The sequence below is a fragment of the Saccostrea echinata genome, unplaced genomic scaffold (assembly GCF_033153115.1).
Source record: "Saccostrea echinata isolate AGI-Se365-2 ecotype Australia unplaced genomic scaffold, CSIRO_AGI_Sech_v1 ptg000001l, whole genome shotgun sequence".
Lineage (NCBI taxonomy): Eukaryota > Metazoa > Mollusca > Bivalvia > Ostreida > Ostreidae > Saccostrea > Saccostrea echinata.
Genome location: NW_026889750.1, coordinates 29,949,278 through 30,093,456, shown reverse-complemented (window position 1 = coordinate 30,093,456; position 144,179 = coordinate 29,949,278). Strand labels below are relative to the sequence as shown.

The window sequence follows — 144,179 nt, the reverse complement described above, 5'->3', positions numbered from 1 at the left end:
TCTGAGTGACTTTGCCCCCTTCCTCTTCACCAGACACGACGGTTGTGGATTCCTTTCCTTTTTCTTTCTTCTTCTTTGTTGCTTCCACATCCGATTCTTTAAAACCCTCAAGCTTCTCATCTTTGTCACTTGAGCATACATGTCTGCTATCAATTCATCATATTATATCATAATATTTATTCTTAATGGTATCAATCAGTGTAAGACTTGCACTGAGTATTGATATGCTTTGAATTTTTTATCCTCATCATCCATCCAGAAGTAATGATTCGTCTTAGAGGTATATTATTTAAGGATGAATAATCTACCCAAATAGAATACATATATGTAAGACATGCTCGGATCTAGATGGGGGTCAGAGTTATTAAAAGTATATACTGAAGCAAATAAAAAATAACTTTGGACCCCCCCCCCCTGGAAAATGTGGACCCCACCATCACCACTACGAAATAGATTTTTTCACGTGTGGGAAATTGATTTGCTTGTCAAGAAATTTCTGGGATTGATATTTTGGGAAAGGAGTTTTTTTTTTTTTTTTTGGTTTTTGTTTTGTTTTGTTTTGTTTTGTTTTGTTTTTTGCTTGTCAAGAAATATCTGGGTTGGAAATTTTTTTACTGGGGTGGACGCCCCTCCCTGAAAAAAATCTTGGATTCCTGGAACTATTGTACTGTAGCGGCTTGGGTATTAACATGATCAAGTGTTGTTGTAGCTGCATGAAAATGACGTCCCTTTTTTCACTGGACTGGCTATAGTACAGGCAATAAGAATTCAGGTACCCCGCCCATGACCTGTGTCATTTAAGACGGGACATAAGACCCTAAGGTACTTTTGGTCACCCGCCCCGGCTACTGCAGAACAAGCCAAACAGGTTTTATCGTGGCTGTAACTGTCCGGGGTACTACCCAAACACGAATATGTATTTCGTTTCATTTGATTTCGATTGTTTCGTTTCGATTACGGGTACCCCCCCCCCCCCATCATAGAATACGATTTGGCGATAGCTGCAGATCTGTAGCTTGCTGGTCTGAAAAAAATTCTCTGGTCTTCCATCCCAGTTTTTCAGACCAGCGAGCTACAGATCTGCAGCTAAGAAAAAAATTACAGTACCGAGTAAAAATCTTACTATAACTATGATTTAGAACCTATTCTAGGACAGAGGGCAGAGAATAAGAGAAATTCAACACGTGTAGTACGCAGCTAGGTTAAGGACTCCCATATATACGTCAGCCTATGCAGAGGTTCGGTAAAGCTATTATGACGTCACGGTAAAACAATACAATGGAATCTCGATGAATAAATACTATATGTTCTTTTTAAAACACACTAAATACTTTCGTTTATCATAAATACTATAAAGATAAATGGATAAGCGAATTATCTCGCCATAATAGCACTTAGCGTATGTAGAATGAAAGCCAGCTTGATCTCGCTGTACTTACTGAGATGACGTCATTTCTTAGTTTCACACGCAGTTTCTCTGTACTTGAGGCGTGGATCAAGCTTTTATTGTTGCTTGTAAAAATAAAAATAAATACGAAACGCGCATAGTCGGACCAAAAGAGAGACATATTCTAAAATATATTAATCCACATTTTGTTGTCAAACTAAATTGATAATGTGTAGACTTTATATAAAGCTGTAGGGAGCACATTTGTACAGTAACGTGCTAGAATGACAGGTCCAGCCCCTCGAAAATATCAGAAGTTCAATGATATCCGCTTCACTATAAATTATGAATTTTTAAACACGTGTAGCTATTATTCCTACTATTCTGAAAACTGCTGGGAGCTGGTTGTGCATTGTTTATTTATTCCGTAATGTAACATTATTCCAATGCGTATTGCATTTTTGACTGGAGTTTATAGAGAGACGGCTTAATTTTAAACAATTCCCGAGCACGAGGAAGTTGCTCCCAGCACTTTTCGTGTTAAGGAATTTGTCCCAAATAAAACAGAATAAATTTTATAGCGGGAAAATGCCCGTATATCGTTGAACTTTAACGATCTTTGTAGTAGTACATATATGTTCTAATTTTAAACCTGTCACGTGACAAACAGCTGATGTAAGCGATGTCGCTTTGGTCGAACTCAGCAGAGACCCGATATATACATGTGCAAACACCACAAATCACATTTATCAAAACTAATGCTGTAAAAAAAAATATTAAAATTGTATTAATTTCCCCTAAATATATTAAGACGTGTATTTCATGGCCGTCCTTAACCTAGCTGCGTAACTGTCGCTAAATTAGCTGCAGATCTGTAGGCTCCCGGGGCATAAAACTTAAACGAGCTCACTTTTTATCTCAGTCTCACTTTTACCAAGGGAATTAATAGAAGAAAAGTGAGACTGAGATCAAAAGGAGATCTACAGTGCCACCCATTGAAAAAAGTGTATATTTATTGCGCACAAAATGCGCTGTTTTCTCGATTTATTTCTCCGTTTATTTATGCTGTCGTCTCAAATTTTTTTTATAATTATTCTTTTACTACTCCCAGAAGAAAGCGTTTCCCAAAACCGTTGTTTATCGCCTTCCTGGGACTGAAATCAAGAACATCGAAAATTTCGCCTATTTATACTGCCATATTAGGTGACAAGATAATTCGGTCCAATGCTTGTTGTGGAGGTGGTAAAAGAATATGTTCGAAGCACACGGTTAGTAGTATTTTGAAATATAAGGTGAAAATAATCGAGAAACAGCGCACTTTGAAGTGCGCAGTAAGTATGCATTTTTTTCAATGGGTGGCACTGTAGCTCTCTGATCGTCTATTCCAATTTTTTCAGATCAGCGAGCTACAGATCTGCAGCTAATTTTTTTTCTACTCTCCAATTACTAAAAAACACAGCATGCGTGTTTGAAGAATGATTAATTGCATATTACTGACATGTACTCTTCTTTCTCTTCAGCTTTATTCATCCAATTTTTTTTAAATAAAATCATCTTGACAATTGAAATATAAAATAATACAATGTTTATTCATTTTGACGTAATTATTCTAAAAAAATAGTTAATGATGGCAGAATATAAAAGAAACATCTCCACCATTCTGACGTTCTACATCAAAAATTATAAGTTAAAGTCATCGAAATGGCACACATTCAAACACATGTATATTCTAGCATTTCATTAATTAATGAACAAATTGAACAAGTTTCAAAGATTTTCCTCCGAGATAATTTTTATAGCATACAATTTATACAAATGGATTAAAACTGAACTATTTATTCTTAATAACAAGAATTTTATAGTTGACTTGATTCTTTAAAATAAAATATGGAGAAACAATAGTAAATATCTTACTAGTATTTATGGAATGACTGACAGTGAAATTGAATATCAACAATGGAAAAAATCACTCCTTTGTCTAATTATCCTGATCCTCTTTTACGTATACAATTTGAAGAAAAAATGAATATAAAATAGTATTCAATGCAAATATACAAGTAAATTTCAGAGGAAACTGGTAATAAAACCATTTAACATGTGCCCCAAAATTAAAGCAGTCTGGTATCTGGATACATTTGAAAGATGGGACTGATTCCAAAATCCCAAATCCTCCTCAGAATCTTTGAAATTTCTTGTCAGTGTAACTGTGCGAGTCAGAGAGGTACTGAAATTTGACTGCTGGAATAATTTGTGTGTACAGTTACTGAGATTTGACTGCTTGAATTAATTTGTGTGTATAGTTACTGAGATTTGACTGCTTGAATAATTTGTGTGTATAGTTTGGTAAAGTCCAGAGGTACTATGATGGCAGCAATAAAATGTATTCACAAATCCCTTGGGAAATTTTAATGCAAAGTCCCATACTATTACACTTTTTTTAATTTAAAAAAAATATACATGTACTCACAAAATACTTGCATCTCCATTCACACTCTCACACACAAAAATTACATTCATTTTCATCAAAATAAATAAATTGCAACCTGTCCAGAGACTAAATGTATCCAATAACCAAACAAGAAAAAAAAAGCAAAAAAATATCCATGAAAGACACTGAGTGGTGCAAGTCTGTAGGCTGCCTAGGGAACAACGTCTGAGGATTTCTTCCTACTTTTACCCCAGACTTTGTTGTAGTTTGACTCCATGTTTGAATGTCGGACTTCTTCCTCTGCTGCCTCATGGTCCCCTCCCTAAAAATAACACAATGTTTTAAAATTATGATCTGATGATTAAAGAAATAGTATCATCTACATTATTTTAAGATAACTTTTGAATACTTTAATCAGTAGACGTAAAAGTATGTAAACGTAAAACTACAGGCAGAGAAGAGTTTTTCAATAATACAGAGTCAGTCAACTTTAGATTCTTTTTTATCTAACAAATGCAAACTGTCTCTGTGTTTTATAAATATCAGATTTCTACTTGATGAATGAAATTACTTGGCTATAATCATGCAATTAGTATATCAGTAAAGCTAGATCTGCCATAGAGAATTGTTGTCAAATACATGTAAGTCTGACATAATGTTTCCAAGATTACCAGAATGGAGACAATCATATTTTTGAATGCACTGGTATCCTCTGCTGACAGAAGATGAACATCGTCTTTATCATCAACATAACCCGCAGTAATTATCTTCACCTGAATCTTTCCATCTAACACAGAAAAATCAAACTTGTATCTCAGAATTTTCAATTCATTTATTCATGAACAATGCTAAGAACGTTCTGCATCAAAGTATTTTTTGCAAAACTAATAGATTTTGCTACTTTGGCTTTCTAAATAATTGTGAAAAAATGGGTGGGGAGAATTCATAAATAAAATCAGATGTGTTAAGAAAGACTTACTTCCAAGATCTAGCCCTGCCTTCTGTAACTGGTCCTGTACATCTTCCTCCAGCTTCTGGGTCTGTGGAGTACTTTTCATTGCACTCTTCTGAAATTCTCCCTTTGTTAATTTTGTAACTCTTATCTTCACACGATCCTTTGATGATGATGAAGATGATGTTGATGATGATTGTGATAATGATGATGATGGTGATGATGACAAAGAAGATGAAGATGACTTAGATGAAGACTGGTCATCTGAAGGAAGCTCCTCTGTTTTTGATGGACCTAAAAATAGAATGATCATTTAAATTTAATTCTGTTCATGCTAAGTTTTGTTCTCCATGTTATAAAGTTAAAAAAAAATTCTGGTCTAATTTTGATTTCATGAATTTTATATTCTTCCTTTAAATTTAGATATGTACTACTTATTCTGCTAACCTTTTGCTATTTCATCTAATTCCTTGTCTAATTTTTGTTGTAGTTTGGCATTGTTTTTAGATAACCTCTCAAGCTCTTTGTCAACATTCAAAATGTCTGAAAACGATAGAATACATTGTTAATACATGCACAATACATGTATAACCATTTTATATTTCTCTTTTCAAAAATAATTTCTTGTCATTTTCTTCTCTTTTTTGCAATTTCTTCCTCAAAAATGAATTTCCCCTGCAGCACTTTTGGCAAATGTAAATTTTCAACACAAATAAGTTTTCTTCACAAAAATAAGCTTCAACATGGAAAAAGTAAACTCCTCCCATTAGATTTCATAGATGTTTCAAGTACATGTATACAGACATTCATTCATGCTTGTGTTGAATGTCATTTAAGCCTTTTGGTCACTGGCTCTCCCCCCTCCCAACCCCTATTTATCTTAATGTGTCATAATTTGAGCAAATTCACTGTATTTCAGAGTTCCTGTAACAGTATACCAAATGAAAGTGTTTCAGCAGGCAGCTGATGTGTGTGTGATCTACATAAATGTAGGTAATGCTTCAAGTTAACACAGAATGACAATTGTCCACAGAAACAACAGTGTCAAAGCTAGGTGATAACATAAAGTGCATACAATAAACTTAATGGCAGTTTTCTTTCTCTTTTTATTTGAAACATATACTAAGCAGCCTATTGTCAGTGACTTGTGTAAAAAGGCATATTAATGAATCCCATTTTTCATCCCAAAATAATTAAATATCTGAACTTGAGTCAGATGTACAATTACATGAATAGTAGTGTCTTGAAAAGAAACAAGAGGCCCAGGCCCACATTGCTCACATGAGTAATTATGGCCCTACTGTCCTTCAGCAGATTTCTTTCCCTATATACTCCTTTGTAAAATTTTGATTACCTATTGTGGTTAGTTTGCTTGAACCAAGTGGTTCTTGAGAAGAAGTTAAAAATGTGAAAAGTTTATTTACAGACGGACGTGGGACAAATGTGATTAGAAAAGCTCACTTAAGCCTTCAGCTCAGGTGAGCTAATAAGTCTAAAATAAAGTAGGGTACAATATTACTTAGCACAGCACAGATTTATCGAGCTAAATGCAATAAAATAAACCTTGTATTATTCTTTATTTACAGTATCTGTTTCTCTCTTGAAAGATTGAAAAAATAATGAAAGAAACAAGAATTGTTGTGATATACAAAGGATATCCAGCCCTAAACATATCCCATCTCACAGTATAATTACATGTTTCTTGTTTGCACTTTACCATGTTGACATTATCACTTGCATGAATTACATTTTATTCATTATTATTTATTCATGCATAGGATTACAAAGATAAAATAAGTGTCTGTAACCAGCTAAACAAGAAGGGTTCCACAAATAAAACATATATGGTCATCAAAGCAAAATAAAGGTACAGGGTCAATATTTTTTGGAACACTGCTTGAGGATGGTTCTTTGAGGATTGTAGCTTATAATTACCTTTCTCTGTCTTGTCCAGCCTTTCTATGAGTTTATTAAGTGTCTTACTAAGCTCTTTCTGAGCTCCTTTTCTGTCCTCTAATTTTATACCTGTCTCTTCCTCTGCCTACAAGAAAATTTTACCCATATATGTACATTATCCAAAATATCACTCTTTTTACACTTTCTATTTGAAAAATGTATATACTATGTCTATCCAAATTACCGAAATAAAATTTATTTTCATCAATCTTTTTTAATATTCAGTATGTTTTTTCAGCACAACCAATCTTTCTAAACATTTTATTCATAACCAATGACAAGGGAAATAAATTCATAACCAATGACAAGGGAAATAAATTCAGGTTCTACAAACCTCTTCAATTATCTCATCAAATTCACTCTCCATGGTTTTTCGGAGAGATTCCTTAATGCTGGCTAAATTATTCCTATTTTTAGTAAATTTCTCTCTTACACTGTTTATATCGTCATCTTGGATCTCTTAAAAAACAGAAACAAAACATTTAAAATGCAAAATACATTGTAACAGGAAACAAACTCTATAATTCTAATGATCTCCATATCCTAACACTTTCAGTGGAATTAGATTAAGATGAATGCACCATCAACTTCCTTGATTTGCTTTACAAATGTGATTAATATACATGTATTACACTAAAGATGAAAAACTTCATAAAATATGTATTGAGAATTGAAGACTCTAACCTTTGAAAGACTGGAGAACCTTTTCATCCACACCATCCAATTCCTTGTCTATATCACTGACTGTGTCTTGAATCTTTTCTGTAATAGACTTCCTGAAAAGATCAAATATAGGAATTAAATATATAATCAGACTATAAAAGGATATCAAATAATACATTCATTCCAATCCCATGGTAAAGTAAATAATGTTGGGGGGTATACATGTATTTAGGTATCAAAGGTAAAAATTAACTTTCTTGGGTAAATTTACATATTGTATTCCAACAGATATGGAAATTCAATAAACCAAAGGTCTTACTTTTCAAATTTCAGTGTGGTATCTTTCTGTTTATTTGCCTCCTCTGGAGTTGATTCCTCTTCATCCTCCTCCTTCTTCTTCTTCTTCACCAAGCTCTCTACCTCAGATTGAGCTTCCTTCAACATATCCTCCAAGTCATCCATGCTCCTAACTACTTTCACTTTCATTTTCATATCAACATCTTGCCCTGCATTCACAAGATAAATTATTATTTGTATAATTCTTATGCTAATATTATGTAGTTTGATCATAATCCATGTACATCCATTAAATACATGTTAACCAGAATAATGACAGAGATGTGTGTGGAAGAATTAATCAATTTAGTTATACATAGATGGGAAAATGTTTAAAACCTCCAAACTGATCCGAGAGTTTAACGATATCATCTTTCAGTCCAGCTGATATAAGTTTCTCAATCTTAGACATATCATGACCTAAATCTGACACATCCTTGAATTCAAATGTGCGACTATTGTCAGTTTTCTTAATAGAGTTGGGGAGTGGCAATTCTTTTTGAACTTTAGAATCCATCATTTTTTCATCTGAGTTGAACAAAGCATCTGCATCTCTTAATTCTACAAAAACAAAAATTGTGTTATTTTTCAAAATTTGATGTTAAAAACAATTTGATTATTGTAAAAAAGAGACCTCTTAGAATACTGGTACCAATAATTATACAGTTCAAAGACAGAAAATCTTCAGAAGGGTACCACCAACAATATATATATATATATATATATATATATATATATATATATATATATATATATATATATATATATATATATATATATATATATATATCTGTCCATCATCACTTGGACAACATCTATTATAATTTTATTTTTAAAGCATAAGGGGTCATAATGCTTTGAATTATAATTTGTGTAGAAAGAAAACTATGAAAAGACTCAGGAATTTTTTTTTATTTTGAAAACAGGTAACCAGAATACATGTATATGTTTAAAGTCAGTGGAATTTTTTTTTTTTAAATATATCTGATTATGAATTTACATGCATCTAGTTCTGTCCTAATGGGACTTCTATATCCTGTGTATTTCAGGTAGTGGTCACTTGTCCTTGTGATTCTAATACATGTATGTCACAATGAATGATTTGCTTAATAAAATTAAAAGCTTAACAATAATAGTAAAATAACAATATCAAAAGCATAGCAGTCTACCTTTTTCTATTCTCTGTTCTTCTTCCAGCTTTTCTTTCATTATTCTTTTTTCTGGAAACAGTTGAAAAGAATCTCTATATTCTTTCTGTGCTTTATAATCTACATCAGTATATCAATCCCTTTTGTTTGAAGCACTATATATATATGCAGCACTACCATTAGATGGTACTGACATCATACAAAAAATCAACAGAACAGTACCTTCTTCCTCCTTGAGATAGTCCTGATAGATCTCATCTGACACGGCTGGATTACAGGTGATGGGGACGGGTTTCTGATGTGTGGGGAGTTTAAGATAGGGGTGATGACAGATCTTGGTGGTGTGTATAGTCATTACATAGGAACACGTCTCTGGCTCATCCAGTCTGGCTATGTAATCACCTCTACCTTCCTCACAGAGGAACTGTAAATTATGAAAGCAAATGTTCATATGTATCATGCATGTAAATATAAGACACTGATTAAATTGATGAATTTACTAGTGCATCAATGAAATACTCACAGAAAAATTAGATTAATAAATATTGTTTTTTCAAGGGGGGGAATATTGTGTACTATGCAAACTTAATCATTTTATTAAATCTACTAAGAGATTAAACTAAGTAGATTGTAATATCAAATACTATATTAAATGTACAGTTTTACACTACTCATATTAAAGCTGGAACAGTAAGTAAATAATTTATACAAAATTAGGGGGTCATCATCTGTTTTTTTTATACAATATTGAGGAATGATACTTGATTCTGAATCTTTATTTTTGACTATTAGTAATTTTATTATCATGTACAAGTATTAATATTTATTGTCTTTGTCTTGGCCTATTATACAAGGAGAGGGTATGTATAGGCTTTGACTTGACCTATTATACAAGGAGAGGGTATGTATAGGCTTTGCCCGTTTCCCGATCCTTATTGATTTATTCAATAAAAATATGTTTAAATTAAACTTAATCAATCAAATATTGAAAACTAAACTAATATATTCAAGACAGCGAAAACTTTGTAGTCTTCAACGACAAACATTAGCATAAGTAAAATGAAATATTTTGATACAAACCCTGACTTCTGTTTTTCTGGCCTTTCCTGTAAGGTCACATTTTGAGCCATTGATGTATTGCTGGCTGTGATATCGATTCAATCGGTTTTTGTTTCTTGATTTGACTTCCTTTTGTAAAAAAAAAAAAAATACATTGGATGTACTTAAACAAAAAAACTGTTTGTTTGTTTTTTTTTTTTTTTACTTTATTACAATTAAAAGGACAATTGTATCACTTACCATATTTGTTTCATTTCTCCAATCAAACTCTGATTCATAATATCCCAACATGATTACATTTCCTTCAATTCTGCCATCTGGAAATATGATTTATTTGTAATTTATGTTAATTTTTCAAAAATTAAATTATGCAATAAAAGAGAATTCAGATTTGTTCTGATAAAACAGCTTGCTTAGCCAGTAGATATTTTAAAATGTATTCAACCAAACTCTTTTAACAATTTGTGGCAAAACTTTACCTTCCATATGAAACTGGCGTACATGTTTTCCATAACAAAACTCATAACTCCACCAGTCTCTAGTCTGGAATATAAAATATACACTTATTATAGAACAATTTTAAAATACTTCATCATTATTATAAACATCATATATATATTCATTATCTTAGGACTTTGTGTCTCATGTTTCATGATCCTGGATATTCATATTCACAAATAAGGTACTACATGTACTTAATTATTACATCAATGAATTAATAAAGATCAAAGATTAAAAATAATTTGTTTTTTTTTTTTACTTCTACCACAATTCAATTAATATTCAAAATGGTGACGCCAAAATCTTATCATTATATTATTATAGCATACTGGTACAGATTCTTAAAAAATTTTAACACATCCAAAATATCTTTGTTTTATCTGCACACTGCACATGGTAAAATACATTTGCTTCTCAATAAATTTAAAGCTTGCCAAGGATGTTAGCACAAATTATCTGACAAATGATCACATTTTACTCATCATCAGAACAAGTTAAAAGCATCCATTTCTCCACAGCCAATATCAACTCCCAAGTGATGAGAGAATGAGTGTCTTTTAGCACCCTAAATTCTAAAGAATGGTTCTGATTCCTAATTTAATGTATTAAATTCTTATTCTTATACTGACTAAACTATGAATTTCTCAGTGTATACCTTGAAAAGACAAGGGCCCGACTCCATGGCTTTCAGTAACTCTGGAACTCCTGTCTCCATGGCTATTTTCTCTTCTTCTTCCTTTTGTTTCTCTGCCTCCATCTGACTGGGTATGGTGCAGCGATATATCTGACCATGCTTTGATGTAACATCAATGGTTTCACTGAGTTTGTCTGTCTCCTACCAAATTAAACATATAAGACACAATTTCTTGATAATTCACAATCCTGAGCATACATACATTTACATGAGACATAAAGCATGTACCTGAACAAGAATACTTAAATGGAGATACACTATATTTAATTATTATTATTACCTTTGTGTATTTTTTCTTTACAAAAATATGACTTATATTAAAATTGCTTTTTTTTCTAAGCAACCTCTACTGTGAAATAGTTTTTGTGCCATTTGCCCATGGTGAAATAGTCGTCAAATTTTTCACCGCCAGCATTTGATTTCCCTGGCTTTTCATCTTGGAACTTTTCCATTTTTATCTGGTTCACAACTTAAACCAAGTATATAGTCTGCTTCGGTATAATAGAACACCTATTTACCACAGGCATCTGACGAATGGTTGGTGTAACACCTCCTCTTCCTTTTGAGAATTTTTATTAGATAAAATAACTCATTAAAAATACATGAATTCCTAGCCTATCAGACATATATTCCGATATCATCTTTTGTTTTTGTTAAGTTTAAGAGATTGACCCTTTACAGCATTTATAAATACTCAAGGTAAGAAACAAAGTCTTATAAACAAATAGAGTGCCCTGCTTCGAGGGAGATTTTTCAATATTTATACTGCATTACCAATGGAATTTATACAAGAGGTAGCTGCAGAACTGTAGCTCTCTGCTTGAGAAAATTTGGACAGATAAAACAGAGAGCTACAGATCCAAGCATAGTAAAAACCTTTGGTTTAAGCCACAGCTTTTTTGTCACTCACTTTGGGTGTTTATTTAAATTTTTTTTTCACAAGCAGCAAATCAGGAGGCTGTCATTGTAGGTTGTGCAACAAATCCAAGGAGTTCTGATTAGCTACCTCTGTATTTTCTTTAAACACAGTAGTACATACTGACCTCTTGATTCGCTGCTAGTGGAAGGAAGTCTGATAAATATTCCTGAATTTAGGACATATAAACATTTTAACCGGGTATGAACAAAAGAGGCTTGAAAAATGGCATCTCCCTGATCGGTCTCTTGCATAAATTCCATTGGTATAGTATGCTGAAATTCTCCCTCGAAGCGAGGTACCCTGTTTGTGCACAAGATTTGAGTACTTACTTGCTATGTCAGAGGACAATAGCATGTTTATCACCCCCATTGACAGCAACTACTTCCCTCTGCTGCTCCTCAGAAAATAGTACTGCTGTCTTAGGGGACAATAAAGTTGCTATTCTCCTCATACCCAGTAAATACTTAGGTCTGCACTTTATCTGTTTATTCTCAGTATGTATCATGGGTTCCAGGGATCACAGTATTTTTTTTACTCTGCTTAAACAAATTATAAATCAGATTTTATCAACATCTAAAGGCTTACAAGTCATCTGCAAGTATTTAATAATGTTAAGAACACAACACACAACAGTAACTTGAGAAGCCAGAGAAGTTGCATATACGACTGAGATAATTCGAACTGTTTACAGATGGAAACCATACGGCAGTATCTTCTACACAAAAACATACCTGTGTTGATAACAAAACAGGTTTGTTGAGTATATCTATGCCATAGTTTATATTTTTGAGCTCCTCCATGTCCAAAAAACTTGCCACAGTCGTGCAAAATAATAATAATGAGAAAGTTACCAGCCTTGCTTGTTTTGATTCCATTTTCATTGCGCAAGCGCACTCTCATCTGTCAAATCATCACAAAATGCATCATGGGGGATTTCAGTAAATCTTACTAAAATGAACTCCAAATATTAGGCTATCATAAATTTATTAATTTGAAATAACAATTTTCAAGTCTGAAATATATAATAAATTAAAATTAAACTTTAATTAAAATTAAATTTTAAAAAAATTAAATTAAAAAAAAAAATTAAATTAAAAAAATAATTTTTAAATCAAAGAATTAATTTTCAAATTAAAAAATTAATATTGAATTGAAAAATTAACTTTGAAAATATATATTAGGGGTTTGAAGTTGAAAATTAGTCATTGCTTACAGGGTTCGACACTCGTCAAAATTTGGACTCGCCATTTGGGCAACCTTGGTACTGATTTCAGGTTGCCCGAATGAATTTCAGGTCGCCCGAACAAAATATCAAGTGAAACAAAAATGTGCAATTGTTTAAAATTTGTTAAGATAACAGAAGTTGTGCTTTTGTATTATAAAATGTAAACCAGAAATTTTTGGAATGCCAAAAGCTGTCTTCTAGTATTTTATCAAACAAAGAAAACAGCCAACAAATATTAATAAGCAGAATCAAAATGCTAATATTACTGTAGGCTTTAAAAAATTATGTTTGTTTCATGTAATATTCCCAATAAATTAAGGATAAATCAAGGGTTGGTAGGCCGGGATTTTTTTTTTTTTTTTTTTTTTTTTTTTTTTTTTTTTTTGCTAATGGGCAATCTCACCTTACATATTGACACAAAATAAAGTTTCTAGTTTAAAACAATAATTTTCACTTACAATAAAGGCCTAAATAAATGGGGTCAAACATCCCTAGACTGAATTACCAGGTGTGATGTTTACAGTGGACACCCAACACGGCTGTCTAGCAGCAGAAAACGAACATCAGAAAGTTGTGGGAGAAATGCTAGATGTTACAATTATAAATGATCATTACTCTTTATTTTTATGGTGATTGTTGACTAGGTTTACATATTTTATATCTCAAATAAAACTTAATTTAACACTTTTGGTAAAAATTACATCAGCTGATTGATCAAACACAGATTTGGCAGAAAGAAAAATCCACGCGGCTGCTATTTGGATGGGTCGGTCGGGTTACAGGAAACAATGTTTTCAAGACCTTATAAAGTTTATTTTAAAATATTAAACAACATTATTGAATATTTCCAACTCGTCCCAGGTCGTCATTTGGGCGAGCCAGACTGAAAATCAGGTCGTCCAAAATCATTCCGGGATGGAAATGACGAAGTGACGAGCGTGAATGTCGAACCCTGTGCTTATTAAATTGTTAAACAATGAATTGACTGATTAGTGAAGGTTGTTCTAACAAATCAATTACCCTTTTTTAACCATCTTAATTAAGTGATTGATGGGGTCGGAGGTTAAGATAAGTTTCCGTTGACCTATTCAGACCAATCAATCCGAAGAATTTACTCCCCGTTGATCTACAAATGAGTTCAATTATATATTTGTGTCAGATGTCGAAAAAAATTCGACTTAGTTTGTGACAATAGGATCTTTTATCTATGAAAAGAGAATAGGCGGGTCTTACTACAATAAAGGGGTATGCATGTCCGAGGAATCTAGTCAAAATAGTCAAAATGAAGACCTTCTTAGTGGACCAGTCAGGATTCTAAAATGGCGACCATAACTTTTAATTATCTGAAAAAAAATATTGATAGCTTTCTTCTGAAGGTTTCAATCTTAGGACTACGTTTTCGTTTGTAAAGTAGTTATTCCACCTAAAAATTAAAAGAGGAAATTCAATGTGGAGAATTTTCATGCTTTAAAGATGGAAGCATAAATAACATCAAAATTTACTATGGTAAATACATAGTGGTAAATAATCTCAGCGAGATTCGTCGAGACTGGTCCACTAAGAAGGTCTTCATTTTGACTACTGAGGAAACGTTTGATCAAATAACGCAAATTATGACGATGATTTAAATGATAAAAAAGGGGATTGATTTTGTCGTTGCACAGCTCGAAGCTAAACAGCAATAATCAGGCGCGGATCCAGGAATTTTTTCCGGGGGGGGGGGGGGGGGTCCACCCCCAGTCAAAAAAAAAATGTTCCAACCCAGAAATTTCATGACAAGCAAAAAAAAAAAAAAAACAAAAAAAAACAAACAAACAAACAAAAAAAAAAAACAAAACAAAAAACCGTAAAATCAATTTCCAATAGGCGAAAAAAACTATTTCGTGGTAGTGATGATGGGGTCCACGTTTTCTAGGGGGTCCAAAGACATTTTTTATTTGCTTCAGTATATACTTTTTATAACTCTACAAATTCCAGTGGTGGGGGGGGGGGGGTCTGGACCCCCGACCCCCTCTAGATCCGCACATGAATACTGGTATCTTGAACTTTCTGAGATATATAATTATATAACATTTTTGAAGAAGTTTTCCCATTATAGCGAGCGCAGCGAGCGGCGCGAAGCGCCGCTCGTCACTGCGAGCTCTTAAAGCAACGCCTGGGCGAAGAGAAAATTCGGACTTTACACATTGATCCAAATGAATTTTTTTCCGCAGTTACCATACATGCCAACTTTTGAAAATTCCCATGGGGGATTTTGCGCGTGACGACAATTTTCAAAGCTTTAAATTCGCGACATTTTGTCGTGAAAATAAATGTTTATCCCATTTTTTTTTTATTATTTATAATATCAATATCACTTGTTAATACAATTTAAGAATAAATAATACAAACAAATTTTTTCCTTCCAAAATTCAATATATTTTGCTTAAATAGGTACCTCTCTCACTAAAGAAGTGACATCTGTCTAGTTTAGCAACATTATGTTTTAAAAAGACACATGATTTGGTGAAAAATGTGAAAATGTACAACTTTCAGTTCAGTAAATTTTGTTGTAAAGTTTTAGAAATATATGAGGTTTTGTTACTGTAGAGTTTCTGGGAAACATTTGTAAAATTCTCTATTTACATTTTTCACAATTAGAATTTCCTAATTAGACATTAGATTGAAAGAAATATTGAAAAATTACAATGCACTGTGTGTGTGAGGGTGAGAGAGAGAGAGAGAGAGAGAAAGATAAGAAAATTTGTTTGTTTTGAAGTGTCATTTTATTCTCTTTTAATAAGTAGACATCATGATGATTAATTTAATCACACACACAAAACAAGTTGAAGAAATAAATTTACTCTTGAGATCATCAATTATTTAAAACAAGGATACCCCTATCCCAAACAAAAATTAAAATTGTTATAAACATGATGAACTTTTGCATAATCTTGGCAGTGTCATGTGGGTATTCCGTTGTCATATTACATTGGGGGGGGGGGGGGGATTCAGTGTACTTGAGGGTATAAGACTTTGTTGTTTCATCTAAATTATTTTCATCTTATTTTAACCGGTAAACTTTACAATATCTTAAAATCAGCAGCTATATGATATTTAATTATACCCTAAATCTATGTGTTTCACTATATGCATACCCCTTCTGACTGAAAAGTTTAATCCTCTAACTGCTCCAGGCTATGTTACCTGTACCTGGACAGCTGTGTGCGTTCAAGCCAGAAGTGATTTCCTGTGGCTAATTAACACCTCTGCATGCGTTAAATAAACAAAGAGACTAATCTGTGTGCATTGAATAAACAAGTCTGATATTCTAATCCCGATTGACAAAATATTGCGGTAGGGAAACTCAGAAAATCGGAAATTTTAGGTTGAATATTTTCAAATCGGGATTTTTGGGCAAATTTGCTTTCCCGATCGGGAGAGCGGGATCAAAGGGTAAAATCGGGAGGATCCCGCCTAAATCGGGAAAGTTGGCATGTATGAGTTACCTGTGGTCCCATAATGCTTAGCGAAATGCATCTCGCCGCAAACTACGTTCTCGCGGTAGCAACAAATATTCGACAAAAAATAAACTCACCTTGATTTAATGAATATATATAGCAGACAAATAGTAGATCTAACGTTCTTGATTAAAGTTACCGTATAAGCAGGAATCATTTGACTTGTACTTTTGATTATTGCACATGAATCTAGTCTATTTGATCACTTTATTATAAGCAATTTCACTTCAAGTTAAATTAAGAAATCATTTTTCATTTGTATGGTTATTGTCAATTTACCACATAGACTATAATATGTATGTACATATACACATTTGCCTTTGGTCTACATATATATTCAAACAGTTCTGGGGAAAAAGTCATTTTTCCGTTATTTTACCTTTTATTAGGGTCTTCCGTCTTCAGCAGAAGACCCTTCTATTATTCTTAGGTTTCTTTTTTACCTTTATTATTATTATTAGGGTCTTCCGTCTTCAGCGGAAGACCCTTCTATTATTCTTATGTTTCTTTTTCACTTTTATTATTAGGGTCTTCCGTCTTCAGCGGAAGACCCTTCTATTATTCTTCGGTTTCTTTTTTACCTTTATTATTATTAGGGTCTTCCGTTTTCAGCGGAAGACCCTTCTATTATTCTTCGGTTTCTTTTTTACCTTTATTATTATTCTTTTTTCTTCTTACAAAATTTGTGCAGACGATTTCTCGGAGATGGCTCGTTCGATTTCATTCAAATTTTCATGGTAGATGCGTTGACATCTGAAGTTAATTCCGGCAATTTCGTTAAGTGATATTTACTTCTGGTCGGAAGTTATCGCCCTTTTATCAAAATTTAGAGGACCTCCTTGTCTGCGATGGAACTCAAAAACGGCTTAAGCTAGAGCGCTGAAATTTTCAGTGATGATAGAGGACATGTTGCCATTTTGCACCTGGGTTTGGATATTTTCCGGAAGTGCCTAGTATGGAAGCTCGGTAGGGGTCGAAATTTAGGACACGAATCATGAGTGAATTTTTGAGACATTTTATATCATATCTTTTAAAGTCTAATTCATTTGTTAAAACATATTGAACAAAATTTGTGCAGAATGACAAGATCTGTAACATGATATCAAGAAAAAAGGGCTGACTCATCACATTAGGGGCCGATAGGGGCCAAAAGTCTGAAATCGATAACTCTTAAACAAGCATTATTTTGGTATACATTACTGAAGCAAAAATATTTATCTTAACAATTTACAATTATATATTATGATTTTTACCTCGTATGGCACATAATTAGGGGCCACAAGGGGCCAGAATGCTAAATCTTTGACGCTTTATATCTCGAAAAGGGGAAACATTTTGAAAAGCAATATTGAACAAAAGTTGTTTAGAATGATGGTCTCAACAATGTGCACCCTTTGAATTTTTCCTAAACAGTCCCTATAAGGACTTAAAGGGACGGCCCCTAAATATTTCAAGTCCACATATCTCGAAAACGAAATGAAACTTCTGAATAGTTGTTGAACAAAAAGTCTTCAGAATTACAAGACCTTTCATGTGATATCAAGAAAAAGGGGCTGACCCCTCAAATTAGGGGTTCAGAGGGGCCAAAAGTCTTTCATCTTTAACTCTTTAACGTAAAATATTTTGATATTAATTATTGAAGAAAAAATGTTCATCTTCACAATCTGCAACTATATATCTGAAAGTTTTCTTCAAATATTACGTAATTAGGGACCATAAGGGGCCAGAATGCTTAATCTTTGATTCTTTATATCTCGAAAGAAGGGAATATTTTGAAAAGCAATATTGAACAAAAGTTGTTTAGAATGATGTTCTCAACAATGTGCATCCTTTGAATTTTTCCTAAACAGCCCCTATAAGGACTTTAAGGGACGGCCCCTAAATATTTCAAGTCCACATATCTCGAAAACGAAACGAAACTTCTGAATAGTTGTTGAACAAAAAGTCTTCAGAATTACAAGACCTTTCATGTGATATCAAGAAAAAGGGGCTGACCCCTCAAATTAGGGGTTCAGAGGGGCCAAAAGTCTTTCATCTTTAACTCTTTAACGTAAAATATTTTGATATTAATTATTGAAGAAAAAATGTTCATCTTCACAATCTGCAACTATATATCTGAAAGTTTTCTTCAAATATTACGTAATTAGGGACCATAAGGGGCCAGAATGCTTAATCTTTGATTCTTTATATCTCGAAAGAAGGGAATATTTTGAAAAGCAATATTGAACAAAAGTTGTTTAGAATGATGTTCTCAACAATGTGCATCCTTTGAATTTTTCCTAAACAGCCCCTATAAGGACTTTAAGGGACGGCCCCTAAATATTTCAAGTCCACATATCTCGAAAACGAAACGAAACTTCTGAATAGTTGTTGAACAAAAAGTCTTCAGAATTACTAGACCTTTCATGTAATTTTAAGAGAAAGGAGCTGACCCCTCGAATTAGGGGCTCAGAGGGGCCAAAAGTCTTTTATCTATAACCCTTTTACAGTAATGTTCATCTTCACGATATGCTACTGTAAATATTTTAAAATCTACATCAAACATTGCGTTTTTAGGTGTCATAATGATCAAAATTTTGTTAAACATAACTGAAGCAAATTGTACGTTTTCACTATTTATATATTTATGAACGAAAATCTCAGTCAAATTCGTATCTCATCTTATCAAAAATCGGACGGAAGACCCACTCGTTGCTCGCAACGAGATCGCATCTAGTTATTATTATTATTTTTATTCTTTTTTCTTCTTACAAAATTTGTGCAGACGATTTCTCGGAGATGGCTCTTTCGATTTTATTCAAATTTTCACGGTAGATGCGTTGACATCTGAAGTTAATTCCGGCAAATCTATGAAGGGATATCTACTTCCGGTCGAAAGTTATCGCCCTTTTATCAAAATTTAGAGGACCTCCTTGTCTGCGATGGAACTCAAAAACGGCTTAAGATAGAGCATTGAAATTTTCAGTGAGGATAGAGGACATGTTGCCATTTTGCACCTGGGTTTTGATATTTTCCGGAAGTGCCTAGTATGGAAGCTCGGTAGGGGTCGAAATTTAGGACACGAATTATGAGTGAATTTTTGAGATATTTTGTATCATATCTTTTAAAGTATAATTATTTTGTAATAACATTTTGAACAATATTTGTGCAGAATGACAAGATCTTTAATATGATATTATAAAAAAAGGGCTGACCTATCATATTAGGGGCCGAGAGGGGCCAAAAGTATTAAATCAATAACTCTTTAACGATCAATATTTTAGTATACATTAGTGAAGCAAAAATGTTTATCTTAACAATTAACAACTATATATTATAATATTTATGTCATATGTTACATAATGAGGGGCCACAAGGGACCAGAATGCTAAATCTTTGACAGTTTATATCTCGAAAGTGATAAATATTTTGATAAGCAACATTGAATAAAAGATGTTCAAAATAATGTTCTAAACAATATTTAACCTTTCAATTTTTGCTAAACTTCCCCATTAAGGAGTTGAAGGGCCGGCCCCTAAATATATCTTTTGCATATATCTCTGAAACGAAAAAGAATTTCTGAATAGTTGTTGAACAAAAAGTGTTCAAAATCATGAGTGCTTTAAAGTGATATGAAGAGAAAGGGGCTGGTCCCTCAAAATAGGGGCTGAGAGGGGCCGAAAGTCTTTGAACAATAACTCTTTAACGATCAATATTTTGTAATGCATTACTGAAGCAAAAATGTTTATCTCAACAATTCACAACTATATATTATGATATTCACATCATATGTTACATAATTAGGGGCCATAAGGGGCCAGAATGCTAAATCTTTGACGCTTTATATCTCAAAAGTGGGAAATATTTTGATAAGCAATATTGAACAAAAGATGTTCAAAATAATGTTCTAAACAATATGCAACCCTTCATTTTTTGCTGAACGTCCCCATTTAGGAGTTGAAGGGCCGGCCCCTAAATACTTCCTTTGCAAATATCTCAGAAACGAAAAAGAATTTCTGAGTAGTTGTTGAACACAAAGTGTTCAAAATCATGAGAGCTTTAAAGTGATATGAAGAAAAAAGGGCTGGCCCCTCAAAATAGGGGCTGAGAGGGGCCGAAAGTCTTTGAACAATAACTCTTTAACGATCAATATTTTGTAATGCATTACTGAAGCAAAAATGTTTATCTCAACAATTCACAACTATATATTATGATATTCACATCATATGTTACATAATTAGGGGCCATAAGGGGCCAGAATGCTAAATTTTTGACGCTTTATGTCTCAAAAGTGGGAAATATTTTGATAAGCAATATTGAATAAAAGATGTTCAAGATAATGTACTTAACAATATGCAACCTTTAATTTTCTGCTAAACATCCCCATTTAGGAGTTGAAGGACCGGCCCCTAAATACTTCCTTTGCAAATATCTCAGAAACGAAAAAGAATTTCTGAGTAGTTGTTGAACAAAAAGTGTTCAAAATCATGAGAGCTTTAAAGTGATATGAAGAGAAAGGGGCTGGTCCCTCAAAATAGGGGCTGAGAGGGGCCGAAAGTCTTTGAACAATAACTCTTTAACGATCAATATTTTGTAATGCATTACTGAAGCAAAAATGTTCATCTCAACAAATTACAACTATATATTATGATATTCACATCATATGTTACATAATAAAGGGTCATAAGGGGCCAGAATGCTAAATCTTTGACGCTTTATATCTCAAAAGTGGGAAATATTTTGATAAGCAATATTGAACAAAAGATGTTCAAAATAATGTTCTAAACAGTATGCAACCTTTCATATTCTGCTAAACGTCCCCATTAAGGAGTTGAAGGGCCGGCCCCTAAATACTTCCTTTGCAAATATCTCAGAAACGAAAAAGAATTCCTGAGTAGTTGTTGAACAAAAAGTGTTCAAAATCATGAGTGCTTTAAAGTGATATGAAGAGAAAGGGGCTGGTCCCTCAAAATAGGGGCTGAGAGGGGCCGAAAGTCTTTGAACAATAACTCTTTAACGATCAATATTTTGTAATGCATTACTGAAGCAAAAATGTTTATCTCAACAATTCACAACTATATATTATGATATTTATGTCATATTTACATAATTAGGGGCCATAAGGGGCCAGAATGCTAAATCTTTGACGCTTTATATCTCAAAAGTGGGAAATATTTTGATAAGCAATATTGAACAAAAGATGTTCAAAATAATGTTCTAAACAGTATGCAACCTTTCATATTCTGCTAAACGTCCCCATTAAGGAGTTGAAGGGCCGGCCCCTAAATACTTCCTTTGCAAATATCTCAGAAACGAAAAAGAATTCCTGAGTAGTTGTTGAACAAAAAGTGTTCAAAATCATGAGTGCTTTAAAGTGATATGAAGAGAAAGGGGCTGGTCCCTCAAAATAAGGGGCTGAGAGGGGCCGAAAGTCTTTGAACAATAACTCTTTAACGATCAATATTTTGTAATGCATTACTGAAGCAAAAATGTTTATCTCAACAATTCACAACTATATATTATGATATTCACATCATATTTACATAATTAGGGGCCATAAGGGGCCAGAATGCTAAATCTTTGACGCTTTATATCTCAAAAGTGGGAAATATTTTGATAAGCAATATTGAAGAAGTTCTTCAAAATAATGTTCTAAACAATATGCAACCTTTTGATTTTTTCTAAACGTTTTCATTAAGGAGTTGAAGGGCCGGCCCCTAAATATATCCTTCGGATATATCTCGGAAACGAAAAAGAATTTTTGAATAATTCTTGAACAAAAAGTGATCAAAATCATGAGAGCTTTAAGGTGATATCAAGGAAAAGGGTCTGACCCATTAAATAAGGGGCTGAGAGTATACAATCAATAACTCTTTAATGATAAATATTTTGTAATAAATTACTGAAGCGAAATAGTACTTCTTCACACACTTTTTCTAAATAACATGATGTTGATATCATATATTACGCAGTAAGGGGTCTTAAGGGGGCCAGATTGCATAATCTATCGCACAATATATCTCGAAAAGGAAGAATATTTTGAAAAACAGTATTCAATAAAAGACGATCAAAATAATATTCTGAACAATATGCACTCTTTGAAGTTTTGCTAGACGTCCCCATTTAGGACTTGAAGGGCCGGCCTTTAATATATCTTTTGCATATATCCCGAAAACAAAAAAGGATTTCTGACTAGTTGTTGAACAAAAAGTGTTCAAAATCATGAGAGCTTTAAAATGATATCAAGAAAAAAGGGCTGACCTCTCACATTAGGGGCCAAAAAGGGGCGAAAGTCTTTAATTTATATTCCTTTAATGATCAATATTTTGTAAAACATTATTAAAACAAATTTGTTCGTCTTAACAATTTATTTATATCATTATATTTGAACAAAAATCTCAGTCAAATTCTTATCTCATCTTATCAAAAATCGGACGGAAGACCCACTCGTTGCTCGCAACGAGATCTCATCTAGTTATTCTTCTTTTTTTTCTCCTTACCGATTTTGTGCAGAAGATTTCTCGGAGATGAATTGATCGATTTACTTCAAATTTTCAGAGTTTATGTCTTATCATCTGAAGTTTGTACCGGCATTTCAAAAGTTGAAAAATCACTTCCGGTCGGAAGTTATCGCCCTTTTTTCAAAATTTAGAGGACCTCCTTGTCTGCGATGGAACTCAAAAACGGCTTAAGCTAGAGCGCTGAAATTTTCAGTGATGATAGAGGACATGTTGCCATTTTGCACCTGGGTTTGGATATTTTCCGGAAGTGCGTAGTATGGAAGCTCGGTAGGGGGTCAAAATTCAGGACACGAATCATGAGTGAATTTTTGAGACATTTTGTATCATATCTTTTAAAGTATAATTATTTTGTTAAAATATACTGAACAATATTTGTGCAGAATGACAAGATCTTTAATATGATATCAAGAAAAAAGGGCTGACTTATCATATTAGGGGCCAAGAGGGGCCAAAAGTATTAAATCAATAACTCTTTAACGATCAATATTTTGGTATACATTACTGTAGCAAAAATGTTTATCTTAACAAATTATAACTATACATTATAATATTTATGTCATATGCTACATAATTAGGGGCCATAAGGGGCCAGAATGCTAAATCTTTGACACTTTATATCTCGAAGAGGGGAAATATTTTGAGAAGCAATATTGAACAAAAGATGTTGAGAATAATGTTCTTAACAGTGTACACCGTTTTAATTATTGGAAGACATCCCCATTAAGGACTTGGAGGGCTGGCCTCTTATTATTCTTATTCTATATATCTCCAAAACGAAAAGACATTTCTGAATAGTAGTTGAACAAAAAGTCTTCAAAATCAAAAGACCTTTCATTTGATATGAAGAAAAAGGGGCTGACCCCTCAAATTAGGAGCTCAGAAGGGCCAAAATACTTTCATCTATAACTTTTTAATAATCAATATTTTGTTATAAATTACTGAAGCAAAAATGTTTATCTTAACATTCTGCAACTATATATTATAAAATTTTGATTATATGTTACGTAATAATGGGCCATAAGGGGCCAGAATGCTAAATCTTTGACAATTTATATCTCGAAGAGGGGAAATATTTTGATAAGCAATATTGAACAAAAGATGTTGAGAATAATGTTCTAAACAATATACACCCTTTTAATTTTTGCAAGACATCCCTATTAAGGACTTGGAGGGCTTGCCCCTTAAATATTGTTATTCTATATATCTCTAAAACTAAAGGAAATTTCTGAATAGTTGTTCAACAAAAAGTCTTCAAAATCACAAGACCTTTCATTTGATATGAAGAAAAAGGGGCTGATCCCTCAAATTAGGGGCTCAGAAGGGCCAAAATACTTTCATCTATAACTTTTTAATGATCAATATTTTGTTATATATTACTGAAGCAAAAAATTTTATCTTAAAATTCTACAACTATTTATTTTAAAATTCTGATCATATGTTACGTAATAAGGGGCCATAAGGGGCCAGAATGCTAAATCTTTGACACTTTATATCTCGAAAAGGAGAAATATTTTGATAAGCAATATTGAACAAAAGATGCTCAGAATAATATTTTAAACAATATGCATCCTTTCACTTTTTATAGACGAATATCTCAGTCAAGGTCTTGACTTATCTTATCCAAAATCAGACGGAAGACCCACTCGTTGCTCGCAACGAGAACCATCTAGTTATTATTATTATTATTCTTTTTTCTCCTTACAAAATTTGTGCAGAGGATTTCTCGGAGATGGTTCGTTCGATTTCATTCAAATTTTCAAGGTAGATGCGTTGACATCTGAAGTTAATTCCGGCAAGTTTGTTAAGGGATATTTACTTCCGGTCGAGAGTTATCGCCCTTTTATTAAAATTCAGAGGACCTCCTTGTCTGCGATGGAACTCAAAAACGGCTTAAGCTAGAGCGCTGAAATTTTCAGTGATGATAGAAGACATATTGCCATTTTGCACCTGGGTTTTGATATTTTCCGAAAGTGCTTAGTATGGATGCTCGGTAGGGGTCAAAATTTAGGACACGAATCATGAGTGAATTTTTGAGACATTTTGTATCATATCTTTTAAAGTATAATTAATTTGTTAAAACATATTGAACAAAATTTGTGCAAAATGACAAGATCTGTAACATGATATCAAGAAAGAAGCGCTGACTCATCACATTAGGGGCCGATAGGGGCCAAAAGTCTGAAATCGATAACTCTTAAACAAGCATTATTTAATTAATACATTACTGAAGCAAAAATATTTATCTTAACAATTTACAATTATATATTATGATTTTTACCTCGTATGGCACATAATTAGGGGCCATAAGGGGCCAGAATGCTAAATCTTTGACGCTTTATATCTCGAAAAGGGGAAACATTTTGAAAAGCAATATTGAACAAAAGTTGTTTAGAATGATGGTCTCAACAATGTGCACCCTTTGAATTTTTCCTAAACAGTCCCTATAAGGACTTAAAGGGACGGCCCCTAAATATTTCAAGTCTACATATCTCGAAAACGAAATGAAACTTCTGAATACTTGTTGAACAAAAAGTCTTCAGAATTACAAGACCTTTCATGTGATATCAAGAAAAAGGGGCTGACCCCTCAAATTAGGGGCTCAAAGGGGCCAAAAGTCTTTCATCTATAACTCCTTAACGTTAAATATTTTGATATTAGTTATTGAAGCAAAAATGTTCATCTTCACAATCTGCAACTATATATCTTAAAATTTTCATCAAATAATACGTAATTAGGGGCCATAAGGGGCCCAAATGCTTAATCTTTGACGCTTTATATCTCGAAAAGGGGAAATATTTTGAAAAGCAATATTGAACAAAAGTTGTTTAGAATGATGGTCTCAACAATGCGTATCCTTTGAATTTTTCCTAAACAGCCCCTATAAGGACTTTAAGGGACGGCCCTAAAATATTTCAAGTCTACATATCTCGAAAACGAAACGAAACTTCTGAATAGTTGTTGAACAAAAAGTCTTCAGAATAACAAGACCTTTCATGTGATATCAAGAAAAAGGGGCTGACCCCTCAAATTAGTGGTTCAGAGGGGCCAAAAGTCTTTCATCTTTAACTCTTTAACGTTAAATATTTTGATATTAATTATTGAAGCAAAAATGTTCATCTTCACAATCTGCAACTATATATCTTAAGGTTTTCTTCAAATATTACGTAATTAGGGACCATAAGGGGCCAGAATGCTTAATCTTTGATGCTTTATATCTCGAAAGAAGGGAATATTTTGAAAAGCAATATTGAACAAAAGTTGTTTAGAATGATGTTCTCAACAATGTGCATCCTTTGAATTTTTCCTAAACAGCCCCTATAAGGACTTTAAGGGACGGCCCCTAAATATTTCAAGTCCACATATCTCGAAAACGAAACGAAACTTCTGAATAGTTGTTGAACAAAAAGTCTTGAGAACTACTAGACCTTTCATGTAATTTTAAGAGAAAGGAGCTGACCCCTCGAATTAGGGGCTCAGAGGGGCCAAAAGTCTTTAACCCTTTTACAGTAATGTTCATCTTCACGATCTGCTACTGTAAATATTTTAAAATCTACATCAAACATTGCGTTTTTAGGTGTCATAATGATCAAAATTTTGTTAAACATAACTGAAGCAAATTGTACGTTTTCACTATTTATATATTTATGAACGAAAATCTCAGTCAAATTCGTATCTCATCTTATCAAAAATCGGACGGAAGACCCACTCGTTGCTCGCAACGAGATCGCATCTAGTTATTATTATGTTTACAATACTTCTAATCTGAAATGTCATTTGTATGTATACCTACATGATACTTGTATATGCAATTATACTGCTCAATTTGAAATGTCATGATATTGTATCTATATGATACTTGTGTAGACAAAATTTATGTCACCTTTCTTTTCATGTCAATTAGTCATATATTCCCAACATTCAAAACAACCAATTTCTATTTTTCTGAAGTTATGTCCCCTTCCAAAATATCAAAAAAATTTGACAAATCATCACTCCTCCAGTTAGCAATGTGGAATATTGAAGGATTTTCTAATTGCAAACAAAATGATAGTAATTTTTTGCAAATAATTTCAAACTTTCATATCCTTGGTTTAGTTGAAACCTGGTTAGAAAATGATGATAAGTGCAATGACCTGCCAGGATTTGACTTAATTGTTGCTAAAACAAGAAAAAAAAACAAAAAAAGCCTGGAGAAATTCTGGTGGGGTAAGCATTTATGCCAAAAGCTCCATTTCCAAAGGTATTACAAATGTAAAATCAAATAATCCAGATATGTGTTGGATAAAGCTTGAGCAACAGTTTTTTGGTCTGCCAAGAGATATTTATGTAGCTATTATTTACCTATCCCCTGAAAGTACATCTTGTACTGTAGATAATATTGAAACATTTTATTCAGTCCTGCTAGAGGACATAGTTAAATTTAGCAAAGTTGGGGATATAATAATTCAAGGTGATTTTAATGCATACACCAATACTATGCCTGATTTTGTTTTACATGATGAATTTAATCATTCAAATAATGATGATGTTTTTTATAAACATGATATAAATTTGCCTAGAAATAATCTAGATAGCAAAAGAATAAATAATAGTGGTAAACATCTTTTAAATGTTTGTAAAGAAGCAGGTCTAAGAATCCTGAATGGTCGAACTACATGTGATTTATTTGGTAGACCAACATGTTTTACTTATAATGGGTGTAGCCTTGTAGATTATACCATTGTATCAAATGAACTTTTACAATGTATAGGATTTTTTCAAGTAGAGGATTTTACTGCTTTGTCAAATCATTGTCCTATTGTATGTGGTTTAATTTCTAAGTGTAACACAGAGTGTACCACTCCTTCATCAAAACTTGCTCCTTTACCAGGCAAATTCATTTGGACTGATCAAGCCATTAAGTTGTTCAAGTCTAACACTCAAAGTGAAACTATAAAAAGTAAAATTACCAATTTCATGAAGAAAGATTTTAATAATGTTTATAATATGGTTGATGAAATTAACTCAATTTTAATTGAAACAGCCCACATGTCAGCCAAATTTGTCAAAAGGAGTAATAAACAAATACATTGTAGAAAATTTAAAAAGAAACATAACAAAAAACCATGGTTTTCAGACTCATGTGAAGAACTAAGAACTTCAGTTAAAAACTATGAAAAATTAGTTAACAAATTCCCTTTTAATGCTGAATACAGAAAAGCATTTTATTCATTTCGTTCTCGTTTCAGACGTCGATGTAAATACGAGCAGAAACAATGCAAAAAAATGATTTGTAATGAACTAGAAAACTCTATTGATTCCAATCCTAAATCATTTTGGAAATTAATTAACAAACTTGATTGTTCATCAAAGTGCCCAATTGATGATGTATTACCCCATGATAAGTTTAAGGATCATTTTAAAAAATTATCTTTAGATAATTCAAATTTTAATTCATTTCAAAGGGAAATTATTGACAAATTTGAAGAGCTAAAGAAAAAACAAGAGTCATTTTTTGACACAAATGTACTGAATAGTGCAATCACATCTAGCGAAATACAAAAAGCCATTAAATCCCTGAAGAATGGTAAATCCCCAGCTATTGATTTAATTTCAAATGAAATGATAAAAAATAGTACACATACTTTGCTCGAGTCACTTACTAAACTTTTTAACTTTGTATTTAAAAAGGGGGAGTTTCCTAAAATATGGAATGAAACATTTATCGTCCCACTGCATAAGACAGGTAGTAAATCTGATCCAAACAACTATAGAGGATTATCAATAAGCTCAAACTTGGGGAAAGTATTCAATAAGATCATACATTTGAGATTAACCAAATTTACTCTAGATAATAATCAGATTAGCAAAAATCAAATTGGCTTTATGGAACACAGCAGAACAGCTGACCATATATTTTCTATAAAATCAATAATTGACCACTACAAACTCAAAAAGAAAAAAGTTTATGCAGCATTCATTGATCTGAAAAAAGCATTTGATACGATTTGGAGAATAGGATTATTTTACATACTTCTAACAAATGGTGTTCCAAAGAAAATTTTCAATGTGATCTATTCTATGTATGCGAACACCATGAACAAAATAAAGTTTAATGAGGGGTTAAGTGAACTATTTATATCTGAAAGAGGTGTCAAACAAGGTGATGTACTAAGTCCCTTGCTTTTTAACATTTTCATAAACAAAATTGTTGATGAATTGAACAGTATTAACTCTGATCCAATATTAGTAAAAGATACAAAAATACACTGCTTATTATATGCAGATGACTTAGTTTTGTTGTCAAGTAGTCCTGATGGTCTACAATGTAGCCTGAATATTCTTGAAAATTATTGTGTTAATTGGAAGCTACAGATTAACACGTCCAAATCAAAAATTATAGTATTTAATTCTAATGGTAAAACTTTTTTAAACCATTTTACTATAAATGGTATCTGTATTGAAACTGTTGACAAATATTGCTATCTTGGTATAAATCTTAAATGTAATGGCAAATTTAACCTTGCTGCAGCTCAGTTGGTAGATAAAGCCAGAAAAGCTTTATTCAAGATAAAGAAAACCCTTGGAATACATAATTCCTGTCGATTACTTGAAAAATTGTTTGATACCATGGTAATTCCCATTTTGCTATACGGAAGCGAAGTTTGGGGTATTGAGTCGGTCATAAAAAATTCAGGCTCGGCATCTTATGAAAAGTTTCATATTAAATTTTTGAAAGAAATTTTAGGAGTTCATTGCAAAACTTCAAATAATGTTTGCTATTCTGAACTCGGAAGACTCCCAGTCAGATCAAAAATTATTATGTTTGCTATCAAATACCTTGATCATTTAATTTCATTTGAACATACATTGGCACATGATATTTTTATCAAAACTAAAGAAAATAACACATGGTCTATGTATTTAAGGACTTGTCTTAATAACTTAGGGTTTTCTTATTTAACAAATTTTAATATGTCATTGAAACCAGTGCTTAGCATTGTTAAGCAACGTATTCATGATCAAATATTACAAGAACAAAATGCAAGTATTATGAACTCCTCAAAACTATCATTCTATCGAAACTTCTGTTTTAATAATAAACGTGCACATTATGTTGATAAACTAGAGTCACTGCATGATAGATCATTTTTAGCAAAAATTAGGTTAAGTGCACATAATTTAGAAATTGAAAAAGGTAGATATGTTGAAATTAATAAAAATGATAGGTTGTGTAAAGTTTGTCAAAACCTTGATATTGAGGATGAAAAACATTTCATTTTGCTCTGTCCGAAATATGAAGCACAGAGAAAAATATTCAAAACAAAATTATCTACTTTCCCTAATTTCAACCAAACAATCCATAATAATGACAATTTGTGAAAATCATTGATGAAAACCAGGTGTAAAAGGGTTCTTAAAATATTATCTTCATTTTTATGTCAAATATCTGATATTAGAAAGAATATTCTAGCTATAAATGAGTAACTACATTGTTATGAATCACCTAGTATCTGATGAGTACACTACATTATTTGCTACACCAATTGTTTGTATTCTAGTTGTGTTCTACTGTATTATTATACTTATTAATGTGTTCTGTATGGGCCTTTACCAATTACTGTAATTGTGTTTGTGCCAATAAAATATTTTAAAATATTTGCATTTAGTTAGCACTGTTCAGACTTCGTTTTGATAATGCAGCAAACATACGACGTCATATGACGTCAGAGTCTAGACGTAGCAAATATCACGTGCAGTTTGACGAGCCAGATCTAAATTAAAACTGAAAGGTATCTGCGCTCGCTCTAACGGTCGCACCGTCAACATATTATCACAAATATGACATTTTTATCCATATGCCCTGAAAAACTGCTGAATCACGCCGGATATAGTTATATTACACCGGAAACAGTTATATTGCCCTCCCGAACACCGTTATATTCCCTCGCGTGCAGTCATTCTGCATATTAATTAAGTCGGGTTCGAAATTCACAGAGGCAGTTGCTAAGCAAACGTAAACAGTTCCGCGAAAATGAAAATGTCTGGACAACGTCTGCGTTTTTTTATGTTCATTAAAATTCAAAGGAACTAGATAGTTTGATTGAGGAGAAATTTCCGTAAATACAACAAAATTTATAAACACAAATGTCAGCGTGCTGAAAACATTCTGCAATGAAACAAGACGGAATATTTCGGAATTATTTATAAAGGAAGAGAAATTGGCCTTCATAACTTTCAGCCATCCCCTTTATCATTTTAACAACAATAGTGTTAATATTCCATAGCATTATTATCAAAACTATTAGTAACCAATCAGCTAAATGTATTTAAAAAAATAATTTGCATGTCTTTTTCTAGATATTTACACAGGTCCACATATAGTCGTCAATAAATATATGTCCGATTTTGATTTTTTAAAAATGTTATATACCATATATTACATGACTTCTCGGGCAACAATAACTTTCAGCCATCCCCGTTATCATTTTAACAACAATAGTGTTAATATTCCATAGCATTATTATCAAAACTATTAGTAACCAATCAGCTAAATGTATTTAAAAAAATAATTTGCATGTTTTTTTTCTAGATATTTACTAGTCTGGGACCCCAAAACGAAGTGAAAACGGAGTGGCGGGGGCGGGAACCAGACTAGATATTTACACAGGTCCACATATAGTCGTCAATAAATATGTCCGATTTTGTTTTTTTAAAAATGTTATATATCATATATTACATGACTTCTCGGGCAACAATACCAGAATATTTGCCCCTCGGAGGCAGAGGGCGACATAACACTCCAGGGCTTTCCTGTCACCTCGGGGGCAAATATTCTGGTATGTTGCCCTCGAAGTCATGTAATATATGTATAATGTTTCCGTAATCGGAGATTCAAGGGCATATGGTTTTTCGTATGTTCGTCTTTCTGTCTGTTCGTTCGCAACTTTTGAACGGTTGGTTAGGGCTTTTATATGGCACGCCAAATTCACAAAAATGAGCTAATCATAGTTTCACAGTTGATAAACTAGGTTTATCGACTGTAAACTATAGTTTACAGCCCGTTAACTATAGTTAACGACGATAATCTATATTTCACATATGTAAACTATAGTTTACACGATAATCTATGTTTCACAAGCGTAAACTATAATTAACACGGAAAACAATCATTTGCTAATGCAAAATATAGTTTATCTGATAAATATAGTTTCACGATTTGTAAACTATGATTTACAACTCTAAACTCTACTTAACAAATGTAAATTATAGTTTAGGCTTTGTAAAGTATACTTTACAGACATACAAAGCGCCAAATTCACAAAAATGCGATAAACATAGTTTTACACTTGAGAAACACAGTTTAGGAACAGAATCTCTTATTTTGTATCGGAGATGCACAATTTTCTGTGAAACTAGATTTCACGACTCTAAACCATAGTTTACGATCAAAACTATAGTTAACAATAGTTTGTTTTTTTTTTTTTTTTTGTTTTTTGTAAATTATAGATCGGCTAATCCTAGTTACATCATTATAAGATTTTGCTATGTAACGACAATTGTTGTTAAATATATATGCATGTATATTTCTTGACGTTATAAGTAAATGTTCTATTATTTTAAAGCAAATCTAGTTGGAAATAAAAAGAAAAATGACTGGAAAATTATTAAAATTTTATTTTTTTTATTTAAAAGAGAAAAATAGAGACCGAAATGCGTGATCTGTCATTAATAAAATACATGTATATCTTATATTCATCTGTAAATAAAGACATAACACAGTACATGTAACATTGCAGCGCGGAATTTATTTTTCAACAACCGAATTTTCTTCATACATAAATAAAAGTGGCCTTTCACGGAACAAACACAACAAATATTTGAGACTTCTCTCTCATTCTCTCTCTCTCTTAAATTCAAAGGAGGACGTTGAAACCCCCACATCCCTATCTATATCCGCCACTGCATTTCCTCTCTTTCAGTTTCTTTGTTTTGGTGATGAGATGTGGCGGGAAAATGCTTGGCACATTGTAAAACTCGCTTCACCCTCCTCTGCTTGAGCAAAAATCTCGTAATATTCTGCCTTTAAAAAATTTAAATTTTATCATATTTCTAAAAATGTCCCCATTGGAAATGTATATATACACGACATTTTAAAACAAATACAATTAATCCTGTTTAAATAGAGAAAGTAATATTGATTATATATAACTCGGTCTTTGCTTTAGATAATGCCCAACACGTGTCCTTAATATTCTCCGTACTGATAAAACCAGAGACATATACCCCATTACCCCATTATTGCTTCTCGCGATTGGTGCCGCGAAATTTCGAATTGAAAACTATCGTTAACAGTTAACAGGTGTTTAGATTCATAAACTATATTTAACAACTCTTAACTATAGTTTACGAGTGTGAATTATAGTTTATTACGATAAACTATGATTGACAAATGTGAATCATAGTTTAGCTCTCAAAACTATAGTTTACGATCGATAAGTATAGTTTACGTCTGTTAAATATAGTTTGTGAGTATAAATGACAGTTAACTATAGTTTACAACCGAAATCTGTTGTTAACGAATGTAAAACATAGTTTATCTGATAAATATAGTTTCACGATTTGTGAAACTATGATTAACAACTCTTAACTATAGTTCACGATTGTAAATTATAGTTTACAGATGTGAATCTATGTTTATCAACAAAATCTATTGTTAACGTTTAATTACAGACAGATAAACTTAGATTAGCATTCGTAAACTATAGTTAACAACCGTTAAATATAGTTTTACAGATGAAAACTATAGTTAACGAATCGTTAACTATAGTTCACAGTTTGTAAACTATAGTTTACAGTCGATAAACCTAGTTTATCAACTGTGAAACTAAGTTTCGCTAATTTTTGTGAAATTGGCGTGCCATACTTTTATGTTTCACGTGTATATTGCTGGTGACAAAACCTGCCTTTGAGAACCAAAATTTTTGCCTCATGAATTTGACCTGCTTTTGAAAAAAAAAAAAACGTTAACCAAACAAACCTTGACCATGGCTTTTGAACGGTTGAGGTGCTAGGGCTTTCATATTTCACATATGTATTCCTTTTGCGAGACCTTTCTTAGTACCAACACCTTTGTCTTTTGACCTTATGACCTTGGAGTCCGACCTACTTTTGAAAAACTTAAACCACACTTCAATCTTGGCCATAACTTTTGAACAATTGTTGCTATTAGGGCTTTTATATTTCACTGTATTCCTAATGACCTTTCTGTGGATACCAGTACTTCTAACCTTGTGACTTCAACTATGGAGCTCGACCTACTTTTTAAAACTTTAACCTCTGCCATAACTTCTGAATAGTTGGTGTTAGGACTTTCATATTTCAAATGTATATTCCTTGTGACAAGATCTCACTTTAGACCACAATGACCTTAATTGAACTGCCATACCAGGCATCAGTGTTTCACAAACACACCTTATTTACCTGTAGAAATTGCATTCATTTAAAAAATGAGCAATATTGAATATGCGTCATTCTACTCTTAAAACTTTACCCAGCCTCTAAAAGTATAATTAAGGTTACATTACTGGTGTTGCCATAATTCAAACTGTCATAGGCAAGCTTAAAAGTTATACAAGTATAAATTGTATATAAATTGTATATTTTTTGACAGTATAAAACAAAACAAAATGCTATGAATTTTAGCTTTATTCATTTATACCTCACATGATTACAAATATATTGTACAGGTTTCCATTGTTAAATAGCTAGAAATTACAAACAGAAAAGAAATTTCCCTACCTTGAACACTTTTGATTCTGGTACACTTCTGTAAAACCATCAGCAGGATAAAACTCGCTCATCTCTAATTACTCTACAGTCCAATCAAATTCATACATACATTTAAAAAAAAAATCAGTGTAAAAATACTTATCTACATTGTACACAAAAATTATGTGAACAATAAACATGTTGACAACTTGTATCTCTTTTTTTCATTTACAACTGCATGATAAATATGGACAATCAACAAGTTTCATGCAATTTCATCACAAACAAACTACACAGACTGAAACATATAGACACAACATGTTGTAGGGATACAATGACCAATTCAAAAGTACTTCGATCATCTTCTGTCAGACTGTGTATGGAAATGTTGAGAACACACGATGGAATCTAGGGAGACTCAAACGGAAGTCTCAGTGAAATCTTTGTTGTTCTTTGGCAAATGATCTGATGATAATGATGGATACTTCCAGCTAAAGCAAGTACTTGTACCATTTTTAAATGGTTTTGGAGTTGCTATCTTTCTTAATATTAAAGCTGTAGCCTCTAGATGGTAGTGGTATTTATGCGGACGTTGTTTGTGTGGAAGCAGAAATGTTTCATCTGTTAGGTAGTGTCAGTTGTGTAGAATGGTACAGATTGTTAATGTGGTATTAATGTTTCTATGTGGTACTGGTACTAGTATGATATAGATAACAGCACTGATTGTTTATAATGTATAAGGCTTCTCTGTGGTAGTGGTACTTGAGTGGAATATCAGTAATGGCTGTTTATGTGGTGTTGATATTTCTATGTGGTATTGGTACTTAAGGTGCAAAATGGTACTGATTGTTTTTGTGGTAGTGTTGTTTCTATATGGTAGTGGTGCTTGTGTGGTATTATGGTACTGATTGTTTATGTCGTAGTATTGTTTCTATGTGGTAGTGGTACTTAAGTTGCATAATGGTACTGATTGTTTATATGGTAGTATTGTTTCTATGTGGTAGTGGTACTTGTGGGGTACTGATTGTTTATATAGTAGTATTGTTTCTATGTGGTAGTGGTACTTGTGTGGTATTATGGTACTGATTGTTTATGTGGTAGTATTGTTTCTATGTGGTAGTGGTACTTGTGTGGTATTATGGTACTGATTGTTTATGTGGTAGTGTTGTTTCTATGTGATAGTGGTACTTGTGGGGTACTGATTGTTTATGTGGTAGTATTGTTTCTATGTGGTATTGGTACTTAAGTTGCATAATGGTACTGATTGTTTATATGGTAGTGTTGTTTCTATATGGTAGTGGTGCTTGTGTGGTATTATGGTACTGATTGTTTATGTGGTAGTATTGTTTCTATGTGGTAGTGGTACTTAAGTTGCATAATGGTACTGATTGTTTATGTGGTAGTGTTGTTTCTATATGGTAGTGGTGCTTGTGTGGTATTATGGTACTGATTGTTTATGTGGTAGTATTGATTCTATGTGGTAGTGGTACTTGTGTGGAATAATGGTACTGATTGTTTATGTGGTAGTGTTGTTTCTATGTGATAGTGGTACTTGTGGGGTACTGATTGTTTATGTGGTAGTGTTGTTTCTATGTGGTAGTGGTACTTAAGTTGCATAATGGTACTGATTGTTTATATGGTAGTGTTGTTTCTATATGGTAGTGGTGCTTGTGTGGTATTATGGTACTGATTGTTTATGTGGTAGTATTGTTTCTATGTGGTAGTGGTACTTGTGGGGTACTGATTGTTTATGTGGTAGTATTGTTTCTATGTGGTAGTGGTACTTGTGGGGTACTGATTGTTTATGTGGTAGTATTGTTTCTATGTGGTAGTGGTACTTGTTGGGTACTGATTGTTTATGTGGTAGTATTGTTTCTATGTGGTAGTGGTACTTGTGGGGTACTGATTGTTTATGTGGTAGTGTTGTTTCTATGTGGTAGTGGTACTTGTGGGGTACTGATTGTTTATGTGGTAGTGTTGTTTTCTAGGTGGTAGTGGTACTTGTGGGGTACTGATTGTTTATGTGGTAGTGTTGTTTCTATGTGGTAGTGGTACTTGTGGGGTACTGATTGTTTATGTGGTAGTATTGTTTCTATGTGGTAGTGGTACTTGTGGGGTACTGATTGTTTATGTGGTAGTGTTGTTTTCTAGGTGGTAGTGGTACTTGTGGGGTACTGATTGTTTATGTGGTAGTGTTGTTTTCTAGGTGGTAGTGGTACTTGTGCGGTATTACGGTACTGATTGTTTATGTGGAAGTGTTGTTTCTAAGTGCTAGTGGTACTTGTGTGGTATTATGTTACTGATTGTGTATGTGGTAGTGTTGTTTCTATGTGGTAGTGGTACTTGTGTGGTATTATGGTACTGATTGTGTATGTGGTAGTATTGTTTCTAAGTGGTAGTGGTACTTGTGTGGTATTATGTTACTGATTGTGTATGTGGTAGTGTTGTTTCTATGTGGTAGTGGTACTTGTGTGATATTATAGTACTGATTGTGTATGTGGTAGTATTGTTATTTCTATGTGGTCGTGGTACTGGTCGGTTTGTTATCATCATGTGACTTGTCCTCTGTTTTAATATCCTCCTTCTCTTCCTTTTCTATGGCGTCATACAAGTCGTGTTTCCAGGTGTCTAAATCTCGTGAACGTTTATCTACAAATTTTACAATAATATCAATGTGATTTAAGCTAAAATCAAAACAATTTGTTATCATTATGCATATTTTTTCAATGTCTTTTGTCTATATCAAGTGAGAACTTTCTACCTTGTATACATATTATACTGCATGAAATCTGACAATTTTTGGGGGAAAAAATTCATTTAAAAGTAAGAGAGTAGAGTCATATGAAATACTTAAAACTCTTGGTACCTGATTTATAATGAAATCCATATTTTTTGTTGTAATTGTCATCTCCCTCTGCAGAGTAGTCACGTGAACGTTTATCTACAAGAATTAAAAATTACAGGGATCATATAAAAGAACATGTACAGCTGTACTCTGATACAGGACTTTCTTTAATGTTATAAATGAGCCCTAACATAAAATCAAGTAACATACACATACAGTGAATAAATAAAATAATGAATCAAGATTTTCATTGTGTCAAAAGGAACACTCCAAATGTATTTTAAACCCTCATGACATAATTGAAATACAAGTTTTAACATTTCATAGAAATATGCTGATTTGAAATAAATGTGAAGAAATGATAGGAAACAGCATTTACAAAGGTAAATTTAACTTTTAATATTTTTTCCATTTCTGTTAGATCTCAATAAATAATATCTAACCCTATAAATGTCATAGGACTGGTAGCTTTCCCACTAACAAATTGCAATTTACAGAAATTAAGATGTCAGTAAAATGTAGGGCTTGATACTTTATCATAAACCTTTTACAGAGAATAAAATGACACAGACTTGTACCTGATTTATAATATGAATCATATTTTTTGTCATAGTCATCATCTCCCTCCCTTTCAGAGGAATAGTCATTAGAAGTTGGTCTGTAATTACTGTAGCCACGCCCCCTGAATCTGCCTCTAAACCCCCGTCCTCGGTACCCTCCTCTGAAGGGCCTCCGAAATCGTCCTCGAAATCCCCGAGAGTTATTAAATCTTCCTCTTGAACCAGAATCTCCTTCTCTGTTATCATGCTGAAATACAAAATCAATGTTATTTTGTGAGTTTCAGACAAACTTGCATTTAATTTGAAGCAACAATATAAGTACACTGTACATTTATTTTGTGAGAGCCAGATGGAACAATTATAAAGATGGTATAGTACAATCACAGCATTTCAAACCTGTTCATTCAATTAATATTGAGAAACACCTGCCACTTGAAAAGATTTCAAATGAAATTTTTGATAATCATAATACTGATACTTATCATTTTGACCCCCTGGTGTCAGGCAATGATTTTTAAAATCTTACTTACCTCAAAATACATTGGATTCTTGGGTATCATTTCAGGATTTTCCTTCCATGCTTCAAATTTATACTTCCCTAAAATAAATAATATCCAGGATGTCCAAGATGGTAATAAGCAATTTATGTTACAAAATAACTCAAAGTAACACAGTCTTATGGGTATAAAGCCAGTCAAAGACAGATAGACATATGACAGACAGCTTCATACCATAATATGTCCCTCAAAAGACATGCATATAAAAAAACACTTTAGTCTTTAGTTAAACATGGTTATCTCAGTGTAGATTATGATACATTTAAGGACATACGCAACGTAGTTTGAACTTCATTGTCTTTTTCCCTGGAGTTGAAGAGTTCCAATACTTAAAGGAACTGTGTTCCACATTTTATTGTCTATATATGCAGTTGTACACTTCTTCTAAAACAAGTTTGCATAAACAAAACATCTAGAATATATGTTAAGTAATTTTTGTATATTTTTTTTTTTGAATTGTACAAAAAATTTCATCAATTGGTATCTTTTCAAAACCCCTAATAATGCATGCTCATTTTTTGTCTACGAACATCTGATGGCAATATAATCTTAAATTAAGATTATCTTGAAAAATTATCAGTAGGTAAGGTACGTTGCGTATGTCCTTAAGTCATGGCAAAAATATCAAGCTTCTCATTTCAAACATCACAATTCAATTTCAACATACTATATTACAGTGTCTTGAACTTGTTCTCATGGCATTGAATCAAAAACTGATACACCTCCTTTTAGTTTAAAGACAAAATCACATTTAACAGATTTCTTCCCAGCAAGTGTTGCATTAAAATCACTTGGCTTGGACACTGGAGATACCTAGACCTAGATCATCATACATCTTCATATCAAGCACATGATTAAAGATGATACTTATATGGTTCCAGTCAAGGACTACAAAGTCACATAATGGAGATAAATACAAATAAATGGGCCCCCTTGATGAAACCAGTATCTCATCACCCTATTGAGGGAGACAAAATACTGTAAATCACTTTTTATTCGTGAGAACTTTATTTTCATGTAATTACGCGAGACCGTCTAGTCTCGAAATTTTCATTCTTACTTACAACTCTATTATTTAAGATTATATAGAGCAATAACCAAACTTCGTGAAAATTTTATTTTGCTTTTAAATACCAAACAACGATCACTCAAAAATAAGGTGTCATGAAAAGTTAGTGATCTTCAGTGAGCCTGCCAAACATAACTGGAAAATTCGACTTACCTGGTCTGTTTTTAAAATCTGGCAGTTCCTCAGAATCAGACTTCTTTCCTAACCTTTCATCTGTAACAAGAATACATTGCTACAGCAATATCTGTACATATTTCTCCTTATGACTATCACATATTGTTACTATGAAAAGAGAATAATCCTCTCTAACAATCATCCTTTTACTTTTTCCTTTATGGTCATTTACTGAATCATCCTGAGTTTTAATAACATGGAATTTATTATTAATTTTAATGACATACTTGTTTTTTTTTTACTAGGTTATATACAGTAACATTACCTAGTGATCTCTTCCTATCTCTGTCCGAGTGATCCCGTCCTGAGCCTTTCCTCCTATCTTCCAGCTTCCTCCTGCAATCAGACACAACGACTGTTTACCAAGTTCTAAAACTGATTTTATGTTTACTTTTTCAAATTATGATTAATTTTGCTTTTTTTTCTAATTCATTGAAGTCATGTTTAGTATTTTAAAAAATCCTCATGCTAAAATCATTGTGCAACAGCCATATCTGAATATATTGGATAACATGTGAGTCATCAATTTATTCACAATTTCCTTTCGATAAAGTTGCCTCAAACATTCACAAGACTCTGATCTACCTTGCATCAAAAGAATCCTCATCATCATGTTTCCGTTTCATCAGATTATGCCGTAAGTCATTTGGATTAATGCTTTTACTATCATATGCCTCTGATTCCTGGAAGATTTTCTCATACCGAGGATCAGGCTTAGGATTCAACCTGTTGGAGGACAATTCACTTTAATTTCTTTAATTCAATTTATAATGAGTGACTGGTCCTTCATATTTAAAAAATAACCATGTCAAATAATTATATAAGTCTTCCATATAAGCCCAGGTGTCTACATATTATTCGGAAGCTATCCTGAATTCTGACACTATGATTAATACTCTCTTTATTTACCTGACTTTGGGTTCTCTGGATCGGTCTGCAGATCGCACAGTTCTTGTGTCCTGTCTAATATCATAATTACTTGTTTTATTTCAACTGAAGGTTACACTTAATCATGCACATTCATATCAAATTCCTACTCATAAGCACCCATAATTTGTCACTTACAAATCAATAAGTTAATGGTATAGAGAATTCCAGTAAAATTAAGACAATCCCTTGCAAACCATGTCTTAAAGTAAATACATGTATATATTTGAACAAGTACATATATAAAGGATAAATGTATCACACCAATAATTCTGTTATGAACTAATTTGCTCAATACATACATGTATAAAAATTCAAAATTTGTTTGATTTTTAATTTGAATACATTAATATCATCAAAGGTAGAAAAAGGACCTGGGTTTAACGCCCAGAGACTATAAATCTTACCTATCTGGGGAGTACCTGCTGCCTGAACGGATGGATTTCTTGTGATCATCGGATGGAACTACACTTATAGTTCTCTTCTCATCATAAATCTGCTCATCTAAAATATTATCTAGGCCAAAAATTTTAATTTCCTCTCGATCAAATATAGGCTTCTTTCCTTCATCTCTCCTACGTAACATAACAAAATTATACATATCAATATTCCTAACAACAGGCTTATTTGAAGTATTGCGTAGATTAGGGCCAGTGCGATGAATCCCTATGGTGATGTTTTCATCAATTCTGATTGGTCCTACAAAGTCTGAGTCAATACTTTCGAATCTCTCAGATAAAAGTGGCCTCCTGGAACTAGGGGGAGCTACTGTCACTGTTCCAATGACACCAGGGGGCAGTGCTGAGAGAGAGTTGTCAGGTGACAGATCCCGATAGGATTTAAATCCCCCAACACCCAGAGAGGATGAAGGTTTACTGAAGGGGTCCTCAAGGGAAACAGGAAAGGTTGATGTCTCAGGATGTCCCAGTGATGCTAATCCTACATTAAATGAATCTCTCCTCTTTTCATCCCTGCACAAAGACAACAATATATCTTGTAGAGAATATTTGTCAAAGACAACTGATTTCATATTGAGAATGCAGAAACATCATCCTGTCCATATATTTGACATGTTGCAAGTTCTTTTTAAATACTATACTTGAAATTCTGCAAAATCCATATTACATGTAATATACAGATTGGAAATTGTAATATAAATTTTTCTTACAACATTTACATGTATCTTCTTTTTATATTGTTAAACAAGATATTACTAGAGTCTAACTCATTCTTTAAGGACTTCATTTTAGATATTCCCCATTTCATTGCAGTATCATTATATCAAATTTTACATAATTAAACAACCATGGATACATCTTTACTTACAAGCTTATTGGTCGCAATCCCCTCCCAGATACTTCAGGGGACTTTCTCCTTGGTGAGCGGGAACGAGACCTTTTCTTTGGTGATGGTGAGTGAGATCTAGAATAACGATGGCCTGAATCTCTTCTATATGGAGATCTGTCACGTTTTTCAAATGAAGGTTTTCTGTTGTAAAAAAAAAAAAAAAAAAAAAAAAAAAAAAAATTTCGAGAGAGGATAAACTATATAAGTATTTGTATAATGTACATATGTACTGTACTGTTAATCTCAAAAAGTGTAAAAATCATATTTTCAACAAAGAAAATATACATTTCAGAAAAGTAAATTGAGTAAAACTATGTATTTATAGAGAGGTGCGGGAACAAACAATTCTGATTCATTATAAACAAATTTCATTATATCTGTTAAGCTTATGATATATTTTAAAATGTACAGGAAATAAGAATCACTTCACTATAAAAGTGAATTCATTATAAGTGTATTTTCTGTAACCATATTTTACTCTATGCCTTATCTATCAATGTCACTGTGACATGGTACCGTAACACTGCCAAACACAAGGGTCACAATGCAAAGGCTCTTCGTTTTATATATTTTTTTCTTATCATAAATAATATAATCCCAAACTAATAAATTTGTTATGAAATAAAGTTGTGAATGTCAGAATCTAAAGACTAGTGTTTGTTTCATGTTTTGTGAAAGAAAAAAAAATTAAGAACACTTATTCATCAATAATCATTAAATGAAACAATCCATGATTTAAGGTTGCAAAATATGTTGAATATGTTGTCATATTTGTTGTTTTAATCAAGTTAATGGAGAATTTTCCTTTATGGAAGACTTCATAAATATCCCTTTTTATTTTTTTTTTTTATGTGAGCTGTTCATTTAGACTCTTAATCCTTAACTTTATCAAGTAAACTCAACTTCATTATTACATAAAACTCTTGGAATTTTATAATTCACTAAAAAAGTTCATTTATTATACAAAAATATTTTGTAGAAATCACCTTCCATAAGGCACATTGTATCCTCCTCCTCTTCCTCTGCTAAATCCTAAAGATCTGTGTTTTGGAGAAAACTGTTTTTTCCCTCTGTACTTCGGGGAGAATGACCTTGACCTTCTTGGTGATCTTGATCCTCTAGGTGATCTTGACCTTTTTCTTCTGTCATAGCGTTTCTCTGGTGTCCTGCTAAAAAGATACAATAAGATGGGGGAAAAAAACATGTCAATAATTCTTTAAACTCCCAAACTTAGCCTTCATATTGGCGTCAAGTACCATTCATAGTGGGAATTCAACCTCACTTCCTTGGCACTAAAAAGGTTGAAATAAATACATCATCTTACGACCACTTTCAGATTAGAAACAAGTCTGGATCAGTCAGGCACATTTTTTTTCATTGATTTTGAGGATATCATGCATAACTCAAGGTTGTTGGAAAACACAGAATATGGATATATATAGAAATGAAAGAAAAAGTGAGCAAGCTCACATACCCCACGCTCCCCAAAAACTCGACAATGCCACACATATTGAATGGCACAGTGCATTTTAAATACACAGTATAATTCAAAAAGGGGCATTACTTGCAAAAAATCATCACATCAAAACTTCTTGCATATAAGGAAATTCAAATCTTTATATGTTAAAAATTTAACTGGGCTGAAGTTTCTAGATAAATATTGGAATCAAAATTTCTTGGTAATATACAAATCTATACATTATGTCTGAAATACCTACAGAGTTTTAGGAAAATCAGTGCTGGAGTTATGCTGACAAACTGTTATTTAAATTCCTCAGTGATTTCGATTTGTTAATGAGTGCAAGTCCATGTCTAACACATGACAATTTACACATTTAAATAATTGATGGAAACAAAATTATGATGTAGTCATATGAATTTGTTTATACATGTATACTGTACTTATGAAATTATTTAAGGCAAAGCACCAATTTGAAGGGGGGGGGGGGGGGGGGGGGGGGTGAGAACTATCCAAGATTTTGTGTGTGTGTGTGTTAGTGTTAAATCATTAATATTTTGATCTCAAAATCAATGGGGTCTTTTAAGGTCATAAAATATTTCACATAAAATTTCATTACAATTTAAGCTGACTCCAGTGGATTTCCTTATTACCTAGCTGGAAAGTTTCTTCAATAATAGGCAAAACTCTTAGGGCAAAAATAATGGAATCTGAATTTCCTGGTAATATGCACATCTACACACTGTGTACTAAATATCTGCAAAGTTTGACCAAATTCTGTGCAGCGGTTTATGAGGAGTTGCGCTGACAAAAAAACAGGACTGACGGACTGACTGACTGACGGACGGGTCAAAAACATTATACCCCCCACAACTTGTTGCGCGAGGTATAATTATGCTTAAATGTGACACTGGAAGATAAAGAGGCAAAACTAACTGAATAAACACTTTTAGGTCATGTGGGACCTGTTTTGAATTCAATTCAGAGTAGTTAGAATAATCTAAATGTGTCTCAGGACAAGCCCTCACCACAGTTAGAATATGTCCCATATAGTTGCAATGTAGCAAATCAGAGTGGATCCAATAAAAGGAGTTGCACTGAAAATAACTACCAAATTAATTGTAACAAACCTTTTTGAGATTGCAGACATGTATGCCTTTTAACCTAAAAAATAATCCATATAAATTTGAAAATTCAACTCATTTTCTCAACATTTTTCCTCGCTTCAAATTTACATGCCATGTTGACATTCGGAACTCTCTGGATTGTTCATAGAAAATGTACAGAGTTCGAGTTATCGCCCTTGTTTTTTTGCAACATTGCAAATACACGGAACGAATTCTATCATTAAACCGGGTCCGTAGGACAATATCATTTTAACGATAGAATGTTCTATCTAAATTCAGAGTAAAACCAAGTTTATTTTTATACAGTGCTCTACTTATGCTCACATGTAACATTGTTAATAAAGTTGTGTTATTTTTAGCACCACCACATTAAACAACACAAAGCAATGTGCCTCATTTCTTAAAGATTTTAAAGAATCTATATGCAAGGTTCACTGGAAAGTTATGAGCTGCTTTATTAATTAATACACATATAAATACTGTACAGCATACATTAAATACGGATATGTTCTTGATATGAAATATTTTTAATAATTGAAATGCACTTCCCCATTTACAAATGACAAAATCAACAAAAAAAAAAGGTTGTGTACTTTGCATTTGACATTTTGTACGTTATTGAAATGAAAGTAGAATATTTAAATTAAAACTGTTTTTTATAACTTAAAAAATATCAAACATGCATGCTATATTTAACCTTCAAAAATGTCATTTGAAGAGTTAACAGTTTATTTTTACCTTACTGTTACAAGTTTCTCCATGTGCAAAACTGAGGAAATTCGACTCTATCAGGCATAGACATAATTTACCTTCTATAGCCTCTTCGTGGCGAATATGACTTTTCCCTAGGCATGCCTAAGTTCCTCAAAATATTGTGACTAAATGGTTTGCAAAATGATGATTTGCAATATTTTCAAAATTCCAATTTCACTGGAAATGGAAATTGATGGAACGGTGGGGGTAGTCGACACACATTAACTCGATCAAAAAATAACTCTTATCTGTTTTTCAAATTCACATTGCTTTATCCTCTAATTCTTGTAGACCTGAATATAGTTCAACATTTAAAATATAATCCAAATGAATTAAACTGGTAGTAAAATACTTTTAGTGATATGTAAGAAATATATTTCAAAAGACCACTTTTCAGAACGCCTTAGCTTATCAAAATAAAAAAGGGAGGGAAATTCGAGGTAGAATTTCAGATGTATGAGATCTTCTTTAGTTCTTGTTACTGATATCTATGTGTTGATTAAGATTTGTTACATTTACACGATCTTGTGCCAAAAAAAGAGTTCAAATTTAATACGACTAAACATTTAGATACACAAAATACTTTTATTTATTTAACTGTTTTAACTTGACCAAAACAAAAAAAAAAACAACGCGTTGAACAGTTTAATATATTGATCACTGTTGATTTGACTATGGTAAGTAGACCTAATTTGTTTGATTCGAAAGTATACTCCAGCGTACAAAATTAACCAATTGACAGACGAGAAATTTCCTCATGATCGAGAGTTGTAACTTAAAGGAATGATGATAATAGCCCAAATCATTTCATAATAAATCTTATTTTATTTATGATGTATATAAATAAATAAAAATATAAATATATTAATACTGTGGTACTGATCCCATTAAAGAATTTGTAAACCCATGTGATTATAATATTACAAACAGGTCCAGCACAATACCCTGATAAATTAAGGTATATAAGCTTGATCATATCTGGGGGTTTTTTTTGTTTTTTTTTTTTACAATCTGCGTTATGTTTTGAAAACAATTAAAGGATGGAGACATAAATTTCTGTTGGTCTGCCGGGTATTTGATAAGAGAGTTATTTAGTGTGACCACATGCATACGTCTGTTGTCTCCCGTGTGCAATTTATGTATCATTGTACATATAATTTATTTTAAAAAATCCACTGGTTCATTATTCAACTTTCTGCAATATAAATAAGGTGAAAGAACCCTGTGCGAACAAGTTTAAGGGCGATCGGACTCTAGCCAAAGGAGAATTGGGGCAAACGGCGTCAAGGGCGAACAAATTTTAGGGCAAACGAACATACAACCATAAGGAATTGTGTAAAATTGTATTGCATAAAATTATGTTACAATATTCTTCTATAATTTTTTTTATAATTCTTTGCATGTAATAATGTTATAATATTCTTCTTTTTTTCTGTTATTTGTAATTTGTTTTCTTATTTTGACATTTGCCTACATGGTGATGTCAATAAATTGAATTGAATAAGTCAAAAAATCATATGCCCCTTTTTAAATGATATTCAATATAGTCTGATAGTATCGCAGTAAAACATCAAAATAGGGAAACATGATGGATTACACTTTTGCCTGTCAACATTCCACCAAAATGAGGATTGATACATGTATTACACTCCTGCAATAAATAGGGTAGGCAGGTCTGCAAAGGCAACTATGAGGATTTTATGGGTTTTAGAAGAGTGGTGGGCATGCTTCCTGACTTCCATAGTATATTCACACTTCCAGCACTAATGTCAAGCAGTTATTCTCATTTTTCTCCCTTTATGTGAAAATGGTAGTCAAATGAAATAGATAGATCCTGATGACCCCTGGGATAGGGAGGAGCCACAATGGGGGATCAAATTTTTACAAAGGAATATATGGGAATTTTTTTTAAAATCTTTTCAAGTACAACAAAGCCATTTGTTACATTGACATTGAAGCATCATCAGGTAGTTTAAAATTCAAGCCCCCCCCCCCCTCCCCCTGTCTTTTCAATACTGAACTGATTTGTGCTTTTGCCTAGCCAATGTGCTCAGGTGAGCGATGTGGCCCATGGGCCTCTTGTCTTTCTTGCTGTATAGATGATTCTACCCCGTTGAAGGAAGTACACATGCTTTTGTTTACCTCTATAACATACGCTTTATTGGTTTTCACCACTTCGAGAATTCTACATGGGGCATCACTCTCAATCACTATTTTATAAGTGGAAAAACCCATGTATTAAACCTTTTTTCTCCGGAAAACCCTGACTTGCCAATGTTCTTAAGAGAAAAAATTCCAAATAAAAATTGTCATTTCATATCCTATTAGGGATATTATATCCCAAATGGGCTAATATTTGGACAATTGGTCCCAGCTGTAAAATCCATTTACATGTAACTTTGGCTTAAGTGAAGATTTTGACCTACATGTACATATATGTTTTTTGATTGATTTAAAGATATATTGGACAATTGTATGAGAACTTAATTCCCAATGATTGTTACCTTGTGAGAAGTGATAGAATTTGTTTTTTATTTGTATTTTGTTTTTGCCATTTATCAGAAAGTGTTTTAATTAAGCTACAAATATTGCATGATTTTCTTAGGTTTGACATGTACCAATTATCCTGAAAGATGCCCCAAGAATTCCATGTCCTCCAGTGCTACAGTTGTGCCACATTTCAAGTACAACAAGTAAAAAAATCCAGTAACAAATGGAACTGTAAACTTTGTGGCGAGAAGCAGTCTATCAAGAAAGTAAGGGAGTTATTTAGCATACCATCTGCAGATATAACCTTGTAAAATGTCAATACCATAATTGGTATGCATGTGTACCTGTAGAAAAAAGTGCTATTTAAATCACTCACTCAACATACTGAGAAAGTCATAGCCACTGAACTTTAAAAATGTCGCGATTTCCTTTGTGTAACATCCAGGTATAGATTTTGGTCTGTCTGTTTGTCTGCAAAAATTTAACCTTGCCCATAACTTTTATTGGTTGAAGCTATGGCATATATTTCACATATTTCACATGTGTATTCCTTGTGACAAGAGTCACAAGACCTTTCCATATTTGACCTCTTGACATTGGAGTTGACCCAATTTTGCAAAATTTTACCAAACTTTTACCTTGGCCATAACTTTTGAACAGTTAGAGCTAGGGCTTTCATACTTCACTTGTGTATTTCTTAAGATATTAAGACCTTTCCTTGGGTACCAACAATTTTGACCTTGGAGTTTGACGTACTTTTGAAAAACTTTAAGCTTAGCCATAACTATGGATTGGTTGTTGCTAGGGCTTTCATATTTTACATGTCTATTCCTTTTGACAAGTCCTTCCCTTGGGTATCAATATTTTTACCCTTTGACCTTGACCATGGAGTTTGATGTACTTTTGAAAAACTTTAACCTTGGCCATAACTATTGAACAGTTGAGGCTTTCATATTTCACAGTTGTATTCTTTGTGACAAGATCTTTCTTTGGGTACCAATACTTCTCATCTCTTGACCTTGGAGTTTGAATTACATATGAGAAACTTTAACCTTCGCCTTGAACTGCCAAACAGGGGCATCAGTGTTTCACAAACACATCTTGTTTTGTTTTTTTGTTTTTTTAAAGAGTAGTCATTGAGCAAAACACACTTTTCGTAGTGTTTTCAATTGTATAATCTCATCAAAGACGTTGAAGAATCAGCTATAAAATCTTGATTTTGAGATACCTAAGTTAAGTCTGTGCTTTGTTAATTGTAGGTTTTTGGTAGGGGAAGTGGTGCAGACTGCAGACATCATGTACAGAGACTGAATACTCTCAGGCAGCAGCAGGATGTATCAGTGGCAATCAGTTCTTATCAGAATTTCTCAGAGGATAACGATTCAGGATCTACTCAAATAGAACATGAAGAGGTCAGGTTTGTTTTATACTGAGGTCTTGTAGCACCAATTTTTAGCCCTAGCTGTCTGTCTAGATTTGATAAAAGTTTAATGTTTATAAGGGATTCAAGAAAATAAATTGACTTTTAATGTGAGAAATATGACTTCAAATCATAGGGGTTAGAATTGGCTGGAATATTACAAGGAAGTGTAAAATTCTTATAGCAATTCTAAGAAGTTTGAAACTAAAGTGAAACTTGTCTAATCTAGATGTTGTGTAATCCAGAATCTTGCCTAATATGATGTGTAAGTCCATTTCATTAAATTCAATTGCTTAAAATGTTGTCTAATCAGAAATATTGTCTAATACAGCCAATTTCTTTGGAACCAGTGATGTTCAGATCAACAAGCAGTCTATCCCAAAAGCACTGGTCCGTCAGATAAATCTGATGAAAATTTGGTTTTACTGTACAATGCATGTATTAATATGATTTACGAAAATCATCAAAGCAGTGTTTTTTAACAAATATTGTTTGATTTTGAAAAATCTGATATACATTGTAGCAGTGAGCTGTGTTTCTGCAAGCTCTAATGATAATGTGTACGAACAGAGAGTTGAAATCTTCTGGTTGTTTAATGTGACTTTGCATATAACATCATATTTTTGTTGTTTATATGACACTGGTATTGCCCTTTTTTTCCAGAAATATCCCATCTGAGAAGTTTAGAATCTCAATCCTGATGAAAAGGGAGTCTGCAAAGTTTTATAAAAATTTCTATTAGTCATAAATATGACCTTATGAGATGAAGTAAAAGCAGGCTACAGGAGTTTACTGGAAATTGTAGTGTCATTAGCAGCAGCATCTACAGCATGCAAATTGATATTTTAGAAGTTGTAGAATTAATTAATTTTATGCACTCACCCTAACAGTTGCACCATCAGACATATTATAGTGTTTTCCCTTTATTTCAGAGTGAAGGGTTACAGATCAATTGTAACTGGCTAGAGGTTGAGGTTTATGAACAAAACCTCTGTGGACCTTACAACAATTATATTTAAATTTTTGATTTTTAAGCAGCATTTTTATCAACTGAGTTTGACCAGTAGCTGGTTCTAATGGAAAACACTGATTATACTGTATAATCATTGATGGAGCATGAAAATTGTTATCAATACAGAATCTGGACGTTCCTTGTGACAACTCTGGCAGTAAGTGGAGTCAGTATGTGGAGAAAGCACGTGAAGAATCCACCTCTGATAATTCTGACAGTAAGTGGAGTCAGTACGTGGAGGAAGCATGTGAAAGATCCACCTCTGATGACCAACAACCTGGGGAGGATTTGTATACCACAGATGGGAACCAGTTTTATAGATCTAAAAAAAGAAAAAGAGACAGTGGAAGCAGGTAAAAAGTAAACAATTTGATATTACATTCCTCTAATATTTTTAAACAGAGTCTCCTAAAATTGCAAGTCATAAAATATTTGAATTAATACTTTAAACATATTAAGTGTATCTTCTTGGTTGGTAATTTATTTGCTTTTGTTTACCAGACTTTTAAATGGAATGAATTTTAAGAAAAGAAAAAAATATAGATGACATTTTATGAAATTTTAATCTGAGAATAAATTTTAGCAAGCCCTTATGTTACAAAATTTGCGAAGATTGTGGTCATCTGAAAACATTCCATATTTGTAGTATTAAACTACCGATTTCGTTTTTAAACTTGATATTGGAATACATTTTAATTTGTGACTTTTATGTACATACATGGATATTAAGATGCTACTGTCTTACCTCTATATGTAGTTATAGCAACAACAGAAAAGGACAGATGTCTCAAGGGGATGATTTAGATTTTTCAAGTAAGAGGACTTGGAAAAGACAGAAAGAGAATCTACAATATGGTAATGATACATATATCAGTGCATATAATAATACCCAGCCTTATCATAACTTTAGTCAACCAAAATCCTACACATCTGATCCAAATAACTATGTGCCACATGGGACAAAATCTTCATTACAGAGTATAGCCAATTTCAATGACGAAAGCTTATTCACAATTTCCAACAGAGACTATGTTGCAGGATTTGAAGAGTTTGAGACATTGAAAACAATCGATCAAAACCGAATTTCTGCAAATGCAACAGATTCTGAACCAAAACCTAAGAACACTCCAAAGACTAAAAGCTATTCCCTCTCCAGTAACAGGGAATGTAAGGAATCTAAGTGGGATCAGTTTCTTGCTGAGGGGAGTGATGAAGATCTAGAGGATACTGAAAAAACTTCAGCAGAGAATCCCCTAGTTGTCCAGCCACAGAGTATAGAGCCAGCAAGGCTACAAAGCAAAGTGCCTGAAACTCGAAGAGTAATCACGTCAAGCAAATATGAAGACTACAAGTGTGTTACAGTGACAGGAAGTGAAATAGGAATGTTTTCTGTTGGTGATCTTGAGGATTCAGACTTTGATATATGACTATATTGTATTGAACATTAGTAAGTTATACAGAGAAAGCAATAAAAAAAAGGTATGATCATGTTTTTAAATTCAATTTGAAGTACTTAGGGCTCTGCTCTACAGATGCAATATACTGTGGATTCCTAAATATAAGCAATGATTTTATTATTGCCTAAATTTTTGAGAAACACTACTCACAAAATAAAATAATTTCTTGCATTTGTAATGCTGGAATACATGTAAAACAACATGATAAACAGTCCATCTGCAAAATGAAGTTCTCATGATTTGATTTCTAGTCATTTTGCGATATTAAGTACTTGCTTAAATTAAGGAATCTACAATAGTAATCCAACTGTCCATATAAATGATGCAATATTACTTGTCTGGAGGATCACACCTAAACCCACTGTCCCACAGAGTGCCCTTGGGTAATGAGTGTGATGTGACCTTGATCCAAGTTTCTTGATGAGGTCTTGGTCATAAAAGATCTCTGTACAATCTTTGTCCTTGTTCCCTCCCTTTGACTCAATCTGGCTAACTCTTCCCATGTGAGTGGCAAAGGGTGTGCAGTAACTATGAACTAAATTTCTAGGTCAAAGGTCAAGGTTAAATAAGTGAGAAGGATACTTTTTTGAAGCATATATACTTTCTGCTTTTTGACCAGTTCATAGTACATGTATCATACTTTGATCTATATTTCTAGTAAAAGTCAAGATTAAAACAAGACTTTGTACAGAGCATATAAAATTTCCCCTGGCCGAGTCTGACTCATACTTCACTTGCATTTTAAACCTGTATGGAGTGTGTATATTTTTTACCCTTGTATCAATTATTCTCATATTTCCACAGTGTCCTTGATGTATGAAGTATCTGTGTAAAATACTATTCAGAACATATTTTCTCTTGACTTGATCTAGCTTCCACTTCACCTAAAGATATAGTGTACAGAATCTTGAGGTAAAGGACAGATTTAAAGATCTTTTTTTCAAAATCCTTGTCTGTTGCATAAGATTTCTTGCCATTGTACCAGTTTTGATTCTCACTTCAAACACTGAAATCAAGAGTACGTAATGTTTGAGTCAAGTCAAAGGTTTAAACATTCTTTGTAAACTCCATGGAGGAATGGTTATTTTCAGCTACATTATTAACTCAAAAAAAAATTTAAATACTTGTATATAACGTTTTAAAATAATTTTTATGACAAAAAAAAATCACATCAAGATATTCAAAATGAGACAGCCACTTTAGTTTGAAACAAACTTCTGATAGCGTTGCAAAATCAATACCGAGTTCTCTACCGGAGTGGACCGAAATTTCCTTAAAAAAAATCATCGAAATGGAACAAAAGTCTGATTAGATGTATATGCGGTATGTGTACGGTCACACCCGATGTGAGAAATAATGGCCTAACTATTTGTATGAAAAATGTCAGTTAACATTCTACCAAAGGACAGATCGTATTTGCAAACTAGATCATTGTATGGAACATAGAATTTGCGAAATGTTGACTTAAAAAGAGATTTTTTATATCATTGTATCTTCAACTTATTTGTCAGTAGACTGCTTCGTTTCGTTCGTACGTAGAACATGCTCTTGCGTATTGAATCATCTGGGAGACATAAACCCCATATGCAGGTGATAATGGTATATTGCTACATAAATAAGGGAAGTTGATGATAGAAAAGTTGAAGTAACGTTTTTCATAAAGTTGTTAGTTTGCCATCTGTAGTAAAGCATCTAAATTATGAAACGTGTGAGACTTTGTGGTGTGTTTCATTTCAAATCATTCTCTTCCTTTTAACCAATCTAGCTTATAAATACTTCACAAAAAAGTTCCTTGGATAAAAGGAGTACAGTAGCTTGAGTCTCGAAAACTTGTAGAGTATGCTCTCCCTCTCCCCCCGTCCATTTGTTTCGAAGGAAAATGTTTGCTATTATTTAGTATGGAAATTTTCATGGAAAAGCCGACTGCCCCCTCCCCACTTTTTTTCTGCATTATGGTGTTAAACTACCATATTCATTTATCAAAAAAAAATCTTGTCGAAAGAGGTGCATTACCTCTTTTGTGCTTGTCGGTTTTTTTTTCAGATATCTTGTCAATTTTTTTTCCTGAAAAACGATACTACGTGCGTAGATCTTTTTTTCCCAATACCTCTATGGAATATGAAATTCTATCTGTCGAAATTGAAAGTAAATGGCTATGCCCATCCCCCTTTTTCTTGTCAATTACCCCCCCCCCCCCCCGAAAAACAGTATGTGCCTTTGACTGCTTAGCTCACCTGAATGATAGAATGATAATTTGATTGATGAGCGTTGGGTTTTCAATCTGTGAGTCCGCCATTTGTGATGGATTAACCTTTTGAAATTGCATTACCATAGGTAACCATAGGACTGATTACAACCCTTTGGGTAAAAGGGATTCAAATTCATCAAAGATAAGGCTAAGCTTGTTGGGTGAAAAGACAGAATTGTGTGAAGACTTTCTTAATGACTGAAGGAGCCCAAATTTGTTCATATTTGAGGCCCCCAGAGCTTCATAAGGGCGTTTTCACCTGTACTTTGTCATTGTTGGAGAATTATGTATGTCACCACTTTATGAACGTCAATATCACCTGGATATCAATCATGCGATTATATTTTAGTAAAATGGATCGTTTGTTTCCCAATAAAAATTAGTCCTTACAATGATTAAAGTATGTATAGTTACAACAAACCTGTATCTTACGATTTAAAGACAAAAACAAAGATTTCCCAACAATATATTTTAAATCAAACTGCCATCGATTATAACATTGCATATAATGAAGTCTAGTCTTTGACTAGCCAATAACCTCTGGATGGTTGCAGACATGAAGACAATGTGCCAGTTTGTCATGACACCTTATGTTGCAGTGATTCAAATGTACGTGGTCATCAGCCGTGTATGTAGCAGTGCAGTTCTTGATACATGGATTAAACAAATTGTCGTCGCATGCGCAGTAACACTGACTGTAGTGACTGTTTTGGTAGCTGGATCTACAGCTTAGGATCATCTCTACGACCAATGACGTCATCAGGACACCAAAAAACACCTTTACAATCATTTTTGTACCTAGAAGCAAATAAAAATTCTTTCTTGTCAGTGAAGTTACAATTTTTAAAGGTTGTTTCATTTAAAATTGCATCAAACTTGAAACTGATGTCAAAAATAAACGATCAAAACTATAAACTGTAAATAAACTGTATGCAACATGTTACCAATCTTAAACTTCAGCTCAAGTAAACATATATAATGCAAACGATAGAGACAACATTGGTACATTTTCTAATGCTGTTAAGCCTTTTGTGATCATCATTTGAGATTGTTGGACCAATAGAGAAAAGAATTACATACATTTTATTTTTAAAGATCGTAAAACAATATACAACACCGTGAAATGCTCGAGTTATTTGTAAAATTCCCACATGAAAAATGAATTATTATATCATAAAAGTGAATATAGTATAATCAATATCAAGTACTTTAATTCTATTAATTTTTCATGCAGGTTGAGTGTGAACAAGTACTTTTTAGCGGATGTTCGAAAAAGAGTTGCGGAATATGTAAGAAATACCTGATATTCTGGACACGGCGAGCTTCAGCAGAAAGAATTTTATTTGTGGTGCCTTTCCTCTGACTTGTTTTATAGAACGAGATAATGTGTCGATCGTCAGAAGGGTCGAGATAAGACCAGATAAGCGGTCATTTGGTGTCTATAGTTTCTTGAAATGTCCGAAGGGTTATTATCCGGTAAATGAAATTGACACGCCTATCCAGGTAATGAAGCGCAATATACCGGGAGATTTGTCGTATAAATATATGAGTCTTCTGAGTCTTTTGCAAAAGTCTTTCCCCTCACTGGAAGCACTGACCTTTGAAAGTGACGAACAAGACTTATGTTAAAAGCAGTTGTTACCCTGAGGACCTGATTTGAACAAACTTGAATCTACACTATGTTACAAAACTTATACATAAATTTTCTTTCCTGGTCCAATGGTTATTTAATTGAAAAAAATGAGACATTCACCCTTTTTGCCTTTCCTTGATTATCTTCCCTTTCAAATGGCCCTCATTTAAACAGTTGATTTTTGTGTCAAGTTTGCTTAATATTGGTCAAGTGGCTCTGGAAAGAAGTGGAAAAACTTAAAGTCATCAAGCATTCTGAGAGTATTGCATTAGCAATACTAGTCCCCTACCGGCAAGTGTAATCTGGTTCCCGTTAAAAATTGAAAATGCAATAATTCCGTCAAAAATCAATGAAGCGAAACGAAATGCAAACTTGATCCTTATCTAGGTATAGTCACATACTAAAAATCAGCTCAATATCTGCAAGCGTTTAGAAAAAAAATTGCGGAAAACCCTGAAAAATTGAAAAGGTCGGAATTCCGTCTAAAATCATTGAAGCGGAACGAAATGCAAACTTGATCTTAAATCATTAAGATTCACTCGCATACCAAAAATCAGCTCAATATCTGCAAGCGTTTAGAAAAAAAGTGCCGAAAACTAAGTGGGACAGCTGGAAAGACAGACGGACTCAGAGGAAACCTACAGTTCCCTGCGGTTTCACCGATAGGGGACTAACAAGCACGACGAAAAATTGCATGCGATCGGAAAGATCACTTTAGTTTTCAACTCTGGTGAGCTAAAAAAAAAAAAAAAAAGCAAATTTAACGAATTGTGGTCTCCCGCTTTCGGTGTCTTAGTGGACGGGGTGCCGTTATTTATGGCATATTGTAACTGTCTTGTTTGTGTGTCCTGTCTTGTCTGTGCATCAGACAAAAAGACATAAATTATTGAATTGATAACAGTTATGACAAAGATTATAGCTTCTCAAAACTACACCAAACTACAAGATCAAGGTCATGAGGTCAAATATCATAATACAGTCCGAAAGGTCTTGCCACAAGTAATGCACATGTGAAAAAATATCAAAAACCAGAGTGTACAATCGGAAAATAAGGTCTTGAAAAAGGAATGCACGTCATATGTAAATGCCGTATCTTCTCTCAATCAAAAGTTATCAGCAATGTTAATTTTTTTTTTAATTAAGTCAATCTTCAAGGACAAGGTCATAGGGTTAAAAATTAATAGTACATTTTGAAATGCTTGTCAAAGGTAATGCACATGTCAAATATGAATGCCTTATCTTTTCTCCTTCAAAAGTTAGCAACACAGATAAAATGTTTGAAAATTAGGTCAAACTTGAAGGTCACGGAGTCATTTTGGAAACATTTTGACACAGGTAATGCACTTGTCAAATATGAATGCCCTATCATATCTCATTCAAAAGTAATCACCAAGTTAATTTTTTAGGAAATTAGGTCAAATATAAAGGTCAAAAGCAAGGGGTCAAAAATCATAGCACACTCGAAAACATCTTGTCACAGGTAATGAACAAGTCAAATATGAAAGCCGTCTCTTTTCTCATTCAAAAGTTATAAGCAATGATGATTTTTTATTTGAAAAGTAGGTCAAACTTCAAGGTCACGGAGTCAAAAACAATAGTATATTTAGAAAGGTATCGCACAAGTAATGTACATATGTAGTATGAAAGCCCTATCTTTTCTCATTCAAATTTTATGACCAATTTAAAGAATTGTTAAAATTTTTGAAAAGTTGATCAAACTTCAAGGTCAGGGTCACAGGGTAAAAAACCATAGTATATTTGGAAAGGTATTGTCAGAGGTGATGCACTGTCAAATATGAAAGCCCTATCTCTCCTCAATCGAAAGTTATAAGCAATGATAATATTTTTGAAAATTAGGTCAAGGTCAAGGGGTCAAAATTCATTGTATATTTAGAAAGGTCTCATCACAGGTAATATACATGATGTAAAATACGAAAGCCCTATCTCATCTCGTTCAAAATTTATGACCAAGGTTAAAGTTTGTGACAGACTTACAGGCGAATGAGATTTAATTAATGCCGGAAAATTAAGAGAACGAAGGATTTTGCATAAGGACATACGCAACGTACCTTATCTACTGATAATTTTTCAAGATATTCTTAATTTAAGATTATTGTGCCATCAGATGTTCGTAGACAAAAAATCAGCATGCATTACCAGAGGTTTTGAAAAGATATCAATTGATGAAAATTCTTGTATAATTTAAGGAAAAATATACAAATATTACTGAACGAAAAGACAATAAAGTTCAAACTACGTTGCATATGTCAATTATATTACCAAGATCAGATATTTCAAAAGGGGGGGGGGGGTCGCTCATGCCCCCCAATGCATTCCCTCTGTAACGAAGGCTACTGGTGGTCGTAAAGGGACAATTAGTAGTACATGTAGTAGTATTAAAGTTAATTCTTTGTCTTCATGGCCGTAGGAATCGGGGGGGGGGGGGGGGGCGTGCCCACCCCCCACCCCCAATAATTTTGCCGATATATAGAATACTATAGAAAACATAGCTACCATATGCTTGTGCCCCCTCAATAATAACGTCTGATAACGTTTTTTATTGTTTTGTTTTTTTTGCTTGTCAAGGAGTTTTTGTAGTCGATAGTGCCCCCCCCCCCAACGGTTGTGCCCCAAGCTGAAATTGCTTCCTACGGGCCTGGTCTTAGTGCTGTACTATTTACAAATATTTAGACCATTAATTTATTACATTCCTGCATTATAACTTTCCTCCATAAACAAAATAGATAAATATATGTAGACTGGATAAATTTAATGAGTATTGATCGTTATATTACATTTTCAACACAGCATACATGTACATGTAGTAAGCTGTATTTGGATGAGATAAAGGTTATAAAAATTCTACTCATTACAAGTATTAAACAATTGTACAAGAATAGTGGTTTTGTATGTGCATCTGAAAAATTAGAGAAAAGGACATTCAAATAACGGTTTAAAAAAAAACTTCTCTTAGAGAATGACTATCTAGGAAAGCCTATTAGGATCAATCTATGGATGAAAAAAAAAATGAAAGGCGTTATAAGTCTTGTTCAAAAGGCGTATTAACGCGAAGAAAGGCGTAATAACGCCAAGCGAAAAGGCGTTATAACGCCACTAAAGGTGTAATAACGCGAAAAAGGCGTTATCACGCCCTTTGAAAGGAGTAAGTACGCCTTTGAAAAGGCGTTATTTCGCCTTTCAAAAAGGCCTTTGGACAAGCCGTACCAACATTTTTTTGGAAAGGGGGGGGGGGGGCAAAAACACAACACAAACTTTAGAAACAAACAAAGCTGAACTGCCTTAACTCGAAAATCCTATATCGTGGGGGGGGGGGGAGGGGGGGGGGTCGTTAGGGGAATCTTTCTTTAACTTTTTGGTAACAATTTTTTTTTTTGAAATGCAATAATTTGTCAGAGTTCGACCATACTTTTAACACGATTTGCAGCGTAAAAATGAATTTCTTTTATATTAAATCTACAGCAGGCCTATTCTCCTAGAAAATGGGGTGAGATAACCCCCCCCCCCCCCCCCCCCGTGTATTAGGGTCCTGTTTGAAAAGGCGTTGTAGCGAAAACGGTTATACGTTATTATATGTTACTAATTATATGAATGGTGGAATCAAAGCCATCTTTATTCATGCAATATTAAATCCTAATAAGCTTTCGTACTAGATCTTAAAAAAATGCAAATTCCGAGGTTAGTAAAGAAAAGCATTATAGTGTTTGTGTGTGTGAAGGGTGGGGGGGGGGTCAAACATCACACTACAAATTGTATGTTGCTGAAAAATATGTTATTTCATTGTCTAAAATTTATTACAATTGAACATTTCACAACCAACAATTTCTGAGCCGATAATAGAAATACACTAATAGTTGAACTTATAATCCAGTGATCATTTCAAAAAGGTATAAATTTGAGAATGTGACTCTCCAAACATCTTAGATTATCTCATAGCTGTAACTTCATACATGTATATAAGTGATTGTGACAAGATGATTATGACCATCTCTTTAATATCATATTCCCAAGTCAGAGCAGTGCACTCAAAGAGGATGCTTCCTTAAGGTATGTCACTCGTGAGATTAGTAATATCATGGACTTTCTGAGAAGTATATTTTAGATACGTACTCATATAGCATGACTCAAAATCGCAAAGAAAACTGGGGGTCAGTGTGCATCTTATTGAGCAATGATACAATTAATTGGACTTTTTTGTACTAAAAATTCTAACTCATAGGTTAATCTCTTTAACCATTATCAATTTTACCTAATGTAATCATATTAATAAATATATTCTTATTTTACGTAAAATGCATGATTTGAATAATATTCATCATTGAACAAATCATGCAAATTAATACGCATAAATTATTGTGTGACCTTTTTGCACCAAAACGGTATCATATTTGGGGTATTAAAAATCTAAAATGGCAAATAAATATATATTATTATAACAGTAACTTGATCCGAAGAGTCGTATCACGTCAAGTTGACAGGCGCGGATCATCAGATCAAACGAGACGCGAAGCGTCGAGTTTGATCTGATGATCCGCGCCTGTCAACGAGACGTGATACGACTCTTCGGATCAAGTTACTGTTATAATGATAAATTTATTATATACCCCTTTCCAACTAGCAAAATATAATAAAAGGAAGCTTTTTGGATCAATTACATAACTTTTATCCATTAAACAATCCATTTTGTAAAGGAACTTTTTGATGCGCGAGAATCAGAGACATATAAAAACCAATAGACTGTTTCACGATAATTTCCGCACATGCGCATAAAGACTTCCGCAGGGCAAACTACTTTCAGTTCTTCCTATGAGTGATCAAAACGGAACACTTATTTACACGTCCCAAATAAACAAATTTTATATGAAACTGTGTTTGTTTTTTGTGTTTTTGTAATTATTACATTAAGTTCTTTTGTTTTTTATTTAAATATACGAGATGTTTTGTAAAATAAATTTTAAATTCAAGCATGAATCTTGGTGTACTACGGACACTTCCGCGTTTAAAATCAAGATAGGACACTTATTTACACGTCCCAAATAAACAGATTTTATATGAAATTGAGTTTGTTTTTTGTGGTTTTGTAATTATTACATTAGGATCTTTTGTTTTTATTTAAATATACGAGATGTTTTGCAAAAATAAATTATTAAAGCGTCGATTTTAGTGCACTGCGGGCACTTCCGTGTTTACTAATCAAAAGATGGCGACCCGGGAGATTTCAAAAGATCCAAAGAGGAAAAAAAAGGAAGTTCTTCAAGAAGTGCCTATCAAATATTTTGCATCTTCCCTGGAAGGTGTTGTACCAGACATTCCAGGTCACGAAAACCTCCCCCCTTTGCAGTTAGCCTCGTATATTACGGTAACGCCCACTTTCATGCCTCAGATTTCCTTCCAACAAATTTATCAACATATGATTCTCAGGAAAACAACAGATGGGAAGGAAGTTAATAACCACAGGGGTCTTGACAGAGCCATCAAACATTTCGAAGCTGGTGATATTTCACAAGTTATGATAGCACAGGTAAATTTAAGAAAATAAAATTACAAGTGTACACATAATGATTAGAAGAACAATATGATTCTTTTGTCCTTGCACAAACACAATATTCTATCAACATTTTGTATTTCCTAAAATGAGTTATGAATTTAAATTAATTACAAACTGATAAATTCTTAGCTGTAATAATGTATCCCTCTCCTATAATTTTTATTTGGTGTTTTTAGGAGAGGGCTAGCCCCCCCCCCCCCCCCAAGAAAAAAAAACCCACAACAATGGTGAGGGCTACATTATTGCAGCTAATAAATTGTATGTGTATATGAAAATTGAATATGTACATGCCCACATGTTTATACATGCCCACATGTTTATTTAGTGATATGAAAATGCAAGGTTGCTTACATTTAGATTGACGACTCTGTGGATTATATAAGGGGATCCTGCTTGGCCTCCATGAAAAAAATCAAGTACCATGTATATATTTGTGTAGAAAACAAGCAAAAAGTCTGCTTTGCCTACTGTGAATGTCCAATTGGGTAAGGTAGCATTTTTAATAAGATAAAAATTAATTTGATAAAATCCCTTTCTTTATCTTGACTCCTTTCATATATACAGCAAGCATTAACTTCTAGTCTACATTGTATCTATAATTAAATTTCATTAAAGTTTGGCCCAGTCATGCAGCCACATAGGCGGTCTACTTTTTTACATTCACCACCTACAACTTAGTGAAAAGCTAATGTCGGATAGTGCCACCTCTAAATCATGTCAATGGAATGTCCCCCGCCCTATGAAAATGGAACCAAAGCCCTTGAAAGACTGGAACTTAAGTCGACCCAAGTTGAGCTCGGAAGGCCAGGTTGAGTTCAGGGAAAAGAAACAGATTGACTTTGATCCACGTCACCCAGATCAGAGGGAATTTCAACTTGCTCACTCAATTGAACAACTAAAGATTCTTAAGGAAATATTCCCCAAAACTGGTGAGCTTGTAAATTGGATATAGATATGGTATTACAATGTAGTGAAAAATTATGAGATTTGATGTTTTAGAATATCTTATATTTTTACACCAATAACACTTCGTAAATACAGCTGATCTTTGTTATCTCGAACACCGATATCTCGAATACCATGGATATGTCGATGTCAATTGGAATTGCCAGCCACTTATTCTTTAGGTATTTAACCCTTGATATCTTGAATACTCGGATATCTCAGTTTTTTTTCTTGGTCCCATTGATTCGAGATAACGAGGTTTGTCTGTATTTCAAATAATATAAAATGATCAATAAATCATGCCTTGCAACAGTGAATGTATTTATTAGGTTCTTACAATAAACAAAAGATCAAATTTAATATATGATTTAAAATGTCAGGTATGTGTCATTTATGGATGATCCCAGATGAAACACCAGAAGTAGTAAAAGAAGTGGAGGTACAGACATCTGAGGATCCTATGGAGATGGCAATGAAGGCACTAATTCTGTCCAAGGAGAACTGTAAGAAAAAATAAACACAGAATTCAGATTATATAATTACTTGTAACTGATCAGAATTCAAATTTATTTTCCATGTTTTTATAATAGTGCCGATGGCAATCTCAATTGATGAAAACCTCAGCTTATTCATTGAGGAGAGAACCCAGGGCCAAAGATGTTGTCCAATATGGAGAGAGCTGCACAAAGGGAGAATAACCAGTTCTCTCTTTGGTGCAGTTCTCGGCTCTGGTGCTAACCCTAACTCCCTGGTAGACCAGATAATTAAAGGATCTGGTCTAGACAGGTACAGTACATTTCATGCAAAAAATTTAACATTTTGGAATTAAAACACTTATTGATTACATTCATGAATGTTTATTTTAGATACCAGTCACTGCCCAAAGCAATACAGTGGGGCATAGACCATGAAAAGGAAGCCCTCCAGGACTATCTCTGCCTCCAGAATTGCGTTACTAATCTAACAGTGGAACCATCAGGACTTACCATATATCCATCTCATGCATTTTTAGGTGCCTCTAGTGATGGATGGATATATGATAAGTCCATGCCAGTGGGTAACCAGAAAGGGGTGCTGGAAATTAAATGTCCTTATTCTATTTCCAATGAAGTCATCACAGACAGAGAGGTACAACAGTAGTATTTTTTTTTTCCATTTATTCAGCTTAATTGTTTTTTGAATTGCTGATCTACAGAAATTTAATTTATAGGTGCATGAACTTGCTGGACAAGGTGGTTTCTGTCTGGAGATGACTGATGAGGGCCCTCGCTTGAAAAGATCCCACAAATACTATGCCCAGATTCAGGGAGAGATGGCCATCATGGGTTGCTCATGGGGAGATTTTGTGGTTTGGACAGCTGCCTCTCAGAGCAATTGCTTTATCGAGAGAGTTTATTTCGATGTTACCTTTGTAACTTCAATGATGCCCAAACTTGTAGAATTTTTTGTTAGTTATATTTCACCTTCTTATACTAAATAGTAAAACTCCATGATGCCTCATTGAAACCTGTGTTGATTGACCAATTTGTCTTTGCATAATATTTCTGATAATTTTAGCCATCAGATCAAATGAGGACCTTATCATTTTAACTTTATAGAGGAAAACATTCAAAAAGTAGTGTTCAACATTTCCACTTCTGTCTTCCCACCTATTCAAATCATACCATTATGCAGGCGTTAAAGGAATACTTGAAGTTTTAAATTGTTCTTTAACTTACCTAATTCTCAATCAAAGGGACATCAAAGTTTGTAATCCAACAGCAAACAGCAAACATCTGTGACGCTAATGGCACTAAAGAAAGAGAAAGAATACCATCAAAAATATGAAAATTCTTTACACGACCTATAGCTCTTTCTACATGAATTCTTAATTTAGCAATATCTTGAGTTTCGAAAACATCTTTAGTAGAAAATTGGTTAGAAGAAGAACGAAAAGGTGGGATATTCAAAGTGCAGCCCTTTTTTTCTAGCAAATCTCGTATAGTAAAACCCTTGTCTGCCATCACCCCATCCCCTTCCTCCAGAAGTTCAAGAAAGAGGGATCGCTCTATCATCTGGCGATCTGACACCTTCCCACCAAAGCTCTCTGAAACAAAAGATATAACACCAGAGGGAGTGATTCCAATAAGAAACTTTAAAGTGGTATGATGCTTGTAGTGTGAAAATGACTGATTCTGATTAATCAAACTGCTAGATCTCTGAATAAATATTTCTGTACAATCAAGTATAACTCTAAGATTTGAAAAAGAATGAAAGCATGATGGCATATTTCTCTGTATAATATCCCTAGATGGAAAGGGATTAAGCTCTTTCAGTTCCTTGTAGAGAAGGCACACCCAAGTTGCAAAGTATTGCGAAAAGGTCCCTGTTGACACTCCAAATCTCTCTGCCATGTCCTGGACATACAAGCCAACCTTTAAATATTGAAGACACATATAAAAAATTTAAATATTAAATGAACCCTTAAATCAAAAAGCATGGAACAATTAATATAATATTGTGTTTCTCCTATGATTACCTTAAGTCTCATCAAGGTTGCTAAGAATTGATCAATAGGCTCCAAAGCCATGCACCTTCTAGTTCTGCTCCTTTCTTCTGGGGTTGAGGAACTGCCTCTCCAGTATACCATTCTCTCACATTTGGGAGCCAGATAACTGAATATAAAAGAATTAAGTTTTTAATACATCAAGGGATGGGTAAATGAATGGATAGATAAATTAGATGCTAAAGTGGTTTCAAGAACATTAATAAATCATATTTTACTATATCATTCCCAACTATCTCATTGGCTTAAACTTGATCACATGATCCTGCAAATTAAACAATCATGGTGATAACAATATACAATTATGGACTTTAGTGTAGGTCGATATGTGGTTATAAGGACTCCTCTCCAGTGATATTGACCAAAGACCCAGAAAGTGATAGCAACCGAGCTTGCGAGGTCGCTATCATTTTCTGTGTCTGAGGTCAACATCACTTGACATGGCTCCTTATAACCAAACTTACCATTCATTTATATTAGTTATATTATATAATCACTCAAAATGAATATCCTGACAAAGTCCTAACTGAACAGACTTGGCTGACATTAAGTCACAATGGTAAAGACATGCTTCTTATATTATGACGTCACATTCTACACAACTTTGGTGGAGCCAAAGTGTGAGTCATGCGATGTCATATTCCACCAATGTGCTTTTGCGTCAATATCACAAAAGGACGAATATCATTTGACATCCTTTCAGCCAATGAAAATTACAGAAATAATCTTATATAATATTTGTCAATATTGACTGGATGTTCCTATATACATACTTGAAGAGCCATAAAAAAACTGCAAAGGTTGGCAGTCCCGTATAAAACTTTGTCATGGCATCATCATCCTTGATCTTTGCCACAGACCATTTACTATCTTGCAGTCTTCTCAACTCAGACTGGAGCTTCCTGTTCTCAAGTAACAAGGGATCTGGATCACATTGTACACCTACAATCATTTAATGAATGTTTACCCTTGAATAGACAATACATGTATATTATATGAATCATAACTATAAATCTAAAGTAAAAAATTACAACTTGTGGTGGTTACATAAAAAGAATCTGTAACATGCTTCTGAAATTCAGTTCTTATTGATTCTGATTATGTTAATTACATTGTATATTATGAAAACAATGATTAGACTAATAAGTCTAATAAGTTATGGCAGGCATAATATTTGAGATCACATGCCAGATGTACGATATACCTTTAAGATGCACATATAATTTATTTTGTAAGAATATACCAATATCTCTTGTCAGTTTGACACCAGTGTCCACATCCTCCTCCTCCTCTAATATACTGCCTGTAGCTGAACAAAGTGAATCAACTTCCTCATCATCTGTAAACATAAACACATTCATAGACAATTCTAAAGCCAAACAATCCAATTCTGATTGGCATTATTGCATCATAAATTATGGGTACACAGGGTTTGACGCTAAGGCACGTCTGACCGACCCAGTCTAGTAAATGCGTGGTCCGGTCGTGTTAAATTTTCATGAACTAGACCGACTGGTCGTGTGGATGAAATAAATGTTAACCCTCATTTCAGTTTTTCAAATAAATGCTCTAAAATCTTTTTAAAGAAATTTTCCTAATTTTCCGATTGCAAACACAGCCATTGCTCTGAAAAAGAAAACTTCCTTGCATGCCACAATCGCTATTTTTGAGCCCGGCTGTAATAGACAAGTCACAGTCGAAACTAGCTTCGTTCAGTATCATTTGGTATGAATAGTCATTGAATAATATAGTTTTTGATTTATTTACATGTATATTAATGGTAATAATTTTATTTAAGTTCCTTGAATTAATGTTCTTTAAAGCTTATAATATTCGCATGTTGACTCATTGGGCTGCTCCCTATGGGCTCAATGGGCTGCTACCTATGGAACAGTCTGTCAAAATGTATACATGCGAGAGATACACTGCAGTATGGTTTCGAAACTTCTTTTCCATCATAATAGCAGGTTATAAAAAGAAAATTTTCAAGTTTGGTCAGGGCTAGTGATTTTATGGTTGGGGCTAGTAAAAATTATGGGAAGTAGCCCGACTGGTCTAGTACTCGTAAAAGTTAATGTCAAACCCTGGTACAACAAAATATTAATTAAATCATGTTTTAAGTTAAAGTTACTGATTTTACTTAAATCTTCTTCACACAGCTAAACTTCAACTGTGCAATACAAGTCTGACTAGACTCTCACCTTTGCAGTATGAGTGAGCAAAAAGAGAAAAGCTCACACTTTTCTTCTCCAGTGCTTCTTCTCTCTCTCTAGCCTCCTGGAAATCCTGTTCAAAACAAAAATTATAGTAAAGATAACTAAAGGAAAAATCTAATTTGGAACAAGTGTTCCAATACATGTACTTTACAATGAGAAGAATATTTAATATTTTTTTCATGACATGTACATATACTTTATAGGAAAAAAGGGTTGACCAATTATCATATCATATGTCTTTTTTACATTGATGAAATTAAGGAATGACTTGTCACGTAGGCATATTTCATGAAGCGAGCTAGCACTTCATGAAAAATATGCCTACGTGCTAGTCTGTGTGATCTACACACCAATAATTCACACAAAACTTAAAAACATTCCTTATATTTACATTTTACATGTTCAAAATCACCAACAATATACTCATTGTTTGAATTTCTCGCTGTCCTATATCGTTACATTTTTTATTAATGTCTCTGTATCCTCATTGTGACGTCACTTTAGCACGAGTTTCTCAGTGCATATTTCTACGCGTGAGTATACACTAAAATGGTATTCATATCAATTTCACAGTTGGCTTAGTAGAAAAACACAGCAAATGTAAATATTAAAAACTGATTTTTGATATACCCTCTGTAAATTTCTTTTTGTCATCCTCTCAACTCTTTTTACATCCACAGCCTTCTCCTTGTAAGAAAAAAGTGTTGGGACATAATTAGTATCTTCTGGATCATCACTATGCCACCCTAAAACAAAATGCTCAGAGCATATGCATGTGTGGTCACTGGGTGTGAAATCCTTTCTGTTGATGGCCTTAATCCACAGACGCCGTTTTCTGGTATCCTTTGGGAATCTTTATTGATAAAAAGCTCGAAATAAATACATGTATTTAGTACTGTAAATCTCTAAAACACACACACACAGAAACACCAGTATAATTATATTTTGTGTAGAATTACGTTAATTTCCAAAATGTGCAATAGAAAGACTGTTTGATTCTAGATCTACATATTTATCCTGTGATGAACTGTATATTTATCCTGTGATGAACTGTAATTATGTAAATAATTAAGTAAATATATAGAAATATATAGTCAACCATTTATATAGGTCGCAACTACTTTGCATCTCAACAAAGGAAATAGTATAATATTATTACATAAATGTGAAAATTAGTGGCGTACCCTTATGTTATATATACATGTACACTGTACAAAGGTATGTTTGAGATCATTTTATCATGAATTATTTGGAAGAAAAAAAATGATAACATACCTAAAAAAGTGAAGTCCCTTCTCCTTTCCCTTTGTGTCATCACGATTTGTACATCCAAACACGCAACACGTTCTTACCATGCCTAATGTTTATCGAGTAAACCGAAAGCGCAAGTTTCATTAAAGTGAAAGTTTGCCCTGCGGAAGTCGTTACGCGCATGTGCGAAGAGCAGGCTCGCAGTTACCGTGAAACGGTCTATGGTTTTTATATGTCTCTGGCGAGAATAAAAACGTCATTTATCTGTGTACTACGTCATCAGTTACAGAGAGGGGTGATATGGATTCAGAAAACCACAGTGTGGTGATCCGGAACGTCGGATCACATCGTCTCGTGATTGCGTAAATTCAACAGTAAAACTGAGTGACAAACAGTTGGGTATATAATAAAACATATTCTTGTATCAAACTTTTTATAACTTAGTGCTGATTGGTTGGAAGTATCGCGTAGTCTAAAATAATGAAAGAAAAAAGTTGGGGACAGCGATGTGAATTTATTGGTCAAAATATGCGATTTTCAGGAAAAGTGTAAATTTTATCTGGACTTCTTCAATATACCTTCATTTCCTGGCAAATTTTGTTGAGTGAATGTGTAAAATTCGTTCTAAAAATATGAATTGAAACCTGTATGTAATATTCCCAGCATATGATAACGGAAAAAAAAATTCCCCAGGTAAAAATATATAGGGCTAAAGTTCCAAGATATTAAATTTAAGAAATGTGTATATTTGAAGAATTTCCTTATCCTTCCACAAGTAATAGTCCCTCATCTTTATTCTTCTTTATTATTTTAAGAGCATTTTTAAATTGAATCCTGTATAATTTGCATAACTTCAAATGTTATAAAAATTAAATTGTAATAAATAGTTTTGAAGTTAGAGGTTCTGACTGAGCTTTTCCTAAAAGCTGACAAGTGACATACCTTAGAGCAAAAATAATGAAAATATGCTTGAAAATGTTTCTGTATTGAAGTAACTCATTTTTGGAAATCCACAGCTCTTTTCCCCTCAAAATATACTGACTTAAAAAAGAACAAAATCAAGATTTCATATTGACTTTATTTGATTGTAACAGTGTAAAGTTGATTCCTTTCCTAAATTTCAACAAAATGGTGCTGTCATGATGAAAGATTCAACAAAGTTAAAACAAACTGGTCAGAATATGGAAAATTGCCAAGTCTACTGCAGACAAAATTTTCAGCTAAACAAAACTCATTTTACAGATTTATATATATTTATGTAAGCAAAAAGATTTTCTTCTCATTAAATCCATCCTGTTCCTTTTAAATAAAACCATAAAGCACTCTTTGGTGGGAATATTGGGCACTACATGACCAAAATCTGCTCCCCCATGTGAGTTAGTCATGTGACAATCTAAGTAACAATATAGTGTAAAAATCTTTTTAGAATCAATGCAAACTTCCTCATTGTATAAAATTGATGTAAGTATAGGAATATGGATATGGTTTACATACATACACCTTGTGAATATATGAAGAAAAAACTGGATTTCCATCTGATAACGCATGTGCAAAACCGAGTAAGTAAATGCAGGTAAATAAGATCTGTACTAATTAAGCTACAGTCATATTAAATTGTTAATACAGTTTGTAAACAATGATTTTTTTGGGTCAAATTCACACCATACAGGTTTTGACAAAAAAGAAACAATACTTTACAGTTCTGAAATTTGTCCTCAAAGACCTTGGGAAAAATTTTTATGACAGGTTATCTTTCATATATATCATTCTTCATAATCTAGATTTGATTTACCCTGTTCATATATAATTAAGTAGAGTAAAATTTGTGCTTGCTTTAGAAAAACTGGCATTTGAAGAGATTTCAAACGAAACTCTTTACTTTTAGGAGATAAGAATGCTACAGTAATAGCAATGACACAATTGGATTTGAAAAAAGAGTTGTTGGAGGGGGGGGGGTGTTATATATTGTATGTAGATCATTTCATTCAGCCATTTCAACCCCAACTAATATCTGGTGTTAAGTTATGTATTATATGGTTATTTATTAAATCTTTTCCCCAAGAGAAATTGCTGTTATGGACCTGGAGATAATTAAATGAATACAAGTACACATTGACAGCTGACTTGATCAAAACCTCAATGTTAAACTCATGTTAACACTGTCATTTTCAACACACAGTCATGCTCCAGCTGTTCATTAAGAAAGTCTCTATGTAACAACAAACTTATTTACATGTTTTTATAATCATAACTTCTAAGGGGAAATTAAATACACACCTATTCTAAAATATGCAACATACATGTAAATGTATCATAAGAAATATATAGAAATATTATCCATATGTAATGTATATATCTTAATTAAAGAGGAAAAACAAAATGATCACAGATTTTTGTTTCAATAACAAGGAAAAACAGTCATAATATAAAAATTCAACTCAAACTTCAATTGACACCTGATTTTTTAACTAGAAACTCAACAAAAACTCATGTGCATAACACATAACTTTTAACTACACAAGTTTACAACAATGACATTTATACCCTATGCATAATCTTCAACAAATGCAACTACTTTTCACATAAAAATGTTCACAAATAAGTAAATAAAAATATCAATAAAAACTATCATCAAACTAATTCAGATACTCTGTATACCAACTTCTGATTTCAACAGTTTTCATCCTTAAACAACATTTTCAACTGATCAAGTTTTGCAGTTTATGTACAAAAGGTGGTATGTGCCATGGGGAAAATGGAACAATGCATATGAACTATAGTCGACATTTCACCACTGTAAGCCCTAGAGGGTTGTTTTCATTGAACACTTTTTAACACAAACTTTGCTTTTTTGAAGTACTGATGATTTTCAATGTTACATGTACCTAATGTTGCATGCAATTAAAAAACTGGCTGTTTCTTTCTTTAAGTGGGATCAATTGCCCCAAACTGGAATACTAATTTTCCTCTCATACAAAGACATTCCAGACCTGTTCTTACAATACCATTATCAATGAGTTGCATACTCTGCATGATACATGCATAAATTAAGCAATCTGATATCAAATAAATATCCTTTAAGACATTTTGCATGATACATGCAAATATCAATTGAATGTTCTTATGAATGTATTCTGTGAAATCACTAATTTTCTTAGGGGTTTAATTTTCAGTGTTTTCATGGTATAAAAACACCCAGGAAGTTATGCCCACCATGAAATGTTAAATTTTAAACAACAGTATCATATTCTTCCACCAACAATGAAATGGAATCCCTTAGATCAAACCCCTTGGAAATAAGTGAAACTACAGTACATGTCTTCAAGGGAGGAAATCACACACACAAACTTTCTATTATTTTTCTTGAAAGCTGTTTTACATGGAACGTACAGTACATCATTAGAAAGACTGCATCTTTGCTAACATGATACCATGAATGTCAATGAAAGTTTTTGTGTATTAATGATGATATACATGATAATCAATAAATATTCCATGAAAAGATATTAAGATCTTATTTACTAAATGCAGCAGGCCACTTTATGCATGAGTTATGTGCCCTTTATGCTATCTTAAAGTCCTTAATTTAAATTGCATACTCTACTACAAAATTGGAAAAGGTTAATTATGATAAGACAGTAAACAAGCTAAAATATAACTAATGCTACGTTCTGGGGCTGTTGTTATTGTAACCACTATCTAGAGATGTTGTTGAGCCTTTGCGAGAGTGACCAATCGTCGATGACGATGAATGATGACCAGCCAATGAAGAGCTAGTGAATAATTTGTACCAGCCAATAACAATGTTTGAAAGGTCTAAGTGATCTAGGAGTATTTGTGCCACACCCATAAATACTTTACGATCCATTCTTCCATAATCTCCCCATACTGTAACCTAAAACAGAAAAAGATAAGCTTAGTAATCAGCAAGCTAATTACTCTGAATGATTTTGATTTTATAACAAAATCCTATATAATAGATCCTAAATAATCTGTTAATCTGATGTCTTAACTCAGTTTAAACTAAAGATTTCTGGTGAGACTGCAGCTCTACTCAGGTTTACAAATGAAGCAATGGCCCTGCTGTTTTCCATCAGCAGATTTTTTCCCCAATGAATTCCTATGTAAAACTTTGATCACATATTGTGATCCCACCCTACCCCCAGGGGTCATGAATTGAACATGAACAAACTTGAATCTACACTACCTGAGGATGCTGCCACATAAATATGACTAATCATGGCTTTGCTGTTCTAAAGAGAAGATTTTTAAAGATGTTTTCCCCTATATATTCCTATATAAAACTATGATTGCCCATTATGGCCCAACCTTAGCACCGGGGTTTTGATTTGAACAAATTTGAATCTACATTACCTGAAAATGCTTCCATTTAAATATGGCTAATCAAAACTTTGCTGTTCTTGAGAAGAAGACTTTGAAAGATTTTTCCTATATATTCCTATCTAAGACTTTGATTGCCTATTGTGGCAATAGGTTTCACATAAATTTCATCTTTTCTGGCTGTGGTTCTTGAAAAGATTTTAAAAGATGCCATTAAATTTTCACTAATTCTTAGTTATCTCCCCTTAAAAGAGGGCATGGCCCTTCAAATCCCCCTCACCCAAGGATGCTTTGTGGCAAGTTTGGTTGAAATTGGCCAAGTGATTCTCATGTGATCTAAAAACTGAGAAATTTCCAAGGATTTGAGATATGGAGGGTAAAATACTCAAAGAATAAGTAGTTGGACTTCCAAATCACTTCAATATATCCATGGTATTCAGGATATCACTGTTCGAGATATCAAAGTTCAACTGTATTTCAAACCATTCTATTCTTGTGCAACCCTGGAGTACTGTTCATTATGAAAAATATTTTTTACATCTTATAGAAATCCTATGCCTCTGTCACAACATATTATGATACAACTATGTAAATTATTTAAGAAATGTCTTGCAGTTTACTTGTAATATTTTGCCCCTGTAGTCCTCGGTGAAGGCCAGCTGTTGTTGATACAGAGGATCTAATGTCCGTCTAGCCACAGTTGTCTTCTGTTTCTCCACACAGTGTTTCCCATCAATTAAGTACACCTTCACATAAGGAGCTGCAAAAGACAACTACTTGGTTATATTTGCAGAATATATATGCATATAAATTTTAAAAAGAAGATATAGTTTCATGTTGATTTACATGATTGTTTATTCAATATTTTGCTTGAGGATGACATAATTATTTAGCATAGATATTATTATTTTTATGAAGAAATCTCTACATTAAATTCAGCAAGATATATAAAAGCATCCAATTTCTAGCTGACCGTTGGGTACAAACCTGGAAGAATTTTGGCTCCTGCTTTAGGAATAAGGCCACGGGCCCTGATGACCTCCACCTCAAGATGGTGCTTTCTGTCATACAGACTGAGCTGGATCTCCCCTAGACAGGCTGAGCCCAGAACCTGGCGTCCCACAAGCTGAGCTGGACCTAGTCCATCAATAAAATCCCCAAACTGTCCTTCTGGTCCCAGTCTCATTCCTGCAGGATTCAGCCAGAGACTAGGACGGAAAAATAAATTGTATAATATATATATTGTAAACCAAGTTATATTCAGTGTTAAATGAATTGGGCTGAAAATTTTGTATTTTAAATTGAATTTAAATAGAAGTTTGAAGTATTACTCACACACTCCCAGAGTCACTACTAATGCTCCCAATACTGCCATCAGTGGAGTCTTTACTTGGCTGCTTCACCAGACCTCTTCCTGACAACACTTCCTCACTTCGCTGGATCGAGCTCTTCTTCTTCCCATCAGATAGCTGTGAAGCACTGCTACTTCTGCGCTGGAGACCAATCAGTGACCCAATCTTGTGACCCAGACTTGGTCGCCTTCGACGACCCTCAGTGACACATGACCCGACCTCTGAGTCGGACATACTACCACTACTGCTCTGTTTCTGGAAGCCTTGACTATCACCTGTGGGAGTGCGTACAGAAGGTTGCTGTTGTCTGGGTATGGTAGACTTGGTATTTATTTTTTCTTTAAATTGGCTGAAATAAATGACAAAGAAATGGAAATGAGAGCAAAGAAGAAGGAGCTTTCAACCTTCAGAAAATGTTGTGTTCACACTACAAAGATATCACAAATACATCCACTTCACCCCTAGTGAAGATGGATACATAGCTTCACCCAACTCACTGTATTTTCAGAAACATTCAATGGATTCTATTATTTTTTGCTGAATGTGATAACTCTTGTCAATAATTAACTGACCTAAATTTTCTGTGAGGTTTCTCGGACTGGGTGGAGCGAACACTTATGGTGCTGACTTTGGAGATTTCGGAGATGTCGCTATCGCCATCACTTGGAATATCATATTCATTGCCCAAATCTAAAACCATTCAAAGGTCAATGCTCGAGTCAAATTCAAAGAGCAAGCATAAATTGTTTCATTTGCTTCTTCTTTCAAGAGAATTTTTTATCCTATAATCTAGATCAACCAATGCAATAAACTGTGACAACCAATTCAATTTTTTTTTTTTTTTTTTTAATCTTCATACAGTCAAACCTTGTTATTTCAAACTTGATGGGACTGAGAAAAAACTTTCAGGAGATTTCAAAAAATTCAAGATATTGAGGGTATAATATTTTAAAGAAAAAGTGGCCGAAGCTTCCAAATCACTTTGACAAATCTATGGTATTTAAACTATCAATGTTCGAGATACAGAAGTTCAACTGTATATACATTTTTGCTTTTCTATGCAGATTTGACAAATGAAATATACACACTATTACAAAGTCATTGATAGTTTTGACTTTCAGTTGGCAGTGACATGCTTGTCTTCAAGTGTCCAAAAAAAATGCATACTATACTATGTAATATGTATATTCACATTAGAGCCAGCGTAAGCATAGGTGAAGTCGAGCAAATTTCACCTAGATCAATCATTACATGTAATGTTTTCTACAATCAGAAAGTTAAGACTTGCACCATCTCAATTTTTTTTTGTTTGCGACACTCAGAAGTCCAATGTCCTAAGGCTGTAATTAAATCTTTACCTTTTCTACGCCCACGTGACAGGTCTCTGTCGTATTGGGGATATCCCCGTTCTCGGGATATAGATCTGTCGTAAGTCCTGCTATGACGACCTCTCATTGCTTCACTGTCTGAGAGATTTGGGGTCACACTGCCTGGTCGCATTCGACTCTTGATCTGACGAGCTCTCTCTTCTAAATCTCTCACTACTGATGAATAAATATTGAGTCAACAAATACAGTAAAACATGCTTATAGTGAACATACTTATAATGAATTGGCGCTTGGTGAAGTGATTTTTATTCCCCATGGCTTTATAATATATATTGTAAACTTAACAAATATAACAAATTACATTTATAATGAAGCAAAATACCCAGATAACACTGTAAGCATTACTAACCTCGATCTCTGCTTTCTCTCTGAGCATCCGTAGGAATTGCAGGCAACTGTCTCTTCTTGGGTGAGGGAGTGTTGGAGGGGGAATTTGCCATCAGTCGGGAGGGGGATGAGCTACAGTGAAAATATTTTGAATGCTGATTAACAAATTTTCTTAATTCTTTGTGAAATTTTAGTACATAAGCCAAAAACAACTTTTTGACAAAGAATTTTACATGGTACTGCATCCTCTTTGACAATTATAAATGGGACTTTTAAAAATTGAGCAATCATGCTCATCTGATCATATCATACATACATTAAGAATACTTTTTTGGTCAGGTTTCAGTTAAAGATCAGCATTTAAATGACTACTGGCCAAGTATAAAAGGTGTATAGAGAGGCCATACTTTGCAATACTTGAGTATCATAGGTCCCACTGAGTAGGTATAATGAATTGGTATTATACAATTATTTTTTTATCATGATGTCTCACCAAGAACATATATAAACATAAGTAAATACCTTAGATCCGGTGGGGAGAGTGAGCGAGTTACAGTTTCAGGCACACGATGGTAGGAGGAGGAAGGTGTCCTTGACCTATTTCTGGTGTGAATATCAGGCGGTTTAGGGGAAGTTGACCTCTGATGGGGGCTCTGTTCCCCAGGGACAGACAACTTCTCTACAGCAGTCTTTGGGTGTCGATGAGAACGTTCATGTTCCTCTCGACTAGATACTGAAATAATCAGAAAATATTCAGAATAAATAGCATAAAATCATTAATACAAAGAGCATCAATAAAAATTGTACATCGCACTTTTTAAAAAAATTCATACTTTTCAATTTAAAGAAATAATTCGCATCTTAAACACTTTATCCATACAGAGAACCTTGTTCATCTGAACGGCAAATATTCAGAAGCTTCACCTTCAGATTTGCTCATGAACACAAGTGTCCGGATCAACAAGGCTCCACTGTACATTTCTTATACTGACATGCAAAACAGTTTCAGATTTGCTCATGAACACAAGTGTCCGGATCAACAAGGCTCCACTGTACATTTCTTATACTGACATGCAAAACAGTTTTACTTACATAAAGAAATCTGCCCAGTAATTTCCTTTGTACTTATCAAAAAAATCAATATTTCTACAGTAATTATGATGTAAGGTTAATTATGATGTAAGGTTAGGGAAAGCCATGGAAAAAAGTTTTTCAGTATGGTCAAATACTAGAGGAGAGTTTTTCACAGTTTACCATAAACAATTCTAAGCTAAGTGAAAGAAATATACCCATCACCATGTGTATAAATAAAGTACTATATAATCATGGAGAGATAAGTTTATCAACCTCTATAAAGAGCAGCTCTCTTGAGATTTTTTCTACAGAGACTATTATCCACAATTCTCAGAGGAGGAAGAAAGTTTCTACCCATCACCATTTGCTTAGTTAGGATGCATTCTTAAAGTGTATCTAACAATACCTATAGCTTCTCTTAACCTGGTTACAGGGTCCTCCTTAGCAATGGGAACTTCCAGAGCTAGGGGGGAAATAGCTGGGCGGAATTGGCTCTTAAGAATGGGTATGGGCCTTGTGCGTATATGTGAGTATCTGTAATCTGTTGGGTCGGAGTATTCATCACTTCCTACTGAACTACCATATGAACTGCAGGAACTAGTTTTATCCAGACGACAAACTTCAGCTGTTACACAATATAACCTGTTGTCTTACTCAAACTCCATAGATTGAAAAAGTACGTAAAGAAACAAAAGTAGGAAACAATATCTGAGATATTTGGTGTATTCTACCTTATCATATTGTGCATTGATCAAAACCTGCCAAAAATATATCAAAACTCCACCTATGTGCATTATAAAATAATTTCCTGTCTCATCATCATAGATACACAATATGCAACTAAACAAGAATGCACAAGAATACCTGGGATATTTCCCATGAACCTTTCGTCCATATCAAACTCGGACATGTCACTGTCACTGTGACCACGAGAGCTAACAGGGGGGGATAGGTGATCTTTTCTTCCATAATATGCCTCCTGGTGAGTTTTCTGGAGAACCAAAATTATTGACAATTAAAACCTTTAAAGATATAATGTTTTACATTCATTCATATGTGCAGGTACCTGCAATGAGATTATCTTCCATAGCAAGTTCCATATATGTTAAAATATTTATGGATATAAAATTAAGTTATTAAAAGAAAGTTACCAAAATAAAAGCACAAATACAAATATCAAACTCTATATATTATTTCTAATAAGTTGTCAAATTGTGAATAAAGTTTACCTTTAAAAAAAAAACAAAACAAAAAAAAACAAACAGTTGAGTAGTTAAACAAATAATGGGGGTCTGCAAAGCTAACCTGAGAAATTACACACGTGAGCTAAATTACATGGAAGGATTAAGACTTACAGTTCTGGGTGAGGACTGAGGAAGGGGTAAACTGCTCTCATCATGTTGTGATAGGGGGTACCAGAAAGGGTCATCCTCTAAGTTAGCACTGTGTAAGTCAAGCAGGACCTGTCAACAGACAAGTAGTAATATATATTTATTTTAAATTTTACATGTCAAATTGATACAGTTGAACTTCGATATCTCAAACACAGATATCTCAAATACCATGGATATGTTGAAGTGATTTGGAGATCCCAACCACTTATTCTTTATGTATTTTACCCTCGATATCTTGAATCTTCAGATATCTCAAAGTTTTTCCGCGGTCCTTGGAGTTTGAGATAATGAGGTTTGACTGTAGTTTGATAGTTTAAATGAAATATAAACCTGTACAGTGTGCTTTATTAAAAAAAAGTACAAACCTCTCCGAGAAATTCACTTGGTCCCATCCTATCGTAGTCCCAGACTGTTATCTCCAGCAGTGAGTTACGGAGGTCAGCTATCGTGACCCCATCATACATAAAGGTCTGGTTCCAGGTGGGCTCATTGCTATTCATCACTGTCTTAGTTCGCCTCCTACTTTTTTCACTAAAATTAGACATAGTTTCTACATACATATTTGTATTCATTACACAATATTAAACATAACAGATAATGTAAAATTATAGATAGCTCTTGCCTACTGATAAAACTACCTACTGAAGTTTCAAAATCTCAAAATTGTTTCACTTATCAAGGAAAGAAAAAAAAAACAAACAAACCTCCTATCTGGAAGCAGATAGACTTTGCAGTAAGGGTGTCTGAACTGGCCTTTAGTTGTAGGAGGCAAGTTTGTAGCACTAATGATGGTCAAAATCAACTCCTGTCCTTTCACATTATACCACAACTTTAACTGAAAGCAAACCAATTTTTTCATAGTAAAACTGGACTCACCCCAGACAAAAAATATTGTCATTTACTTTTTATTTGCAAGAACTTTATTTGTTGTGTATTTACTTAAAACTGTCTCCTCTTGAAAATTTTATTCTCACATATTGTACGTGTACAAAATTGGCATATTTAAAATTTAGCGCAATCACTGGGTTTGGAGGAGTTGGCGTAATCATGAATTAGCGCTACACATGTACGTGCCGTGTATTGTATATTTAAATGATTTCTTAGCGGTATTCATAACTTAACGCATGGTTGACTGTGCCAAAACCGCTAAAATATGAAGCCCGCTTTTTTAAGTACACATACAGTACATTTTTATTATAATTTAAGATTATTTACAACAATAACCATCATTTATGAAAATTTGATCTTTTATGAAAATTTGATCTTGTTTATGAATGCCAACAGGGGTCGACATTATCGGTTGCCCGATTGCCCGGGACAAGTAAATTCTCAGTTCGGGCAAGTGAATCTTACGACGTACTTGCCCGATCGGGCAAGTGAATTTTTCTCATAGAAACGTACGTATTTATTTAGTTTACATTAATTTATATTAAAAAAACCCCCAATAAATTGAAGACTTGATTTCCGCCAGGTACCTGACTGACATTGTTTTTGCATTCGGAATTCCGTGTCAGCATTTCTGGATTATACCTTTCATTTGAAAATCGGGTTCGTTTTTCCGTTTTTTTCCCCTGGTAAATATGCTGTTCGTCTAATATCTTTGTTAACTTCTTATTTGCAAATTAGATTATTTATTCTATCTTCCTTCAGCGTTGTTTCACAGTTATCTAAGAAAATAACAATCCACGAAAGAATCCTACCGAAAATAATTTTTAAAAATATGAATTTTATTAAAACAGAGGGTTATTGCTATATGGCAGTGTGTGTTCACAGGTTAAATTTACAAGGACAGTTGTATACATTTATGTGCAAGTGCAGCATCAAAATTTTTTCAGGTACCTCACCTTACCAAATTGACAGTAGTGTATTTGGTCACATTTTTTCTTGTCATAACATTTACAGTAATAAAACATTTCTTCTGAAGTTCTTTCCTTATTTTGGGCAACAAAGTTTTGCGTTCGGACAAGTCAAAGTTTGAGATCACTTGCCCGAAGGGCAAGTAAATCTGAAAGTTAATGTCTATTCCTGACCAAATAACTATAATAAGCTAGGTGTTGAAAAAAATTGGGTAATCTACTGCAAGCAAATTATAGAAATTTAATACTTTTTTTTCCTGAGTAAATCTTCTTAAATCAGATGGACCCACATACATGTCTATAGTTATCAAAATAAATTTTATGTTTCTAAAACTATGTCATATCCAGACTGATGAAGATTTAGGACTGCTACTACCAATTGCCTCATTCACCATTCAGACAACTTCTTTGTTTTGATATCATTGAGACAGCATTGATTTTCTTGAGTTTTACTTTGCATGTCCTAAATCCAGTCAGATTTTCCATAATTATCTGTCTAGCCAAACTAAAATTAGAAAGTCTGGAAATCAGAGCAGCTGCAACATTTACCTGGATTTTGCCCATGGATTTGGAAGTCTGCGTTCTTGACCTAGAACTAGAGGGCAAAGGGGTTGTTTCTGATAGATTTGGTCTTCTGCCGTGGCCATTGGTATAATCTGAATTTAAAAATTTCATTGCAAATAAATTCGAAGGTTCAGAAATTTGATTTCTTTTCCCTAATTAGACAATTCATTTTGTCCCATATACTTCCTTTGATAAATTTGACATAAATTCCATTAACAATTGATACAATGTATATGTACTGACCTTTGACCCTCTTACCTCTTTGGTCATGGTCCAGTGGACTTCGTCGAGTATTATGGTCACTTTGTTGTAATCCTGGTGGAACTTCACCAGAACTGCAGGCAAGAATAAAAATGTGGTGCAAAATTTCTAGCTTCCCAACAAGAGCAGTCATCAATCAAACTCCAAAATCTTAGACTTGAGAATACTTACAAAATCTTGAGATATCTTCATTTAAAAGACATATAATTTTTTGAATATATATATATATATATATATATATACACGCACACAAACAGTTCCCTTACATGGCATTACGATGGACAATTAGCTCCACCTGTGGTTCCTGCTTGGACTCCATGATGATGTCTCGAACCTCCTCAAAAGTGGCTCTCTGTAGACATCTCCCATTGAACTCCAGGACCTCATCACCTACAATAAACCGACTCAGTTATAACCTCTGTATCAGACAATTTAAGGAAAATCAAAATATCTGCTACATATATTGTCTTCTGTGATAGCCTAATATTATTATCAATATAAATACTTCTTGTATTTGAGAGTACATTGAAAATTTTCACCCCAAGAAAACCATTGTCAACTGAGGCACAACCAAGGTTGACAAAGGTTTTCAAGGGGTTAAAATTTTCAATGTTACCATCAACTACAAGCACTATTTATTACATTATACTAAATGTTTTATACAAATAAAGGTGAAGTGGGTGCATGATTCCATGCAGTCAATTTTTTTTTGAATACGACCCATCGCTAAGCAATGGTGACTGTTGCTAAGTTCTATCGTTTCATCATTCAGAGGGTAACAGTGTTTTTTAACAATAGTTTCTCGACAATTCAACTTGAAGTTATTTACATGAAAAATTTATATAAAATAATATCATTTAGTGGCAAAATATTATACAATCATTGCTGTTTTTGAGGTCAATACGATGATTTAGCCACCTGAGGAGTACAATATTCACCAAGCCCGAAGGGCGAGGTGAATATTGTACTTTGAAGGTGGATAGATCATCATATTGATTGAACAAACAGCAATAATTGTTTTATTATATGATTCAATGATTAAATGATACAAGCTCATTAAGCCGTTCATACTACCTTACTTGATTACATTTGCTGAAGTTCTAGCCAAATGCAATGAGAGAAACAGGGTTAAATAAACATTACTAGTCGTATTAATTTGGATTTTTTAAAATCACTTACTATGAAAAAAAAAAGAAATATTCAGGATCTTTTATAGGATCGATTTTGAAAAAAAGGGGGGCATTATCAGGGAAAACTGACAGATGATAAAAATCTTTGATTAGCCCCCACAAAAAGAGAATTCTCTTAACTTCAAATTTTGTTTGGGGTTTGGGTTGGGTTAGGGTGGGGGATTAAGGTCCATATTATAATAGTGGGGGACCAGCCTTTCAATGAATATTTTTAGTCTAAATTAAAAGTGAAAATTTAAGTTAAAAAAAAGTGTTGGGGGGTCCCCTGCATCCCCCAACCACCCCCACCCCAAATTATTTATTCCCTTTTCTTGTGTTCACCTGAGTGGAAGTCGATAGCAAGTGAAACAGCTTTCCAAAACTTTTTGTATCAATTTGGAATTTCCCGATCTATTTTTAGACCAATGTAGAGAAAATAAATCCTTATATTCACCTGGAAAGTCACGTGCAGGTGAATATAACGTAGTATTTTTTTTCTACATTGCTGGATCTCAGCCAATCAGAGAAATAGGAATTATTAAATCATATAATTAAAATGGTTATTGTACAAGAAATTTTTCATCAAATAAACGTAGGTAATAAAGATTTTTAGCTCATCTCAACCAATCGTTATTTATAGTAGTATGGCAGTTTTATGTCAAATGAATGTTCATCAGATCCATTAGTTATACACATAAGTTTCTCATTACAAGTCTTCATTAAACAACAATACACGTCACTTGCAGCATCTCAAGCAAAGTAGTTAGTATGCACTCTAGTATGCTCTCTAGATGCATTGACCCGGCAAGTTTGGTCCTGTGATGTAGGTTTTATAATTCTGTGGGAATTGACCTGCTTCAAAATCTTTAACATGGTCACCAAGTCAGAGAATATAGGCAAGTTCAATATCCAAAGCATGTCTCATAGTGATTTGGTCCTTGTATAGCTTATAATTAGTTGGACAATGAACCTGCTTCAAAAAAATTAACCTGGGATCCCAATACAGATTGATGGTAAAGCAAATAAGCCTTTCCCAACCTTGTAGAGGTAAACTGTCAAAACCAGAAACTTTTTTCACATAATATTTCATGCATCCAATTGTGTGACTTGAAACTAGATCACTAAATGACCTAGATATTGGACTCTCCAATCAACACTGGGGAAAAATCAATCCCAGAGAGGAGACATGACAAGAAACCCAATCTGTTCCATGTGACTGTTTCCAAAAACAATATCTGGTCAAACTGATTTATTCTGAAAACAAGTCAATTCTCCCTTATGCACCGACTGACACTATATTTTCCCTATTTATTTCAGTTCTTAATACATGTCTTTCGTGTTTGTATAATGTTTTGTGGATGCTTCATGCAACTGCATGAAAATAATTAAACGATCAAAACTAGCTTACTCTCGGGAGTTCTGTAAACAGTTATATTAACTAGGCAGTTCTGAAAAGTGAGTTTTCCTTTCTTGGCATAATTTCAGGAGCCGTGTTAACAACAAGATGTATAGGCATCCTCTTATGACAAAACATGAATGAATTATGTATGAATAGCAGAAAACATCCCATAGCTTATAGTCCAGAACAACTCAAATTAGCAGGTTTTAATATAGAATATAACCAACTGGGGGTAATAAAAGTAACACATAATATCAAGATGGAAATTATATATCTAAAACTTCATATTTATTAAATATACCATTACTCCGATCCTGTCAAAGGATAATAATCTTTACAACTTGTACAAAGGTATGCAAATTGTATGATTTCATGGTGAAAAAGACAATGCAGAAAAGTTTATTAGATATCTTTATAAAATTCAAATAATTTGGTAAAGGCTAAATCATTTTTGACCTTTGGCCTTTCCTGCTTATCTGACAAATATTATGAGACTTAACAGGGACCAGAAAGGAGGTCTCTATCTTCAAAATCATAACCAAATTGGCTACGATCCAATACTACATTTTCCTATAACCTTCCCATACCCTCTTCATTATTAAATTTAAGATATATGAGAGATGGTGAGAAAATTAAGGTTAAACTATACCTGGTCTGAGATGGCCAACAGTGTCTGCTATACTGCCCTTTTTGACTTTCGTAATGTATGCACCGTGTTGGCCTAAAGGGGTCTCTCTTCCTCCAACAATGCTCAACCCTAGAGAGAATAAAAGTCCTCCATTATTCAGCAGATATTAACATTACTTACCATATCAATGAAAGCTATTGGTTCCCTGATCAAATGACCATGGTTGAATCTAAATTTGATGACTAATATTTGAACATCTGTGTAAATATCTTTTTTGATTACATCTGTATGATCTCTATAAAATTTAATTATACTGTGGCTTTTATCATACAATATTAATGCTCCTTTTACATGTTTTTTGCTTCAATCAAATTATCTTGCTTCTATATGATGTCTCATATCTAAACATATGTGCATATAGTAACAGTCTTCCTTCTGAACTGGAAATATAGATACATGTAATCATAAGCACTCAATGGGTTTCATCAAAAAATATTTAAACCCATTTTTTAAATACATTGTCAGTATGTCTGTCAGTGTATTTAAAATTGGTCAGTTTTGTCACAGATTTCTGAAGACTTTCATGTGTAATGCTACCAACCACATATATCACTATTATAAGCTCCATTAATCACATATCAACATGAAAAATGGCCAATAAACATGTGGTTGACTTTTTTCTCAATCAAGTCAGAAGTGGGAGGGGGTGTAGTGGGGAGGGATAGGTTAATTAATTAATCCAAGTGAAATTTAATTTGTAGCTCTTGGTGACATATTTCAACCAAACAAATGGGACTTTTCCCCCTTTTAGAACCATATATTATTCCTAAAGAATTTAAGGCTTTTAGAAATATGTTTCCTACATGTTTACAACCTACCTAAAATTGCACAGTCATCCTGTCTTGCTCCATCAATGGTTTTTTTAAGAATCATGTGACCCACGTAGGTAGAACCATCTGATGACAATTTCCAGGTAACGGGATGCTACAATTCCAGCGTTAAATCAGTCACAGCAATCATGTTAACTGTTAAATCAGTCACACAAAATATCGACATTTCATGATCTTATGAGAATTCTTTAAAGTTATACGGTGTTCACAATCATGACTTATGATTTTATTGGAGGCAGAACATATGCTATTAAGTTTTTTTTTTTTGTTTTGTTTTTTTTTTTTTGCCTTGACATTTTATAACTAGTAGCAAATGAAATTGAGACATAAGAAATTTGAAATTCTCAGATGAAAACAAATTTACTTTGAATGTCAAAGCTTCTGCTCTTAAATTTCATTATCTCACTTTTTGCAATAAAATGAATTAAACATCATCCATACAAGACAATGTACATGATGTAGATCTCAAAACATGACAAACTAGTTAGACTTGAGAATTATTCACAAATTATATCAAAGAATTATTCATAAATATCAAATTACTTTGAAAATGTACACACAAACAAACAGGCTATATCTACCACAATATAGTAACTATAGCAGAAAATGACACATGCATCATTTAATACAAAAAAGTTTAAAACACACAAAAGTAGGAATACCATTGAAGGAAGGAAAATTGCCAAGATAGAATATGTAAACACGAATATGTCACTGAAAGCCAAACAATAACAGGGTCCTCTGAAAGCAGTTTGGAGCTTCATGTAAAAAGGATATTATGAAATATGTAACTGATTTTCAATTATCTTGACAGAAAATTTTTAAATCTACTTTCCCATTATCTGTAAGAGTTATCTAGGTTTCATTATATACAGAATCCTAAAGGGTACCTCAACAGACAAGGAAAACAAAATGTCGTAGCTGTTGGTGTTCAAGTCGTATGAAGTTACCCCCCTTTTGACAGTGTCTATAGAAATCTAATCACTCTTCCTCTGTGTAGCATTATCTAATTGCGTAATTCTAAAGATCAGGGAATAAAACTACTGTGCACTTGCTGTAAATAGTGCATAAAGAAAAAGAGTTAATATTGAAAATTTCAAAAAATTGTGACAAATGCTATTTAGAAAAATACTGTCTAACATGAACATTGGACAGACACCACAATTTCAAAACAGGGAATTGTTAAACATAACTTCTTGTCATCCAAAATACTGGCCTTTTAGATATTTTTTTATTTCTTTTTTTAAAATCAAAGATAATTAGTATGGCTTATCATGCATGAATGGAAGATTTTTTTTAAAAAGTCAAATAGGTAGCTGGTCAAAGTAAATTATATCTAAAAGATTGAAATTTTCTGAGAACTTCTTTCTACAAAATCACTTAATGCACTGTTCACAAAATAGATTAGAAATGATGCAGAATTGTTCCACGGTGTTTAAAAAGTCTTTGTCACTTGTCATTCTACTACTTTCCAAGTTCATATGACAACAAGTTATGTTTATAAAATCTTGAAATTGCATGCCTAAATACAATGCATGTAAAAGAGGCTTTCCAGTACAGGAGGAAGCTTTTTGGCTTTAGGAACATTTGGAGGTACCTTGGAACTGTCTTCGTTTAATGTTTGGCTACTACTGGAGTGACCTGTATCAATTCCAGAGTCTTTCAAAACATGTGTCTCAGTCTCATAAGCAGCGTTCTTGCAGCAAACATTGCCATGGCAACATTTTTGACAGCCATTATAGGTGTCGGGCCTACCAGCGGAAATAGTTTGCCTTAAACTGCTTTCATTTCCCCCTGGAAACATAAAAATGGCAAGCTCTAAAAATGGAGAAACAAAGGGCGAGAGAAAACACAAAAATACCAAAAAAATCCACTACTGCCCAGTAAAATTAAAAAAAAACATGTATAAACAATAAAGCAACCACAGTTATATATTCCAACACCAGCAAAAAAATTCATCATATTCATCCTGAAAATGTGTCACTAGCTTGTCAATTCATTTTTTCTTAAACAAGGAAGCTGTCTAAGAGAATACAGAACTTGGATTTCTTTTTTGCACTAAAGGAAGAGCCTGAAGATTGAGGTAAATCAATCCCCCTATATCCGGTATCTTATTCCAGTCTATTTACACAATATTCCTTAATGTCAGGATTTTCCTGACAGTCGGAGATGATGGATGATCATAAGAATGCAGAATTGACCAAATCTGTCTATCAAACGAGAATGGATGACTAAATAAAGAATATAACTTATCCCACAGAGCTGTTTTCAAATCACACAGTCTCCAGTATCAATCTTCCTCTTTTTTAATGAAAGCAACTTTTTTTATGTGCATTAGGATTGAAAGAAAAATTCAGTATTTGTAGACATTATGCACTCCAATGCTTGTTTCAAAATTGAACTGAAACTTTTCAAGAAAAAAGATTGCATTTTAAATAGCAATCACTGACAGTTAACTGACTTCAGCTGCATGTAGATTAACTGAGCAAGTTTTGGCCCAAAATTTACTTGGCATTTTGATAAGATTTTAGTACATCAAATCTATACAACTAACAAAGTCATTCGAGGCCCCACTATTTAACCGTATCAAACATTTTAACCTATTGACCACGACCTTTGGCCAGTTCGGTGACCTGAAAAGCTACAATAATACTTTTCCTTCAAATATCCTCCAATTCAGTAGCTAACATATTAAACATTCTTACATTTAAAAGTTTTTTAAAACATTTTATACCATAAATAACTTCTCATGAAAGTGTTAAATTTACATCCACATATAAATTTATAGCCTCTTTTGTGTTCAACATCTGTAGGGGTCATCACTGAATTCTTGTGATTGCTATGATACAAAGTGAAAAATACTAAATCATCACTTTACATTTAAGTGTTAATGGTAATTATATCATGTAAACTATGGCACCCTGAACTGGAGGGCCATAAGATATATTTTAAGTTGCAGGTCTTAATCTTGGAACAAGGAACAGTGCAACCTTATTATACCACTCTTTATTACAATCCATTTTGAACTTTCTAACTTATCATTTAGTTTACTTTCAGATGAGACAGTTCAATGGGAAGGGGCTAATTTGTGAAAACAATGTCCCATACTCTTTATAACAATATGCATTACAAGTGATGCAAAACAAAACCCAATGGTATGCATGCTTCAAAGATGTCTCTGCTATTTAATGTTCAAATCAATAATGTTCTCGTGAATCGCCATCAATAATTAAACAGTTGTTCAAATATTGTTATCAAAATTCCTCGACAATAGATTGCACAATGTGTACAGTCTTTTTGGTCCAATGACTTAATTACATGCCATTTTACACTGTGGATTGAGGTTTTCTTTAAAACAAGTCTTCCATAACTGTTGTTGTGTAATATTTCATGAAAGTAAGAGCTTAAAAATCTTTTATTGAATGTTTGTACTCAAATCTAACCTTGTTCACATTACATGTATTTGCCTAACTATAAGTACCACTGTACTTACTTAACAATTAGAAAACAAATAGCAAGTCTAAATTTTGAATCTCGTGATGAAAGTAAAATTAACTAAATAATGAACTAAAAGAGTATTTTAAGAATGAGAAGTTCCAACAGAATACATCAAAAAGCTGCAAGATACCCAAATATTACAGAGCTCCCTATACCATTTCATACTTGCATATAGAATTTGAATTTTTAAATGGAAAAAAAGTACCAAACTCCTAAACAAATTTTTCCTACTGGGCAGGAAAACTGGGTGTGTTGTTTACAATTTCTTTTTTATCAAAACACTTTAATTAACCTAAAAACATTTAAGGTAATTAAAATCTAATTGCAAAACACATTTGTAATGTTAATTATTTCTTCAGGGGGGCTGAACAGGAAAACCTAGCATCAAAGTACACAATATTGACCAATCAATGCAGAGCAAGTTCTCCAGCGTAAATCATCTCAAGTGTCTAGACAATAAACAATCACAAAGTACATTCAAATTACAAATAAAAACAGCAGTTTTAATCACTATTGAAACAGTAATACCAGGACGTGCGACAAGAGGACTAGCAGGTCTTTCATAAACTTTTAATCTTAAGTCATCAGAAACATGACTCCCCAGTATAGTATACTTTACAGATAATGTTTCAACCTCATTAACCAATGAAAGGTGACAGATAGACATCTTTGAGACATTGGGCCCAGGATATTACAGACATGTATCTGTTTTTCCCCCAAAGGAGGCAATATGATGAATTTTTTAGGAGTACACAGAAATCAATAACTACATATGTCTCTTTATGCAGATTTTGACTGGCTCAGCTTTGATAAAGCTATCATTCTGCAGTCAAGAGCAATATTCAAAAGCTGTAATATATATGTGATAATGCATGGCAAAAGAGACAGTTGTACTCTACCCCTGCCAGTCTACTTACAGACACATGGACAGCATGCAAACTCACCGACAGAAACTTTTTAATCTTAGCAGCTAATATCTCATCCTTTCTCCATCTCTCTTCTCCCATTTCTAATTCCCCCAAGCATACATTAGCTGATGCCGGGGATATACATATAACGGCCATATATTAGTAAGAAATGTTAAATACATACTTCTACAATATTTTCTTTTTTATATCAGTTGAGCCAATTTTTTGGATTATGTTTGAAAAATAGAATTTTAGGAAGTATTTCTTAGAAATTATTCGGCAAAATCAACAAGCATACTTTCATATGGTCAGTTCATTTTTATTGTCCACAAAAGTTAATATTTGTGCTATGTACCGGTACTGACCAGATGTCATTTATACTTGAAACAAGAGGCCCAAGGGCCTTAACGGTCACCTGAGTATAATACAACAATTTAGAGGATCCATAGAGTAGAAAATGAACTGAAAGGTGAAGCTTTGTTGCCCAAAAGCAAGAAAAATAGGGTGATCAGGATCAACAAAATAATTAGTCTAGTATTCATTAACAGATCATAAATTAGGTTCTAATCTGTTCCCCATTTATCACTCTCAATATACAGTATATTAACAAACTATCAGTGCTTCTGAACTATTTTAATTCCTCGTTGAAATCTCTAACATTGGCCTCTCTTGCATGGTCTTTGATGAACATTTAATAAGAGAAGTTATTTTTGTCTCATTTTTATTTATCTATTACTTACAAGTCTACCTGATCATTAAAACTATGAAAGTACTTTTTGTATTATACAATAAAAATTCTTGCAGAATTCTCTTATTCTATTAACCTTTGAAGTACAATATTTACAGTGTTTAATTATCACAAGTAAATGGCAAAGGGGAATAACTCCTCTCAGTAGAATAAAAATTAATAGAGCCCTGGCCTGGACCAGAACACTTGACCAAATGGTTCTGATGTTCAAAAATCTGGTAAAAATACTCTTCCTTATTAAAACTTTTACTCTTTTTGCCTCTGATATGCCCAGGTGCAGAGAAGATTTTTAAAGCATTAATGCATTTTCACTATATAATAAAAAGAGCCCCGCCCTAACATCAGAACCTCTGATCCAGGGGTCATGAAATTCACAATTTTGGAAGAGGCATCCTTGCTTATCATAACTATATGTATTTGTTTAAATAATACCTAAGAGAAGAGAAGAAGATTTTTAAAGAAATAATGCACTTTCACTATATGATCTATATAGCCCTGCCCTAGCACAAGAACCCCTGACCCTGGGGCTATGAATTTCACAATTCTGGTAGAGTCACCCTTGCTTATCATAACTATGTATTCAATTTGTTTCAATAATACCCAGGAGTAGATAAGAAGATTTTCAAAGAAATAATGCACTTTCACTATATGATCTATATAGCCCCGCCCTAGCACCAGAACCCCTGACCCTGGGGTCATGAATTTCAAAATTTTGGTAAAGTCACCCTTGCTTATCATAACTATATATTCAATTTGTTTCAATAATACCCAGGAGTAGAGAAGAAGATTTTCAAAGAAATAATGAACTTTCACTATATGATCTATATAGCCCCGCTCTAGCACCAGAACCCCTGACCCTGGGGTCATGAATTTCACAATTTTGGTAGAGTCACCCTTGCTTATCATAACTATGTATTCAATTTGTTTCAATAATACCCAGGAGTAGAGAAGAAGATTTTCAAAGAAATAATGCACTTTCACTATATGATCTTTATAGCCCAGCCCTAGCACCAGAACCCCTGACCCTGGGGCTATGAATTTCACAATTTTGGTAGAGTCAACCTTGCTTATCATAACTATGTATTCAATTTGTTTCAATAATACCCAGGAGTAGAGAAGAAGATTTTCAAAGAAATAATGCACTTTCACTATATGATCTTTATAGCCCCGCCCTAGCACAAACACTCTAGGGAAATGGCAAGTGCGTCAAATGGTGGCAACAGGGGGAAAAGAGATAAAGCCCCGCCCTAGCACCAGAACCCCTAACCCTGGGGCCATGAATTTCATAATTTTGGTAGAGGTCTCAATGCTTATTACAATCATGCCAACAGTTTGACTGCTTGATGTCTAGGAGCAAAGAAGAAGATTTTTAAAGATTGCATTAATTTTGATGGTTTTGGCCCCACCCCTCAGGCCCCTGGGGGGCAGGGGCCACAAATTTCACAATTTTTGTTCCCCTTCACCCATAGATGCTATATGCCAAAATTGGTTGAAATTGGTTTGCTGGTTCCAGAGAAGAAGCTGAAAATGTTCAAAAGTTTACGACCGACGTACGACGACGGACAAAAACGGATAGCAATAGGTCACCTGAGTTTACTCAGGTGACCTAAAAAGTGCAAAACCAAAACCATTTATACCATTTTGAGACAGAACAAAAATTTTTGACAATAAAAAAAAAATTACACTGAATCAATTAAGAAAGAAATCTTTTGAAAGAATATCATATTCTTAAATAAAATTGCTAAAATTACTGCACTGTATATTTATGCTTTAAATATTATGATAGTAAACCTACATGGATATGAATATGGAGAGGACTTATATAGGCAGTGCCTTCTGTCCAATCCTTTTATGTTTAATTAAATTCATAATAAAATATTGTTTAAATAAATAATCATGAACATTCTAAAGAACTTCTATAAAAATTCTCATTAAATATAGAATTACTGAATAATGTAAATTATGTATTTTATACTGTATCCATTTAAGTACCCAGGAAAAGTAATCGGCTTGTGAATAATCATGTTGAGGGTGTAAATCAAATCACGAAATTTAAACAAATTAATTTGATCTTTCATTAAACTCAACTAGAAAACTACAGAGTACCCACCTTTTTCACTAACAATGCTTTCACTCTCCTCCTCTCCTTCATAACTGGAATTCTCAGGGGTGGATCTAATTTCATCGTCGGAGCTACTGAGTGAGTGCTGTCTCTGTTTTTTGTTCCCCTTGCGATGTTTGTGGGGTTTAGGTGGGGGAGGCCTTGCACAGTCTGAGGGGTCAGAGCTGAGGGAGTCTGCCCTCAGGTTCTCCATTTTCTTGCGACTATTATTGTTATTGTTCTTGGTTAAGTTTCTTCCCGCGGCAGCACTGGGGTCCAGGTGTGAGGAGACACTGTAACTGTAGGCTCCATTGTTTGCACGCCCACTCTCATCCTTCACTGTAGGGGACACATTTCTCATTTTGTGACGCGAGGATACACTTGGTGATCGCGGTGAAGGAGACTCTCCGTGATACATGTCTAGTCCCTCCTTCCCCTTCTCTCTTTCAGATGTAGTTGGGGATCTACGACTAGAACTAACATTGGGAGTTCGCTCTGGTCGTGACAATCGGCCACTTCCACTTCTATCCAGTTTCCCTGACGAGGGAGCTTGCATATTGTTGACTTTTGAGAGAGAAGAATCCCTTGTTCGTCTTTTTTCACCATCTAACATGTCTACATGCTCTCGTGAGCCACGTATTGTCTCTTTGTCTGCATAGTCATGGCCTTTTATGCCTTCCACCGGAGACTGTCTGTAGTGATCAGGGTCTTTGCTACGTTTATAGACTATGTCATGCTCACTTCGATGAGGGTCACGATGTCTTTCATCTCTGTAAATGTATATATACTATGTTGAAAATCATTAAAAAAGAAAAAAGTACCGGTAGTATGGTCTGCAACTTTGCATATAGTGTGGTCCAGAGAAAAATATTTGGTAGATAATGTATTTTTTCTGTCCAAGCCAAAGTACTGGTGATCACTGGAAAAAGGAAAATTAAGAAGCAGTTTAGTGGCATCATGATCCCTAGCTATATGTAGAAGCTAAACAAATTGTCAGAAAGTAAGGACAACACCATTGCAGAGATTCCCTTGGGTAGAAACAGGTTTAAAAACATGTATGTTTCACGCTCACAAGTGTCACCATCCAGCTACTTTTCCTAAGCAGTCACTGAAACTATACTTGTAAGTATTAACCATATCTGTGTTTCTTTACATGTATATAACATTGAATTGTTATTGTTAAGGATGTTCACTCTAATGTATATAATGGCATTTTCATCAATAAAATCTTGTCTATCTTATGTTTTCTTTCTATCATTTATCTTTCTATTTTTCTTCTAAAATCTTCAAAACAGGGTCATTTTAAACAAATGTATGCATAGCTTGAAAGTAGTAAACTGAACATGGACAAATTAAAAAGTGCATGTACATTAAATTACTGTCTAATGCATTTGAATAAAACTTATACTGAAATGGGTGGGTTTTTTTAGTTCTAAAGAATTGAATGCAAAATATATACACATATCTGTATTATCATTTCCACTTTTTGACCACATTTAGACATTAGTTTATGGTAGGAAATACACAGAATGTTTGATCATAATTCCCCAATGTTCTGTAATTTGTTTTTGCTGCAGTTTTTTTCAGTGGCATTAGACAAATGCTGAATATTGATCTGAGGGAAAAAGGTGCCAGGAGAAACAGTTGCTTTAACCTTAAAAATCAATCTTATTACAGACTGCACACAGAATTGCACAGGTATAAAAGGCAGCACATTACTAGTCTATTTAAATTTTTTTCTTCAAACTATTTTTCCATTCATTGATGTGATAAAAAACCACAAGGGATCTGTTCTCATCAACATACATAATCAAAAGACTCTATTTCATCTTCTCAGTGCTTTTCTTTAGTAGCCAAATATGAAACCTGCCAATCCTAAATATTGTGTGTCTTTCTAATCAGTCTCCTTTAATTACATGTACAAGAAAATTTTCCACGATTTTTTTTTTTTTTTTTTTTTTTTTGAAATAATATATTTTAGGATTTAATGAGACACAAAATCCAAACCATATAATGTAAACACTCCTGCCCCTCCTTTCCCCAAGGTGTCTTTGTAAATAAATAAACCACACGAAAATGAAATGATCGTGATATATATTTTTTTCTTGCAAGACTATAATCAATGTTTGGGATTGACTCCATTCTTAGAAAGAAGCCATGGAGCTATAAACTGCATCAAGGGAAATCATAAGACTTGGTCATTATAAGTGCAGCATTATATTGATTTGGCTATTTTTACTCACACTCTCGCACTTGATCTGCCACAACTGGGTTTATAACTATCTGTTTGGTCAATGATTTACACCATAATGTGCTATATATCAGTGCTAAGCCATAGTTGAAACAAGTTACATAGCAATGGGGGACACTTGGGTGTACCAAGTATGATGTCTTTGAAGCTTAGAGTTCTCAAGATACGAGTGGCCAACAATTTCCTTTTGTCCTCTTTGACCTTGTGGCTTAAAAAATATAGGGGTCATCTTCTCCTAAAGGACAACTAGTGTATCAAGTTACATGCCTGTCAAGCAAAGTGTTCAGAATATATTGAACAGTTAATAGATTCTAATGTCTTGTTTGACCCTTAACCTTGTGACCTCAAACTCAATAGGGGTTATCTACATGTACTCCTTAAGGGGAACCAAGTACATGTACAGTCAACCTTCGTTATCCAAAACTCAATGGGATGGAATTTAAACTTTGAGATATCCGACAAATCGAGATAATGAGGTTAAAATACATTAAAAGACAGAATAGTTAAGACTTCCAAGTGACCTTGACATATCCATGGTATTTGAAATATTTATGTTCAATTGTACCAAGTTTGATCTCTATCAAACAAAGGGTTCTCAAGAGATTGAACTGAGTAGTTTGACCCTTTGTCCTTGTGACCTCAAAATCAAAAGGGATCATCTACTCTTCAGGGGGGTACCAGTGTACAAAGTTTGATGTCTGTCAAATAAAAGTTCTCTCGATATTGAACAAACAACACTTGGTCTTCCGACTGACCAACATACCAAAAGACTGACCTATGACAGATGTAAAGCAATATGCCCCCTATCTCAAAGGGGGTATAAAACAAAAATATTAAATCCTGTATCTTCATTAAAACAGATGTATTGATTGCCACAAAAATTGAAAGTATGAAAATTTAAGCCAAAAATTTCAAGCTGCAGAAATTACTGAACTCCTATTCCATTAGGATTTGTACTTCAGTCACATTTATTCTGACCCCAGTGATGATTCTGTGAATTGTCCAAAATATCTGAAATATAGGTTGGGGTCTAGGGGCTGCCGAAATATTGACTTTAGCGAGCCTTAAGTAGGTTTAATTAAATGAGTGTCAAGAATTAAAGTGTGACAGTTTCTTCTAATTTTACTTCCTGACCTGGCTGAATAAACCGCCAAGCCATTGTAAGGAAGTCTGAATCATCCATACGTTTGTGGTAACCTTACTTGGAGATAAAAGCAAATGTCTGGATGATGCTGACTAGATCAAAACAAGGACTAAACAATTTGAATTTTCACCCAGACAAAAATGGAAACGGATCACTGCAAAAATAGAAAGTACAAAGAAATTGGAAATACTTGTTATCAGATTCTTGGATTTAAATTAGCAGAATTCTGCTAAATATCGGAACAGAATCATCACTTTGACCCAAAATCTTTTTTAAAGAAAACTACAGAATACTGAAAACCAACTTTTATTCGCATGCGAGAAAAATCCATGAATTTCGCAATCTTCTTTAACCCACAAATATCAATTGCTGCTTTGTTAATTTTGCTTTGCATTCACAGATTGAAAATGTTTCATCAGTCGTGAAAATTAATCGTCGCGGATTGATTTCAAACTGAAGATTCGCTAACAAAAGATGACTTGAATAATAGTTGGTTTACAGCATGTTTGGAAAAGGAGACTTCATTTTGGTAAATGATTTTTTAAATTACAATTTTATTTTTTTTCCCCTGATAATCATTTAAATATGAAATGATATGTTTTAAAATAAATTAATTTAAAAGAGGAAATGGATTCATTTCACTCGTAAATAATTGGAGCACTTGTTAATAGAGGAAACTTCTTTAACTTTTTAAATTCTCATTAAGCTTTGATGTAAAAATCATTATAAAAATATGTAATCTGTCTACCACCTTAGATCTCTGGGTCCATCTCGTACTCGTTTATCAGGGTGAGTATCACGTCCCCTCTTCATGTCATCTCGTGGTCCCCGTTCCCTCGACGGATCCCTGGAGCGTGATGTACCCTCCCCCCTACCAAGTCTATCACCATGTCGGAATTCTTGAGCAAATCTTCTATCTGTCTCTGACAGCCTTGTTTCACTATAATGTCTTCTAGAAGCAGGAGAGCGATCACGATTTCTTCCACGCTCTGTCACTTGTCCATGTTCACGAAACTTCTCACCATCTTCCGGAGTCAAGGCATACTGTTCATTAAGTCTTCCACGACTATGTTGTGAACTTCCTGTATCCAATGATGTCTGTCTCCTAATGCCCTCCTTTGGATGAGGGTGTGGTCCTCTGGGTCCTGATTTTATATTTTCTTTGTCGGATCCAGATATGGTACCATCTGCTTTCTTTTCATAGATTTTTGGTCGTTTTTCATTTGGAGGACTAATTTCTGCCTTGATGGAGGCTGTGTCGCTTTCTGTTTGGGTGTCTAGGCCAAGTTGGACTGGTTTAGCCATCCCCCCATGGTACCAAGCTCCCGTTTTTGCTAGAAGATCCTGCTTCTTGCGACAAAGATTACAGGACCACACAGTCTGTAAATACAGAATTGGTAAATGTGTGTAACTGAATTGACATCAAAATATTTTCTATTGCATAAAAGTCAACCGTTTTGCATCAGCTGGAAAGTAAACAAAATTTGATATGATGCAACAGACGTAATTATTAATAATCAAACTCTCTGACCATGGATTTTATAAATAAATGCATGAATGTGAAATACAAAGTATTAGACTCCAACATGAAGAGAATCAAATGAATTGCTTTAATATAATGTACTGTAAATGTGAACATTTGTGTGTTTTTATAAATTCTGTAAATTAATAGATAAAACACATTTCTATTATACTCATCATATAACAAAATAATGTTGATAAATTCTAGGTAATGTCAATAGACTTTCCAAATAAGTTCAATTCCACCAAAAAAAAAAAGGAAAGCAGATGGGACAATCTTAATTTCCTCAATCAATATTCAAGCACTTGAACATCTTCAGAACTCAGAAGGCTACTTTCCATGAAATGTCACTTGGCTTGTAAAACGATTACTTCTGTACACTTTATTGGTACTTTTACCTTCACGATTCTGGTATTATGTGTCTGTTCAGTGCCTGACATTCAGTGTGGGAGGTGATAAGTGCTTCAGCTTTTATGTGACAGTGAATATTTTATTAGGGACAAGTTAATAAACTGTCATCCTCCCCCACCTACTATTCCCTTGGTGATCCTAATTCCCACTCAAATCCTAACTTTCTATTAGATAGTTAATGTTTACATAAGTTACACATCATATAATTAGTACTTTTCAATTGATATGGCTGACAATTTTGTTAAGTGTCTCAAATTTGTGTCCATCTTTTAAAGTAAATTTGAATGCCTTTCTTCAACAGTGAATAAATATTTACTTCCTAGCTTAATTGTTTCACATTTCAATCCGAATCTCTAATATGTGTTACAGAATAAAATGGTTAATAAACTACTAATGACAACCAAATTACCTTTAATAATACAGGTATTTCCTTATTTTGGGGTACACAGAATGACTTCATGAAAAACAGGGATGCCATTACTTTACATCCATATTTGCAATAATCAAGTTTATTACCATACTACCTAGAAGCTTTCTCATAAATTACACTCTAATCATTGAAGGATTTTTTAAAGTCTTGACATGACAATATGGTAGATATTTTCACAGATCAGATATTTTCAAAATAAGAATAATCAAAGAATTAACTTTACATGTTCTATATCAAAGAAACTTAAGTAAGAATCCCAATTCCCTATAACAAATGCATATACCTAACTTTACATCAAACACAAATACACTGTACTGCAAAACATTGAAGAAACCCTTCTCATGCACAGAAAAAAATTACCAAAAAACTATTTGCACTTCACTACAAATCACACATAAAACTATATGTCATTCTCCTAATTGTCTTTGCATCTAATGACTTTTACCTGTGACATATCTCCCACTGAACTTTAATTTATCTTAAGTTTCATGCATAGAACTGACAACAATTACAACATTTGTTCCCTCAAAATTGATGTAAGAATTTTCACCCCAATTTCTTAATTCTAAATGTCACACATTTCACTGCTTTGTTCCCAAAGCAAAAACTTTAGCAGAGCATGTGGTTTTACATGATGAAGTATCTATAATGCATCCTGTCCATGGATAGCTGAGTTTTTACATCCCTGACTCAAACAGCTGAACACAAAAGTTTCATTAGAACTTGAACATGCCACATCAGACAAACAAACACACAATCATGTACCCATGTTTATAAAGAAAGCATAAATGTTATAAAAAAATATGCATGCAGTTGATAACTGGATGTGTTAAATGTTTAAATGGAAATGAAATAACATCTACTTTTGGATTAGTTTCAGCTCCAAAAAAAAAAAATGCTACAATAGAATTGCAAACTCAAAAATACATGTAACCTTAAATCTAAGTTTGATAAGATATATTATACACTCTACATGAATGTTAGCATTACATTATTTCTTTTTTTTTTTTAATTGAATTAAATATTTCACTTTTGTTAAATGTTGATGGGCATGAAAGGTTATGATGATCACAATGACCAATGAGAATTGACTTCAGTAAATACAACAGCCAATCGACACTTACAGTTGGTGGATTGTTGACAGGGGGTGCAGTTTTATCATCCAATTTCTAACAGACAGGAAAAGAAAACATGGTCAAGTTGAAAGCAAATAGCTGAGTTGATTTTAATTATTATCTAAACTTTGAATATCGAGTCTTTCATAAATTAACACAACATATCTAGTTATGCAGAAATATATCATAAAATAGATAATGCAGGTATACATGCATACATAATTTGATCCTTAAAAAAAAACTGCATCAGTCTACAGTTTAATGATAGCCAGTGCATTTATCTACGTGGGGGTGTGCAAGCGATGCAACATGAGAATTAAAAGAAGAAGAGCCTCTAAGGCCATATTGCTCTCAATTTTCCGATGATCTTCCCCCGCACTGATCAATAAGAAGCATGGTATCGCCATCGACCCAGTAAAGCACGTAATTCCGTTTCCCTTTGTTATCTACATATAAGCTATTGATCTGTTCTTTCTGACAGACCATACCACTCAGAGATGCCATAATTAAGAGATATGCAACCACAAGTCACTTGGTAAATTTCTAAAATGTGCACCAGGTTTAAGCTTATCAATTGCATAATAAAATAAATTCATATTCAATAACTTGTGAGATGAGAGAGAAATATTGTCTCAAAACTATTCACCTATGTTAAAACAAAACAAAAAAAATGGCAATTTCATAACAATCAAAACTTCAAACTTCAAAAATGAGCTAAATACATTATGCATCTTTCATATTTTTACATTATAGCTAATTATTTCCAGGTATGTTTTTCCCAAACATCTATCACTAAAAGGAAATATTATCAAAGTGGACACTTAGATAAATCAGAGAAAAAGCCATTTATTTGATTTAGTCAAACAGCCAATTCACTGTAAATTGACTTGTACAGGCCCTATTTGGTGTTGTGTACTGTTTGGGTACTGAGAGAGTGATTATTTTCAAAATAGTTTAGCATAAACATATGTCAAACATTGTATGGCACATTCACAAAATACTAAATATTACTATATATGTTTAATATTTAATTTTTTATCTCTGATTTCCACTTCATAAAAAAAAAAAAACAACATATTTTTTGCTTAAAATTCCTAGTAAAATTAACTTGCATTAATGCCCCCCCCCCCCCCTTTCCAACAACAACAACAAAAAAAAGAGATTATGGTATGTAATTAAAAATAAAATTTTTTTCATTGTATATGGTTAACTTTTGACATCAGCCACTTAGAGAAGTTTTGGGGGGAGTTAATATAGTTTGCTGGCATACTACTATTGTATCACCTAGCTGTCAACAGTTGGGTGGAGCTTCATACTAATTTAACTATAGTATTAGTGTATTAGTGAAAAATAATCATATACTTTCATGTAAATTAGTTGAATCTGATACCCTAGAAACATTTGGATCATGAAACCAAGCCCTGATCCAGCATGAGAAAATGTAGCAACTGTCAACATTACCTGATGACGGGTAAAATAAAAAAAAAAAATTTTGACCGAGTCAAATCTATGTGAGTAAATTTAATTTTGATATGTATTTGTAACAAACATTTTAATATTGCATGTAGTTGAGGGTAACATTCAAAGAAAATCATTGTCAACCTCAACTTTGCCTCGGTTGACAATGGGTTTTTTTTTCTCGGTCCCATCAAGTTCCAGAAAACAAGGTTTGACTGTATCATGTATACTATATTTGAAAGTCCCACTAAAATATCAAGTGCACATACAGTCAATATTCAGAAGTATCTTTAGTCTTTGTTACACTCCTCGATATTCACAGTGACACTAGTTTATCTGCACTTTCTGTGGAATGCATCTAAGTAAACAAGAACAGCTTGCCAATAAAATCCTAACAAACACCACCAAATGTTACACTACAAGTAACAATCTCAATGATATTTGAATTCGACATAACAAATCTGGAAACTGAAATCAAAACACAATAAACTTATACTGTTTCTATGAAAAATGAATCACTCAATTCATGATAACATTCAATATGGTTAACTATTTCTCCAAGATTACAAATTATATATAGATGCCTCTTTAAACAAATGTACATTGTAAACGTATATGCATGTATATTGTATATAAAAACATATGAACTTCCCAGTGAGTTTTATCTAAATCCAGTTGCATTATTTTTTTCACATATATTTTGATGTAAGCAAAGATTAATTTAAGAATAGATGATACAAACAAACTTTTTTTTCAAAAATCATGAAAATAACAATTTAGGTGATGCAAATATTTAAGTATAAAATGAATAATTTAAATTCATAGAATTTAATTTTTCATTCAAGGTTAAATCACAATAATGTCATATCAAATGATAAAAAGTTAACGTTGTATAAATTTATAACTAAGGATGATACCAAAAAGGTGGCATTTTGAACATCAAAGAAATTAAGTTTACAATTTCTTAATATTTTAGAAATTTAAGATTTGCATCATTTACAATCAAAATAGCTAGGTCCAAAAATATATATCAATCCAGATATCCATATTTTGTTTGTATCATCTGTCCTTGAATTAGCTGTTTCAAACAAATTTCAACCATGACAATTCATGGTTGATGCAAAATACTGGGAATTCCACAATATATATACTTAATTTCAGCAAATGACACAGGGAAATGGATTTTGAGTGCATGTTTAATCTCCCAATATATTCAAAAACTTCCTTGCAATGTTTTAATGCAATTTAAAGTCTATCTACCCTAGTAATTTGTAAAAGAATGCTGATCCTACATACAATCGTATACTCTTAATTGAAAATTATATTATTATTAGGGGAACAGACCCCTGTGTTACAACAACATTTTTAAGCGAATCCGATCTTTTAAAAATTGCAAATAAGTAGTCAAATTATAAGTCTACATTGTGGTCTCTGCTTGATTTCACATTATTCAAATGTCACATAAATAGTCCAAAATTATATCATATAGTCGTATATGCCGATTATAAGTTTAATGCGATGGAGCAATGCCAGATATGATCATGTGCCTCTGAGTGTTTGCACAGTAAACTATACAGCATAAGCATGACAAGTATTGATTGAATTCTTCTGACGATGTCCAAAGCTACACCAAGCAGTCATTGTGAATGTAAATAACTGCACTCTATGAAAACAGCCAATAACTCAAATTTGCAGAAGTTTCGTTATGAATTTCTGCAACTGTTCATATCACCATGGAAGGAACAAAACAAAGCATGTTCTATATAACAAAGGAGAAAACTCACAGAAGAATCTAGAAAATCAAGCCCGTATTTGCTATTTATAATTATTACCATCAATTAAAATATCTCTAATTTCAAAGAATGAAAAAACACCCAATAAGATTGAGTTACATAGTTTAAGGAGGGATTCTTCTCATATTTATTGTTTTTAAAAATTAATGAAATTTCTACAGATTCAAGAGACAATATCACTATGTGATGGTATCAATTAGATGAAAGTTGACCATTTTATATTAGGAGCAAGGTCAGGTCAAGGTGATTATTTTTTCCTTGATGTTAAGAATCAAACATAGATAATCAGAGATTACAGACCTCACCTCATCGAATGTTGTCTTTAAGTAAGGCAAAGTCCAACACTAAACTAATAATCTAGTAGTGTGCATCAATAGATGCAACATTTTTGCAATTTTGGTCTGATAGGGCTTGCAGTTACTTGGGAATGGACTTGTCTAAAAACATTAAATAAGTCACTCATCCAGAAAATACAGGTCAAATCCAGCATCCAAAGCAAGTTTGAAAGTGTTCATCTCTTGATGCATCATCCATGCAAGTTTGGTTCAGATAGGCCTTATAGTTTCTTAGCAATGGACCTGCTCCAAAAACTTTAACCTGGTCATTCATCCATAAAATGTAGGTCAGATCCAGCATCTGAAGCAAGTCCAGTAGTGTGCATCCTTAGATGTATCATCCAATCAAGTTTGGTCAATATAGGGCTTATAGTTACTCGGAAATGAGATCTGCTCCAAAAACTTTAACCTTGTCACTCATCCAGAAAATGTAGGTCAGATCCAGCATCTGAAGCAAGCCTGGTAGTCTGCATCTTAGTTTTATCATCCATGCAAGTTTGGTCAATATAGGACTTATAGTTACTCGGAAATGAGATCTACTCCAAAAACTTTCATTCTTTAGCTGAAATTGCAGCATCTGAAACCTTGACTGGTACAATAAAAAAACACACTAGAGGCATCCTCCATGCACCTCTGATTGATATAGGGCATAGAAGTACTTGAAAAAAAATCTGTTCCAAAAACTTTAACCTGGGACGCCGCCACCAACGCCGAGGGTATTACATAGGCTCCCCCAACTTCGTTGAGGTGAGCTTAAAATTACTGTTGCCAGTCATGATATTTGTACATACTTCTATTTCAAAACATCACCTAAATGATTCTGAATGAGTGTCTTGAATACTTAGGGTACAGGTGTGTCAGTAAGATTGACTATGCAGAGGCATAGTCAGTCCCCTGGTGCCCTCTGTATTCAAGCCACACCATATACATGTATTAGCATACTGCTATTATTGTCAATATCTTTATCTTCCTTCAGTTTTTTTCCTACTCAATATTTTGGATCCAGTTTCAGACTATTGTGATTATGTTGCAAATCTTGCATTTTCATGAGTATCCTACTCGTGGTATTGTACATCTTTCATTTGTACCCTCATGATAGATATGGTTTATATTCTTTCATATTACAATATACTTTAATAATATTTATATGTACTATGTATATGCCCCCTGAGGGCCCTTGATTGGTGAATAAACATATTCTATATGCATTTTGCATAAAAAGATGATACCACTTGGGCCCTATGTTACAGGATTTATCAGGTGATACTATCAAACTGAGATAAATAATCTAACTAAAACAAATATTGGCTAACTTGAATTTCCTCTATTTTTCTTAATTTTTTATGGAATATTAGTTACTTTTATATGCTTTGTAGCCTTTGTATATTTAAATTTTCTTATTTTCACATATGGTGAAGCAGTCATATAAAGAAACAAAATGATAGAAAAACAAAAAAGTTTTGACCATCTACCCGATATATTGAGAGAAAAACAATTTTCACTGATATTTTGCTCAGCTTTGTTCTTAGATTTGAAGATTTCAAAAGCTAATGATATTGTAGTTTGTTTGAAAAATCATATTCATATGATAAATCTTAAAAACTTTAGTCCATAATTATTTATTTCTGTTACATCAGAAAATTCCTCTAAGCCTTTGATTGTTTAACTCAATTCATTATTCAGGCATGGATCCTGGATTTTGGGTTAGAGGGGGCTCTATTGGATGGCAAGGTGGTTTGGAAGTCCAAGTTCCCAGCAGGTCAAGGACAGTGTCTGTTGGGGGCCTGGAGGCAAAGCCTCTGTACACTCGTAAGATAAACAACTAGAGAACCTTATTTCAACACATAGATGGCTGTATTAATTTTGTTACATCCATGTATGACAGTGAAAACTACATATATGTAAATCTGATTTTTTTTTTGTTGTAGAGGGGGCACACTTGAAGTGTCCCCACCAGAATCCATATCTGTTATTCTGTAGTAATTTTGCGAAGCAGAATAGGAGATTTTTTCATTTGCCTCCATTCTATCAAAAAAATAGTTCTATGCTAGGAAAGGGAATTGAACCCAAATCTCCCAATCATGAAGCGAGCATCCAACTTCTAGGCTACCACAACTGTTCTTAATATTCATGTGACATGAATATTCATATTTATGTAATTGGCACTATGTAACAATTACTTTGTTGACCAGAAGGTAAACCTTAAGTTGTTCGTAGTTTTATTTTATAGGATCTAGTGTGATTTAGAAACTGAAAGTATGTATTGCCAATCATGAGTCTAGCTCTATGCTCAAGGAAGGTGTATCTTAATTTATCAATTTATCCAATTAAAATTTTTTTTGTTATAACTCTTAAATTATCATTTCACATGTATATCATGGGAATACAATATATGTATATCATGGAAATACAATATAAATGTATATCTTGGGAATAAAAAATGATATTCATATTTTTAGCATAGTTTTAGTCAGGTATCAAATGCATCTAAAAAGAAACAAATTAAAAACAGAAAAGTTGGGATAACTTTTGATAGCTAGGTATATATGCTGCATAATGTAATACTGTGAAGTAATATAAAGCTTTAAGCTCTAAATAAGAAGGTCAAAGCTCTGAAAAACACTGCAGAATATTTAAATAACCACAAACAATGCACAAAATCCTCCTCCAGAACCCTCTCAGCACCAGTCTGGAATAGCTCCATATTGATTGCATTATTTTCTTGAATAAAGATAACAGCAGTTAAATATTACCAAGCTTAGAATCAGCATTCAGACTGGCTCAGTAAGTTCAGGGGAGCAAATATTAGGTCCCTAGTGCTAACTTCCTTTTTACCATTAAAATATAGGATTGGTCCTGTCCTTGTTTGTTAGGCTAAATCTTTAATGATTCACTAAAAATTGTTATTCAATACAATGTATAGATGTACATGTAATATTTGTATCTTGTAGAACTTTGCTTTGAAATCCTTGCAATGCCATGCAGTAAGACACGAGATTTGATTCATTAACCCTAAAACATTTTCATGTTTAATTCACAATCAGGCCATTCCAAATTTTTTCTATGTTTAGCGTCCGCGTGCGCCTTGGTTTTTGACACCCAATATTGGAAAAAACAAACAGAATCAGGAGTCCTGAAATTGATTATTCTGGTTGAAATCTTTGAATTCTGTCAATTTCTCTAAATATCTGTCTACAATATGTCATATTAGATATATTTTAAGCATTCATTACCTTCATTTTGCTAAGGAATAGATTTTTCTACAAGAACAATAGATAAATGAAATCAAATTCTTTGAATGACGTCATTTTTATGACTCCAAGGTCTGTGTTTTATTTTTTAGCTTGTGTGTTTTTTGTGAATAGGTAAGTAGGTTTATGAAAGATGGGTGGACCCTAAACAGAGAAAAAACTTGGAAGTTGGAATGGCCTCACTACGTCTCTTTTGCCATTTTAAACATGTTATTGTATCAATTGTAACGTAAAGTTTGATCCTCAAGATCATCATGCTTCAAAAAGTTCCCTACAATTCACTATCTCAAAGAGAAATGAGTGAAACAACAACTTTCTTGAAATTAACCTGGGGAAAAACTGCATTCCTTTCTCAGGAAAGGCTGTAACATTTTAACAATGCATCTCATAAAACACAGAATGAAAAACAATATTAAAATCATCTGCAAACTGATTTTTTGTTGTTGGTTTTATCATAAGAATCATTGAATTTACAGATCAATTTGGTTATAAACTGCATGAAATGACATAATACAAATAAAAATCTTCACGGTCTTTTGGCATCAAACGTTCATTTGACATGTGTAAATATATCTGCAATAACTTTTGTTATAAATTCCTTGAGTGCTCTGGCTAGAAGTGTACACTTATCAATATTATGATAAATTATTAACGGACTGATCCAGCTAGCAAGTGTTCAATTACACGGGATAACAATAGAATTGTGTATTGCTTTTTATCCCTTATGTGCAGTACATGATTGACTGTTCCATTGTCAGTGAGTAATGGAAAAGATCAGTTGTGATGAAAGGTCCAGTATCATTTAAACACTGACAGAAAACTTAGTCACAGATGTATGTACTGCTAAATCCAGATCATTTTGTAAATGTGATCCAAAAAAAAAAAGAGAGACTCCGTCACAAAGAACCACTGAGTCATGGAGAGATAGAGAGATGGAAAAAGAGGAAAAGAAGGGGGGTTATTTCTTTAATCACTTTCAGTGTTTTTGACAATCACTGAATTAGACAATCTAAACATTAAATTCATGCCCTTTATTTCTTTTTTTATACAACTTTTTAATTTTTATGAGACTTTTTTTCAGTGACTTTAGGATAGGTTTCCTGGAATACAGGGGCCTGTTTTACATAATCACTAAGACCAAAACCAGAAACCTTTAGTTGATTGTAATATTTTTTTTTTTAAAAAATATATGATTTTCATAAAAAAAAAATGTTTCCTTAAAAATATATTTTTAATTTAAAAAAAAAAAACGGTTAAAACCATTTTCAAATTAATTCAAAAATGAAAGTTATTCATATTATTTCCAAAACTACTTTTGGGTTTTAGTCATAAACTCTTTTGTAAAATGTGGTTCAGGTTCAGACTTGCAAATAGTGATCACCTCTGTCAAATGATCTAATATACATGGTGCAGATTCATCTCTAACTTCACAAATCACTGACAGGCTTCCTTTCATTGTATAAGAATATTTTGTACTGAATCACATAGACACTAGAAATATGTCCATAGGACATGAATGCCTCACACAGGGTTCATTAGTAATGTAACATGAAAATTTGTATAAGTGTATGAAGTTTAATGAAAATACCTTGAATGGATTCTTTAAAGCTGAGTTTAATACACAATAAATGGTAAAGTCAAAGGTCTTTGGGAAAATCAAGACAACAAAAAAAAAAACAAATTGGATACTGTTGATAAATTATCTAAACAAAAATTAAAGAAAAGTGACGACAAGGTCAAAAAATGTTGATATATATGAATAATTCTCATCAGTATGTATCAGCAAATACATGTAAGGTTTGATAAAAATATCTTGAATAGTTTCTTGGACACTGAGCTAAGCACTAATTTAAGGAAAGTGAGGTCAAGGTCAAAGGAAAGGACAAGGTCAAAAAATGTTGATGGATTTGAATAGCTCTCATCAATGTGTATTAGCATAAGAAGTTTGATAAAGATATCTTGAATAGTTTCAGAGAGGAAAACAATAGTCGTCTCCAGTTTCACCTGTAGATGACTAATAAATTCTGAATTATCAAGAAATTCTTTTAGAAGCAAATAAGTTTAAAAAGCTTGTTCCTTTCAGCAAAACTCAACATAAATATCCAAGATATGTTTTAGGTTCAAACTCATATCAATTCAGTTGAAGTAATTCCTCAAAATTATTATAGCAAGAAAAAAGTTAATGAAGTTTCCAAGTGACAAGTACCTGTTTATATGTATTTTATACAATTCAGAATGCTTAATATAAAATCTTAAAAATGCATTTAAACCAATGTTTTAAAATTAATTCTTACTTCCACACTTTGCATAGAAGATGCATTGGTTCCTTAAAAGGAGCCAGCACCTAATGATTTTCTAGGTAATTCTGATTCGTGAAATATTTTAGGTACTTTCAAAGACTTAAATTATCACTACATTTCTGCATATACTTAGTTAATATCTTGAAGGTCCCTACTGAAAATGAATGCTTCATAAAGTAGGTCTCAATCAGCATCATGATGTGCCTCCCTAAGTATGGTACAAGTAAGTAAAACTGCCAAAGAGAATATTGTTACATGTCCTAAAGAGTTTATGAATTTTCACAGTTCACTAGTTGAGTGCTAAGTACATGTAGTAGTACCTTATTTTGTTTGACTGTCATTCTTCCCCCACATCTAGCACAAGATTTAAGTTGGCAGTAGTGACAAACATGTCCAACACCATCTGCAAACTTTGTCTTATGGCAAATCTGGCACACTGCTCCTGTGTCTAGCTGACCTTGTGGACCAAGTTTTTTTGCTTCCAAGTTGATTTTGTCAACAGATTGGCGATAGGCATCAAAATCATGTTGCATTTTCCTAAGGAAAAAAAATATTATACCAATATCATTAATATGCAATGCATACAAAAAAATTAAAAAAGAAAAAAGTGTGTAATTCCCTATTGAAGAATTGGCCCCATTCATGAATAAAAACAATTATTCCCTACTTAGTCAACCATCCATTCTGTCTAGACACATAAATTTCTCAAGAATGTGGCCTCATATTTTTTTAGACTGAAAACATTTCCAACCTCAACCGATTGCACCCTGATCAGCACAAAATATGAGAGAAACAGACACCCAGGTATATATATAGTTCATAGGTGCCTATGATATAGTTCAGTAATGAGAATATGAGCGATGTCTTTTTTTTTCTTTGCTTAAAAGGGATTCAGTAACAAGTAGGATAACTGTATGATCCTCAAAGATCACTATTTTTATCCATATTTCATTAACAGCAACAGCGATCACCGTACAGCAATGTACAGTAGATAATGAAAACAGGTGATTTTTTAATAGGAAGTTGATAACTACATGTTTTATATCATTAGAAAGGTTCTTTTAAATGCAGCTTCATGGTGAAAAAATTATTTTAATATCTTGAGTGGTTAAAAAGTTACAGCATATAAAAGACACCTACCGTCAAACTTTATTGAAGTCAAAATTTTATAATTTATGAAACATAATATAGCCTAGAGAACAGGATAAAACTGAGGTTTGTGTCGTAGAATAAAACACATTCTCTTTAGTTTAAAAGCAAAGCAATAAACCTTTGAAATAATTTTATTCTTTTGAAACAGTTTTTTTAAGATTTTCTTTTGCCAATCTTCTATAGTAGTGTTTACAGGTGAACACAGCTTCATTTCCAATGTATGCAATGCTGTACTAAAAAAGGATACCTGTGGAAAGAGAGAGGGAGAGATACTGTTAGGATTTTTATAGTGTTGTTGTGAGCTAAAATCAGAAGTATTAATGAATAAAATATAAAATGCTTCTGAAGAGAAATCTATATTCAACAAGGGCACTATGCTATTAAGCATATACATGTACATGAATTCAGCTAGTTATATATGTAAATAATACTTCATTCTGTATTTCCAGGTTGTTAAGATATGTAAAAATATAAAAATTATAAGGTTTTTATGTTAGTCAAGGAATGAAGTTGTAAAGTGAATTTATATTCATCCAATAAATCTGACATTGAAAAAATAAAGAAAAAACAAAACACTCGATTGCCTTTTATTCAATATCCCTCAGTTTCTGACAGTCCTGTGGCTGGGTACATCACAGTGACATTCACTAAATAATTATTATAGTAACTGTGAGAAGGGCTGATTGTAATCTAACAGTTAAAATGGAATTTTCATAACCATTTTTCCATTGATAATATGGTATATTTCACCATGTTCACTTTCTCTAGTTTCTGGCAAAGGATCTGTACACTTATAAAATTAGCGAAGAAAATATATTCTTTTTTTTTTAATCCCCCCCCCCCCCAAAAAAAAGATTAAATTTGATGTGATTTATTATAATCTGTGATCAAATTTAACCTTTTTTGATAATTAATTAATTAAAACTTCACTTTAAAATCATTATTTGGAAACAGGTAGAATTTCCTCTGTTTCCCTGAACATTGAAGAGTGACTAAGGGGGATAACTTCTTCCGAAAAATTGTCGCTTCGTAAGAATCAGATGAAAAGCGCTCTTTTGCGCAGGCATAATATGATGAGTAACAAATGATATTCGATTCAGGAATGTCTATTCTATATAAATAATGTATGCCATTTTATTCGTATTGCATAATTAATTTATAATGTAAATTTTGTCTGAACCCTATTTTTCATTAGTGCTTACATTTGAAATTGCTGGGCTCTTCTGTCACCGGATGAACTCTTTTATTCGAGAAGTTTCTTATCTTCAACCTGAGATGAGTTGTACGTACAATGCTTCTTTCTTTTAGGATGAAAATCGAAAAATTCGTGTACCGCTAGGTGGCTTGATTCGTAATGGCAACCTTCATATTTTCATGTTTCCGGTGCAAAATAAGAAACTTGATGCCGTACTTTCGTCTCACATGACGAGTTGATATTTATTTTTTAGATAAAATATGGTAAAATAATCCCTTCAGAATATGTACTTTATTCGGAATGTGTTATTTACACAACCAGCATACCAGTAAACATATCTTAAAGTAAAGCGGTTTAACATAGTGGCACATACAGTCTAGACGAACTCTAAAAACGGCGTGAACTCCGAAAACGAAGTCTTTGGCTCCATCATGCATTGCGGCAAAATGGCGTCCGATGTAAACAAACGATGGATTGTCGTTCGCTTTCTCCAAATATACGGCTGCATAATGGCTGTATTTAGTGCATTGTGACTTTATTTTAATTTTTGTTGAATGGATAATTATATTTATTAAATTATTTTGTGGATATTGACTTATTTATTGCTTCAAATTCTTGCATAGTAGTAAACTGGATATACGACATCGAATTCAACACTGCCGGTAAGAATTATTTTCTTATTTGATTTATTGTCTCCTTGATTTAAATTTTATGTTGTTCCTACAATATAGGTGCTTTTATTTGTTTTTGAAGACACCCAGCTTGTATTTATTTTTAAATTAATTAGAAAATGCGTATTTCTCACCACGGAGGAGAGATATTCACAGGTTCATTTTTAGAAGACATGTTGTGACCTTAATTTCTAGAAGAGTGGTTTTTAAAGATTTCATATTGATAGCTAATAGTTTTAAAAATGTTTTTAGAATAATATCTGTTCGTATGTGATAAAAAATCGGTAAATAACGATGGTAAGAACTTACGCGTTCAATTCAGATGTCGTACACAAATAAAAATACCAGAATGCTAATTTATGTGTAAAATTTAGTCAGGTTTTTAACAGTTACAATATATATTGTCCCATTTTGCATATATATCCCTTTTATTATGCATATTTATTTCTCAAACGTATCATTTTCTCTGTAATTGACCTGACTTCAAACTTCAACTTTGAAAGTAAATATCTCCTTTTTTGCAAATAAAATCAAAAATCTGACAAATATGATCTCTTCCGAAGTCTTTTATTTAGCATTTTTGAGTACTGGCATAATTGCCATGCTTTCCAAAACTTTGCACAGACAGTTTTTGTAGACCCATCATTTTTGCCGAAAAATCGCCATTTTTTGTGCGTGTGCGCATGCGCGGACTCTATTTTCGGAGTCTTTTTCAGTCTCAATTTCTTACTTCCGGAAACGCTGTTTTTGGAGTTCGTCTAGACTGACATAGGCGAAACGATTTTTACGATTCGACTGTTATCGTTACAGTAGAGTTCGTTTAAAAGCAGAGATATTATGCCTTACTTTTCTACACGTTCTTGGGATGGAAAATGAATCGGATAATTTAAGAACATATATGGTACGGAGAGAATGTGAGAAAATTACCCCGTGTGTATTTGTTGGTAAAGGTAGGAAGGTGTAAAGACGCCCGTGCTTACCTGTACTTCCCAAAGAGAACAAATTTTGTAGCGAGGTGTATAGCTAAAGTGAAATGTTTGACTATGCATGTTACCGAGTTTGGAGTTAAATGATACTATTCGTGTATCCATTGGATCAGTTAGTCGGTAGAAAATTATAAATGAATGTTTCTGTTATGTATTAGATTAAATGCAGATCTGGTAGATAATCTGTGTTCTTCTCTCCATGCGAATATAGCGCCTCGAGGCCTTTCCTAGTTTCCCAAAGCTGAAGAGTTTGACGAAAGGGAAGTAATCGCAAAGACGCCTTGAAATTGTTTCAATAAGTATAATTTCTTACGACAATAATCAAAATAAAAATTTCCTTTCAAATAGCTATGAGTATATTTCATCAAGAATTATTATGAATTAAAACCTTTTTGAGATATTAATATATGCATTAAAAACTCAGTTGTATTGATGAAAAATATACAATTTATTTTCTGCTCTTTAACCAGCCTATTATAAAAATTAATTATATAATTATTATTTCGCATTTTTTTTCTTCAGAGTAAACATATTTATTAATGCAAGCATAAAAAAGAAAGTTTACACCGACTTGCATGTATGTATTGATTTAGACCTAGGACCATACTCCTGTAAATTTTACCTGAGTCTATTTTTTAAATTTTTTTTCAAAGGAGACAATTTCGGTATTCAGTTAACTAATACATTCCAGAGTTCTAAATGAACCGAGATGCTTATGCCATCTGAGGACATCGAATGTCTATATTCTGAGACTGCAGACAAAATGGCGGCTTGTCTATCCTCACCTTATCATTTCTTGTTCTCTTTCCTCCTCTTCATGTTGCCTCCTCAGGACTTCCTCTATCTGTTTCCTCTCTGCTTCATCAAGATGGGAGAGGTCTGGCATCGGAGGCAGGGAGGGACGTCTGCTAGTCGTCGACATCATTCCAGAGTTTGAACTAACCTCCGGTGTATTCAACTCCCGATACAGATGCTATGAATGTAAAGCTGCGAAACACTAGATTCAACATTAATATATATCCAATCCGGATAAAAGATGAGAGAGAAACTGGTCTTCGTATATTACTCCTCACTTTCTACATTTTTCTCCCTCTCATGCTTGAGATATTCTCATTATCAATATTGAATAATTTTCATTTTGTCAAATGACCTCCAGCGAGATGAAAAACGTTAGTTGAGATCATTTGTGAAATATCGGTAATCCATTTCGCGACATTAGCTATGCGACACTTATTAAATATTTATGTCAAGACCGCCAATCATCTTGCAGAATGTTTGTGACGTCAAGATATTGGCGAGTTCTGTGGATGCACTACTTGGAGAGTGGATATCGATTTCCGTTCATTTATCGCGCCTGTAGTCCATTGAGACTCTATTTAATGTATACAACCAGCAAACGTATTCTTTCAAACCGTCGATATATGCATATTATAACATAATAACGACAAACTGTGGAATTGCCTCTCTCGGGGGAATGGCGGGCTTCTTCTTGTCGATGGCGCCTGAATTCAGCATCAACGAGGTCTAACGATGCAAGGAAAATTTTCAATATGTTCATTTTTCAGGCTATTTCATGAGGTCGAGAAGGCAAATATAGGTCAGAGTATAAAAATAGAGAATCGATCTATCGATTATCTAACAAAGACTTCAGATTTGCAATGATCGATCTTCACTCGGGCTTGTTGCACCTGTTACTAAAATATGAAATAGGTTGAGGGCATCATTGAAAGCCAATATACTTATACAGAACTTGTAAAACAGTTTATATAATCAATGTATTACTTGTTCCAGTATTTCAATTAATGTTACATCTATATGCTTCATTTTGCAATACATAGCTACTATACAAAACCATCGTGTTGTCTCTCGTTAGCAAATGCACCTTATGATAAAATACATGTATTTAACTGAACTGAGTCAATTTCTGTTCTTGAACGGTCAACTTATCCATTGGACAGTATGATAAATTTTAATCAGTCCTGAGACACTCGTTTGACTTGCCAGTATTCATGCACCTGTCTTCGTTTGTATATTGTCTGTATTTCCAACAGATGGTTTAATCATGTCAAATTGCTCCATTATTTGACACATTACATAAGGTAGTATCAGCCGCGCGATAAATTTGGTCATTATGAATTTAGGCAAGCAATGGTCATGTAAAATTTACCAATTTATAAAAGTGAAAAACTTCCTTTCTTCAAACATATACATGTAATTAGTGGGACTCTCGACCTAGCGTGATCTTTAATTTTATGTAGGGTTATTCTCACCAATAATAGTTTCAAAGCATATTGTATATTACATTATTAAAATTTAATGTTCGTAACTGGAAGTATACAAAGGAATACATGAAAAAAGGTCTATTATTTGGAATATATTTCTGATCTGCAGACAATACAAACACTATTCTTATTGCAAAAATGTTAAATGGATAGAGGTATAACTACATAGTTCCAGCCATTTTCTACCGTGTACCGGTAATTCGGGTACATATCTCAATTGCCACCATCATTAACACAGAATTATTATAAAATGCAGAATGAATGTTTATAAAGAGTATGTCATTGAACTACTCCAAAACCTGACAAAGGTTTACATGTACCATCAAAATGAAGAAGAATTAGACGTCCCTCGCAAAACTGATCTAGTTCCACTCTCTTGGATGCTGCCCTTTGTCTCCATTAAGGTTGATCAAGATGCAGCCCTTAAACTGATCTATTTTGATTTTGTTTATCAAATTTATCAAAGGTTAAAACTATAAATAGAGATCGATATGTGTCAATAGTACTCTTACATGTACTTTTAATTTTGTTATTTTAAAAATAATTTGTTTAAATTATAAATGAGGATAAACTGGATAAAAATAAACCAAAATTTTGTAGTATCCTTTAACTCAAGGCTCTGTATTTTTAAAATTTTATATATATATATAACATTTTATATCGATTTTTATTATATAAAAATACTTCAAAACATTAGGCAGGTAACCCACACCTGTTCATTAAATGAACTTTATAAAGGTATCACACAGGGAGATGATCTAAATATCCACATTATTCCAAGAGCTTTTGCGTCATGAAAACAAACGTGTTTACAACATCTGCAATTAGAATTCGTGGATAACATTAAAATTGATATTCTAAATTTATAACATACGATATGGCATTAATAAAGAATGACGAAACATGAGAAGGACAAGAATAACATGACACTTAATAATCGTTGTGAAAACTTTATGTCATATACTGCATTACGAAAAGACACCAAAAACTTTTTATCTAAATTTTTCACCTGTCTTTTCCCCTTATCTGTTAATGTTTTTGTTTTACGAAAACGGATATCCCCCTCCCCAAACCACATCACTGGTCACGCTGTATGGCCCTTATGATATTTTATTGAATTTTTTATTGAAAAAAAAAAAACATGACAAATGCATTATAATGTAAATGTGAACATATCGTGAACTGAACCATAAAATATGTGACTTTCAAGCAAAACGATGAAAAAGACAAACTAAAATTTGAATTTCTTACAGTAAAAGGTTTCAACGCTTCCCATCCCATCCGTATTTCAAAATCTCGTCTATGCCAGTTGCGCTGAACTTTGGGATACCGGTATCGGACTAAAATCATTTATAAAGATCACGACATATCTTTTTACCATGCTTACCTACATATTAAACTATAAAGTCATTCCAACAATAAGGTTTCTTATTAACATTGTAGATAGAATATGATTTCAAAATCTCAGTTAGTGCCCAAAGACTCCCATCATTAAGTATGACCTAGATTTTGTCTTACAAATTACCACTGTTTTAATTCCTTCCATTCAGTAGCCGGAGTTATATTGAATTTTTAATATACCACTTTGACAGACAGACAAATAGAGACACAAACAATAGGATACTAGGAGAAAAAAAATTGTCCACCTTGATGATGGAAAGATTATTCTTAACAAACTTTGTACTGTCTTTTAGTATTTATAGGTTTGTTCATGAAATATGAAGATAACGAACGGTAATCAGGCAAGCTCAAAATTCCATTGCGACAATATATTGATACAAATTAGGAAACACGGACCTCTTAAAACATCAGAGGTGGGATCAGATACCTTGGAGGAGTAAGCATCCCTTGTCGACCGGTGAGCTCCTTGTCATGATCAGGCTAACGGAAAAGTCCGTGCACTATTCATTTTGAAAATAATGGCCTAAAAATTGTACGAAAAACGTCAGTCAACCTTCGATTTAAATCTAGATTGTGTTTGCTAAGAAGGTCATTTTATCGACCATATTTTTGCGAAATGTTGAGTGTAAACGGGACTGCTGATATCCTAGCTTATATCATCAACTTATTTGTCCGTAGCTTGCCTCGTTTTAGAAATTGTTTGTATGTAAGGCGTGTTCTTGCGTATCGAATCAACTCCATACGCAGGTGATAATGGTATATTGCTACATAAATATGGGAAGTTGATGATATAAAAGTTGAAGTCATCACCCTTATCATGAACTTTTGTTGATGTCTTTAGAAAGCTATGCACCATTCCCTATAGATGGATTTTCTTTCAATTGCTTGGTGTGTCAGAGTATACTTAAACGTTTGGCTATGATATATCGTCGAATAGGATATTCCAACAAACTTCTACAAATGAATTCATCATCTTTAATAATAGAGTTGATCCATGAATAACAAAGTGTGATGCAAGAATATGACAGTATCACTTACTTTCATACAAGAATCGTCACAACTGTGTTTAAGGTAGTTCTGAAAATCAGATGTTGGGTAATTAAAAATGCTCACAAATATGTTTCTGAATTCTCAAAGTAATGTGTATTTACCCATAGTATTTCTTCAAAGTTCATCATTATAGTTCATATTATATAGGGAAAATTATCAAATCTCAAATTGAAAATTGATCAATTAATAAATTGTAAGATAAAGAATTATAGGTATCCAGGCATTTGGAGAAAATTGCATTTTTTTGTACTTATATATGGTACTTCAGTTCTTCTACCTTCACGGTAGCTCAGTCTGTATAGCGCTCGCTCCGTGATCGGTAGGCCGTGAGTTCGAATTTCGGCCGCGACTGAACTAAGTCGACAAAATATAGGTAGCAACTGTTCCTTCGCCAAGCGCTCGGCACACTTTGAAGTGAAAGTTGCAGGTTCTTCGGGTGAGACCTAAAAAACCGAGGCCCAGCGTCCCGGCAGGCGTTGGCATGATAAAGATTCCTCACTGCTCAATGGCCCTGAGTGCCGAGTAAAGGTCTAAATTTGAAGCCCTTCACCAGTTTATGGTGACGTCTCTATATTGAAAAATTCTCGAACGGGGTCCAACGGCATTGAGTTGACACAGGACCCCTGACGTTGTGAGGATGCCATAACCAGAACACCTCAGCATACTCTTTCTTTGGGTAACCCAAAAGACACTGATGGATAGCGACAGATCTAAAATAGTATAGCGTCTTCCTTTGATGATTTTCTTGAGTTTTTAGCTCACCTGAGCTGAAAGCTCAAGTGAGCTTTTCTGATCACATTTTGTCCGTCGTTCGTCTGTCTAGTTGTCCGTCCGTCTGTAAACTTATCACATTTTCGACTTCTTCTCCAGAATCACTGGGCCAATTTCAACCAAACTTGCCACAAAGCATTGGGTAAAGGGGATTCAAGTTTGTTCAAATGAAAGGCCACGCCATCTTTCAAGGAGAGATAATTAAGAATTAGTGAAAATTTGGTGGTATCTTTTAAAAATCTTCTTCTCAAGAACCACTGGGCTGAAAAAGTTGAAACTTATGTGAAATCTTCATTACATAGTGTATATTCAATTTTGTTCAAATCATGAACCCCCGGGGGTAGGGTGGGGCCACAATGGGGGATAAAAGTTTTACATAGGAATATATAAGAAAAAATCTTTAAAAAACTTCTTCTCATGAACAACAAAGCCAGAATTAGTCATATTGATGTGGAATCATCTTCAGGTAGTGTAGATTCAGATTTGTTCAAATCATGTCCCCCGGGGGTAGGGTGGGGCCACAATGGGGGATCAAAGTTTTACATAGGAATATATAAGAAAAATGTTTAAAAAACTTCTTCTCAAGAACAACAAAGCCAGAATTAGTCATATTGATGTGGAATCATCCTCAGGTAGTGTAGATTCAGATTTGTTCAAATCATGACCCCTGGGGGTAGGGTGGGGACACAATGGGGGATCAAAGTTTAACATTGGAATATATAGAAAAAAAAATCTTTAAAAATCTTCTTCTCAAGAACAACAAAGCCATGATTAGTAATATTAATATGGAAGCATCCTCAGGTAGTGTAGATTCAAGTTTGGGGGATCAAATATCTTGAAAAATCTTCTTCTCAAGAACAAAGCCACAATTAGTCATATTGATATGGAATCATCCTCGGGTAGTGTAGATTCAAGTTTGTCCAAGGCATCCTCCAGTAGTAGGGTGGGGCCATAATGGGGGATCAAAGTTTTACATAGGAACATATACATGAATAGGGATTATCTTTAAAAAATCTTATTCTCAAGAACAACAAAGCCATGATTAGTCATATTGATATGGAAGCATCCTCAGGTAGTGTAGATTCAAGTTTGTTCAAATCATGACACCCCCCCCCCCCCCCCCCCCCCGGGTAGGGTGGCAGACATCTTTATAATTCCGTTTTCAAGAACAGCAAAGCCATGCATGATTAGTTATATGAATATAGAAGCATCCTCAGAAAGTTTAGATTCAGTTTCATTCAGAACATGGCACCTGGGGGTAGGGTATGCCTAGAACAGGAGATCAAAGCTTTACATATGAATATATAGGAGAAGAAATCTACTGACGAAGAACAGCAGGGCCATATTGACTCAGGTGAGCGTTGTGGCCCATGGGCCTCTTGTTGAAATAATAATGTCACAATGAGATCTAGCAAATACGGGGGATAGCTAAGCTCTGTAAACGTTCCTTTCTCCAAAATTACCTATGCCCATTTACAGCAGCCTTACCTCAATGCAATTTTAATATAAAAGCTACCATTGATGGTCCTTTTTTGGGTGTAGGTACTTGTATTACTTGACTTCTCGAATAAAAAGAAAAACCCTTATATAACCTGTTTGGAGCTGTGGCTTCTCATTGTAATAATAGGACGACAGTTTAATTCCTGCCTTATTCCACATTCTATTATGACTGTTGTGATGATGAAATGTTTACTGTCTTAGCAACGTCTCTCACTGTTAATCTGGCATTGCTCAAAGCATCGATATTTTTTGGTGTTCCTACAGATCTCGATCGACCCGTTTGACTGTGGTCTTTTAATTTAGTCCCCCTTTCCACTTTTGAACTTTCAAATCCACATGAACGCCGTACTGCGCGAAAGACTAGTCTTTCCAGATATCAAAATCCTATCTTCATGAAGGTTCTTCGGCGATTTTTGAAATGAACCACATATTTCACATAAGCCCTCATTTTCATCTTCTTGGCAGAGACCTTGACAGTTTTAAGCTCAGTTTCACGAACAAAAGAGCATATCTTGTGGAAATTGGTTACGGTTTATTTCATACTCCTAATATTAGAATTTGCAATTCTCTTTTTTTCTTTGGACATCTAATCTGTATATCAAAATAATGGCTTTAGAATGCATTTTTATTCGTAAACGTTAGTGGTTTGGATTGGAGAACAAGTATAGTTTCCATGCAGAAGACCAAATTTTAATTTTGAAAGTCTAATGTTTCAAGAATACAATGTATATAGATTCCAGAGAATTTTATCAAATATATCCTCATAAATAATACATCTTTACACATTTGTTTGAAATACTAGACGATTTTTAAAATTTTTTCATTATAGTTTCAGAAATATACATTCAATCTAATTAAAATCAGAAACCTTTAGATCCGCTCAGAGTAAGGTGCGGATCAAAGAAGATAATATCTTAATTAGACGGTTGCAAAAATATTTTTATTCCACTTTCTTAAAAAAAAAAAAGAAAGAAATAAAAAAAAAATAAAACACAAAAAACAAAAAACGCCAATAAACAAACGTTTTCTCTGATATCAAGAGTATTGGTATCAAATAGTTGAGGTACTTGTCCCTATATATATACATGTAGTATACAATACCCTGAGTTTTGATGGTTGTCGCATTCTTCCATGCAGTTTTTAATGAGTGCATTTGTTCGTATGGACAAATTATATACAATTCTTAAAACTTCGTTATCTTGTTTACTTGTCTCTTCCAGCAAGGGTAGTAGCATCTAATTGTAAACGGAAGTACACAATGAACATGTACTCAATTCCTTGAAAAAAGAAAATCTCTACTTTCACCCTGAACTAAATGCTTAACTCTTTAGTGTTGTGGTTTGGCTTACTGGAGGAGCTTGATTTTTGATCCAGTGTGTTTGACTCGTTTCCAAATTCATAATACTTAAGATTGTGAAATATTTATATACTAGTAATTACAAGTAAACGAAAATAACATAATGTAAGAGATCGTGACAGGTAGATGTGCAACTTCAACTTTTTTTACGTCGTCAGTACTTCCGTTTGCCACCGAATATCAAAAATCGCGGATTTTTATTGTCATTTACTAGCATTAAATGAATTGCAAAATTTTCAGTACTTTGATTTACAATGTAGTCTCTTGAAAGGCGCAATAATGCATTTTTGCGCTATTGCGCCTTTTTTCGTGTAACTGTAACGCCTCTTCACTCCTTCACTTCGCGTTTTACGCCTTTTTACTAACACCTTTCAATATTTCCTCATATTATGATAATATGGTTTTATAAAAAATTATACGTATATATTTCTTCAGATAATAAAAAAAATCTAATAAAATTGATACATGTATCCATTCTAACATTGCCAGGGGCCCTAACCGTCGTAGCCGTGAGGACTCAGGAGTCAGGACCCTTGATATTGTGGGGATTACAGGCATCGGGCCTAGATATTGAGTTATGAAAAAAATCCAACATGAAATTTTCCCTTTCTAAGTTATCATCCTGAATCATATCATAAGACTAGAAAAAGATGTTAAACATTTAATTTTGGTCTCATATATGGAGGCAGCCTCAGGTAGTGTTCAAATCATGACCCTACGGGGTGGGGCCACAATGGGCGATCAACGTTTTACATAGAATACAAAGGAGGAATCTTTAAAATCTTCTCTTCAAGAACAACAAAGCCATGATAAGTCACTTTTATATGAAGCATTCTCAGGTAGTGTAGATTCAATTTTGTTCAAATCATGACCCACAGGGGTACGGTGGCGCCACAATAGAAGATCAAATTTTAAATAAGAATATATTGGAGAAAATCTGTAAAAATCTTTTAAAGCCGTGATTTGTCATACATGTATAAATATATGGAAGCATCCTCAAGTAGTTTAAATTCAAGTTTGTTCAAACCATGCCTTCTTTCCTGCCCTTTAAATTTATACAATTCATATTTTCTGATATCAAAAATTATTTATTTTAAAAAATCCAATGCTTTGCTGATAACATTAAGAAGAAGAAGATTTTCTGATGTTGGGACTTTGAATTCTTGATTTATACTCAGTTATTCTTTGTTGTAAATATATATATATATATATATATATATATATTAATTTTAAAAAATACTTCAAGAATAAAACCACACCTCATGAATATTGATTATGCTTATATCAAAAATTCAATTTTTCTTTAACATGTTTTATCAAAATATTCATGGAAGCGGGTTTTACGATCATACTAAGCAGTAGGAATGAATACAAATCATTGACCTGAAACAAAGGATAGAGGGGAAATAACTCGTGGTAAGCGTAATTATCATGTGGGTCTGACTGGCGGAAGTAAACAAAAGATGACGTCAGAACATGCGCAATTTATAGTTCCGTAATATATTTTTCACAGACAGAAGTCAGAGAAGACGAGAATTATGCCACTTTTCACCCCTTCAACGCCTTTCGACAGTGATGTCGGTAAGAGTGCCTATTCAATCAAACATAAATAGCATTTATCCACAGTAATGAAATGGTTTAGGGTGAAAGATTGAAATTCAAGGACACAATGTTTTGACACATGACTAAAACTACAGTTTTTAATTTTTACAACAAAGCTAAACATAAACAGTCTTTTTGGACAATTTTTAAAATGAAATAACCAGTGTTAGAGTGGAGTTAAAAAATTAAAATGGTTAAGAACCCCGCAAATTTTGGTATCATATATCTTTATCATTTCTGAATTATTTTTTTGTTGTTAAAAATCAATCAATACTTTTCTGAAATCTCAAGGTTCCAAACTGAGCTTCTTAGAGATGAAAATTTGTGTAAAGAAATCAATGAATTCATAACTACTTTTCAAAGTATTGTGCTTTTGAGAAAATGTGTACTGATACCCAGCATCATGATGATCATTAGGGGTGGGACGTAGATAGAACTTTCTATCATTAAAATGATATTGTCCTACGGACTCGGTTAAACAATAAGATTATTCCAACTAGGCGGGACGATACACAGGTTTTGCCATAGGATATGTATCTTGATACACATATAATAGGACATGATACATGTATCTTCATATTATGATAAATTTGAAAAAAATGATAATTAAAACTTAGTATTTTATTTGTCTTCTTGACAATAAATCAACAAAATATTTTATATGAAATCACATGTGCTTTGAAAATAATACTTGTAGTTCATCATATTATGAACTATAATATAATTCATAATATTAATTATGAATTATTGATATTAATATTATTAATCAGTCATAATATGGTGGGACAGGTGTTCTAGATAGCCTTGAGTCTCACATGTTTTAGCACGAATGCTGAAAACAAGGGACATTAATAATATGTAAAACAATGAATACTTGTTGTTTATTCTTTAAAACATGGATTAATATGTAATGAGATAGAATAAATGCAAAATAAATTTTGCTTGTTGACATGACTGAAAGTTCCCCTTTGTTCTATTTTGACTCTATATTATCCCAACTGAATGCTTTAAAGCAGAATAATCAGGGATCTCCACATTTGAAAATTTAACCATGGAGGAAGCTGCGTGAAGGCGCAATGTGACCAAAAACACGAATGCATGTTAGACTTCCTAACCTTCATTAATCAATTGGTTAATTCACAAAACTTAACCACTGTAGCACAAAAAGTTGAAATAACCAATAATTTTTTAAGCTAAAAAATTAAAAATAAAAAGGATTATGTATCTTAAAGCGACAGTACGGCTGCAAAATGTGTGCTATTTCATCCAAATTTACCCAATATGTCATTAAGAAATAAGGTATAAAGTTGATGTAAGCAGTTTGAGAAACAGAAATATTCTCTACTCAAACAAAATTAACGTAATTAGAATCTGCCGGAAAATCAAGGGTCGTACGAACTGGAGCAATCTTAGATCTGTTTATTTGTACCACGTGAATTCTAAAACGGCACGTGCCTACACTGTAGAGTTTACAGTTATAATGAATATTAGGTGAAAGCAATTTTCAAAAACACAAATTATCATAACTTTCTGATAAAATAATCTAAAATAATAATCGTAAAGATTTTAGTCTGCATTCAGGCGAATTTAACAGAATTAAAAGTACAAATGTTTACGTTTTGTGTATTGGGGGTCCGAGAAAGGGAAAACCAACTTATCATACGTTATTGCGGCAAATGTCAAACAAAATATTTTTCTGCACAATTAAAGAAAATTAGCATTTCAAATGGCAACAATGTTTATAAGTCAAAGATGTATTTTTAATGTTGAGTTTACACTATTTTTTTTTTCTTTGAAAGCGACGGAAAAATGAGAAATGATAATAAGTATCAACAAACCTGTCGAATAGAAGCGTGAGTGTCGCCGAGTTCCCGTTTCTTCCTTATCCAGCGATTTTATTAATCCCCAAACTAAATTTTAGTCATGAAAGTTGCTTTTTCAAGTTATATTTTCAGTTTCTTTTTCTTTTTGGTCGACTTGGTCAATGTAGCAGGCCTACCGGGATTCCCTCTCTAACCATGCTGTTTTGTTTATGAAAACTACGCATGCGTGCATAGCATGGAATGTGGAACCCCGAACACGTTGCGATGTATATATTTACGTCCCATAAATAACTATTAATGTTAATGAAATAATCCAAATTATTTAATTGTAAAAGTTGTAATTTTCTGAAAGTTTATACATTTATGAGTAGTAAAAAAATTCCAAATCTTGTCGGAAAATTTTATCTAGTCAGTTTTTTGATGAGATGCGCCGTACTGTCACTTTAATTACTCTACAAATGTACCAACATTGGTCCAAAACTGTAGGAACATTTTGAAGGAATTTCAAAATAATGTTTTGATAGAGTAGCCATGGCAACAGTTTTCAAAAACTGATATACAGAATTGATGTTGCCTGTTATATATATAAAAAGTTTTATTTAAATATGACAAAAACTGATGAATTGGTAGTACTTTAAAAAAAAGTTAACAGACACACAAACAAACGAAAGCCAACATCCTACTAATGCCTAAGCTTTTTTTAACTGCATGATCTATGAAAACTTACTGGTGGCATACATGGTAAAAGTAACTTACCGGGGGCATTAATTTGCATTAATGTAATTTTGCTTCGCAGCACTGTTAAGGCGTACTTTAAAGAAATCAACAGAATATAAACGTGCATAAATACATACCTTTTTAAACTGACTTTATTTTTGTAAAGGTACTATATTATCTTATGACTTTAACATTCTTTGAAATAACATTATATACCCCGCTCTGTACTGAATTTGGTTGGTCACGTTATTTGATAGTCACGTGATAAATGCATGTAATGTGTACTGTATGTAGGTCACAAACAAATTTCAATATCGCAAGGGCATACCCTAGTTAAAATTAAAAATTAAAGTAATAGATTGTTTCTACATAACTTGTAGTTTATGGAAAGTGCTGCTGCTTTAAATAGAATTCACATTTTATTAGTTTAAATTTCAAGTTATATGGCTAGTTTTGAAATATGTGTGACCTTTACCAAGTTTTATGTATTTATTAAATCATGCTATTGATTTCAGGAAAGCAGCAGCACTTTTCAAGTTAAGGAATACGTCCGATATGTGTATTCAAAAAATGGTCAAGATCTATTAAGTGTATGCCCTTGCGAAAAGGCGATTTAATGAGGCACCTCGGCGTGAAACATGCACATCCTGTAGACAAAAACACGGTAGAATTAATTCAATACATTATCTGGATATTTTTTAAATAATGGCACTAAACAAACGTTTCAGATTTGTATTAATGGTCTACCTAAGATTTGCAAATAATATTCTGTTTAATAATAAAATGCATTTTTCACTGTGAAAAAATTACTTGATCCGCCTCTCACTGCACATAAAATGCGTCAAACTTTACCATGATGACGTCATGTCGACAAGTGCATTGCGATCAGTGACTTGTTTATATCTTGCTGTGTGGGATTTAACTAGCGACAAAAATGAATGCAGTGGTAAGTTTTGATGTAGTTCATTACTCTTATGCAGTTTAGATTCGCAAATTATTTCATTTTCTGTTATTGTGAGGAATTGCTATATTTGTGTGATGTCACAGTAAACTTTTCCCATATAAATTAGGCCCCGCCCCCTTAATGCAGCCTTAACAGAGCTGCGTTTCTCTATTCTGTCTTTCTCTAAACGTTATTTTTGCTACATATTGCATTTTCGCTGAGTTTCCTCCATTGTTTATTCCTCCACGTGCCCGTGCTAAGAATAGCGCCACGCGAAGTTTCATAAAAACGGGAGGTAACTAAAACTAAGACGACGATTGGCACTTGCGTACATTTTATCAGAAAGATAGTAAAGTTAATGCTTGAAAACAAAGCATGAGGAATTGATTAAATACAGAGAATAGGAAATTTTGAAAGGGCTCATTTTTTTCTGGGCATACCTACTGCTCGTTATGATCTTTTATCAAATAGTGAACACGTTGGAATTTCCCGAAATTACATGTTTGTATACTACAGGATAATTAATTCTCAAGATATTGATCTTCAGCTGATTGACCCTCCATTGTCACGCTTCCCAGCATAGTCGCCGATCAGCGACCGTGTTTGTTTGCACAGTCCGCTTTCCCTCGAGGCATGCCAGATGCATGGCAGTCGTAGTATAAACACAATTAACTACTCAAGTCATTAAAAAGTAGGTGTAAATACTAAAATGCAATAAAAATTTAACCATGGCGGCCGCCCATTTTAACCATGGCGCAGCTCGTTTAACCATGGCGCATATAAATTTAACCATGGCGGGCCGCCATGGTAAAACCCCTTGTGGAGAACCCTGATAATTCATTTGCAACCTAAGGCATTGTCAGGTGTAAAATTTTGAAGAACTGTCTAGTACACATATCTTGATGAAATTGAAATACAGGAAATGGAAGAAACTATTAAGTACATGTATCATGATTTACAATAAAGCATAATCCAAACGTATTCATTTAATGTTTGATTTCTCTTTAAGTTTTCAAATTTTACATCAATATTTTTTTCAGAAAAGGCAACTAGTGAAATGAATACAGAAGAGAACTGGGCCGTTATAATGGACATAGTAGATAAAGTCAACACAACCAATGGGTAAGTTGGATATTTCAGATTGCTAATAGACAGTGCTGAAGTTCTATTCTGTTACACTGCATGTATCAATATCTAATCATTTCTTTGAACTTAGAACTACAACTTGATTATATAACAAGAAAGTATTGTATCCCAACTTTATATAATGTGATCTATGTTTTTTTAATCCTGATTTCTGACACAATAGAATAGCACATCAAATCTCCTTTGAATAATGATTGATATGTGTCTTAATATCAATATCAAAGAGGAGATATCCACAAAACTTGAATCTATACAAATAAAGACAATTTGTTTCATGGCTTAAAAAAAAATATGGAGAATCAAAAGAGATGTATTATTGTTGTATGTTTATCATTAACTCAACACAAGAGTATGTGTAACATTACACAAACAACAATATGGGTCTTTCTTTATGAAATGAAACAATAAAGATGTACTGTTGTTTCATTTCTTGTAACCAAGGATAGATATTATATTTAATTTTGTTTGAAAGAGATCCTTTTTCATAAAAAGAATCATTATCATACATTTGTTTTATTTTTAAAATCAAATTAAAAGAGTATTTTTGATATTCAGAGTGATATTTCTAGTTTATGAATATAATCATGATAATTACACTAAATAAAATATTATTTCATTGAATTACAGTTTTCTTCAAATTTAGTAGAATAATAATAATGTGCTGGTATAGTGTAAGCATGTTGATATTTTGCCATAATCTGCTAATTCAGACATGTACCCAAGTCACATTTGGTATCAACTTTATTTCACAATCTTATCATGAGTGTTTTTATGCCCCGTAATCAAAGATTTGGGGCATATAGTTTTTGGTCTGTCTGTCCACAAAACCTCTAACCTCGGCCCCAACTTTGAGTACCAACATTTCTGAACTCAACATGTAACACACCTTCTAACCTTGGCCATAACTTTTGAATGGTTGGTGCTAGGGCTTTCATATCTCACATGTGTATTCCTTGTGATAAGATTTTTGTTTGAGATCCAATATTTTTGACCTCTTGACCTTGACTTGCAGTTTGAAATACTTTTGGGAAAAAAAATTAAAACTTAGCCATAACTTTTGAATGGTTGATGCTAGGGCTGTCATGTTTTACATGTTTGTTTTTTGTGACAAGACCTTTCTTTGGGTACCAACATTTTTGTTCTCACAACCTTGACATTGGAGTTTGACCTACCTTTGTAAAAACTTTAATCATGGCCATAGCTTTTGATACTAGGGCTTTCATATTTCACATGCATATTCTTTGTGACAAAGGACTCTTTGTGAAAGGCCTTTTGTTTGGTAACAACATTTTTTACCTCTTGACCATGGCATTGGATTCTGACCTTCTTTTGGAAAAAAAAACTTAAACATTGGCCATAACTTTTGAATGGTTGGTGCTAAGGCTTTCATGTTTCAGATATATTCCTTGTGACAAGACCTTTTTTTTTTTGGTACCAACATTTTGACTTCTTGACCTTGGACTTTCTTTTATAAAACTTTAAATTGGCCATAACTTTTGAAGAGTTGATACTAGGGCTTTCAGATTGCACTTATGTATTCTTTTTTACAAGACCTTTCTTTGGGTATCAATATATCTGACCCCATGACCTTGACCTACTTTTGAAAAAGCTGCCATTAAGGGCATCAGTATTTCCTTGTTTCAACATACAAAGTTAAATGAGAGGTCTTTAAAACTACATGGTAATTGATTTTTATATTCAAATATTTCATTACTTGTATAAAGTGATATGGTTTTAAAATACCCCAAAGGATAAAGAGCTTTATTGATACTATTTATGATACCTTTCTGTTTTAGATCAAAAGATTGTTTGCAATCCATTGCCAAAAGACTGAATCACCGTGTACCATTTGTGGCAATGCAGGCATTAACGGTAATTTTACTTTGTAGTCACTGTATTGTAATCAAGAAATGAAAGGCAGTATGCCTGTCTGATGTGAGTAGAGATTATACAGCATGTAATTGATATTTTAATATTGAACATGCAAGCAGTGGAATAGATTCATGCGTATTAAAGAATCCCTCCTTAGGTAATATAGGTTCTGGAAAATATTGCATAGAAATACGAAAGCAAAAAAAGCTCACCTTTATGCTAAAAATAAGCACAAATGTAATTAAATGCACCATTAACAGACTCATTATATATATACAGACTGTGTTTTATTAATTTTGGTTAAAGATTTTCATGGATTGACTTTCTTCATTTTCCTTCTTGTAGAATTTTAATATCCATGTCCCTTTAAGAGCAATTTTATCTGGAATTAGTTTTTGATAAAATTAGATAAATTTTTACTGAAGAGTTATAATTTTTTTGTAGCTCCTGGATGCCTGTGTCAACAACTGTGGTAAATCTTTCCATTTAGAAATATCATCTAGAGATTTCATCTCAGAATGTCGGACTCTGATAAATCAAAAAGTAGGTTTTATCTTACAGACAAAGCACCTATTGGAAGGATAAGATATGATATAAAATTAATATTATACATAAATTGCTTCAAACAATATTGTTCAAGAAAACAATAATTGTGTGCCAACTTCTAGCTTCTACATGTACAAAGTTATGAAGTCATTGGGATTCCCAGATTATTTTAAAGCTCAAGATTAGTACCACCTTCAAATTTTACTGTCAGACCCCAAAATAATGGTGTGTTTTGAATATAAATTGCTTATTTGTACATATCTTTACATACATGGAAATGTATCAGTCAAAGACTGAAATAAGTAAACATACTATTGTGACTATGCAGTAGCTCTTAAGGACATTTATTCTTAGTTTGCCTGGTGTTTTATCTATAAAGCGATCTAAAGAGTTCAGCTGTTGATATCCTAAAATCTCTTATTGAAAATAATAAATAATAACATGAAAAAAAATTATTCCCAGAACAGTGGACAAGTTCATGAGCAAAGTCCTGGGGAACTGAGGGATAACTTCACTATATCCGTAATTCATGATATCCATATAAAAAGTTTGTAAAAGTTTATACAGTCAAACCTCGTTATCTCAAACTTGATGGGACAGAGAAAAAACTTTGAGATATGGAGGAAATAGGTGGTTAGGACTTCCCAATACCATGGTATTCGAGATATCCATGTTCGAGATACCGAAGTTCAACTGTATAGTGCATTAGAATATATTTATACATTTACAGTGTACACATTTTCCTTCTTATGATTAAAGAATATGCTTATTTATTGGAGTATCAAATACATGTACAAAACCTACTTTGGAGAACCTTAAGTTGATATAGTTAATAAAATTTCAATCTTAAATACTTACACAAAATAATGTAAGTTTAATATCTTTAATTTTGAGATCCTAAAATATATTTTGTAAAAGATTTAAATTTTGTTATTTTTTATCTCTACTGGACACAAAATTAACTCTCTATATCCATAAATTTGTTGTATCATAGTTCGTAGTCGCCATAAAATATTACAAGGAATTGTAAAGAGTGTTGCCGGGAACACCCAGAAACTTCTCTATGTTTGAAAATTTCCACGTTCGCACAAAACAAGTTTTACTATATAGGGTTTAGTATTTTCCATGATAGTATGTAGACTTCAAACCATAAAAGAATTTCACGTCTGTATGGATTAGCCATGCTATCACCTGAAATTCAGCACCTGGTGAAGAAAATGTAACCATGATTAACTTAGTATTTCAATTTGAACCCTTTGTTGACAGGCTCATCCAAAAGTAGCTCAGAGATTAAAGTTGATGATAAAGAAGTGGGCAGAGTCTAAGGAATTTAGAGATGAACCTACGTTAAGGTATTTTGTTTTAGAATATTTGTCATACTAAATTGTTACTTTGAAATTTTTATCCTCCCTCCTTGTTAAACTAAATGTTCATGATTTAGATAAACCATCTAGAATTGAATATAATTGGATAAATCCTTATATTTACTTTGTTTTGATGATGTCTTTGTTTCTGGCTATTAACATATATGTATATATTTTTTTTTCAGTTTGATTCCATCATTTTACAACAGTTTGAAATCTGAGGGAGTAGATTTCAGTGATCAGGATGCCCCAGTAAGTCTGTATCATAATATTTATTTCATTTGTGCAAACATGGCATCTTCAAGCTTTCAGTCATGATTTAACTGTTTGTATCAAATTTTCAACTCTATATTAATTTTTTTTCTTAAAAAGATTTTCATTCTATTTGATATTAATTAATCAATTGGAAATAATTATTGTGTTGATTTTTATGGCCTTTAGGTAAAGAAGACCACACAATTAAGTAGCAATCCTGATGTTGCTAATAGCCAACAGGAGGAAGATGATATAGCAAAAGGTAGAATTAAAGCGAGTTAACGAGCTAATTATACCCACGCAAATGAAGTTTGGAGGGGGATATAGGAATCACCTTGTCCATCTGTCTGTCCATGCAATCATGTCTGGCTATAAATTTGTAATGGAGAATCATTGGAAACTCGTGCATACTTGATACAAAGTTTGTTTATAACTTGAGGGTGCACCATGACCATGACCCAGGTCATTCCTGCAAGTTGAAGGTCAATGGCAGATAAAAGTATGAAATTTGTGTCTGGTCTTATGGAGAAACACTGAAAGTTTATACCCCATACAACCTGAAGGTGTGTCATATGACCTGGTCAAGGTCATTTTATCAAGTTCAAGGTCACTTTTAGAAAAATGTTTAATTCCTTTCCCGGCCATATCTTGTAATGGAAAACATTAAAGGCTTATATTTATCACAAATATTGTATATGACAAAAGGGTATGTACTGACCATGACCCAAGGTTATTTTAGCAAGGTCAAGGTCACTTGTAGAAAAAATAGTTTATGTATGGTGTATAACTTTCTAATGCAGAAACATTGGAAGTCCATATTTCATATAAATATCACTTATTTCTTTGAGATGTGTCCTGAAATTGACTCAGGGTCATTCTGGCAAGTACAAGGTCACTGGCAAAAAAAAAGTGTAACATTTTGTAACCAGTCCATTACGTTGTTATTAATAAGTATTTCAAGTTGAAACATCAAACATATTTTAATTGTGAGCTCAAGGTTTGTCATAACCTTGACCCAAGGTTATTATAGCAAGTTCAAAGTCACTGGAAGAAAAGTGTAAAATGTATGTCAGGTACGTAATTTTGTAATGGAGAAACATTGGATATCCATATTTCACTCAAAGATTACTTATTACCTGGGGGATGCATTTTTTTTTTTGCCAATTCATTTTGGCACATTCAGGGTCATATTTGAAAAATTGTATATGTGCAGTTGAAAAAAATTGCAGCAGATATTTTTTCCTGCTTGCTCACAGTACTATTAGATTGAAAGCTGTCTTTGTAACTCCTCTCTTCTGTGATATTGTTAATTCAATCATGTCTAAAGTGCTTTACTCTTTTGATGTATTTTTCTAGTTATCTTTTGTTCAACTTAATGAATTCATGAAATGAGGCACTTGTTCATAGAAACTAACTTTAAGAATTTCCTTATGTGAAGGTCTGTCACATACAAAGGAAATTTTACCATAATTTGGGAGATGTTAAAAAAAAGTTTTGCTAGCTCTGAGAAGAAGATTCAATGTTGTCATGCATAATTCAACAAAAGTTTAAAGTATTTATTTAGTAATGTTTTTTTTTTTTGAACAGCAATAGCCCTCTCTTTAAAAGAATCGGAGAAATCAACTGCCAAGACCACGAGTTTGTATCCTACAGGATTTAATTCCTCTGCTATATATGCCACTAGCAGTAAACCCAGGGAAGTCAGAAAGGTGAGAGTATTCCAGAGATAGGAAATCAATCAGAAACATCTGTGTTAAGATGCTAAAGATTTCTACATTTTAAAGAAATATGTGTACCTGACTGCTACAAAGACTCAAAGTTACATTTACATTTTATAGATACAGTATATGTCGTACTACAATATATTTGTACATTTAGTTTGTAAGATAAGAAATCAATCTGAGGACTGTTGCTTTCATGTCAATTGATTTGGCTATTTTGACTTGCATATGTTTGTGACATGGTTGTAGGTTCGAGCCCTATATGACTTTGAAGCCGCTGAAGACAATGAGCTGACATTTAAGTCTGGAGAATTCATTAGTGTCACTGACGACAGGTTAAGTAACAGTTACTCAGTATGACATACTTACATGGATTTATTCAAGTTGTTTACACCATTATAAGCATGATTCATAGCCTAGGATTACTTTGCTGATTACCGGTATTTATCCCATATTATGCAATATCTTTCATCATTTCTTTAATAGCTTTGTATAACAATATATGTAGTTCAGTTGAATAAAGATCGTTGTTTCCTTTTAAAGTCTTGTAAGATATATACTCTTAAATTCATAAAAAGGAATGTTGCTTGTATTTTGCTTTTAATTGTCTACTTAGACTAAATGACTGCATTTTCAAGAAAAAAGGGATTTTTATGTAACCCAAGGAAACTGACTACATGTAATTGGTACAGGGATTACAGATTATTGTGTTCTCTATTAAAAAGATGATAAATCAGCAAAGCTGAAGGCAATGCAGATATTTCATCTTCTCAGTAGGAAATAAATGATTTTTCTTTCCTTATCTATTTAAAACTAAACTGGACACTAACGTTTTGTGCTTTCCCACCTTGGTGTAAAGAGCATATAAGTAACAATAGCATGATAATATTTATTGTAGTGATACTAACTGGTGGAAAGGCTTCAACCATCGAGGAGAGGGACTGTTCCCTGCCAACTTTGTCACCTCAGACTTGACAGTAGAGCCGGAAGAATGTAAGAATTAGAGTGCATTGCACTACTAGAGACCAATTTCCAAAGTCATTTTAATCATAAATGTGATGTGACATTGATGTACACTTTGTTATTTTAGTCAAAGATATTTTCTGATTTATTTCAGCTAAAGTAGAAAAAGCTGTTTCCTTTAAGGAGGAGGTGCAGGTTTTGGATTTTGAATCAGATGAAGTGACAATTGATGAGGTAATTGTTAGTTCAACTGAGCCAGAGGCTCAAGTGAGCTTTTCTGATCAAAGTTTGTCTGGTGTATGTCTCTCTGTATGTAGTATTAATGTAATTTTTCACATTTTCATCTTCTTCTATAAAACCACTGGGCCAATATCAACCAAATTTGCCACAAAGCATTCCTAGGTAAAGGGGATTCAAATTTATACAAATGAAGAGCCATACCCTCTTTCAAGGGGAGATAATTAAGAAATGGCAAAAAGGTGGGTGCCTTAAAGATCTTCCTCTCAAGAACCACTGGGCCAGAAAAGTTCAAATTTATATGAAAGCTTCCTTAATGAATGTACATTCTAATTTATTCAAATCATGACCCCCCAGGTTTAAGGCTGGGTCACAGAAGAAGATCAAAGTGTAACATACATGTAGGAATGAATATAGAGGAAATTTTTTTTTTAAATCTTCTCAAGAACAGTAGGTCAATGATTAGTGATATTATTATGCAAACATCCCTAGGTAGTGTAAATTCAAACTTGTTCAAATCATGGCTCCTAGGGTTAGGATGGGGCCACAATAGGAGATCTAGATTTAACATGGTAATATTTAGGTGAAAATCTTGAAACAATCTTCTGATGAAAAAATACAGGTCAGTGATTATTCATATTTATTTGGAAGCATCCTCAGGTAGTGTAAATTCAATTTTGTTCAAATCATGGCTCCTGGGGTTGGGAACACAATAGGAGATGTAGGTTTAAGTAATATGTAGGGAAGAATCTTGAAAAAATCTTTTGATGATGATCTAAAGGGCAATGATTATTCATATTCATTTGGAAGCATCCTTAGGTAGTGTAGATTCAGTTTTTTTTTTCAAGTCATGGCCCCTAGGGTTAGGGTGCAGCCACAGTAGAAGATCAAAGTTTAAAATGGAAATATATAGAAAAAAAACTTTAAAAATCTTCTTTTCAAGAACAGCAGGGCCATGATTCATAATATTGATATGCAAACATCCTCAGGTGGTGTAGATTCAAGAATGTTCAAATCATGGCCCTCGATATTAGGACAAACAATAAAAGATCAGAAGATAGAAGGATCACATGAAAATATAATGGGAAAAACCTCTTGTAAAGAACAGCAGGGCCGTGATTAGTCGTATTAATATTGCAAGTAATCTCAAGTTGTAAAGATTCAAGTTTGTTCAAATAATGGCCCTGGGTGGAATGGGGAGTGGGGGCATAATAGGGGATCAAAGTTTAACATGGAAATATAATGAAAAAAAATCTTTAAAAATCTTTTCAAGAACAAAAGGCCATGATTAGTCATATTTAATATGCAAGCATCATCATGTAGATTCAGTTTCGCCCCTTGGGGTAGGGTGGGGCCATAACAGAGGATCAAAGAAAGATATCTTTTAAAAACTTCTTGTAAAGAACAGCATGGCCATGATAGTTGTATTAATAATCATGCAAGCATGCTCAGGTTTTGAATGTTCAAATCATGGCCCCCGTAGTAGGATGGGGCCACTGTTCTGAAAAACAGCAGGCCAAGGTGACTTCTGTGAACATTGTGGCCCATGGGCCTATTGTTAGTGTTTAGCAACTTCTATCAGTGTATGAAAATGCTAGCTATTTAAAATTTTAATTACAATTGTAGAATTGTTAGATTGTAAGATAAATCATAATATTACATTGATTTATTTCAGTCAGCTTAATTTTGTCCTGCTTAATGATTGTTTAGGCCATATGCACTACTTCTTAGTTCTTAATGATTGCATGGGATCCTCAGTGTTATGTTTGTTTCAGGGTAAGATTGATCTTAATGATTGCATGGGATCCTCAATGTTATGTTTGTTTCAGGGTAAGATTGATGAGGTGTTACAGTTGATACAGAATGCTGATCCAACTGGTGAAACACAACCAGACTCAACCGAAATGTTAAGACTGGAGAACCAGTGTTCCAGAATGGGTCCTCTGATTGACACTGAATTGGAAAAAATTGACAAGTGAGTTCTTTGTACAAGCACCAGGTTATTTAACACATTTATTTACTTTGATAAAAAAAAGCTACAGCTTACACAAGTTGTATATAATAGAGACCACTTATTTGGTCACGGCCATGTAAGGTGCAATGTGTTTCACAAAGAAGTATTGGTGTTTTAAAGTGCTGTACTAAACCTTCATTTTATGACATAGAATGTTTGTTTGGCTTATTTCTTTATTATCCCCACAAAGTTCAGGGTGGTACAGTTTATAGGAATCAACTGTCTATCCTTGCAATTATATCCAGGTCATAACTTTGTAATGGAGAAACATTTGAAGGTCATACTTCACAGAAAGATTTACTTATCACTTGAGGATGTGTCTTGACCTTGTTGAAAGGTTATTTTGGGTAATTTCAAGGTCATTGGCAGAAAAAGTGTAAAATTCATGTCAGGACCAATACTTTCTAGCAAAGAAAGTTTAAGAAACACTGGAAGCTAATACTTTGCACAAAGATTGCTTATGGCCTGAGGATATTTTATGACAAATTGATCACATGTAGAGAAATGTTTTCTGTCTCAGCACTGTCTTGTAATGGAGAAACATGGAAGCTCATACTAAGCACAAAGATTGCTTGTGACCTTATCACAGGTCAGAGTTCAAGATCACTGGCAAAAAAACTCTGGTCCATATTCTTTGAAGAGAGAAACATTGGATGCAACACTTTGCACAGTAACTAGTTTTTTTTTGGAGCAAACTTAGGCCTTAAAGTGGTAAGTGTAAGGAAGTAACCTATTGTAACTAGAAAATCTGAGTGCTAATAAATTAGGTTGCAGGATTTTGAATTCCAAGTTGAATGATGCCTGACCTTTACCTTTGATTAGGTGAAGGATTTTCATAGACCAGGTTCTGTCTCTTTTCTTTATTTCATGAGCAGGTAATTTAGGACTGTTAGCAGCCATCAAGATGGAGTTCACTCTATCTAATTGAAAATGCTAAGCAATCTAGACATGTTGTTCTAAGTAATACTTTTTTTTAGCTCACCTCAACGAAGTTGGGGGAGCTTATGTAATACCCTTGGCGTCGGCTTCAGCGTCCCAGGTTAAGGTTTTTGGAGCAGTTTTCTTTTCAAGTACTTCTATGGCCTATATTAGTCAGAGATGCATGGAGGATGCTTCTAGTGTGCTTCATTGTACCAGTCAAGGTTTCAGATGCTGCAATTTCAGCTAAAGAATGACCAGGTTAATGTTTTTGGAGCAGGTTAAAGATTTTGGAGCAGGTCTCATTTCCAAGTAACTATAAGCCCTATATTGACCAAACTTGCATGGATGATACATCTAAGGATGCACACTACTGAACTTGCTTCCGATGCTGGATCTGACCTACATTTTCTGGATGAGTGACAAGGTTAAGGTTTTTGGAGTAGATCTCATTTCTAAGTAACTGTAAGCCCTATATTGACCAAACTTGCATGGATGATACATCTAAGGATGCACACTACTGGACTTGCTTCAGATGCTGGATCTGACCTATATTTTTAGGTCACCTGAGTCACTCAGGTGACCTTTTGCTATCCGTTCTCGTCCGTCAGCGTGCGTCGTGCGGTGTGCGTCGTGTGTTAACATTTGAACATTTTTAGCTTCTTCTCTGAAACCGCTGAACCAATTTCAACCAAATTTAGCATATAGTATCTATGGGTGAAGGGGAACAAAAATTGTAAATTCCATGGTCCCAGCCCCCCTGGGGCCTGAGGGGTTGGGCTAAAACCACCAAAAATAATGCAATCTTTAAAAATCTTCTTCTTTACTCCTGGACATCAAGCAGTCAAACTGTTGGCATCATTGTAATAAGCATTGAGTCCTCTACCAAAATTGTGAAATTCATGGCCCCAGGGTCAGGGGTTCTTGTGTTAGGGTGGGGCTCTATTGATTATATAAATGCATTAATTCTTTGAAAATCTTCTTCTCTGCTCCTGGGTATTAAATAAATTAACTAAGTATATAGTTATGATGAGCAAGAGTGCCTCTTTCAAAATTGTGAATTTCATGGCCCCTGGGTCAGGGGTTCTGGTGTTAGGGCAGGGTTCTATTGAGTACTGTGGTTTCATTAATATTTGTGGGCATCAATTTTCGTGGATTTAGTAAAAATCACTGTTTCGAGGATACGTAAATTTGTGGATAATGATCATAAAAAAAAAATCACCTTTTCATTTACTTACAGCTGACAACTCTTTAATTTATTCTTTATATTTTACTCATCTGTATTTTTAAAGTCGGAACCTTGAAGCGTTTACAACGCAGTGTACATGGTATAACAATAAAGGGTGAGGAATTCCAAACACCGTCTCCATTGTAAGCTAAACTATGATCTCAATTGGCAAATTAAATATTGGATATTGAAACAGATTATTAAAAACAATTAATTAAAATAGACTTTAATTTAATCAACGTTTTGGTTAAAAGGTGTGCAAGAATCTTAAAATATTAAGAAAATTGGGATTTTATCTTTTAGGCGCACACAGGACGATAATTAAGTGTGGCACCAGGGTATTAAAAAGTAACAAAAATAATTAAGTTTTTAAATTAACAAAATGGTGTTAAAGACTTTTTTCACATGCACAGCGTGTTGTTTTTAGACTCAACGGTGACATCCAGACCCCCATGTTTGTAGATCTCTGAACAAACACATCCACTCTCGCTGGATACGATGTAACGCTTAAAAATGCAAAATGGACGACAAACAAAACGACAAGCAAACCTTGAAGGGCTTCGAAACGGCAGGACTTCCGAACATACATACCCGCTTTCTCATGTTTAACAAAAAAAAAAATTGTTTCAAAGTCAAATCAGCATTAAATTGTGTTAGAGTAATTAATAGAATAAATAGAGTTCAGAATATTTAAACATATTTTGCTAAAAATTGCCAGATAATTATCAAACAATATTTTTTTAAAAAGTTATTCTTTAAAATGATAAAATTCGTTTATAAAGCCAACCTGTTGGGGAAAGGGGGGATATTCACATATATTAATGAAAGTAGTAATAGGCTTTTTAAAGGTTTATCAAAAATCAAAATGGAAGCACCAAACTTCGATGAGTATTTAATTTCGTGGATCAACTCAACAACGAAATCCACGAAAATTGGTGTTCCACGAATAATGATGAAACCACAGTATATAATAAAAATGTATTAATTCTTTGAAAATCTTCTTCTCTGCTCCTGGGTATTAAATAAAGAAACTTAGTACATAGTTATGATGAGCAAGAGTGCCTCTTCCAAAATTGTGAATTTCATGGCCCCAGGGTCAGGGGTTCTGGTGTTACGGAACGGCTTTATTGATTATATAGTTAAAATGCATTAATTCTTTGAAAATCTTCTTATCTGCTCCTGGTTATTAAATGAACTAATTTAGTACTTAGTTATGATGAGCAAGAGTGCCTCTTCCAAGATTGTGAATTTCATGGCCTCAGGGTCAGGGGTTCTGGTGTTAGGGCGGGGCTCTATTGATTATATAGGAAGATGTATTAATTCTTTGATAATCTTTTTCTCTGCTCCTGGGTATTAAATAAAGTAACTTAGTACATAGTTATGATGAGCAAGAGTGCCTCTTCTGAAATTATGAATTACTAAGAACATAGTTATTGTGAGCATGACTGCCTTTTCAGAAATTGTTTCATGGCCCTTGGGTCAGGGGTTCTGGTGTTAGGAATGGGCTCCATTGATTATATAGTAAAATTGCATTAATTCTTTGAAAATCTTCTCAGTTCCTGGATATTAAATAAACTAAGTACATAGTTATGATGAGCATGGCTGCCTCAGAAATTATGAATTTAATGGCCTCTGGGTCAGGGGTTCTGGTGTTAGGGCGGGGCTCTATTGATTATATAGGGAATAGGCATGAATTCTTTCAAAATCTTCTGTGCGCCTGGGTATTTTTCAAACAAAGGAAGTGCATGGTTATGATAAGGAAGAATGCCTCATGGCCCTTGGGTCAGGGGTTCTGGTGAGGGGGGAAGAGCTCTATTGATTATATATAGTGAAAATGCATAATTTCTTTCAAAATATTTTTTCTACTACTGGTTATAAAGTAAAGAAACAAGTGTATAGTTATAATGAGAAAGGGTGCTTCTTCCAGAATTGTGAGTTCGTGGCCAATGGGTCAGATGTTCTGGATAAGGATGGGGCTTTATTTATTTAATAATATGGTGAAAATGCATTTCTTTGAAAATCTTCTATGCTTCTGGGGATGTTCAAGGCAAACAGAGTAAAAGTTTTAATATGCAAGGGTATTTTTACCAGAATTTTGAACACCTGGACCATTTAGTCAAGTGTTCTAGTCCTGGCCAGGGCTCTATTAACTTGTATTCTGCTGAGCAAAGTTATTCCCCTTTGCCATTCACCTTTGATAATTAATCAATGTAAATAATGTATTTGAAAGCTTAATAGGGTAAGAGAATTATGCAAGATAATTTATTGTATAATGAAAAAGTACTTTTATAGATTTAATGACTTGGAAAGTCAGATAAGCAGATAGATACTAGACCAATTATTTTGTTGATGCTAATCATACTATTTTTCTTGCTTTTGGGCAACAAAGCTTCATTTTTCAGTTTATGGATCCTCTAAATTGTTGTATTGTACTCAGGTGACTGTTAAGGCCCTTGGGCCTCTTGTTTGGATGAGTAACCAGGTTAAAGTTTTTGAGGCAGATGTCATTTCCAAGTAACTATAAACCCTATATTGACCAAACTTGCATGGATGATACATCTAAGGATTCACACTACTGGACTTGTTTCGGATGCTGAATCTGACCTATATTTTCCGGATGAGTGACCAGGTTAAAGTTTTTGGAGCAGATGTCATTTCCAAGTATCTATAAACCCTATATTGACCAAACTTGCATGGATGATACATCTAAGGATGTACACTACTGGACTTGCTTCGGATGCTGGATCTGACCTATATTTTCTGGATGAGTAACCAGGTTAAAATTTTTGGAGCAGATCTCATTTCCAAGTAACTATAAGGCCTATCTGAACCAAACTTGCATGGATGATGCATCAAGGGAAGAACAATCTCAAAACTTGCTTCGGATGCTGGATTTGACTTACATTTTCTGGATGAGAGACTAGTTTTAAGTTTTCAGATAAGTCTATTCCCAAGTAACTGCAAGTCCTATCAGACCAAAATTGCATAAATGTTGCATCTAGGGATGCACACTCCTAGATTATAAGTTTAGTGTGGGACTTTGCCTTACTTAAAGACAACATTCGTTGAGGTGAGCTCTGTAATCTCTGATTACCTATGTTTAATTTTGGAAGAAAATGATCTGAAATTTTTAAATCTTTTTGCTTTGTAATGTTTTAATTTTGTTCTCTTTTGCAGAAAGCATGCCAGTTTATGTGAACTAAATTCTAAAGTGGTGGAGGCAATGCAGTTATATCACAACTTAATGAAAGAGACCCCTGCTCCTTATGGCTATAAAACTCAACATCCTGCTGCTCCCATGAATTACAATTTTCCCAGTCAGGTACACTAGCCTTGTCTTAATATCAATTTTGTTTAATTTCTTTATCCTTGATTGTTTTATGTGTGTATTGAAGATACAGGTAATTCATAATGCTATGATCTTTTGTTAAATCATGTACAGGCATGTTAATGTTAAAGTAAATATTTTCTTGAACAGTCAGGGTATAATGGCCAACCCCAGTTTCAGCCTGGCCCAGGTCAGATGCCACCTAGCTCTCTTCCACAGGGATCTATACCTGTGGGGCAGATGCCCTTAGCCCAGGGATCAATGCCACAGAATCTTGGCATGATGCCCCCAAATGTACAGATGCCACAGAATCAGATGAATTCATCAGTTCCTCAGCAAATGTCCATGAATCCACAGAGCTATATGCCTCAAGTACCTAGTAGTCAACCTTACAGGTGAATAGGTGTTCAGAAACTGTTTAAACTTTCATAAAATTATGGGATTCTAAGAAATACGATATCAATGATAATCAGAAATAAAATATCTTGGTTGATTATCTGTTTAATACTTAATTTACCATAAAAGATGATACAACATTTCTTTAGTAGCTACAGATATTAGAATTTTACCTTCAATTATTTGGTCTTCATCTCTGAGATTAATAATTATTTTTACTTTCTTTCCAACAGTTCCTCATCAGATTCAAGTATGAATGCTTACAATCCATCTGTTCAATCCCAGAGTGCAATGCCTCCATCTCACAACCAATCAATGCCACAGCAAGTTTCCTCTGCACAGAGCGGGGTCCCTCAACAGAACTTTCAGTACACAATGTCACAAATGGACGGTAGACAGTTTTACCAGCCTCCTCCCCAACAACAACCCCTCTTATGAAATCAGTGATTTTGTCTTGTTATCACACATTTTGTTGTTTTCAGTGTTACATACAAATGTTTACATCATAAGTTACAAGTTATAGCATTTCCTTGTCCATGTATGCTTATATAAGTAATACATGTAGTTGAGAAACAACTACACTGTACATTTTATATATAAGGTGGCATAACAAATGTATGTACATGTAAATTATTTAAACTTGTACAGAAGAATCATCTTTGTGTAAGTGAACATTTGTTCTGAAGTATTAAAAAGGTACTTTGAATTCAGTGTACTTGATGTATGCGAGGTTAATTACAAGTTTTATGAGGAAGAGTATAAATCAATGTATGAGAGGCTTTTAAGTTTTCTGAGTGTTCACCAAGTATAAAGTCTGCAGCTGTATGCAGCTGGTTTCTGCTTTTTTTCTTCTTCAGAAAATATATGTATATGAGAAGGGAAAACTGATAATGTGTGTAAAGAATTTCAAGCAGTAAAATGTTGCTTGGTATAATTTTTTCATCAAAATAGCAAAAATCATGTTTTATTGTTGGTTAAATACTGTTTTCATTCATGAAATATTTTCATTCTACCAACCTAGTATATAAAATTATTACATATGCACAAAAATGGACAAAATCTTTCTTACAGTTGGAAGATTAAATCAAAGACATATTTGACAGGATTTGCAGCAGTACAATTTACAATGTTCATGGTACATACTTCATTTAGCCATTTCTATTTGATTTCCAGTGATTTCTCTATTAGAAACACTTTTCCTGCTTGGGATTTGGTTCATTTATATCCTCAATAATTTATTATTCATGAATGGATGAAAAAAAGTATATGTGGACATGCAATCAGTTTTTGATTGTATACTATTTTCATGGATCTTTGTATATCCATGTACATTGTATGTTGTTTATCCATGTATGTGTACATGTATGTATGATGGGGCAGACTGTTCTGCCACCGTGACAAGCTGTGATACAGATGAGTGATACTGGTGTGTAGGGAAATTAGATCTCTGATACAAAATCATTTGTAGTGTGTGCACAATAATAAATGAAAACAAATTTGAATAACAGAAGTTGTGCCCTTCTAGAAAAATTTGTTACTAATTTTGCTTTTACTTCAGGAATTTTTAATGTCCATTTTATATCCAATAAAGGCACTGGATCAATGAAAGTGAAACTAATTTAAAGTTTCTGTATGGTTTAATTTAGTCCTTTAGGGATTTATTTTGTATAGAAAGAAAATGAAAGAATTTCCTTCAGCTTAACAGGTATTTTCCTATTTATATAATGGCATGCCTTTGTGTTGATGTTTAAGTATTCCATGTACTGTATATGTTGCTGTTAGTTGTTGTTCTGAGCAATAGTCATAAATGGGCAAATGTTTGACATTATCTGTAATCTGGAATACAGTGATAAAACATAAACAGAACTCTTCATTTGATTTGCTGATTAAAAAATTTGATTTGCTGATTAAAAAATACTGACAATAAAAATAATTGTATATGCTTGAGGAAGTAACAAAGACAAATTGAATATTTCCTAAAGATTTGGACAATCTTCTAAGATTTTTTTTTTTTTTTTTTTTTTGATGGAATTCATATTACGGAAGTAAAGTTGGAGGCTCATGACCTCCAACATTTACATGAGTTGCTCTGCTGCTTTTTACAGAAATTAATTTACTTTGTAAATTAATTTACTTTGTACTGCTCATTATATGTATATATAGGTTTGACAAAAATTGAAGTCTATATAATCAACTAAATGGGTAATATATAT

The 144,179-nt window shown here is 33.4% G+C and overlaps 7 protein-coding genes across 12 annotated transcripts; 3 read left to right on the top strand and 4 right to left on the bottom strand.

The window, feature by feature from the left end:
• Positions 1-2,893: 2,893 nt before the first annotated feature.
• LOC133189258 (protein OS-9-like) lies at positions 2,894-12,931 on the bottom strand. 2 transcript variants are annotated; one of them, XR_009721429.1, is made up of 17 exons: positions 12,775-12,931; positions 11,086-11,265; positions 10,409-10,472; positions 10,170-10,246; positions 9,951-10,058; positions 9,093-9,294; positions 8,892-8,942; positions 8,062-8,283; positions 7,706-7,892; positions 7,408-7,499; positions 7,058-7,182; positions 6,703-6,808; positions 5,215-5,310; positions 4,795-5,061; positions 4,487-4,602; positions 3,663-4,137; positions 2,894-3,622 (listed from the first exon to the last, which is right to left on the bottom strand). XR_009721429.1 is itself a non-coding variant. In XM_061324665.1 (16 exons), exons 1-16 carry the CDS (start codon positions 12,922-12,924, stop codon positions 4,027-4,029), a joined length of 2,154 nt encoding a protein of 717 aa, XP_061180649.1. In that variant the 5' UTR covers positions 12,925-12,931; the 3' UTR covers positions 2,894-4,026. The 2 variants fall into 2 exon arrangements, 1 of the variants encoding a protein (XP_061180649.1); XM_061324665.1 differs by having other exon boundaries at positions 2,894-4,137.
• Positions 12,932-37,211: 24,280 nt separating this feature from the next.
• Positions 37,212-46,020, bottom strand: LOC133177181 (serine/arginine repetitive matrix protein 1-like). The gene is made up of 12 exons (XM_061312297.1): positions 45,894-46,020; positions 43,485-43,664; positions 42,478-42,639; positions 41,559-42,122; positions 41,134-41,187; positions 40,810-40,950; positions 40,490-40,560; positions 40,204-40,263; positions 38,955-39,022; positions 38,443-38,671; positions 37,886-37,960; positions 37,212-37,668 (listed from the first exon to the last, which is right to left on the bottom strand). The coding sequence occupies exons 1-12, from the start codon at positions 45,935-45,937 to the stop codon at positions 37,535-37,537; spliced, it is 1,782 nt and encodes a 593-aa protein (XP_061168281.1). The 5' UTR covers positions 45,938-46,020; the 3' UTR covers positions 37,212-37,534.
• Positions 46,021-48,445: 2,425 nt separating this feature from the next.
• LOC133177084 (MRN complex-interacting protein-like) lies at positions 48,446-52,231 on the top strand. The gene is made up of 4 exons (XM_061312213.1): positions 48,446-48,593; positions 49,587-49,739; positions 50,886-51,112; positions 51,517-52,231. Exons 1-4 carry the CDS (start codon positions 48,471-48,473, stop codon positions 52,184-52,186), a joined length of 1,173 nt encoding a protein of 390 aa, XP_061168197.1. The 5' UTR covers positions 48,446-48,470; the 3' UTR covers positions 52,187-52,231.
• Positions 52,232-61,967: 9,736 nt separating this feature from the next.
• LOC133176992 (uncharacterized) lies at positions 61,968-64,124 on the top strand. The gene is made up of 6 exons (XM_061312105.1): positions 61,968-62,148; positions 62,279-62,592; positions 62,989-63,111; positions 63,199-63,394; positions 63,475-63,736; positions 63,819-64,124. The coding sequence occupies exons 1-6, from the start codon at positions 62,066-62,068 to the stop codon at positions 64,086-64,088; spliced, it is 1,248 nt and encodes a 415-aa protein (XP_061168089.1). The 5' UTR covers positions 61,968-62,065; the 3' UTR covers positions 64,089-64,124.
• LOC133176903 (uncharacterized) lies at positions 62,917-68,781 on the bottom strand. The gene is made up of 8 exons (XM_061311997.1): positions 68,645-68,781; positions 68,000-68,222; positions 67,355-67,439; positions 66,397-66,492; positions 65,927-66,095; positions 65,127-65,262; positions 64,327-65,022; positions 62,917-63,109 (listed from the first exon to the last, which is right to left on the bottom strand). The coding sequence occupies exons 1-7, from the start codon at positions 68,722-68,724 to the stop codon at positions 64,327-64,329; spliced, it is 1,485 nt and encodes a 494-aa protein (XP_061167981.1). The 5' UTR covers positions 68,725-68,781; the 3' UTR covers positions 62,917-63,109.
• An 899-nt stretch (positions 68,782-69,680) lies between these two features.
• Positions 69,681-113,906, bottom strand: LOC133189223 (regulating synaptic membrane exocytosis protein 1-like). Of its 5 annotated transcripts, none has more exons than XM_061324649.1 (24): positions 113,318-113,906; positions 108,849-109,065; positions 99,401-99,445; positions 96,665-97,293; positions 92,528-93,288; positions 89,706-89,794; positions 85,252-85,357; positions 84,395-84,502; positions 81,444-81,567; positions 81,160-81,251; positions 80,902-81,008; positions 79,201-79,331; positions 78,862-79,027; positions 78,458-78,565; positions 77,967-78,093; positions 77,509-77,727; positions 76,551-76,761; positions 76,051-76,160; positions 75,672-75,857; positions 74,886-75,003; positions 74,297-74,662; positions 73,949-74,169; positions 73,582-73,721; positions 69,681-72,515 (listed from the first exon to the last, which is right to left on the bottom strand). In XM_061324649.1, the coding sequence occupies exons 1-24, from the start codon at positions 113,455-113,457 to the stop codon at positions 72,285-72,287; spliced, it is 4,752 nt and encodes a 1,583-aa protein (XP_061180633.1). In that variant the 5' UTR covers positions 113,458-113,906; the 3' UTR covers positions 69,681-72,284. The 5 variants fall into 5 exon arrangements, with proteins under 5 accessions (XP_061180633.1, XP_061180612.1, XP_061180619.1 ...); XM_061324628.1 differs by lacking the exon at positions 89,706-89,794 and adding an exon at positions 86,861-87,057; XM_061324635.1 differs by lacking the exon at positions 89,706-89,794 and adding an exon at positions 86,861-87,057 and having other exon boundaries at positions 81,175-81,251.
• Positions 113,907-122,337: 8,431 nt separating this feature from the next.
• LOC133189212 (signal transducing adapter molecule 2-like) lies at positions 122,338-143,899 on the top strand. The gene is made up of 15 exons (XM_061324618.1): positions 122,338-122,474; positions 127,019-127,100; positions 128,921-128,996; positions 129,441-129,539; positions 130,809-130,894; positions 131,092-131,158; positions 131,348-131,423; positions 132,749-132,870; positions 133,132-133,217; positions 133,781-133,875; positions 134,000-134,079; positions 135,912-136,057; positions 141,420-141,564; positions 141,721-141,965; positions 142,200-143,899. The coding sequence occupies exons 1-15, from the start codon at positions 122,432-122,434 to the stop codon at positions 142,402-142,404; spliced, it is 1,653 nt and encodes a 550-aa protein (XP_061180602.1). The 5' UTR covers positions 122,338-122,431; the 3' UTR covers positions 142,405-143,899.
• Positions 143,900-144,179: the final 280 nt, after the last annotated feature.

Excerpts from the sequence above, each read along its gene's own strand:
- LOC133189258 (XM_061324665.1), bottom strand. The coding sequence starts at position 12,924 with ATGAAAATGGAATCAAAACAAGCAAGGCTGGTAACTTTCTCATTATTA. Across the intron at positions 5,311-6,702 it reads GCTGGACAAGACAGAGAAAG|ACATTTTGAATGTTGACAAA; the intron begins GTAATTATAAGC and ends TATCGTTTTCAG. Across the intron at positions 4,603-4,794 it reads GGCAGGGCTAGATCTTGGAA|ATGGAAAGATTCAGGTGAAG; the intron begins GTAAGTCTTTCT and ends TTTCTGTGTTAG.
- LOC133189223 (XM_061324628.1), bottom strand. The coding sequence starts at position 113,457 with ATGATGTCGACGACTAGCAGACGTCCCTCCCTGCCTCCGATGCCAGAC. Across the intron at positions 85,358-86,860 it reads TAAACGAAGACAGTTCCAAG|CATCCCGTTACCTGGAAATT; the intron begins GTACCTCCAAAT and ends CTGGAATTGTAG. Across the intron at positions 76,762-77,508 it reads CAGGTTAAGAGAAGCTATAG|TATCTAGTCGAGAGGAACAT; the intron begins GTATTGTTAGAT and ends TGATTATTTCAG.
- LOC133177181 (XM_061312297.1), bottom strand. The coding sequence starts at position 45,937 with ATGCCTAGGGAAAAGTCATATTCGCCACGAAGAGGCTATAGAAG. Across the intron at positions 40,264-40,489 it reads AGATAGGAAGAGATCACTAG|ATGAAAGGTTAGGAAAGAAG; the intron begins GTAATGTTACTG and ends TTCTTGTTACAG. Across the intron at positions 39,023-40,203 it reads AGATTTTAAAAACAGACCAG|GGAAGTATAAATTTGAAGCA; the intron begins GTAAGTCGAATT and ends TATTTATTTTAG.
- LOC133189212 (XM_061324618.1), top strand. The coding sequence starts at position 122,432 with ATGCCACTTTTCACCCCTTCAACGCCTTTCGACAGTGATGTCG. Across the intron at positions 131,424-132,748 it reads GGAAGATGATATAGCAAAAG|CAATAGCCCTCTCTTTAAAA; the intron begins GTAGAATTAAAG and ends TTTTTTGAACAG. Across the intron at positions 134,080-135,911 it reads ATGAAGTGACAATTGATGAG|GGTAAGATTGATGAGGTGTT; the intron begins GTAATTGTTAGT and ends TGTTTGTTTCAG.
- LOC133176992 (XM_061312105.1), top strand. The coding sequence starts at position 62,066 with ATGAAAAAAATCAAGTACCATGTATATATTTGTGTAGAAAACAAGCAA. Across the intron at positions 63,112-63,198 it reads AATTCTGTCCAAGGAGAACT|TGCCGATGGCAATCTCAATT; the intron begins GTAAGAAAAAAT and ends TTTTTATAATAG. Across the intron at positions 63,395-63,474 it reads AAAGGATCTGGTCTAGACAG|ATACCAGTCACTGCCCAAAG; the intron begins GTACAGTACATT and ends TGTTTATTTTAG.
- LOC133176903 (XM_061311997.1), bottom strand. The coding sequence starts at position 68,724 with ATGGTAAGAACGTGTTGCGTGTTTGGATGTACAAATCGTGATGACACA. Across the intron at positions 67,440-67,999 it reads CAAAAAGAAATTTACAGAGG|GATTTCCAGGAGGCTAGAGA; the intron begins GTATATCAAAAA and ends TGTTTTGAACAG. Across the intron at positions 66,493-67,354 it reads TGCTCACTCATACTGCAAAG|ATGATGAGGAAGTTGATTCA; the intron begins GTGAGAGTCTAG and ends TTATGTTTACAG.
- LOC133177084 (XM_061312213.1), top strand. The coding sequence starts at position 48,471 with ATGCCCCAAGAATTCCATGTCCTCCAGTGCTACAGTTGTGCCACATTT. Across the intron at positions 48,594-49,586 it reads AGAAGCAGTCTATCAAGAAA|GTTTTTGGTAGGGGAAGTGG; the intron begins GTAAGGGAGTTA and ends TGTTAATTGTAG. Across the intron at positions 51,113-51,516 it reads AAAAGAGACAGTGGAAGCAG|TTATAGCAACAACAGAAAAG; the intron begins GTAAAAAGTAAA and ends CTCTATATGTAG.